Source organism: Acomys russatus, chromosome 12, assembly GCF_903995435.1.
Source record: "Acomys russatus chromosome 12, mAcoRus1.1, whole genome shotgun sequence".
Lineage (NCBI taxonomy): Eukaryota > Metazoa > Chordata > Mammalia > Rodentia > Muridae > Acomys > Acomys russatus.
The window spans coordinates 57,140,652-57,284,830 of record NC_067148.1 but is presented as its reverse complement, the minus strand read 5'-3'; positions in this window follow the sequence as shown (position 1 = coordinate 57,284,830).

The following is a 144,179-nucleotide window of genomic DNA, read 5'->3' as shown; positions in this document are numbered from 1 at the left end:
CATTTGTTCTCATTCATTACATTGGGTTGTTTTTCATTTTATAGGAAGAGAGTTCTAATTCTCCTTCTGTGCTCTGGAAGCAAGGCTCAGAAGCTCAGGTCCTGGTTAATGTGTGTTTCACACACGCCTCTCCTATTTTTAATAGGACAAAGGGTGAAGTTTAACTGTGAGTCTCAGGGGTTAAAGTACAAGACCACTGATGACCCAAACAACATAAAACTCAAGAAGGTTGCCCTTCCACGAGAAGAGTTGCTGATGGTGTCGATGGCTGTAAATCACTAGATGGATCGCTGCCTCACTGGCCCGGGTACTACTGGGGGACTTTGGAGTCATGCACCTGTTTTCCAGGTCCTACCTGAAATTAGAATTTATCTTGAGAGCAGATTTTTGTTTAGCCTATCTTCAGTTGCTGAGTATTTTCAGGAATTCCTTCCTGGAAGGTGTCCCTGAGTTTAATCGCGGCACCAGAAAATTCATTTCCTTATATTTAGGGAAGAAAGAAGGAAGTAGAAAAGTTCATCATCTCAAAATTATTTTTGCCTAAGTATACGTTCAGTAGATCTGAAATGGACATGTAGAGGTTATAGCCAACCGGTCTTTTTAATGCTCTCCAAAGTTGGTGTCGGGTGGTTCAAGGCTAATGAGTGGCCAGTGTGCACAGCTACAGGATCGCATAACCATGCCCACATGGCAGTGATGCCCTGCCTGTCTTTGTCTTGGCCCAGCCTCCCTTTTGTGAGCTGGTCCTGTTTGAGGTGATGCAGCTGTTTAGCTGACAGGATGCCCACAGAACTGGGCGAACATCCATCTGCTGGACTGGGACATTGCCAGAATGGACCCTATAGGGCTTTGTATATAGGAGTCACATTGGTGTTCTGGAAGCACCTGGGAAGTCTTTTAAATTAGAGAAGCCATGAGCAATGTTTGAAAGGGACATGCTTGCTTGGAGAACCGCTCAGTCCCCACATTTCAAGGAGCCTTTTAGAACGTTAACATGCTCCATGCCCTTGATCCATAAAAAAGAACAAGGCTTACTCACCAAAGATAGTCCAGACTTCAACGTCTCTAAGAAAAGACATTTCTTTCAAGGATTCAGCTTTCAGTCCCACTGTTTATGTACACAGATTCCTTGGAGTTCAGCATTCCCTGGGGCTCCTGAACTTCTTTCTGATCTGACCCTAGGTCACACCTTTCCAAGCCACGTCTTCCTTCAGGGGAGCTTCCAAACCCCTTTCTTCTTTGGGCTGGGCGAGGATACCAGCAGCCTCCCAACTCTCCTCAGACTCTGAAAGCTCCGGGCTGATTCTCCACATTCCAGGCCTGGGCTGATCCTTTCTGGCTCAAGACTTTCCAGTGACTGTCCACTGGGTTGAGATAAACCTTAAGAATTCACAATTGAAAGCTGGGCAGTGGTGGTGAACGCCTTTAATCCCAGCACTTGGGAAGCAGAGGCAGGCAGATCGTCTGGCCGACAAACCGAGTCCAGGACAGTCAAGGATACATAGAGAAACTCTATCTTGAAAAAACAAAAACAAACAAACAAACAAAAACAAAAAAAGAAAAAAGAAAAGAAAAGAAAGGAAAGGAAGGAAGGAAGAAAGAAAGAAAAAGAATTCACAATTGAGCCACCCGCCACACCCAGCAGCTCGGCTTCTTTCCCTAAGCACGGCCTCCGGAGAGGACTCAGACTGAGGTCCAAGATCTCAAGGATTGTCCAACCCCGGGGCTTCTCCCAGGTGGTTTACTTAGGGCCTGTCCTAAATTTCTCCGTGTAGCCCTGGCTGTCCTGGCGTCAATTTGTAGACCAGGTTGTCTTTGAACTCGCAGATATCCACCTGCCTCTTCCTCCTGAGTGCTGGGATTACAGGAGTGCTCCCCATCCCCCCACATCCATACCCCGCCCCACACCTGCCTCCACCTCCAACCCCTTCCACCGCCCCACCCTCTGCACCTGGCTTACTGCTTTGCTCTTTAAACTGGCATACAAAATGGTGAGTTTCCTGTTTCATTTTCAAGCATACCTAATGCCAGCGTCAACTTCCTTCTCAGCAGAAAGGACCCACTGCAGCATCTATGCTACTAGGGCTCTCTTTGTCATCCATCCCATGGGGACAATGACAGATTCCTTTTTACAGTGACAAACTGTGAGGCTTTGCTCAGTCAGTCTGTCAAGTAATCAAGAAAATTCCAGGCCAGTTAGTAAACAGTGCCAACTACTGCTTCTGCTGACATTATCTGGATAAATATTTTTGAGGGAAAGAATACATTTATGTGACTCTGTTCACAGATTTTCTTCTTATTTTTGGATAATTCTTTATCCGTTATTTTCTTTAGTTAGCATGCGAACAATGGGCTCTGTGATGGCATTTTGGTGCACAGATATTAGTTGGCTCCCCTCTTATTCATCCCCAATCACTGCCCATTTTCCTTGCTCCCCATCTGCCAGTTGCAACCTATGAATAAATAAAAATATAGAGAGATAAATGTGTGCTCTTCCTAGATTTCAATTATGTGATCTACAGGATACGAAACTCTGCTAGTTAACATAAATAATTACTACTTTCCTTTTACCAAGAAGGACAAGGCAGGGGTTGGAGAGACCCTCAGTGGTTAAGAGCGCTTGCTGCTCTTGCAGAGGACCCGAGTGTCATTCTTTGCACCCACACCGGGCAGCCCACAACTGCCTGCAGCTTCAGTTCCTGGGTTCAGCACCCCTTCTGCCTTCCATGGGCTCCTGCCTGTACATGGTACACGTGCACTCACACAGGGTCACACACACGCACATAAAAGAAAATAAAGAAATCTGAAAAATTATAAGACATCAGCTCATGTTGCCTTTTGCGGATTTTTTTTTTTTTTTTTTTTTAACAATTCCTCTGCCTTTCAGACAGTCAAGACCTCAAAGAATGGTTCCCACAGCATTCCGAATTTGTTTCTTGTCTTATGAACAAAAATGGAAGCAAGGCCTGGGACACTCCACTAATTACCCAAGAGAAGCCACATTTTATCGTTTTTTTTTTCCCCTCAAGTAATTTCTCCCATTGTCCAATGTATTTATGAGGACGGTTGCTACAGATAGTCAGTGGAGCAGCTGATGATATGTTGATTGAGGTCAAGAAAAACTGTCTAGAGACAGTTTAGCTTCCTATAGTTTTGGTCTCTTTGTAACATTTTTACTTCTTGGATTTAACTATTTTATTTATTTGTTCATGACTTATGTGTGGTGGTCAGAAGACAGCCCTAGAGGCCGGATTCTTTCCTCCCACTTGACTGGGGTCACCAAGCTCCGGGTTGCAGCGTGTGTGCCCAGAGAGCCACCCTGATGGCCTCTACATTTGCTACAATGCACACCTCCATTACTTGGTTTGAGAGGACAGTGACAAACACGCTTGTGTTCTGCTCCAGTCTCAGTCTCTGTTTAGGTGTAACACAAGACATCTTTTTTAAAAAATGTATTTATTTATTAATTCACTCATATTACATCTCAATTGTTATCCCACCCCTTGTATCCTCCCTTTCCTCCCTTACTCCCCTCCCCTATGTCTGTGACTGAGGGGGACCCCCTCCCCCTGTATATGCTCACAGGGTATCAAGTCTCTTCTTGGTAGCCTGCTATCCTTCCTCTGAGTGCCACCAGGCCTCCCCATACAGGGGACATGGTCAAATATGGGGCACCAGAGTTTGTGTGAAAGTTGGTCCCTGCCCTTCACTCATCTGTGGAGAATTTCCTGTCCATTGGCTAGATCTGGGTAGGGGTTCGATGTTTACTGAGGGTATTGTCCTTGGTTGGTGCCATAGTTACACAACACATCTTTTTAAGAATGCATTTTTTTTCCCCTGCGTGTATGGGTATTTGTCTGCATGTATGCATGCGCACCCCATTTGTTCCTGGTGCCCACAGGGAACAGAGAGGGTGGTCAGAATTCCTGAAACGGGGTTCTAGGTGGTTATGAACCTGTGGATGCTGCACACCAAATCCAGGTCCTCCTCAAGAAGTGCCGGTGTGCTCACCTGCTGAGCCATCGCCCCAGCCTTTCAGCGTCTCCATTTAAGTCCTGAGCGTCCTGTTAGTGGCATTCTATAACGGGCCCATCAGCAACAACACAACATGTTTACCATTTTGCAGTTCATAAATTTTAGAAAAAGCATGTCGACGTGTTAGAAGTCACAATTTGGACCAAAGATTGAGGACTCCTGTAGTGCCCCTATGCCATCTTCTGGACAGTTCTCTCCATATTTTTATTTTTAATTAAAGGTACATTTTTATCCAGGTAGCCTTCATGTTGAACGTTTAAGAAAAACACCCTCTACTTTATAATGCCAAGTTTCTAATTCTCTTGGGGCATAAGTTACTTGCCTCCATTGTTGGGGTTTGAAAAGGCTTTTGTATGTAAAATTATACCTTAATTTAGTGAATCAAGCACACACCTATTTTAGTAAAAGGACTGAAACATAATTAATGTCCTGAGTTGTTGGCTGGATTATGCTTGGTAGGCTAAATTTAGATGTATAGAACTGCTTTACATGAAAGGCCATTTTATTTGCTAGATTCCATTCCATTAAAAAAAAATAAGCCTGTCTGTCTTTTCAAAACTTCCTACTTTCTATCTCCAAGTGGACCCACTATTAATTTTTTTGTCTTAAATTTAACAATCTTGTATTCGTCTATTTTTAATGTAAAAATAGAATTTTGCTCTATCTATATTGCTTGGTAACTTGGTTATTTTAACTTAGTAAGTGCTATGGAAATCTTGACTGCTTAAGAAGTATAATTTCCACTTCTTAAATAATTCATAGCACCGGGCCTGTGGTGGGGTGACTGTAATCAGAGTTACTGGGGAGCCAGGACAAGGTTTTCAATTCAAGATCTGTCTGGATTATAGATTTAGTATAAGGCCAGTCTGGGCGGTTTAAAAATGGAGCCTGGTGTAGAGCTTGTGTAGAATACAGAAGATTATAAACTCAATCCTCACCGCCCCCCCACGTCCCTCACCCCCACCCTGCCGCACTGCACACACAAGAACTCACAACAGAGAAACAAACCCCATAACCCTCAGCCTTGACGCCTGGAGTTTCAGATCAGGGTTCCCAAGGGCTTGAGTGCTGAGACGCTGATTCTTAGAGCTGGTGTTTAGTGGTAAGCCCTGACTTCACCGGAGCCGTATGGTGTGGTGACACCTAACAGTGTCAGCTTTGCAGGGAGCCTACTAGTCAGTCCAACACGGTATAGGGCAGACCAAGGTACGCAAGCATATCACTTGGCCATTCTATCATTTTTCACAAACTGCATATACACTGATTAAAATAATCTTTGTGTTCAAAGTACAGAGAACGAGATTCATTTTACTGTCCGAGATGAGGCCTCACAGAAGTACTTTGCTTTTTGCACATTCCACCTGCCTAACCCGGCCATTGTAATGATTTAGGCAGCTCAGAGCGGGGCCTGAATCGCTTTGCTTCTCGACTGTGTTAGCTTTTTAATTGTGGTGTAATGTACATTTTTGTATGTGAAATAGCACACATATTTTTGTTAGTGGTATAACATACATAACACAAACATTTCCTGCTTAACCATATTTAGCCTCCAGCTAAGCCTGCCAAGATAATTTGTAATGTTAAGACTCCATGGTTTGAGTCTTCTGAGTCGGTATCAAGGTAACCAACAGGGAGAATCCCTTTGCTTCAGGCATCTTTGTTCAGCAGTGACTGATAAGGGGCTAAAGAGATGACTCAAAGGTTGAGAACACTGACTGCTCTTTCAGAGGTCCCTGAGTTCAATTCCCAGCAACCACATTGTGGCTCACAATCATCTATAATGTGATCTAATGCCCTCTACTGTTGTGCAGGTGTGTATACAGACAGAGCACTGTACATAATAAACAAATAAATCTTAAGAACAAACAAATGAACAAACAACAACAACAAAACGGTGACTGAAAAGATCATATAGCTAACCAGAAGCATTTGGGAGTCTGGGATGCTAGAAATGCCATTCTATACTAAATGCTTTCCAGTACTGTTTGGAATGCCTGTTTAGAACAGTGTTGAGCTTACTAGTTATTGCTCAGAAGTGTGATGCTTGGAAGAAAGCTGCTGGAACTAAGGACATGGATCAGCACTAACAGCCAGTGTTTGCCGAACTTGACCCTTTGTGGTAGACGAACTTGGCCCTTGTGGTAGACAAACTTGACCATTTGTGATGGACATTTCCTTCATCTCTTGAGGTCACAAAGCTCCAAGCAGTGAGCATCTGTGCAACTTCATATTTTATCAGATAAAACTGCAGTTCTGGGTACAAACAGGCATGGATGTGGGATTGCGTTTATCCTTGGGGTACCAGTCATGCTATGCGTGCCTTTGCAAGACGCACAATGTGGCCACACAGCTGAGACCAAGCACTTGCTACAGAGGGACACTCTCAATAAGACTGAGCAAGAGTTGGTGCTCCACACCGTCACCACCACGCTCACATCTCTCCCACCCTTTACAGAGCATAGATAGGCATGGTGGGAATCTGCAGGCGTGAGCGGGGACCTTTCAGGTGCATGTGCACTTCCAAACGGACCAGGCAGGAAGCTGAGCAGAGCAGACATGGTTTTCCTTTGCATTCTCTATGATGAGCCACTCATGACTGCTGCATCTCATCTCTCTGAGGGTGATCAGATAAAGAATAGCACAGAGTTACCTCTTTGTTTCCATCCCTCGGCTTTCCCTCTCTGCGTGAGAAGAATTTGCTGGCTGTGTTGTGGCCTGATGTGCCCTGAACAGTCAGTCTGTGGGGATCCTGGGAGTTGTGCTGTTTCCCATATTGCCTCCACATGACCCCATCCTGGCCATATAGTCCTTCTTTCTGGAGAGTTCATGGGGTGTTGATTCTACTTGAGTAACTGCCTTATGACGGTGGCAGTAGCTCTCAAACTATTTGTTTCCACAATCTTCTGGATTCTGCTATGGTCAGATTTCTTATGCATTTCTCCACACATACACTGAGATTCTAACCTTCAAGGAGCTGGTAGTGGGCAGGTCGTGGGAGCACAGCCCTCCCCTCATGGCTTATCCAGGAAGCCTACTGGGACTTGTTTTCCATTTGCAACACCAGCATACATCCTCACAGAACACCGGATCTCCAGCGCCTCCCTTCCATGGCCTCGACTTCCAGACACCAGAGTCTAGAAACCAAACACTGTCATTTATCAGTCATCCTGGTTGTGGTAAAGAGCCACAGAGCCCTACTTTTAAAAATTACTGGGAACCCCAAAGGGTTTCTGATTCAGTGGATTATATCAACACTTATCATATTGGAGAGTGAAGGTGAGAATTTTTAAAAATCTAGAACACTCGCTGTGAAAACAATGCCACCACTGCGTGCCAGACACCCCCTGGAAGCACCACTGTGAACTCAGGAGCACTCAGGAACCAGAAAGACAACGCTGTCTTAGTTGTCTCTGGGAAGCTGCTTGAACTTTGAAGGCCCCATGAAAGGACTGCAGCCATGCTCAGCGTCCCCAGGGCAAGGCTATAAGGAGCAGCTGCCGTGAATCACTCCTCACTTATTTTTAGTTCCTTATGCTCTGTATAATATTACTATTTCCCAGAATCTGAAAGGCATACTTCAGGAGGAGATATTTGGTAACACTCTGCTTTACTTGAAGTGTAGGTGGGAAAGGCGCTTATAAAGGGAAGTTATTTTTCCCCCTAAGATGCTTTTCTCTATGTTAGATGTCTATTTTTCCCCACCTCCCACGTCTCTCAAAGTTAGTATCCCGTCAAGACTAGAGTCTTCAGTTTTAGTTAAAGATGTTTAGTGTAGAAACAGCTGATAAAAATGAGCATGGAGCACAGTACATTTCTATGTCATACACTGAGCCTTAGTCAGTGGACCCCGAATGTGGACTCTCCTGCCTTCCATTTACTCTGTGAGACTCTGGGCCAGCTCCTCTGAAGACCCTGGTTTTCTTTTTATTTGTTTGTTTGTTTGTTTTTCCTGCCTGGGCATGGTGTTCTCGTATTTTCTTTGACAGTCACTTGATAAACGCTGGGGGATCCAGGAAGGAAGTGAGAAGTCGTGTGCTAGTCATGGTGACAGTGCTGTTCTGTGCCCTGACACAGCTTCAGAAGTCCAAGGGGAAAGTGCTAGTTTGGTCCCCTGAGAGCATACTGCTGATTCCCAGGCACCCTCGGATGCATGAGCTGATGGTGTTGGGCCAGAAGATAAACTTTGGAGGAGCTCCAGGCTTGAACGTCCCAACACAGCTGCTCTCCAGGGGTCAGGACAGGGTCTTGTTTCCGGTGAGGCTTTGCTTGCACAAGTGATACACGTTGCTCTGGAGCATCTGTCGCTGAGGGTTCAGCCTACGAATCTGTTGTCTCTCATGAAAATAGAATGGAGCCAATGTGCCCCAGCCTGGCATCTCCCACCAAGGACTCTGCCTGGTTCTGTGTTACCACGTGTCTGCGTGGGGCTGTTGGTGGTTCAGATGAGCCGGCCATGACAGTGGCTAGGCATTCTCTTATTGTTTATTAAGAATGGTGTGACGTAGTGTTTCCTCGCCATCGTCTTAGAACCCTCTGCAGCTCTATAATGTGTCAACACTGACAAAGTTTTACTTACATGACTTTACCACTTCCTGGTCATTAACAGAGGTGTAAAACACTGGCTGGGGAGAAATGAGATATTTCAGAAGCTTTTAATAACATAAAGAGTACATTTAGAGGTGTGAAATGACAGAATAAAGAGAGAAAAAAGCATACCTCGGTAATGGGATTCTTTGAGTTTTGTAATCAAGGTTATTATCTGGGCAGTGATGGACTGGGAGGTTTGTTCATTTGTTTGTTTTTTTTCAAGAAAAGGTATTTTAAATATTAGATATTTATAGATATTGGTCAGGGTGCAGAGTACCGCCTCTCACTTTGTCCAGTGTTTCAAAGCATGACCCCTGCCTTCTAGATCCTCCAGGGAAGATGGGTAGGAGATGAAAAGCTCACACTTTCTTTTCCTTTTCATATATATATATATATATATATATATATATATATATATATATATATATATATATATAAAATTTATCCAGTTTTGTTTATGCAGATCCACACACACACGTGAGCTCCACAGCCTGCACGTGGAGGTCAGAGGGCAACCTGTAGGAGTTGATAGTCTCCTTCCACCAGGTAGGTGCTGTGGATGGAGCTCAGTCCTTCAGGTGGCACGTGCCTGTACCCAGTGACCCATCTCACTGGCCCACCTACTTTTAACTCATGGAATTGGTGAGCTATTTTATTCTTTTATAAGCAAAAAACTCCCTGGGGGGCGCTTTTGGAATGCCCAGGCTCACGAGAACCAGTCACGTGACAGCAGACATGCAGATGCCTGGCTTTCCTTTGAAGCTGGATTGGCCTGCACTCCCACCAGCCGGCTTCTTACATGGTGGCTACCATCCAGAAGTTACCATGCAGCAACAAACAACAGCTTCGAAGCCTGGACGTTACCATCTGAGCGCAGTGGACCCCAGTGAGACCACACTGATAAGGACTGCACACCAGTTTAGTCACTATGCAATATACACATGGTTCCAAGCACCACTATTGCATTAGGTGAAGCTGTGCAGTCATGTGCTCATTATGGATAAAACAATAACTGTAGAAAGAAAATACACTAAAGACACATGATAAACTGAGTGAGATAGTGACAACGCGAGGGAACAGGCTTTCAGTGGGGTGAGCTTGCATCCCAGGTTGTTTGTGATAATTTTTTGAGGTGAGGGAGGAAATTCTAGAGTGACTGGTGTTTATCTCCCGTCTGCTCTCACCTCTTCTTGTGATGCTCAAGTGTGCGTCTGTGATGCCCTTGAGGTTTTCTCTAGTCTCTAGTCTCAGCAGTGGAGGCTCCCCGAAGGTGCGGAGACCTGGGTACAGCTAGTGAGACCTGAAAGAAGCCAATCTATCTGGGGCAAAATCAAAAGGCGGTGAAAGAAAGAATTGACACAGTTGGGAAACAGGAGAGAAAAGTCCAGGTCAGAAAGCAGCCTGAGGCAAGCGATGAGATCATATGGCGATGGCAAGATCCTGAGACCAGGAGGAACAGGACGGCGTGAGGAGGAGAGAGCGCATCAGGAAACGGGCAGACAGAGCAAGGCGTGTTGTCAGGGAGGGCAAAAGCAGTGCCTTCAAGTCAGTCAGCCCAGGGTGAGGCCTGACAGGAAGGGAACATAAAATGAGGAAGGATTGCAGCTGACATTCGAGAACGTTCTGAAGTCAGCTCTGAGGGGTGATGTCATGGAAAGCATGCTCGCCTAGGGCCTGGGTCCTGAATTGACCGGGCAGATGAGGCCAGGGTCGCCGTAGAAACAAGAGTCAGAAACTGGAAAGAGGTAAGAAAGGGTCCGGTGAGTCCCAGGTAGGTTAGGCAGGCACTCAGGGTCTGGTGTGTCCCAGGTGGGTTAGGCACTCAGGGTCTGGTGTGTCCCAGGTAGGTTAGGCACTCAGGGTCTGGTGTGTCCCAGGTAGGTTAGGCACTCAGGGTCTGGTGTGTCCCAGGTGGGTTAGGCACTAAGACAGCAGCCTCATTGTTCAGGGGACAGTTCCATGGAGAACACCATATGCTGACCCAGCTGAGGCTCTGGGTCACATACCCAGTTCTGAATTCAAAGTTTACTACTAACTCAAGCTGGGTGACTACACACAAGGTGCACTAGCCACTTATTTCTGTTTTCTCAACAAACTTGTGGGGGAAATAACGCAAAATGGTCATGATGAGGAGAGACTGGGAAGTGTTCTGCAGTCCTTTGAAAGAGGCTTGCCCACAAGGTATTCAGAAAGGGCTTGTTTATCTTTTGTGTGCATGTGTGTATTGTTGTTGTTGTTGTTGTTGTTGTTTGAGACAGGGTTTCTCTGTGTAGCCCTGACTGTCCTGGACTCACTTTGTGGACCAGGCTGGCCTCGAACTCACAGCGATCCACATGCCTCTGCCTCTCTGAGCGCTGAGATTACAGGTGTGCGCCACCACACCCAGCTCAGAAAGTTTTGTTCTTTTAATGAACCTATTTTTGAAGACAAACAAATGAACAATACTTGGTTCAGATACTCCTTGAAAATAAACTATAAGATAATATGTATGTGACAATTTTCTAGTGATCTAGTTTGCTGTTACATTTGTTTATTTGCTCTCACTTCATGGCTTTAACAGGTTTGATTCTACAGTGGCTTCTTTGTTTTAGACCCCTCTACTCTTCCACCCCTAGCGGCTGATACTCCTGGATAGGGACAGCTCTACACTTAGGCTTCCTGACCCTCACCAGGGTGTCTTTAAACACAGATGGCTGGCTGGGACCACACAGAGCCCACAGAGGAGCCCAGGAGATACCTGGTGCCAGTCTGGGATCAGCACTTGAGAAGCTCTGCTGGAGGCAGGAGACTCTGGTTTTTCTTCCAAACAGCATTTGGATTCTTGTTTTTGCAACCGGTTCCTTCATTCTATCCTCTGATGAGACACCACAACAGCAGTGTAAAGACAAGAAAGGTGGGTGTTTGCATAGGGTGCCACACTGAGGTTGTTATCTGGCCTTGGTGAGAGCACTTGGTTCTTTCTATTAATGGGAGTGAGTAATGAAGCTTAGTTACTATGATTTTTAGTAGTGGCTTTAATTCATATAATTGGACCAAATATAATTGTTTTCTGATGTGGACATTTATTTACAAATCCAAGTTTATAAGTTATTTTTGTTTAAAAATTTTAAACTCTCCCTGTCCCATTCCTCCTTCCCTTCCCTCCCCTCCCTCCCTCCCTTCCTCTTTCCCTCTCTCCATCTCTCCCTCCCTCTGTGTTTACTTGCAGAGGCCAGAAGAGGGTGCCAGTCCCCTTAGAGGCAGAGTTACAGGATTTATTAGACACCTAAATGTAGGTGCTGGGAACTGAACTCCAGTCCAACAGGAGCAACTGTTCATGCTGAGCCATGTCCAGCCCCTTGTCTGTTAATTCTCCCCCCTCTACCTTTTTTTTTTTTTTTCCTTTTTCTTTTCGAGACAGGGTTTCTCTGTGTAGCCTTGCTTGTCCTGGACTCTCTTTGTAGAACAGGCTGGCCTCAAACTCACAATTATCTGCCTGCCTCTGCTTCCACAGTGCTGGGATCCACCATACCCAGCACGGTCTGATTGTGTGGCAGCATTAGGGCCGTCCTCTCACCTCTGCTTACAATGACTACCAAAAAAAAAAATCTGGTGTCACATTTTCTGTTTCATTTCTGGTCTGATGATGCCTGGCTGGGTGGAGGGCCTTATGCCTGGTGCACTGCAGAGACTCTGGGCTCTGTTCGTCCCCCTGAAGAGCAGTGCTTGTTCTCAGGGGTGGCGCACTTTCAGGTACCCCTCTAGTGACCTTGACCGACTGCGCCGCAGGAGACCTCTGTTGGCTCTTCTAGGTTCTAACCTGGAGTTCTTTCTTGTCTGTTTCCCTGAGGTCCCCTTCACACGGTTTAGCGTGGGTGTCTAACAAGAGTGTAACTCTACACACAGGTCTTTGCTTTTACTTTTGAAGATTCCTTTTTTCCAGGGTTTCCCTCTAGGACTCTTTGTGAGCCCGGAACTCTGTCCGCTGGCCATAGCGAGCTAGCAATGCTGCCCGTCTTCGTGGCTCACACCCGCGGAGATTGAGGAGAGTCACACACTTGCACTAGAGTTGACTTCTCAAAAGTCACCCTCCTTTGGGCCATTTCAAATATTCTAAATAGTTGTTTGATAATTTTTACTTGTTTAGATTTTCTAATTGCTGTCTCTTTTCCAGTCATTTCACCACTCGCAGAAGCAGAGAGCTTAAATCTGTAAGAAGACTGATTTAGTAAACCTTTTTCTTGCACAAGAATAGTCCATTTTCAAAAAGCAGGCAACAGAGTCCTTGCCAGAGGCAGCTCCTGCTCCCACTACTAGGAGAGGGGACCCACATGAAGTCTGAATTTCCCATCGGTTACATCTGTGTAGCAGGCCTAGGTCCAGTCCATGCGTGGTCCTTGTTTGCTGCGTGATTCCCCACAAGCGCCGCCCCCCCCCCGCCCCGGGCCCTGGTTTGTTGGCTCTGTTGGTCTCCTTGTGCAGCTTCTGTCACCTCTGGGTCCTTTTATCGTTCCCCCCACTTTCCCACAAGACTTCCTCTGCTTGGACCAACGTTTGGCTGTGAGTCTCAGCTTTCCATCACTTTCCCCTGGCAGGGCTGTCTCTCCAGACCACAGGGGAAGAGGATGCACTCAGTACTGACGTGACCTGATGAACTGGCATGAGCTGGTCAAAGGGGGGGCTCCCCTTCTCCGAGGAACAGGAGAGGGGCGATGGGGAAGAGGGCGGGTGGGATGGAAGGAGAGGAAGGAGGGGGGTTATGATCAGGATGTAAAGTGGATGAATATATTAATTTAAAGAAGAATGGGCTATTTTAGTTCATCTTCAGGCTACACTGAGTGATAACTCTGATAAATTCTGTTTTCTTAGCTTAGTAGTCCTCTGGAATGACATAGTTAGATAATATTTACTCTGTACTCTTCCATTTTCATGCCCACAAATCATGCTCATTTTACATCTCGGATCTTCACCACGGCACTGCAAGCTCGGTGCTCTATTTTATGCGTGTGTAGGGGCAGAGTGGGAGGGAAGTGGTTGCTTCCAAGACACATAAGCTCATCCAAGAACTGAATCACCTTTTCTGTTTTAGGGAAGGTCTACATTGTTGAAAAGCTCAAGCCTCCTATGAATTTTACTCCCCAAATCTCTGAGAATTTTAAACAGTTTCTAAGATGAGGTGGGAGAAATAAAAGACACTTCTTTTAAAGCAGTTGTTTTGTTTTGTTTTTTAATAGCCTGTGATGTAGCTGGGTGGTCCCAGCACTTGGGAGGCAGGGGCAGGTGGATCGTTGTGAGTTCGAGGCCATCCTGGTCTACAAAGTGAGTCCAGGACAGTCAAGGCTACACAGAGAAACCCTGTCCCGAAAAACCAAAAATATAAAAACAAAACCCAAAAATTCTCGTGATGTATATACAAAGTAAGTCGGTGTTGCGATAGCACCTCTGATGTACCCTTTGTATCATTACTTTTGAGTCCTCTTCAGAGAACCTGGAGATAGTCTGAAAGACATTTTAAGATGCACTGTATGCCTCAGCTGCAAAGGAAGAAGACGGACAGACAAGCACGGGGCCAAACCAAAGCTTCTCCCTCATGCCTTTGTCACCTTTGTGTCCCTGAGAGATGCAGCCCACATTTAGCATGGGTCTTCCCACTTTGGGTAACCTGACCAAGAACATTTCATACAGGTGTGCTCAGCTGACTATCTTTTATTCGATTCAGCCAAACCAACAACCAAGATTCACCACCACAGTGGCTAAAATACAATCTAAGTCCATGTCCACAGAGCACCAGTGATGACTACTGGGGTGACCATGAGAATCAAGGGGCACAATGATTCTGGAGTTGGAGTCAGCTGACCTCAAATAGAGACTTGGTGTTTTTTTTTTTAAGACCCTGTAGAAGGTTCTAGAGATACTCTTAGGGAAGTCTCATCCACAAGAAGCCATAGCAAACAGCTGCTTCAAGTAATGCCATCCGCAAGGAGATTACAGTGTTCGTTGTTTCGGGGAAACCAAACTCGGGCAACTTAAAAGACATAAAAGATGGATGCAATCAGCCTAATGCTATCTTTGGATGAAATCAGGCAAATCTAAGAGCATAGCTCTGCAGGTTATTCTGGGTGTCATTTTTCTAAAGAGTTACATAAGGCGCATTAGAAACTCTTCTGGTGCCAGATAAAGGACCTAACACTCCAATGTGTATGTGATCACCCTCAGACCCAGGAACCGGGAAGCCGATCTGAGCCACACACAGAATTTAACATGCACAGAACTAACTGCCACCAGCCTCCAGAGGCAAACCTGGTTCCTGCTGGAAATCATGTTACCATTGTCACCACCTCAGTCCTGCTTGTTGAGAGGGCTCTTACCGAGACTGTGGATGCTAAAACCGGCTCCTCAAGAGCTGGTTCACAGGCAGAGGGGAGCGGCGGAGGCAGGAAGGACCCCACTCGAGATGAAGACAGATACCAGCTCAACCTATTTCACACAAACCATTCCCTCTACAGTTAGTTCTTCCCTGCCCTCTGTCCTGTTTCTGCCTGTCTCTGTCTCCCTGTCTCTGTTTCTCTATCTTTGTCTCTCTCTCTGTCTCTCTCTCTTTTTCTCTCTCTCCCCCATACTCCCATATAAGACAGAAACATTCTACCACTGACTCAACTTTGCAGATCCTAGAATAAGATTCTGTATGGAGGTGGTGGTGCTTAGGGATTGCTTTCCTGAGGATAATCAAACACAAAACAACAAATAGAGGTCATCCTGAGCAGATAACAATGCCTTCACTTGGATGATTTCAAATTTCTGTTGTTAATGTTGAGCGCTATAACAAATCAATCAGCAGAAATGACTCAGGCCGAGACACGGTTTCCCAGTGGCACCAAAGGCGTGTCTGCTGTGTTTATGCAGTCTTTAGACATTGATGGCTGGGCTCTGACTGGCTGAGTCTAGGGGAGAGGGATGAGTCCTGGATTTGCTTTGAGGTCAGCATCCCAATCCTGTGGGAGTCCCAGCAGTGACTCCGCGTGCACACTGGACAGTAGAGTTTTTCTAAGCCAAGCCTCCTTGGGTTGCCAGTGAAGCTCATATGACTCAGCACTTACTGCTGTAGGCTCTGGAGCCAGAATGCCAGCTTTGATGTTCAACTCCCCCCTCACCCCTACTCTGTGGCTTCAATTGCCTGAACCCCTTCAGCCGTGAGAGCCTCTTCCTGCAGTGCAGAAGGCAGCGGCTCCATCCCTTAGTGTACAGGGGCATTCCCCTCCTGTCTGAGAAAGTGTCCATCACAGCACTGACATCATGGGGGTTGGAAAATGTCAGTAAGTCCCGTTCTGTAGGAAACTTCCTGAACACACAGGACATATCTAAGGGCTTTATGAGCGATCACTATCTGTAATGGTGTGAGAGTTAAGCGAAGCACACAGTGTAGACAGTAAAAACATCAGTCTTTTAGCCACAGGAGCTTCGGTATCCGTTGGGCCCCTTTTGAGGGTCTGGACCTTCCTGGCATTCGAGCCTGGCTCAGGAGGTCTGGAGCCATCTCTTTTACAATCGTCCTCCATCCTGCCCTGCCCACAAGCTGGAGCCACAGTGCTCGAGCACCTGCTGATGTCTCAGGGTGTCTTCTGTGGAGAACGTCTTAGTTAGCGTTCTATTGCTGTGACAAGATGACCCGGCCAGAGCGACTTATAAAAGAAAGCATTTAATGGGCTGGCTTACAGCTTCAGAGCTTTAGTCTGCTATCATCACGGTGGGAAGCGTGGCAGCGTGCAGACATGGTGCTGGGGAAGATGGAGCTGAGGTTTTGCATATTATCTGTAAGTTGGGGGCAGAGTGAGACACACACACACACACACACACATACACATACAGACAAATACACACACAGGAGAGAGAGAGAGAGAGAGAGAGAGAGAGAGAGAGAGAGAGAGAGAGAGAGAGTTAGTTTCAAGCCTACCCCTAGTGACACACCTCCTAATCCTTCCCAAACAGTTGTACCAGCTGGGGATCAAAATTTAAATAAATGAGCCCATTGGGCCATTCTTGTCCTCACCATTGCACAGACCAGCGTTCCGTCTATATTTCCTTCTGCATCTGCCTTGTGTATTGATACTTGTCTCTGTCCGCTGAAGTTCCACACCTATATCCAGTTCTGCAGTTTGGACTGGTGCTCACTTGCCTGGCTAGGGACGTTTGGATATATCCTTTCCTCCTGAGGCTCAAGACAAGCCAGTCGTGCCTCTAGCCACACCAGGCCTGAATCCATCCTAGCATGCCTTGTAGACCTACAGACGGAAATGGGGCTGTTCAGCTCCATAGGAGAAGGCAATAGATTTGAGGGCATTTTCAAAAGTGTAGAAAATGCACCTAATGTAAAAGGGGCCATCTTAGCCAAGTGCATATTTTATCTTGCTAAATTATGTTCACTTTGTTGTACAACTGTTACCACCACCCAAATCTCAGTTTCTTCATAATATAACGTTGAAATCCTCACATTACGTAACTCATCGCTCTTGGCTCCCCCTGAAAACCTACGGCAGAAAACTTTCTACTTTCAGTCTCTAAACTTGTAGAATCACATACGATTGGTTCTTTTTGTGACTGGCTGATTTCAGTTACTATACTGTGTTCAAGCCATGCCCATGTTAAGACATACCAGAACAGCAGTCCTTTTGCAAGGTCCCAAAGTATTTTTTCTCTTCCTCTCCCAGTACCAACTCTCTTTCTCTCTCTCTCTCTCTCTCTCTCTCTCTCTCTCTCTGTGTGTGTCTCTGTTTTGCACATGTGTGCACATAAGCATGCATATGTGACACAGTTTATTTATTTCTATATCTGTAGATACTTGGTTTACTTTGATTTTTTTTTTTTGATCTGGTTAATCAACCACTCTGGAATGAATTTGAATGAACACATATTCCTTTCAGAGCCTGTCTTGAATTACTGTGGGTTACAGGCATGAAATCATTGGATTGGATAGTAATTATCACCTTTGAGATTCAAGTCATCGTTCTTGTTGTTTTCCTTTGTTGGTGGCTATTACTGTGTTTGAGGCGGGATACATGCAGCAAGATGGATTCCAGTTTACAAGCCCCATCCCTGCCTCTGGAACAACGAGATTGCAAGTGTGTCTTACCACAGCCAGCCTGTACTGTGCTGTTTTTTGAGGGAGGACTTTTACACATATACAGATTATTTTTGCATTATGTTAGTTTAGTTCATGTTTTATGTTGCAATGAATATATAAATAGGCACTGCATTAGTCACAAGCTATATTTTACTTTGATGTCAATACTGGAGGTTGACCTGTTAATCATTTCTTGAAAGAAGGGCTTGGAACATAAAACCCTATATGCACTGAAGAAAATGTTAATGTGCTGCAGCCAAAAAGAAGAATCACGGAGACATCTGGAAATCATTAGCATCAATCAGGAAATCAGAAATCATTGCCTTACAAATATCACTGCAAGTATTTCTTGTTAGTAAAAACAAGCCGTCTAGGGGAGAACAAGAAGGTAGCATTTCTGTTTGGTTGTGTTTTTGCTGAGTAAAGAGACGTTAGCATTGACGCCAAGGAGCACAGATGTCGGCTTCCACTGCAAACACAGCAGGCTGGACAACCCTCTCTCAAATTGCGCTCTTCCCAGCCAGCGACTACCCACTTTCTCTCAGGCTTATGCAGGGGACACGTCTTTTTACCTGCATCCCATGGTGTCATACCATCCCACCTGGATCCCACAGTGTGACACCATCCCACTGGAACATCAGGAAGCAGGGCTAGCACTGGTTTCAAGCTTACACATTAAGCAACGGGAAGAAGAAAGAGAAAGTTCCCGGAGAGGAACTGTTTGTGAATTCTGGAGAAAAATATCAGTTGTTTTTCAAGGATGAAGTCTACTGACAACAACAAGTACCAAATCCATCCACTCACTTTATGTAAAAGGGCGACAGCAAACCTGGAGTCAGGTGCGTTGGCTGGTACATGTAGTGCTGACCCGGAAAGGCTAAAGCCGGAGAATCATAGCGTAGGTTTGAGGATAGCCTGGGCTACATATGGAGTGAGACCTTGTATTGGGGAAATTGGTCTACCATTTGGTTTTGTTTCCATTAAATTTCCTCTTAGGTTTATGCCAACTTCTGTTTAAATTTTGGGTATTTTATTCAGTTAAAAAAAAAAAAAAAAAGTAAGTGGAAAAAGGTAAGTTTTCCATTTTATGCTGAAAAAATTTAAGCCCTATGTTTCCAAAATCTAAAGTAGGATTTCCCAAATGGCTTTGTTGCCTTTGACCTTAGGCAAGAAGCTTTAAAATTGGTCTTTTTTAATAATAGAAAAAGGACCAAGTGGAATGCTTTGGTTAACACGATTTATAACCCGATAAACCAGTAGCTTTTTCTTTCCTATGTGAGGAGAAGGCGGAGGAGACAGCTGAGCCGAGTCCTGATGAGCCTGCGGATCGGACTCCTTTCCCAGAGAGAGTACGTGCAGTGTTGGGAGCCACAGCGGACAGTCACACAGGGGTTTCCTATCTGAGAAGCAAGCTGAGTGTTTACCAAGGTGTGGTAGTTTGTAGGGCTTCACTTCCACATTCTCTGTTCATCGCTGCCCTTCTGAATGTAGATCATCGGTCCAGTCCTAGATCACTGAGTTTTATGTTGCTTATCGACCCAACTGGACTTCAAAAATTTTGCTCTTTGTGCACTGGCTCTACACTGAACACTAGGTGGGACGCTAAACTGCACAGAGATCAAAGAGGACACCATGCCCACCTCCAGGGAGCTTAAGGTGGGCAGATTCTAAGCGATGGCTGGGGTACCCATTGCAGGGAGCATCAGTGGAGAGTGCAGCGCGCTCTGAGAGTTATGAACTGCAGCGGCCTCAGGTATGGAGCACAGATTGGAGAAGGTGACTGGCAAAAGAAGGCTCGCCGTGTTGTTTGGGGGAATGAAGCTGTTGCAGTATGTTTGCATTTTTTAAAGTAATTAATTTTTCCTGACCTCAGTTTCCCTCCCTCCTTTCTTCCTAGTTCCCCTCCCACCTCCTCCACCTCCTCTTGTTCCTCCTCCTGCTCTTCCTGTTCCTCCTTTCCTCCTAGTTTCCCTCCCACCTCCTCCTCCTCTACCTCCTCCTCCTCCTGTTCCTCCTCCTCCTCCTCCTCCTGTTCCTCCTGTTCCTCCTAGTTCCCCTCCCACCTCCTCCTCCTTCTCCTCCTCCTCCTCCTCTTCCTGTGGATCACCCCCAGAGCCACTCCTTCATTTTCCTTCAGAGAAGAGCTGGCCTCCCAGGGATGTCAACACAACACAACATAACATTACAATAAGACAAGGCACAGACCCTCATATCAAGGCTGGATGAGGCAACCCAGTAGGAGGAAGAGGGTCCCAAAAGCAGACCAAAGAGTCAGAGGCAGTCCCTGCCCGCACTGTTAGGAGCCCATAGGAACATCAAGTTATGCAGCTGTAGCATATGGGCAGAGGACCTACGTCAGACCTGGACAAGCTCACAGCCGAAAACAAGGGTATTTACATTTAAAGAATTAATCTACTGGACTAAGTTGTATCTCTTGCATGACAGTGGGTGGAGGTGTTCTGTGGCTTGCTCACCCCTACAACCATCACGTTGTTGAATGCTTTGCACCCATTCTCATTTCAAACCCAGTTCTCACTGGCAAATTCCTGAAATGAACATCTTGGGCTCTCACAGGTTTAAATTTTTCCCTCCTCTGTGGTAAAGAGGGTTTTGTTGTTGCTGCTGACTTTAGATAGTGGCAGAATAGACATAAAACACAATTTAGCATGTTAATCAATTCTGAGTCTATAATTGAGTGGGGTTAAACACAATGCGTTTGTTGGGAACCTATCTCCAGTGTTCTTTTCGTCTTTGTACTTGTTAAGCCTAGATTCTCCCCACTTCCTCCTCTCCCTGCCCACCATGTGTGTGCCCGCGTGTTTGTGTACCTGTGTGAGTCCATGTACGAGTGCTGGTGGGTATTCGCACATATGTGAGGCAGAAGCCAGTTCCAAGTGCCATTCCTCGGGAGCTATTCATTTAGTTTTCCTTTTGTTTGAGGCAGGGTGTCTCATTGCCCAGGAGTCAGCAGCTCAGCTAGTCTGGTGGGTCACTGAGCCCCAGAGAGCCACCCTTTCTGTTTCTCCAGTGCTGGAATTACGAATTCACACCACCACACGTGGGGAATTTCTATGTAGGTTCTGTGGGTTCGACTTAAGTCCTCCAGCTTGCATGGCAAGCGTTTTACCAACTGAATTGTCTCCTCAACCCATTCTTTCTAGAACTGAGAACCTGTTTCTTCACGAGCTCAGCGTAGCTGTGGTTTCTGTGACGCAGAGGAACTTTTGCCAAATGATGGCTATTGGAACTTTGAAGAGTTGTTTGGTTTGTCTTTTTTTCCCAGTGACCTGATCCATATTAGGTTGCCTATGATCCAATAGAAGGACCTATACTCAAATGTATATGCATAGCACTAATTACACTCTGTGGATTGCAAACATAAGAATAGATTGTTGTTAGAAGGAAGACTTATGTGAGGGCGGTGTGGAGAGGGTTGGAGGGATGGGGGCATAGAAATACGTATGGTCTGAGTAAATGGCATTCTTGTTTGTAATTACTAAAAAAATAAAACAACGTGTAGGCGTAAGGTTACTGTGTAGTTTAATTTCTGGTTTCCTGTCTAGATACTGCATAAACTCTGCTCCCCAATTGTCCCCCTGTTATGACAATAAAGGAGCTTACAGACAATCAACGAGCAGAGGAGAGAATAGGGCTGGACTTCCTGCCACCCAAGGAAGGAGGAGTCAGGAGGAGAGGGAGAGGCATGGGCCTCCAGGAGAGGTCCAAGGAAGAAGAGCTGGCACTCAAGAAAGCTACAAAACTGCAAGTATCACTGGGATGTTTGCTGGGACTAAGACAAAATAGCATAAAGAGTTAAGAACAGACTTAAACTGCTCAGATTGTGTGTGAAGCCTTGTGTCTGTCTTTCTCTCTCTGTGGGGGTGGGGTGGGGTGGGGGGCATGCTCACGTGAGTGCATATACCCATGAAGGCCAGAAGAGGGCATCATGTTTCCTGGAGCAGGAGTTAATAGTTGAGCAAGCCATCCAGTGTGGTGTTCTGGGAACTGAACTCAGGTCCTCTGAATGAACAGTGTTCTTAATCAGTGAACCATCTCTCCTTCCTGTTCTTAAATTACTTTCACAGGTAGGGTAAGTTAGCAGGATAGGCGTAGTTGAGGTAATAGATTCAGGAATCTGTGTGAAGGCCAAAGAGAGACAATTGATCTTGGTTTCTAGCATCTATAGTTCACCTTAATACCCTTTGAGAGTTAATGGTAGATTCTGAGAGTTCGATTGATTTGGGTGTCACGTGACACAGGCTCTATTAAATCAACCTGTCTTTAGTCTTCAAATGAACTCAGGCGCACATGGAGACTTTTTCCCCCTCCATTCTGAGCGAGAAGGAGAAACGAAGGTCAGCAGCCTTGCAGAGGAATTTACAGGTGAGAAAATAGGAGTTTTTTCCTATGCGCGAGCCTAGGAAAAGAGAGCCGAGGGCTCTCCTCAGCTTCCTCTTGCAAAGTGACACGGACTCAAGAGGTTCTATCTAATAGCGAAGCAATTTTCACTGGAATATAAGTGGAGCCTTTTGTCTCTGTCAAATGCAATTCACAGAAATGGCTTCAAAAGACCCACATTTCGAGTATATTACAATCCCAGTCTTGGACCCCTTGAAGATCTTCATAACCTTAGGTTTCTGCTAGATGATGCCACAGCATTTGAATGGCTAGGAAGCCCAAGCCTTACTGTCTCACCACCGAGAGAGAACATTGGATCTCTGGTCTGTTCTGCATGTGACAAATGACAAATGAGCAGGAGACAGAGCCGTCTTTCCCCGTGTCCCAGGTGTGCAATATCTCCCCAGGATATTTACCCTTTAGGGGTGGATGCTGTTAGTGCTCACTTACTAAAACGCTGAGTGACAGAGCCCTGCCAAAAGCTCTCTGCAAATGGACAGAGGGCCAATCCATTAAAATCGACTTGTCCTGCTGTTGAATGTGTCTTAAGCAGATACTGAGGATGCCATAGCAGTACTTTTGCTTATTAGTCCTGAAATTACAGAAAACTTAGGTTTGCCACTGAACTTGAACAACAAATAAGCAACAAACATCATCTCATTTTTTTATTTCTTTAATTTATGTGTACTCTATGTAAATTTAAGGGAACACTTACATTTAAATGTGTTAGGTATTTATGTGAAATCCAAATTCAACTAGGTATCCTATACTTTTATTTGCTAAATATAGCAATTCTATTAAGTTATATGTACAAACATGATATTTGTTCAGTTTCAAAATATTAGACCTCTCAAGAGATGATTTATTTTGTAAGAGGATCTCACAAACATATATATTTATTCAAATTATGCTCTACAGACTGAGATACTGTTAGGCAAGATTTCTGCATGTATTTAAACATGAAGTCTCTCTTCTTTAATAACTGGAAATCACAGTGCAGTGGAGAAAAATAAATATGTCATCAGCAATAGAAATTATCCAGAGTAAGTGCAAGTCAAATCAGGCAGCAGATTTAGGGGAATCATGGTATGCTTTCTGTCCTTTTATGTCTGAGGAAACCTACATTTGTGTGGTATCTGTAAACATGCCTGTCAAAGGCAGATGTTTTTGTTGTATTAGCCAAGATTTACATAATGACTTAGAATAAAGTATAACATAATGTTTAGGCAGAGAAGACAGTTTTCTTGGGGATGAAAGACAAGGCAAATGGAACAGCAGAGCAACGGACAGCATTTTTTTTTTTTTTTTACAAACCTGTGATTTAAAGACTTTCAGAACCAACTGAGCATGTGCCTCCCAAGTAATTTGCTCTTGCAGAAATAGCTCATTTGGTCAGGCCCCCAAACGAAGTTCTGTCATACCCCTTCATTTGTTGACAAGCCAAGCTCATAAAAACATGAAGAGTCGCATCAGGCTGACGATGGGCTGATGGCCACAAATTCTCCATTAGTAACTGGTGATGGGCCAGGGCAAGAGCCGACGATGTGAGATTTCCTGAGCCAAAGAACATGATTAGGCCAAAAAAAGAGCACATCTATTTGCCCAGAACAGCGTGACTGGAAAACTGCAGGTTTCCAACCCCAGCAAGGAAGAAAGGGCCATTTTCTTTGGAGCGTTAATTTAGCTGTCTCATTGGTGACTCCACAGCATCTATTTCCTGGTTCATTTTCCCATCATACATGACACGTCAGATTAAAGGAGGCTTAACCAGTCACGTACCCGTTCACTGGAGGGCGGCTCTCAGTTGTCGTCACCGCGCCTTGATGGGCTTATTTCAGAACAATAACACAAGGAACTCATTCTGTTAAGAGTTTTTAAAAGGCTTTCTGTCTTCCTTTCTGGATTTGCAGAAGAAAGATGTCTCCTCAGAACAAGAGAAGATGCAGACGGAGGCGGCTCCATCATCATCTCAGAGACTCTCATTCAATTACTTGGTTCCCTCGTATTCTCCGTCCCGAGACTTTCTCAGGTGGAACTGTTCTCTCCACCTCTCCGTCTGCTCTCACCAGGACCTTTCATCTCACCAGGAACCTTCCCATCTGCCTTCTTAATCTCCGCATCCTCAAGGGCTTCTCCCACCTTGGGAATAAGACGCAGCTGTTAAACTTACATTCTAAAATGCAATTTGTGTCATGTACGCATTTAATCCTCATTGGGCTCAGTTTTCATACCCTCATTTGAGAGTCTTTTCTTTACAAAAATCTTATTAATTCGTTTAGTGTTTTATACAGTTTTTGGTTGTTAGATTGGTAGGAGATAGACTAATACACCTTCCAAAAAATGGCTGCCATAATTGGCCAACGGACCGTGACTGTTCATTACAGTTTTTATTTGTTTCTTTGCCTTTTGAAACAGCATCTTGTTATGTTTCCCTGGCTGTCTTGGACTTACTACATAGAGCAGGGTGGCCTTGAACTCACAGTTTTCTTCTTGCCTTTGCTTTCCAAGTGCTGGGATTGAAAGCTTGAGAGCCAGAACACCTGGCTTTTCTTAAATTATGAGTTAGCAAAAGGAAGTGAAGGAAGACCACATCTTACATGGCTGTTAGCTCTCTCCTCTGCCTTCTACCTTCACACCACAACCTTTCTTTCCTCCCTCATCTCCAGGATGAGGAAAAAAACAGCAAGCCTTGAAGATACTCAGGTCCACCCCAGTGTCTGATTCACACTCCTCATGAGCAAGATACCCAAACCGGGAGCCAGTTGGCAGGCAGATATGGTCGGTTCTGTCCAGGGTTTGCCCAAGATCTGTTACTCACCACTGCTGTGAGAAACAGTAGTGAGAATACTTTCCCAGGCCAATAGCCGGAGAGTGGGAGACACCGGGACTCTGACGCGGAGCAGGTGGGAGGAAGCTGGAGTGAGGAGGCCACTCGTGCTTCAGATAATGGTGGCATTCGGACACTGGAGATACAGGAACTGTGGCTAAACAATGCTAGTGAGCCTGAATGCCTCCGGGCTAGCCCATTCTGTGCTGATGAATCCTGTTTTCTGCACCTAGCTGGTCAGCAGAACACAGTCTCCACTTCATTGCAGTCTGTGCTTTGTCTAGGGCAGGTCCAGAGTCCACACATTCTTGTGAAATGAAAACAAGACCTTAAATTACTTTCCTGCAAATGATCCTGGAAATTATTATAAAACATGGCCTAATGGACACACATATGGTTCACCTCTTAGTATTAGCTGCCCATTCTTTGAAGTACAGAATGGAATATAAAAGAGCTCCTGAAACCCCATGCTACAGAGAGTGGGGAAAATGCTCCTGAAACCCCATGCTACAGAGAGTGGGGAAAATGCTCCTGAAACCCCATGCTGCAGAGAGTGGGGGAAAATACTGCAAAGTATCTTTATGAGCTTTTCCAGGGAACTGAGATTCGTAATATGTTTTATGCGGCATTTTTAAATGCTAAATTAACTGCTTCATGAGCTGGAGCCGGAGCTCTTAAACACACAGGAAGGGGGACCCGTTTCTTCGGGTAGACTAGTCCCAGAGGACCAGAGTGCTGCGTTCGACATGCTGAGCCCCAGTGCCGGGGAATGGCTCTTCGGCCAATGTTTTGCTGGGCTCAGGGCTGCAAAAGGCAAATCTTCTGAGAAGAGAGATTATGGTCAAGTCAAGTGTCACAGTAGAACCCCCAGGTACTCTAGCATCATGGGACATCACTAAGAACCATCATACGAAGATCTCTTCCCCTTGACTTCACGGTCGTGTTCTCATATGCAATGCCGCCTGCCCTGCATCTGCTCTATGCCCACTCTGTATAGCCAGAAAAAGATGTTTATCTTCCCTAATTTCATAGAAAATGCACAGCATGGAGACAGAGCACCACCATGAAACAAAGTCATTCCAAATTTGTATTTCCACATCCTGACCTTGAGTGGTATTTTCCAAGTGATCTCAAGCACTGGGTTTTAGAGCAGGCCTCAGAGAGACTTCAGCCCCTCAGCGTGGGTGCCAGGTCCCCCTGCTCGGTGTGCACATATCTGTTCAAGTGTGGATATGTGTGCAGGTGTCACTCTGTGCAGGTATGTATATACATACATACACACATACAATGCAGGTGTCCCGAGGACCCTGTAGTTGAGAGGAGAGCAACAGTGGACGGAAGCTAATCAGGTACCATTCTCTGCATTAATTAAAGAAGCCATATCCCGTCTTTACAACTAAATAATTTAAATAATGACATTTTATTTTAATTAGGGCTCTGGAGCTTAAAGGAAAAAATGAGAAGAAAGAGAAAGCCAGGGAGGGTAGATGGCATGAAGAAGGGTGCAGACAGTGGGAAAATGACGGAAACAGAAGGGAAGGAGAGAAAACTAGTTTAAAGGATAGTGGGGAGGGTGTGTGTGTGTGTGTGTGTGTGTGTGTGTGTGTGTGTGTGTGTGTGTGCGCGCGCATGTGTGTGTGTGTGTGTGTGTGTGTATGGGTTGGTTGGTTTTTCCAGGCTGAGGTCTTACTATGGAGCACACACTGGTATTGAATTTTGAGCCTCCTGTCTCTGCCTCCATGACGGCTGGGTTCACATGTGAAGACGAGATGATTGAGGGACAGATTCAAGGAACCAGGCTCCTGTGTGAAGCATGGAACCCTTCTCAACAGACATTCCTGGTTCCCCCAGAGGCATTTTCTCAAATCTTTAAGGAGTCTTGCAGCCTCAGATCACCTCCCTAATAGCTCTTACTCCAAGCTCTGTCTGCCTCTTCTGAGGAGAAGCTAGGCTGGGTGCAGTGGGAGAATTTGATTTCGTTTGCTCATGCCTCAGATGCTTATGCATGCATCTGTCAATCAGGCCTTCACGAAGATTTAATCATAAACAATAAAATGTTTGAGACTATAAGGGATAAGATAAAGGTGGAGAGTGACAGCGATGGCATTTACAGGAAGATTTGCATTAATGAGTCTTACAGTCAAACAACTGTAGGGATTTCTGTCAGTAAGCTTTGGGCTGCTGACTCTTCTCCGGGCACAGGAAGCTAGAGCTTCTGTCTTGATAGCATTGCCTAGGAGCACATCTTCCTCTTTCACACCTTGGCACTGAGCTTCTGGGAACCCCAGGGGATTGGGGACTTTGTTACAGACTACTGGCTTCTCTGTCCGTAGTGCCAGTTTTCTCCTGCTGAGATGCCTCTGAAGGCCCAGAACGGCTTGAAGAAGAGCAGGTTTAGTTGGCAGATGCCTGATGTGGTGTAGGAAAAATGGTCACCTCTGGTCTTCCAAAAGCAGCACACCTGGACTGTGATGGTCACTCATCCAGAGTAGAAACTGTTGAGGGAAGGGTTTCTCTCCTGCCCTAGCTTCCACAATAACAGCCCATGAGCCTCAGTTTGTATTTTACAGATATCTAGGCTGAGAGGCTCTTCTCTGACTAGCTCATAAGTTAAAACAAAAAACAAAAAAACATTTATACTAATCTACATTCTGCCATGTGGCTGGTTAACTGAGCCCAGGCACCATGCACCCATCTTCCTCACATCTTGTTGGCTGAATCTCTCTCCCAGAATTCTTCCTGCCCACCAGATGCCCCACCTCCCATTTCCTGCCTAAGCTATAGACCAGATTTGTTATGATAGGTGCTACATCCATAACAATACATAAGATATTCCTTGTATAAGAAACGAGCGATATTTTTTTTTTCTCTTAGTCTCAGTCTGATTCTAAATACTGTCACTCACTGTGGCTGTTTGGAGGGGCCTCTCACTGGGAGGCTTAATTGGGGCTTACCAATTAAGCTAGGCCAGATGGCCAGTGAGACTCTCTTATGTCTGCCCTCTGCTCTTGGATTACAGGTGTGCCCCAGCGCTCAGTTTTCATATGGGAGCTGGAGGTTGGACTTGGATCCTCCTGCTTGCATAGTTAGCGCTTTACTCACTGAGCCCTTTCTGCAGCCTCCGAATTTCTTACTTTTTCTTGTGGTTAGTGCACCAGTGTGAGGCTTTGTTTGCTCACTTATCTTTTTGTTCTCAAAGGAAGGTAGCATGCTCCCTCTCAGCCATGCCTGCCGCTCCAGACTTTATCACCAAAAGGAAACAGGTTTTGTTCTTACTCTCATCCTGTTTCCAGTCTTGTTCCAATCTATGGATTCGTAAGAGGGTTCCTAAGCTTCACTGGTTGATGGAATGGCCCAAAATGTCTTCTGTCTCAATTGAATGACGTCAGAATGTCTCCTGGCTCCAGTGCTCCAAGCCTGTTAGCCCAGGAGACATGCAGTTGGTGGGGGAAACACAGACTGGTGTTGTTCTGGATCCTTCTTCCAGATGGCAAACACAGGGCCCTGTCTTGTAAACAGGCAATAGCCACTTTCTTCTTGTTTCTATGTAACCGTGAAGGATCTTGGGGAGACAAAAACTCTCATTATTCATAACAGTTCTGAGCACATGGAGGACCTGACTATACTAAACACAACCTTCTGGGTGACATCGACTGTGAGCACAGCTGTGGTCTATGAGATGTCATCTGTGGCATTCCTATGCATATAAACACGAGCAGGCTAAGTATATTCAGACTTTAGTTGGCTGAGGTGGGCACATGTATAATTCCAGTCCTTGGGAAGCTGAGGCTGGTTGTTCAGCAGTGTGGGCTTCATGGTGAGATCCTGTCTCAATGTCCCCTGCCCTCAGCAAAAGAATAGGAGGGAATAGACCTCAAGGCCAGTTTGTTCCCAGCTTAGTAGAGCCCAGCAGAGCTGTGCGCTGTGCAGTTGTTTTAGAAGCCTGGTTGAGAAAGGAATTAACAGTCATCCAGAAACAATGACTGTCTATGACCACCAGCCTTTGAGGAGGGTTTTCTTTATGGTTAAAATTTACAATTGGTTATTTTCTTTAAAAGTTAAATGTTTTATGTTTCTTTCTTTGGGTTGGGCATACTTTGTGGTTACTTTCCTGCCACACAGAACAGCACCATAAAAAAACACAATAAATATTTCATAGTTTTCTCTAATCAATGCTGGGAAATGTTTACCCCCCTTGCCTCTCTTTCTGGGATCCCATGGGAAAGGGCCAAAGTATGGGCACAACAGTGAGTTAGGTTGATCCCTTCCCCTGCCCTCCCATTCCTTCCAACGTTGGTAAAACCATAGGCACAGCGTTGCTTAGAGCAGCAGGTCTTAATTCCCTAGTGAGGAAAGTGATCCAGAATTAATAGTGCAACACTAAAGATATTTTCTTCATCTGTTTAGAGAGCTTTCCGATGTAAGGTAGGAAGGATCGTTGACTGGAGTACTTGGAAAACACTAGACAGACCACAATTAAGCTGTAATCATGGATGACTCATAAGCTCATTAACTCTTATGCAAAAATGTCCCCTGTCCATTTCATTCTGCCATTGAAAAAAATATATGCACACATAAGCAAACATACAAATGCATCTATTTGTAGTTCTATTAGTCCGTGTCTGTAGTCACCACCTATCATCTCTATCATGTAACTGTCTACCTATAATATATACTCATCACCTATCTATAATATATCTATCCTCTAATTGACACCACCAAGAGAAACAACAGCTAATCAGAACTTTAAGTTTCCCAGGGACACCTGGAGCACCACTGTACCACTGCAAGGGCGTTCCCAAGTGCGTAAGCTCCTCTAGGTTTTAACTGTTAACAAAAAAATTATATTTCTCTAAAATCCTGGGAATCTATGCCATTATTAATACTCATCAAAGATATTTTCTTGGTTCTCATTTTGTCTCAGCATTATTCCTGTGTCACTCTCTTCATTTTTGTACATTTTATCTACAAAAATGATGGTCTTTTATTTCTTAGGTTAAATTATATTTGTATGTCCAAAAACCATGAAGTCACATAATTTTAAGACTGGTTTTTTTTCTAAGGATCTAAGTAGGGTATTTTTTTTTTCATTCAAAGACAAATTGTAATTATCTTTGTGTGATAATAGCAAATATTTAAATATAAGAACTTAAAAAAGAATTTTTATAAATCCAGGCAGATTAGTAGGTTGAGTCACACAGACCCCACAACCTAAGACAACAACAAAAACCCAGATGCTTTCTCCTGAGATGTCCATTAAATATTAACAGAGATGCAGACAGCAAAACTGTCAGAGTAATTTGATAGATCAAACTCCAAATTATCAATAATGCTGCAACATGGCTATAAAACCGAGCCTCTAAGTGCTGAATTAAACCTGAGTCTCCCTAATCTTCCCTAGACGTGGAAACAGGCAGAGTTTCTTATCCCCAGACTGGTGGGATCACAGGCTTCCATTTCTGAAGGCAGTCCAAGGAGAGGCAAAACAAGCTGTATGAATGCCCCGGTGGTGATGGTGGTGGTGGTGGTGGTGGTGGTGGTGGTGGTGGTGGTGGTGGTGGTGGTGGTGGTGGTGGTGGTGATGGTGGTGGTCATGGTGGTGATGGTGGTGATGGTGATGGTGGTGGTGGTGGTGATGGTGATGGTGGTGGAGGTGGTGGTGGTGGTGATGGTGGTGATGGTGGTGGTGGTGGTGGTCATGGTGGTGGTGGTGATGGTGATGGTGGTGGTGGAGGTGGTGGTGGTGGTGGTGGAGGTGATGGTGGTGATGGTGGTGATGGTGGTGATGGTGGTGGTGGTGGTGGTGGTGGTGATGGTGGTGATGGTGGTGGTGGTGGTGGTCATGGTGGTGATGGTGGTGGTGATGGTGATGGTGATGGTAGAGGTGGTGGTGGTGGTGGTGGTGGTAGTGGTGATGGTGATGGTGGTGGTGGTGATGGTGGTGATGGTGGTGATGGTGGTGATGGTGATGGTGGTGGTGGTGGTGGTGATGGTGGTGATGGTGGTGGTGGTGGTGGTCATGGTGGTGGTGGTGGTGGTGGTGGTGGTGGTGGAGGTGGTGGTGGTGGTGGTGGTGATGGTGGTGATGGTGATGGTGGAGGTGGTGGTGGTGGTGGTGGTGGTGGTGCTGGTGCTGGTATGTGTGTGTGTGTGTGTGTGTGTGTGCATATTCCTGAGTGTGATATGTGTGCGTGATGTTATGTGTGTGATACATATGTATGATGGTGTGTGTGTGTGTGTGTGTGTGTGTGTGTGTGTGTGCGTGTGTACACATTTGTATCTTTGAGTGCAGGCATATGCAGGCCACAGCATTCATGCGGAGGTCAGAGGACAGACAGCCTTGGGTGTTGGTTTTTGCATGAGGCTCTCTCTGACTTACCGTTACGTGTACAGCAAACCAGTTGGCTCATGAGTGTTCAGGGATCTCCTGCTTCCACCTCTCATCTCATGGACGGATCATTAGGATTACACACATGTGCTACCATACCCAGTTTTATGTGAGTCCTGTGACTCAGTTTCTCACGTTTGTATAAGAAATGTTCTGTCCCTCCCCTCGCCCTGCCTCCCAGTCATGTCCACGCTCTGAGCACTCGGGGGCAACTCTTACTGGCACTGTATAAAGGGAACATCCCCAGAGGGTAGAGCCTGTTCTACTTTCAAACTCTCTAATCCTTTTTATTGGGGCTACATATCATTTTTAACTAAGTAGTTCTGTGCTATAGTCCTTTGTTGCAATGGGCTTTCTGATATTTTGTTTTCATTGTTCCATTGATTCTGCAAGGCATATTTTCATCATTATTTAATACTAGTAAGTAGCAATGATATTATCTCATCTGGGTTGTCCAAGCAATTGTCCCTACCTGAAAGTAAATAAGAGGGAAATTTGCATAGTAATAAGGGCATATAGGAAAAATAATTGTGATTTATCACCACAAATGGATCAGTTATTAACACAGAATGAGGGATGAGGAATCATTATCCCTGATACCGAAAGGCAAATAAATTGTTGTTGGCCTATTAGGAAGTATAATATTTATAATTAAAATTCTCCCAGTAGTTCTGAGTATTGGCAATTTCGGAATCCATTTAGGAAAACATGCCTAAAGTAGTATTTAACTGTTTCATTATTGCTCCAGAGTTAAATACAACTCAAATGTGCATGTTTCTACAAATAAGGGAAATGCTAGGCGTGAGCAAGTGTCATAGCTGTTAAGTAGAAGCTTGAATGATTTAAAACCTTCCTATGTCTATAGGTGAACCACGTGCTCTGCTGTTTGCCTGGAGATTCTGTCCTTCTCCCTTTCCCCTTTAAGGCTCCTGAGACTCAGATCTACGTAAACTTTGGAATTGCCACTAATACAGTCAGAAATGATACGGAACACTAAAAGATCCTCACCAGTGAGTTGTGAGTGCTCATGGACAGTGGTTAGGTCTTCCTCTCACTTCTTTTTCTCCTTGTCTGGCGCTCTATGAGAAGACCCTGGTTCAGAAGGAGGTCATTACCTAGTCTCCTTTAGGTGTAGCCATGTGACTGTGTCTAAGCTGTGAAGTGTGACTTGACACAGGGTGTCACCACAGGTCTTAGGCCATAGGAGTGGACACATCACCTCTGCTTGCTTTGTTGGCTGGCTGAGTGCAGACAGTGTAGGGAGGGGCAGCCCAGTTCAGGGTGCTGGGGATAGAACCGAGACTTGCAAGCGCCCAACCACTGAGCTCCATAGCCAACCAAGGAGACGGCTTTTGACCAAAGATGGGGTCTGGGAGGTGAGGTGACTTTGACTTCCAGAAAGCGTTTTTGGTGCTCATGGCTTAGATATGGAGTGAAAAAGGCCAACGGTGCTGATAAACTCCCTGTGAGGCACAGTAGTGGCACCTATGATCGGCGTCTGTTCTGAGGGTTGTACAGTCACTAGATGGAGGGTGTCCGGCTTTACTCACAGAGCAGAACAGACCCCCCCCCCCAAGTGCTCATGTAGTTAGAACTGTGAAGAGAGTGGGGAGTAGATCCCTCATGAATGTAAGGCATTTGCCAACTGAGGACCATTGACCTTAGCAACCAGTGTGTGCTCTATAAACCACTGCGCCTAAAGCTGAGCCCCCTGACAAGGTTCTCATGGGCCACTGTGCAGAGCCACATGCACTAGCTTTATTGGGCCTCAGACTCCAAATAAGCTGAACATGGTTATGAAGCAATCCCTTTGAGTAAGACTCAACAGATCTTGGCCATAGGCACCATGTGTTTCAGCATTTACACACTGGAGCTGGCAGTGGGCACCTGTGTGTGTGAAGTATCCGTGACTATCGCTGGGCACTTGGCATATCGCTCCCCCACATTACAAAGGGTGCAGGCAGACTGGTCTCAGTCACGTGGTTAAGACAATTTCCTGGGAGCTAACTGGATGCTGTTGCCTTGATCTTAATTCTCTCTCAAGTGAGGTAAAGCACATCATTCTCACCTTCAGATTTAAAACCTGCATTTTGGCCTTATAAAAATTGTAGAAATCTATGAAAAAAGCTACATTGTTCACCGAGTCCTTTGGCTTAGAAAGTAATGCTGAGTGCCTTGTGCAACACAATGAAAATTGATGGCTATACACTCGAAACTGGACTTGCAGCTGCTCCTACACAAGAAGTGGTTGACTTTGAGATGACAGGTGACTTGACCAGCCTTGGTGGCTTTGGGCCTCTTCCCCGTGTCACGCTTGGGTGCCATCGCTCCCACTTTGCTGCTGTGTTAGGCAATTAGGGAGTGGGGCTCTTCGGTGTCATATTGATCTTTCCTGTTCAGATGTGTAATTAGCTGTTAACATTTCATTATAATTAAGGTTTTCTTGAGATCTCTGTGACCCTCTGCTCATCAAGCCCTAAGACCTCCCAACGCTATGAGTTAATTAATGCCCCTGTCAGCTGTGAGCCTATGATACACAGAACCCAGGGAAGATGATGCTATTTAGTGAATCATATTCGTCTTCATACCTGGTAGGCGTTATCAGGAACACCTGCATGCAGCTTGCAAACAACTGATTTACAGAAGTTAAGTTCAGCCCTATTTAAATGGAAGTCCCAAGCTCATCCTCCTCCTGAAGGGAGGCATGGATTCCTGGAAGGAGAGGCCATTCGTTTGAGTATGGGGCACAGTGATGTGCCCTGGGGTACAATCCTCAGACACTAACATGAGCCAGCCTTTGTTCCCCTTCTAATTCTGAAATTTCCAAACAGCAGCTCAACATTGAGTTGACAACAAGCAACTCACAGAGGAGATGAGCCCCCTGTGGAAAAAGCAAACAATAGAGTGTCCTTTTAATCTGACAGGGAAAGACTAAAGAGAATGTTGGGAGAGGGCCTTTCTGGGCCTCTCCATACCTGGGGCAGGTGTAGACATCATGTAGATTGAGCCAGAAAATTCTTTTAGCCATGGTATGCTTGCCGTTCTCACTATCCATGTAGCCTTTCTCACCACTTGGCACGAAGCAAGCATCGCAGCTCCTCTGTCTGTTCTAAGTGGTTCTTATTTTCTTGCATTTGCTTTTGCTGAATGTTCACTTAAGCTCAAAATGTTCCTCCTGCTGCGTGATGGAGCAGCATCACCCAGGACAGGCTTTAGTCCCAATCACGGGACTTTGCAGAAGCATAAAAGGAAACTGTCTGGGGCGCGTCCCAAGGCGCTGCTGTGGGTGTTCCTCTAGTGTGGCATTCTGCACACTCTGAAGAAACGGAGACAGAGGCTAAATCTCACGTGTAATGAGTGAGGTATGTGCTTTTCCTGGTTGGCAAACCGGTGCATGTACAGGATTTGGGAGGTTGGTTAAGAAAAACATTGTCCATCCTTCCTTCCTTCCTTCCTTCCTTCCTTCCTTCCTTCCTTCCTTCCTTTCTTTTCTTTTCTTTCTTATAATTCATTTATATTACATCTGGATTGTAATCCCCTCACTCTTATCATCCTGTTCCCACCCTCCCTCCCTCTTCCACCCTATTCCCCTCCCCTAGACCTCTGACCTGTGGGGTCCTCCTCCCCCACCTCCTGACCATAGCCTCTGGGTAGCCTGCATCCCCCTTCCTCTGTGTTCCCATGGAAAAGAAACATTGTAAAGCTTGGATCCAGCAGCCTAGACGCCCTACGCTCCATGTGTCCTCAGTTGCTTCCTGGTTCTGCTTACGTCAGCTGTGGATTGGAGAAGGAGCTTGTTAAGGATTTTGTTTTCCTTTATTTCTTTTGTCCTTCTGTTTTCTTCTTGTCTAGAGTTTTGGCCTATGTAAAATTCCTCCCTTCCATCCTCTTCTCTGTCCATTTCACATGGTTGCATCTCTGTGCACTGTGGTTTGTTGTAGAGGACCAGGCAGTGAACAGTCAGGCATTTGTGTCAAATGGGTTTGTTACTTAGTAACCATATGTTCGTGGAATCTTTACTTAACTTTTCTGAGTCGTTTCCATCTCAAGACTAAGGATACTAATAGTTGTCTGCCTTATAGGCTTTTGTGTGAATTAAAAGGAACAATGTATCAAAGCGCCCAGCAACCGACCTGGGATAGCCAGTATCTGACAGACAATAGCTGCTCTGTGCTTTGCTTGTAGTGGCCACCACTGTGATTTTCCACCATTGTTATGATGATGCTGGTGAGCAGGGGCCTAGACACGAATGTTGAACCATGTTGAACCAGGCTAGCCTTGTCTGCCTCTCTGCCACCATCCCAGTTCAAACACCGTGAGCTTGAGCTGGACCACAGTAGATCCTTTATCTACAGATTGACATTCTATGGTAAAATTACCTTCAGTCAAAAGAAGCATTTAATGGAGAGGCCAAGGAATTACTCAGAATTTAGTTTTAAAGGATGCACCATCCTGAGGATTGTGACAAGTTCTTTTTCAACTTCACTCGGACTTGTAAACATGTGATTCACTCTTTGTCATGGCAGGGCCACACTGCCCATGGTGCCTTCCAATTGGGCACTTAGTAGGCACCACAGCTGCTTTGAAGGTAGCACAGTGCTGTGTTGGAGTAGCCACCAGGTAGTCCCGATGTTGCCACAGTCCCTGCAGCACTGACCTCACTCCCCAGGTCATTGCAATATTTTTGTGCTATCTCCCACCCTGACAAGAAAAATGGTTGGTATGGCACACAAAGTCATCCTTGAGAAATTCACATTCATATAACTTTTACTCTTGTATTTAAAATTTGCTCTACTTCATTGATTTTGCCAATCACTCAGCTGATCCCAATTCACTTACTGAACTTTAACATGGGTACATATGTATGCCCCTTGCTGTCTGCTATGAGGCTTGGAGCATCACCCTCATGGCTAAGGGGAGACCCCATCATACTTTGTCATCTATGTCAACTTTCTACCACTCTTACTGACATTCCTGAAATGAGTAATTTAGCTCACAGTTTTGGAGTTTGTGTCCGATGTTCTATGATGGCACAGCACACCCCACATGTGAGAAAGGGCCTGATCATGTCATCCAAGAAGGATAAGAGAAGGAAAGAAAGGAGATGGGGGGGGGTAAGGAGAGGAGGGTGGGTAGAGGGAGAGAGGAGGAGACCAGTATCCTTCTATGTCCTTCAAGACCATGTCTTCAGTACCTCATGCTTTCCTAGTCAGTTCTTTCTTTTAAAAGCTCTGTCATCTTCTAGAGTTTATGACCGAACCCTCAACACTTGAGTAATTTCTGATATATAGGAATATCTTTGAAATACCTTTCTACCTCTGTTATTTCTCATCCACCCTCCAATACTGCAGCCGAAGCACCTTTTAATAACTTGTTTTTCTATCAGATCATTTGACTTTCTACTAAAACCCTTCATGGACAGCTGCATAAAGGTGACATATCTCACCCAAGACCACAAAGGTGTCTCTGCATCTCAATGACCCTGGATTCTCTGTGGCTTAGCCACTTGCCTACGGCAGTCATGCCCCACTCGGTATTGCCTATTTGGAGCCTCTGTACCAATATCTAGCATAAAGAACTAGCTCCTTTCCACGTGTCTCTGAATGCCTGCATCATCCCATTGTTGCTGGGTAATTGGTTCCAGTGCCAACCCTTCAAGGAGAAACCGACCATTTTGCTAAACAGTGGATTAAAACAGTACAAAATCACAGCGTGCAGACCTCTGTTGGCATAGCATGACTGATGCCATGACTTCTTCAACACTTTATCTGGATCTCCACAGTTTGCACAGTCTTCAGTGTTAAATATTGATCTTATTTCATATTTATCCCACATACATTGAGGATATGAAATGCTTATATTGAGGTGTGTCCCCCAAGAGGGCAAGCAGGGCAGTATTTCTTTGTTGTCCCCAATACCTAGTAGATCCTTTGCATGTCTGTGTCAGTGGCTTTAAGGACGAGGACATGCAAAGCATTAGGGCAGGTGTGCTATGTTCCAGAGCGCTAATAGAGTTCTTCTGTTCCATGCTCAGCTCAGGCCATTTGCTATCTGCACACTGCAACTATGACTCCCCGTCAGGGATGGCAAATGGATGACGTGTTAGAGCAACTCTTCTATCTGTCAGCTATAGCGCCACACAGAGTATTCTGAGGCCATGCTCAGAGTGAGCGTGAAACGGATGGCTTCCCCTGAGCATGAGGCACTTGCCATTCTGACTCTGAGGAGTTTGGTTGTCTGTAGGACGTTTTATCAGCAATGATTGATCAGTCTCTCCAGCCCTTCCAATTGCAAGTTTGTGGCACTGTCCTCTTCCTGCAAAGTACCTTATCTTCTTCCACATGCACCCAAAAGGCTACTTATGAGTGTCCGGTATGTTCAAGGCAACGTACTGAAATGCCGATAGTATTTTTTTGTGTGTGTTTGTTGATTTTTCAGTTTATCTGGAGTATAAAATATTCTAAGTCAGTCTCCAGATGCTTTTTTTATGACTGACTAAAATTTATTCAGTTAGACATTTAATGCAAGACTGATTTATATTATTAAGATGGCCTGATAGGGCGTTGGGGAGCTTTTGTTAAATTAGTAAACTTTTTTAAGCAGCTATGCTTGCTTAATAACCTCTAGAAGCTACCCTTAGGCTGTATAGAATTAAAACTTTCAGGCACAGACGAGGAGAAATGTACCACCCCGCACTTCCTGTAAGTCAGTTGTTTTCAATTTGTGTTCACTGTGGGGAGAATGATGCAAGGAATATGATTATACCAAGAGAGGGACTTCATGATTGAGTCTCATTAAATCATAGTTGAGTAAGCACCCAATGGAAATTACCATCCACCATGTCTCAGGACAGACCCCAATAGCCATTTTCTTCCTTCATCACTCTAATGGATGAATCAATTGGGTTCAGGAAAGAAGCCAGCCACAAGCACTCTGGGAACATCCATATTTGGATGTGATGCCGTACTAAAATGGCTTGTCCACTTTAGTCCTCTGGGCTCTTGTCCATATTCCATCTGCATTTGCACTCACCGGGACCAAGAAGACATTGCCAAACCTACCTTGGTGTTTTGTTTGCCTATGCAAGCTCATGCCCCAGGGAGTTGGCGGCATGCCTTCTTCCCTCACTGGCCACTGTCAGGACGCCCAGTCACCATCCATCACACCGAGTTGAGCACCTAACTTTGCTCAAGCGTCAAGAGTGACCTATTTCAATGAAACGAAATTTCTGTTCAAAATTAGCTCTTGTATTAAACTCAAGTTGCACAACTGTCTAGTCAGCAAAAAGTCTTCCCCAGCTAAGAGTGCTTTCCCAAGTCTTTGGGATATTGACGAATTGTCTATTTAATTTGCCTGTTTATGCTATCATGTGAGTACCTTAATTCAAAGTATTTGGGCACAAAGCATTTTTAATTTTGGATGTCTTCTGAGTTTTACAACCATTGCACACATATAACTGGGTATCTTGATAATACGACTCAAATATAGACATAAACTCATTTCTGTTTCATGTATACCTTACACACATTATTAACCTAAAGGTAATGTAAAATAATGTATTAAATTATAAACAATTTTAAACATGAAAGAGATACGTGGTTTGGAATTTTTATTTTTATGGTACAGGAGAGTGAATTTAGGGTCTTCACATACTAGGTAAGTCACCACAGAACTATGTTTCTAGGAAACCTTAGTTTTTAATTTTGAGACAAGGCCTAAAACATGTCCAGGATGTCTTTGAACTTCCTTTCACTTGGGTCCACGAGACTGATCCATATGAATCAGCCTCCCAGGAACCTGGAATTTGAGGCTCATGTCACAAGGCTGCCTTGGAATTTTCCATCCACCCTAGAGTGACTATGCTTAGAAGGTTTGAATGTGGGGACACTGATGGTTTTGAATTTTCCAGAAAGAAATGTTCAACCTGACCTGTCCTGTAGAATCTCTTCTGTTTCATAATTAGTGCTTGTTAAGTTTTTACATTGTTTGTATTGGGTTTTAACTTCCCCTGTGCGTGTCTCTGTGTGTGCATGTGCCAGGGTTGAGCATACACACTTTAATTAGAGCTGTGTTCTGTGATGCAAGGGAAAATTATTATTTTTGATCTTTAAAACGAACAGGCTATAGATTGCTATGCAGGCAGAGCTTTCATAGTTATATCATTGAAGAATACGAGAGAGAGAGAGGAGAAGAAAGATATTTTAGAAAGTTTTAGAAACTGGAAGAAAACACACACTTGAACAAAGTTTTCCTTTTTTTGTTTTTTGTTTTTGTTTTTTCTGGTTCTGGAAGATCCTAGCAGATATGATTTCAGGGTCAACAAGCTAACTCAACGTAGCACCTACTGTGTGTTCAGCATGATGTTTGGGAGCGTGGAACACAAATACAGCCTCCAAATGTCTTGTGTTGTTTTCCAGGGCATATTACCATACACATCTACTGAAGGCAGTGTCGCGTTTCACTGGCCCACTGGAGAAAACGCATTACCCCCGATGACAAAGGCACTCATCTGTCAGTGCAGAAATTTTGTTTAATACATATAAGTCCATAGATAGAGCAGACCTGTCATTATCTTAACACCAAAATGGGTCTGTTCCTCATATTTTGCCATTTGTTCTTCCTGTGGGTTTTTCAAATTAAGTTTATTATCTGACCATTTTATCACACGGGGAACTGACCATGCTCACGGCCATCTTCACTCATCTGTCTTCCACCCTGTCAATCCCTCCTCTCTATACGTCCCTTCCTCACACTCATGTATTTTGTCTTACTTTGTGACTCACTGAGTTTCTCCAGAGATATGCACATGACCATGGGTGTGGAACCACCCACTGAGGTCTTGTAGGCTTACCAGTGGGTACTCAAACAACTAAAGGTAGTGACACCCATCAATAACCAATAGTTACATAGAGTCCCAGATGCCCAGCATCCTTCCCATGACTGACTGGTAGCAGGACCAGTCACCTACAAACCCAGTACAGACAATTTCACCTGCTATGAATTTGTGATTGCAATGCCTGTGTCATGCCCAGAAGCTGGCACTTTGTAGCTCTTATTATTACCATCTTCCTTTACATTTGATTCGCTTCCTTAATGTTTCCTGAGTTTTAGAGGGCGTAGAATAAATGTCGTATTTAGGGCTGAACATCCAACATTCTCCTGTTAGCATACTGACCAGCCATAAGTCATTAACTATAAAGATAGGCTTTTTTTTTTTTTTTTTTTTTTTTTTGGTCAAAAATGAGAGTAGTACTTGTCTATCTATGGGCATAAACATAGATATTTAGAAGCAATTTAATGTCCTGCTGTTTTCCCAGGATAGCACTGGTAAGCTCACCCCCAATGGTTCCTGATCTCCTCAGCCATGAGCTCAAGGGGTGGATTCTCTCCTGTGGAGCCTCACATCCAATCAAAGAGTGGTTAGTTACCCCATAACAGTTATGCCACCATTGCACAAGTGGGCACATCTCCTTCCACCGGTTGCTATTGAACATACAAGATCCAGAGCTGGATGGAAGTGTCGACGAGCTTTCCTATCAGAAGCCTGTACAGCGCCTTTGTGCATGATGTAAGCTAGCCAGCCATGGCTTTTAAACACACCCTCTCTGCCTCTGGTTCTATGTCTATGAAATCAACCAAGAGCAAATAAAAAATACATGTTTTTTTCTTGCACTTACACAAACTTTTTCTTGCCATTATTTCTAAGCAATATAATAAGACAACAATTTATGTAGAATTTGAATTTCATTTGATATGATGAGTAAGTGTGATAGTTTAAAGATTATGGGAGTGTATGCAAAGGTTATATACAAATAATGTGACAGTTTGTATAAGGGTTGATACTCAGAGGTCATAGAACTAGTCCCCTATGGATACTGAAGGCTGGCTGTAGAAGCAATATGGTTCTTCTATACTGTGTTGGTATTTTATTTTTAATATGTTATAAATATACATTTATGAGATGGCATTGTATCTCAGCTGATTCCAAACTAGGAATTGCTTTAAAGAGATAATATAAAATGGACACTCAACTCCCTACACACACACAGACACACAGACACACACACACATCAAAGTTAAGCACAGTAAGATATTAACAATGATAACTGGTAATGAAATTGAACAATTCTAACACACTAAGATAAAGACATTGTGAATGTGGTCTGTCTCTTAAAGGAATCAAGGCAACCCATAATATTTTTAAACCACAGCATCTGAGTTCGTCCACTGACTTAGTGGAAGGAAATCTTGGTCACAGAGCACTGAGGCAGAAGCACGAGCAGAGGACACAGGGAAGTGGATGCTCCTGTTAGAGCTTTGGCATTGGGTAAGAAATCGTCAGTCCGTTGGCCCACAAATGCAGCCTGCTGATTTATGCCTGATATTTATTGCTCTTTATTTCACATCTGACATGTCTGAATCACTCTGTACATGGTATTCAGTGAGGAATTTAGTCTCCTTTCCCCCACTTAGATGTTTTGCGTGACAAACGTCATCTGTGCAACTCCTCCTGTCCCCCAGGAGACCCGCAAGCCTGAGTCTGCCTCCTGTATGTGTGTGGACCTGCCCTAAAGTCCTCTGTTTCCTAAACGTTTGTTTCTTGCACAAACAGTGCATATTATTGCAGCCGTCCTCCATCATATACAGGCGTGTGTCATGTGTCCATTACACACACTCAACTGTGGCTTAAAAATACTACTGATTAGAGCCAAGCATGGTGGCGCATGCCTTTAATCCCAGCACTCAGGAGGCAGAGGCAGGCAGATTGCTGTGAGTTCGAGGCCAGCCTGGTCTACAAAGTGAGTCCAGGACAGCCAGGGCTACACCGAGAAACTCTGTCTTGAAAAACAAAACAAAACAAAAGGTTGCTTTGATTCCTATAAGAGACAAACCACATTCACATAGTCTTTATTCTAGTGTGTTGCTATAATTGTTTGAGTTCATTACCAGTTATCGCTGTTAACCTCTTACTCTGCCTCAGTCCTAAGTGCCTGTGTAGAAGGAAAGGCATAGTACATATAGGTTCAATACAGTCCACTTGGAGCCTTGGCAAACGCACCCTGTGGGTAAGGGCAGGAGCCCCTGTATTACCATGTGCGTATTGCTACACTACACTGTGAGAACTCTGCTGCACACATTTGTTATTTCCTGTTTCAAAATCGACTAAGTTACTCTGGAATATGTATTCTTCCACGCAAAAATTAAACATAAACCTATTGAAATACAAAAAATATGCTTGGAAATTTTTTTTTATCACAGCTACATTTAATTTATAGACTAACACGGGCAGAATCTCTGTCTTGATGCGTCATCTCACAGGAAGGCAAGAGATGCCTCGCGGTTAGTCAGACAGATCTTCTACTGATTTTTAAAGTTGAATGATCATTGCGATACTGTGTTTTTCAGTGTTATAAGTTGCGAGCATTCTTACACACTTCAGAGGTGTTTTAAGGTCTTTTTAGTGGGTGCACAGTATGCAGCCTTCTGCGAAAAGCATCCAGGCTGCAGATTGCTTCTAGAGATTCGTGCATGGTGTTGCAAGTACAGTGGGGACCACAATTACTCTGACACAGCAACCCACTGTGCTTGCCAGTCTGTTCTCCTGTCCTTTCACTGGCAGAAAGTTGCACTATTTGGGGGTTTAGATGTTCGCAAAACACAAATAGTGACTGAATATGCTTGCTTAATTTCATGGTAGACACTTGATTTCATTTCCTTTGAGTAGGTATCTAGAAATGAAATGACTTGCATATGGACGTAAATTAAGTTTTACTAAACATACACAAACACACACACACACACACACACACACACACACACACACACACACACACACACCATGCTGTGAGACCTTTCTCCAACAAACTTGTCAGATGTATCATTTTTATACGTTATTTTTATATTACCACCAAAAATTAATGAGTTCCAGTGACCTTTGCAACCTCAGCACACTCAGATTTGACATTTAAAGATGTAATTATCACCTCGGCCACGTGCATTGGCATCTCATCTTGGTTTTCACTCTCATATTCCTGATGACTATTGACAGCAGACATTTTAAGCGTGTTTACTGAGCCTCCTGTGGCACAGAAGTCTGTTTGAATCACTGTCTACATTTTTAATTTTCATGGACTATCTTTGCCAATGATAACATCCTATGTAACTAGCTACTTATGGAAATACTTTCTTATGGTTCCCAGTACGGAGGAAGACACAGATATTACTTAAAAAAAATATAGTCCTTTTCCTGAAACTTGTTCAAAGATAAACATCTTGGTCCCTGCTTTTCAACACTTCCGCTTAAGGCACATGTTTTAATTTATTGTGGGGGATTTTCTTACATCCTCTTGAGCTTGCAGCTGATGACTTAGTAGTATTTAGTCTCAATTTGCAAACAAAAACTGTTGCTGTACCTAATGCTCTGCCACGCTGGCTTCAACAGTGTGTTTTGTGTGTGCACATGCTAGTGTTGTACTGGTCTGTTGTCCTACTTTTCACATGCCACTATTGCCCTTTTTCATGGGCGCTATGTGTGTGCAGGTGCACATAGAGAGCAGATGATGACCTCAGCTGTCCACTTCACATTTTTTGAGACAAGACCTCTCCCTGGCCTGGAATTTGCCAAGTAGCGTAAGTTAGCTGGTCAATGACTACCAGAGATCCATCTGCTTTTGCTGTTTTAGCACTATGATTGCAAGCATGTCATCACGGGTGTGTGTGTGTGTGTTCTGGGAATCACAGCCGGGGGTTCTAGCTTGGCATGCAGGCACTTGCTGCTTTGAGCCATCTCCCCACCCCTACTACCCTTTTGATTGTTTTGACATATTTTCTGTCAGATTTTAAGATTTTTTTCCTCTCACTGGAACGTTTTCTTCCTCTTATTTCACACTTTCTCTTTGGCATTTACTTGTTTCAAGTATTTTCTTGCAGAGCAAACAATACTAACTTGTTTCTGTTAAACCTAGACCCAGTTACAGATCTTTAGATGCTATTGCTTTATAAAATTGGCCCATTTAAATTAGCTGATTTCTATTGTATTAAGATTCACTTCTGCCATCTGGCTTCATGGTTGTTTGGATTTATCCTACTTTTCTTCTTTCCTTTTTGTTTCTTTAGAAAGACCAAGTTTTCTGCTGTCTTCAGAGCTAAGCATCCTATTTTTGTTGTTAATTGTTTGGCTTTTGCTTAGAACTCTGTGTTAACTTATCCTCTATCGATTGTTTTGATTGGACAACGTCTTGGTCTTTGTGTTAACGGAGAGGCATTTGAGCAATTTGCCCCGTTCTTTTGGCCCCTCCCAATAAGGTGTCTGGAACCTCAGCTATGAGTTATAGTAGAACTGCCTCCGGCAGTCTCGTCTCTCTTACTCATCGACCTATCACCCGAGGACACAAAGACGTGGGCATTGCTGCTGCCGACTTGAGGAAGAAGCTGGCAAAGCCCCAGGAAGAAGTGAGTGGTGCAATCTCCATCTTCCCATCTCCCCAGTCCTCCATGCCTGCCTTCCACACACAGCACTTCAACACAAGGCTTTCTGACCAGGTTTTAAAAATGTGCTTGGAACTCAGCACAGCCAAAGTTCTCAACACTAAAACTAGGGTTTTCCTACTTAAAAAAAAAGTACCTGGAATTTGCACTTCCCTTCAGCTTCTGTGATCTCTGTAGGGTTGATCCTGGGAAGAAAGCCAGCATCAGATCCACCGGGAGTGCCGGCATTGGATGGCAGGGCATGGTTCCCTTGGTAAACATGTGCTTAAGAGAGCAGTCTCCCTGTGCTCTGCAGAAACAGTGGTGAAGTGCTCGGGCAGCTAACTCAGGGGAAGAGGAGAACAAGGAGGCAGAATGGAGGGATGCTGCCCATTGCTTCTCTTCAAAAAGCCCAGGAGAAGCCAGATGAGCATGGATAAGGACGGGTGTACGTGCATGGTCCCCCTGATGTTTTACAGCCACAGTGGCAGGATACCATGAGTGTACCACCGATGTCATCACATGTGAGGTAGGGACCATGGAACTGATGTGGTCACAAGTGAGGCAGGGACCATGGATACTGTCAACTTGACACAGACCTAGACATGGAAAGAAAGGATGAGGAATTTCATTCACCACGTTGACTGCTGAGTGTGTCTGTGAGGCAGTTTCTTGACTCATGATTGACTCAGAAAGACTCACCATGGGTTGTGGCATTGATGGGCTGGCGGGTCTGGAATATGTAAAGGAGGAAGCTGAGGGAGCCAGCAGGAAGTGTTTCTCCATGGGCCTCCTCAGTTCATGCCGAACATGACTGTTGTTGGCATTTCAAATCTATTGTGTTTTCTTTACATTGGTTTCAAATTATTTATTGTTTGTTTAAATTATCCTATAGCTCAACCCTCCCTTTCTCTGACACACATGAACATTTTACACCCTAAAACATCCTACTTAGTTAACCGAAACCCTTTTCCTACACCAGGGGAAGCTCTCATCTTGATCTGCCTTAAATGCAAATTTCTAATTTTGGAAGGATATTTGCTTTGTCCCACGTGACAGGCTCGGGGCTTGAACTCAGGCAGCCTCACTCAATGGCCTACACAATACTGAGATGAAAGAATCTTGTTAGAATCACTGATTTGCACTGTGTTTTAAGGAAGTTCTTGGGAAGTGGTGGACATCTTCTGTCTCACCCAGAAAGCTTCTTGGGACAGCATAGACCAACAAGCACCATGACATCAGGGTGACTTTTGCTCTGTTCTGCACAGCTCTGGGGACAGGTAAATGGGCTGCTTCTCGCTCTTCCTTTTGTGCTGCTGTATGTCTCATACCACAGTAGTTGCACGTTGCTTATTTTCTAAGTCCAGAAGTCACAGTCTTAGCTACCAACCCCAGAGCAAACAAAACTTCCGACCATAGGATGTAGAATGGTGTGAGAAACTTGACCCTTCCTCCCGCGAGCAATCGAGGCATCACTGTCTTGTGAAAATGCCTTTAATGTGGTAGATACATACAGAGACAAAATACGAGGCCATTGGCCCCATGGGTTTTTGTGGCTCTTAGCCAAAATACAGCCTTCCATTAACATTAGGAATGTATTTGCTAACAGCCCTGGGGCCGAGTACTCAGACAGCCAAAGGCAAAATCATCCCCCTCAACAGGCCATTACCACAGAGGCCAAGGTTTGTTCATCAGGAAGCCATTGATCTCTTAGTCCCAGAGGGAGTGACATTCCGACGAGTTCATCAGTAGATGGTATCGCTGAGAAATCCTAGTGTCTGTGAGACCCAGAGACCCCAAGAGCAAAGGTTAATGTGCTGGCTCTTGGAGCTTGATCTAAGGGCAGTGTAGAGTGAGGTAAAGAGCAGGGGTGGAGGGAGCGAGGGAGGGAGGGAGGGAGGGGAAGAGAGCAAGAGGGAGAGGGGGAGGGGAGGGAGGGAGATGGAGAGGGAGAGCACTGCAGCCAAACACGCGAATCTCATGTTCATCTGTTTCTGACTCCTCTCTCACTGTACAGTAAGCAAGTGTCTTTGATAAAGAATCTGTGGACGTAGAAAAGAATGGACCAGAAAGAGAGATGAGAATGGATGGTATAACTCTAAGTCCCAACAAGGAAAATGCTTTGTCAGATATTACACAGCCATGGTGGCAGGGTTTTAAAGAATTCCATGCTCTAGTCTTCAAGATGCACAAATTCCCAGGTGCCATAGGTGCTATAAAACAGACTAGAAAGTTCTCCAAGTGAGGCATTGACTTTTCTTCTTTTTTTCTGTTTAGAACAGCTCTGGGAAAGCAGGGCCCTCTCCTGGAGTAAGGGAAAGGTGGGCAATGGATCTTAACGATCTAAGCTTACACTGAATGGCTTTAATCTGACAACAACACCACACTATGAAACCCAAAGGCTTTAGAGTATAGACATGGCCAACAAATCACAAATGGAGGACCCGATCCCTCACTAGATGTAGCAGGCTGCCATCAAAATGCAAGTGCACCCAAGAACTGAATATGAAATCACCTTCGGGGTCTGTGTGTGGTTGAATTGTAAGGTATCTCGTCATGCATGCACGAATATTAAAAGTCTGAAAAAATCCAAGGCCTGAACTGTTTCTTGCCACAAACACTTTGAATAGAGGATTCTCAGACTGTGCTGACACCGCCATGATGTGGCCATCCCACGGTCTTCTGAGTTAGTCGTATCACTTCTAGACTTTACTTCCTTCCCCCTCTAGACTCTAAGAGACTTCAGTGGCCTCTTTCTCCTGGGTGTGATAGGAGGACTGTGCTGGGGACGCTGGGTCTTAGACAGTGGGCATAGGTGTCAGGAGAGCATCCACCACCAGTCAAAGGGAAGCAGGGAGCACAGCTGTGCCTGTAGCGACTCAATCCTAAGCAAAGAAGGAACTCTGTCAAGTAAAACAAGCTAGTTGGTTCATGTTATCTGACACAGCAACTCTCCTGCTTGCTCAAGGTCCACAGAGTCCCAGGGCAAGCCTCCAGGTAAGACCCAAGTTCTTGAGACCTCTCCATGGAGGGGACAAAGTGCGCCACTCCTCCCTGAGTGGTTGGTGATGTCATCTTTCTTTCACCCTCTTCCTCACACCTAGCTCATGTCTGGATGGGGGGAACTTCACCCTTTCCAGGGCTCCAGAATCTACCAGAGACGTTTGAAACCACAGGTTTCTGGGCCCCACCTAGGTGCTTCTGACCCCCAAGGTCTAGGGTAGAGTCTGGAAAATCTCTTTCTAACAGGTTCCCAGGTGCCCAGTCTGTGCCTGGCTTATTGGTCACACAATGAGAGGCATTGATCCCATACCATGTGCTGAGGATTACAGCACATGGCATCTCCATATATTGTGGTGGTGGTGGTGGTGGTGGTGGTGGTGGTGGTGGTGGTGGTGGTGGTGAGTGTGTGTGTGTGTGTGTGTGTGTGTGTGTGTGTGTGTGTTCTGTATTGGTTCATGCACCTGTTTGCTTGTGTACATATGGCACGAGCGTGCCACATATGTGCATGAGTGTCTGAGATGCAGTAGAAGTTAATATGAGGTGTATTCCCAATTGCTCAACACCTTAGCTATTGAGATGGGATCTCTTCCTGAGTGTAGACAGCTCACTAGGCCAGCTGGCCAGTAAGCTCCCTGTATCTAGCCACCACAGCAGCACTAGGCCTAGGGTTTAAAGAGTGCAAGGTCTTCTTCATAAGTGGGTGTTTTAGGTGACCTTAGGTCCTCATGCCTGTGTGACAAATGCTTGGCCAGCTGAGCCCTCCCCCCAGGCCATCTCTAGGGCTTGGATTTCTTAAATGTTGTTCAATAAACATTAGCCCGTGAAAACATTGCCCTCAGAGCTCTTATAAGAATTTATCTAGACAGTGGCTCTGGCAGTACCCGCCTCACAGCATGAACACAATCAGTCACAATCAGTAGGTGTCAACAAGCACTGACCTTCCAGAGAGTGGTGAAGCAAACATTTGCTATTGGCTGTGCCATGTCCATCGCAGGCTTATTTGGACCCCCACCAATGGCTGTCCATTCACAGTGAACTCAGGTCCCGTGATGATGCAGGGCTTGGTTCTACCCCACATCCCAGAGCATGTGGATAGGTAGCATCCAGTGGCTTCCTTACTTGTGGACAAGCTTGACGGCTCTGCTTCTCTGGCGACGTCCTGGCAATCAACAGTAATTTCTCGCTCCCAACAAACAAGCATTTGGTTTGTGAATACATGTCATAGAATGCCTTACTGATTCAAAAAAATTTAACTATCTTTGTAGACCATGAAATTACTCAATTTCTAATCTTCTTGTTATATTAAGAGAAGAGACTTCTAATTTAATAGGTTCCACAAAAATAAGTAATTCATAAACGTGCATTTAAACTCCTTGAAGCCAGAAGAAAGGGAGAAATGGCCTAAGGGAAAAAAACCCATCAAGTTTCTAACATAGGGACTCAGGATGTGAGGAGTTCCAGTCCTCAGCAGACCAAGTCTGTAATTAGAGTGCTTTATAAAGCAAGGCCCTCTCTGAGGCATGTCCGGCTTCTGCCTCTGGGTGATTCGAGACAAATTCCCCATGTTTCTAGGCAAAACACCAGCTGAAACCAAAACATGCACACGAAAATATATAGCCTCTGTTCTCTTTCCCAGAGTCAAGTCACACACATTCTGGGGCCATGCTGTGACATCCAAAAGGAAGGGACCCTACTCTCTGTAGCATTTGGCACAGCGCTGTGATGTCATCTGACAGGTTGCCGGATTTGTAGGATAACCGGGGTGTAAGGGATGGGGTGGCCTTTGTGTAGAGTCAGAGCTGGCAATGCTAGCGATGAATAGGCTGGAGTCCAGAGAGCTTGCTCACACTGTGGATTACCAAGGTAATCTAACATTTTGCTAAATGAGTAAATCCAAAACATGAAGGCCACCTGCTGTGTGGGTCTGTGTGCTGCTGCTGCTATGACAAGATGCCCCGGCTGCAAGCCACAGAAGCAGCCGAGATGGGTATGTTCAGAAGGGCTCAGGGTTGTGCGACCTTTTTCAAGATCGCAGTCTTGACAGAACTAACCCAGTTCTTGGGGAAACTGTGGTCAGCCCTTTCGAGCACAGTTCCCCATGATCTGATCATCTCACCATCTCACCACATCACACCAGGTGTCAAGGTTTTAGCACACGGACCGCTGGGACTCAAAACGCTCCAACCATTGGGCTTAGTCTGACTGACATCGGGGCGGAGCTTTACTTTGCAGAACATTCAGAGTCACCCCAAACTGTTGAGCTCTCCCCCCCACCCTCAATGCCACACCTCTGTTTCCCTGGGTAAGCCCTGCTTTGCCATCTAACAACAAATACCTGGAGCTTTGAAAACATTTAATGTGTGTGTTCTTTTGACTCTGACTTATATCACTTGGCATGCATTTTGGAGATTTATTCATTACACAGCCAAGGGCTTACAGGAAGCCCCCATTTAATGCCCATTTATCTAGAAAAGTGCGGCCTTGTAATCAGATGGAAAATGAGCCCAATTATAAAGAGGACATTTCCTCAAAGGCCAGCATACAGCGTGTCCTCATTTACAGTGCCCACTTTTTAAAAACAATAAGTTCCTTTATTTTTTCCTGAGATTATAAGTACATCATTTTCCCTTCCCTTCTTCCCTCTAAAGCATCCATACATACACCCCTCTTATTCTCCTCAAATCCACACCCTCTCTTTTCATTAATTTTTATTTCTTTTGAGCATATGAACATGCATTCAGTTTCTGAGACCACACTGATTAGCTTTTCTATTGTGGCAGACAACATTCTTAAATGTGGACTTTGTATATAAATACCTCCCGACTGCCAAGGTTATCATTTGCAGCGATGCTCTTCAACATGGATGAAAAGATCAGGGTGACAGTCGGGCAAGAACAGGGGGGCTAGGATGGTGGGCTAGAGTTCTGAATCATAGATCTGCTGGGCTAGTAGCGATTTCTGTCCTAAAATGAAGCTGGTGGCAGCAGGTGTGGCTGCAAAGACCATGACACAATTCTAGGGAAAACCCATGTTTTGGTTTGGTCAGTTCATTGTGTGATGTAATCCACCATTAAGTCACGGATGAAGATCTGACATCTCTCACTCCCACTGCTGCCATGAACTACTCAGCACTGCCTCTCACACATGCCCTTTCATTTGATTAGCACCCTGGTCCTGCACAAGAGAAATGTCCGTATTTTCAGATGAGGAAGTGAGTTTCTAAGAGCTTAATTAAAAGGTTTGTAACTCTGACTCCGAGTTATGTTCCTACCTTGCAGTTGTTTTGGTCAGGTGACGAACGGTGGGTGGGTAACCATCTGGAATACCAAGAAACCAACTGCGTGAAGACAAGACAATGATCATAGCAACCTGGAGTACAGGATGAAGGTTATACTGCTACACCAATTACGTAAATTAAAACCAGAACGATTCACAAGAATCCATGCGTATTTAAGGTTAAATATATACGGGACCAGTGTAAAGGGAGAAAGCAAGTGTAAAATGGTGGGGGCATGACCTGCTGTTGACATGAAGTGGCATCATGAAGGAGGCCTACTAAACGTCTGTGCGTGAGCTCCACACGTGAGAGGCACAGCATGAAGGACTGGCCGGGAGAAGTGGCCACTGAGGTTAGTAGGCTTGCTTGTATGATCAGGGGCGGGAGCTTGTTTCATGGAGCTGCCGGCAACTCGTTGTTGGTTGCACCACTGAAGAAAGTGACACTTCTTTCCCCACTCACCATTAACTGCCAAAAGTCCCTCCGCAAGATGTTGGGGTCACATGAGCCCTTCGCCCTTTCAGGAAGAAATGTTGATGAGCTGATGAGCTGATTCTCATGAACATCGTATTTAAACTCAATGAGTCTCTCTCTCTCTCTCTGACATTCACATGCTGAGGTACAAGCATACACATGCACATACCCAGCAGGACTCAGAAGGAGGAGAGAAGGTAATGGGGGCTGAAAGGGTTAAAATTAATTATATAAATGTGTAAGCCTATGAAATAATGAAACTTGTTTTTTTTTAATGCGAAACCCACATGGCTAGACTTCAGCTTTTCTTTTTTAAGTCTTTTAATTTAGTACATTTACTCAGATTACATCCCGGTTGCTAACCCCTGTGTCTATTTTCCCTTTCCCGCCCTCCCTCCCTCTTCTGCCCTATTCCCCTCCCCTACACCTCTGACAGAAGGGGACCTCCTCCCCCACCATATGACCATAGCCTGTCAGGTCTCATCTGGATAGCCTGCTTCCCCTTCCTCTGTGTGTCCCCCAGCCTCCCCACCAAGGGGAAGTGAGCAAATTGGGGGCAGCAGAGTTCATGTCAGGAGCAGTCCCCCCTCTCCCCACCACCTTGGAGAATTCACTGTCCGTTTGCCAAATCTGAACAACAGGCTCTAGATTCACTGCATGCATTGTCCATGGTTGGTGCAACAGTTTGTGCAGGGCCACCCCTATCCCCACCCCATCCAATCCACAGGCCTTGATGGTCTCCTTGTGGGGCTCCTGAGCCTCTGGGTCCTTTCAGACCCCCATTCTATCTGGAGCATTCTCAGAGCTCCACCAGGAGTCCAGCAATGAGTCCCAGCATCTGTCCCCATCCCCTGTTGAGTGGAGACTCTGAGGACATTTATGTTGGGCTAATATCCACTTATAAGTGAGTATATATCATGCATGTCTTTCTGGGTCTGGGTTACCTCACTCAGGATGATCATTTCTAGTTCCATCCATTTGCCTGAAAATTTCGAGATTTCCTTGTTTTTAATAGTTGAGTAATATTCCGTTGTGTAAATGTACCACAGTTTCTTTATCCATTCTTTGTTTGAGGGACATCTCAATTTGTTTCCAGATTCTAGCTATTACAAATAAGGCTCCTATGAAAATGGTTGAGCAAATGTCCTTGTTGTATGGTGGAGCATCTTTCGGGTATATGCTCAGGAGTGGGGTAGCTGGGTCTTGAGGAAGCCCTATATCCAATTTTCTGAGAAAGCGCCAGATTGATTTCCAAAGTGGTTGCACAAGCTTGTACTCCCACCAGCAATGCAGGAGTGTTCCCCTTTCTCCACATCCTCACCAGCATGTGTGGTCACTTGAGCTTTTGAACTTAGCCATTCTGATGGGTGTAAGATGGAGTCTTAGAGTTGTTTTGATTTCCCTGATGACTAAGGACTTTGAGCATTTCTTTACGTATTTCTCAGCCATTAGAGATATTCCTCTGTTGAGAACTCTCTGTTTAGCTCTGAACGCTTTTTTTTTTTTTTTTTTTTAGACAGAGTTTCTCTGTGTAGCCTTGACTATCCTAGATTCACTTTGTGGACAAGGCTGGCCTCAAACTCACAGCAATCCACCTACCTCTGCCTCCTGAGTGCTATGATTAAAGGCGTGAATTTGCCACCACGCTGGGCCCTGAACCCCATTTTTAATTGGGTTATTTGGTTTTGTGGTGTTTAACTTCTTGAGTTCTTTATATACTTTGGATATTAGCCCTTTGTCAGATATAGGGTTGGTGAAGATCTTTTCCCAATCTGCAGGATGTCGCTTTGTTCTGTTGATAGTGTCCTTTGCTTTACAAAAGCTTTTCAGTTTCATGAGATCCCATTTATTAATTGGTCTTACAGCCTGGGATGTTGGTGCTCTGTTCACAAAGTTGTCTTCCGTGCCAATGAGTTCAAGGCTCTTCCCCACTCTTCTAACAGATTTAGTGTTGTGTGCTTTCATGTTGATACCTTTAATCCACTTGGACTTTAGTTTTGTGCAGGGTGATAAATAAGGGTCTATTTGTATTTTTCTACATATAGACATCCAGTTATACCAACACTGTTGAAGATGCTGTCTTTTTCCATTGTATGGTTTTGGCTTCTTTTTCAAAATTCAAATGTCCATAGGTGTGTGGGTTTATTTCTTGGCCTTCACTTCGATTCCACTGGTCAACCAGCCCATTTCTATGCCAGTACCATGTTGTTTTTGTTACTGTTGCTCTATAGTACAGCTTGAGATCTGGGATGGAGGTTCCTCTGGAAGATGTTTTACTGTACAGGATTATTTTAGCTATTCTGAATTTTTTTGTTTTTCCATATGAAGTTGAGAATTGAACTTTCAAGGTCTGCAAAGAATTGTGTAGGTATTTTGAATCTGTAGATTGCTTTTGTTAAGATGGCCATTTTTACTATGTTGATCCTCTCAATTCATGAGCATGGGAGATCTTTCCATCTTCTGATATCCTCTTCAATTTCTTTCTTCAGAAACTTTAAGATTTTTTTTTCCATAGAAGTCTTTCATTTGCTTGGTTAGAGTTACACCAGGATGCTTTTTATTATTTGTGGCTGTTGTGAAGGGTATAGTTTCCCTAATTTCTTTCTCAGCCTGTTTGTTATTTGTATATAGGAGGGCTACTGATTGAAATTAATCTTGTATCCAGCCACTTTGCTGAAGGTGTTTATCAACTGTAGGAGTTCTCTGATGGATTTTTGGGGTCACTTATGTACACTATCACATCATCTGCAACTAATGATACTTTGGCTTCTTCCTTTCTGATGTGCATTCTCGTTTGTTGTATATTGAAGAAGATATAGAGAGTGGGCAGCCTTGTCTAGTCCCTGATTTTAGTGGAATTTCTTTGAGTTTCTCTCCCTTCAGTTTGATGTTGGCTACCGGCTATAGCCTTTTCGACATCAGCTTTTCAATTAGCCTTCATGTGCTTTCATTGGAAGCGACTCTGTGCAGCTGCAGAAACTTGTCCAAGCAGCAGCATAAGAGCTCTTCTTGGATAAGGCAAGCCAGGCTACCTCGTGCTGCCCAATTGCAGTGGATTGAAGCTGCCCATGCTGCGTGTTCAGTACAGGCTGACTGGGGTCCAGTCTTTCCTCCGGGGCCCCAGGCTCTACCACAGCTACATAGAAGAACGGGGGCTTCAGGTACATCAAACACTTTATCTGATTAGTAGGGTATGTAACCTTTTCATTACTTGATTTTACTTCCTGTAGGATGAGGAGTTATCACTTCTCCCACCACCTCGCAGGCGAAGCCAGTGAGAGGTGTGGATGGTGTCATTGGTGTCACTGGCTGTGGCACGCTGGGAGTCCTCAGCAAACTCTGGTCACTGTTGGTGATTTTGCCACCACTATTGTTATTATTTATCTTTGCACCCCTGTGCTAGGTCTACTTCAGTCTCCTGTAAGTGTGGCTATGGGCATGTCACAACTGAAGTCCAAAGAACGCACTGGCTTGTTACAGTAGATTCTTAACTGATATGTATTATTGTTTTTATCTGCACATCAGGACCGCCCTTGTCACCAGCTTGGTGACCTGCATCTAAGGCCACCATTTCAAGCTTCCGTGTAGCCTCCTGTCTTCAACCTTTCTGGCTTTCTTTGCATCTAAACTAAGCTGTCCGCAATGCTCTAGCTCTTATTCATATATTGAACTTTTATTTATTCATTCACTTACTCCTGATGGCACCATTGAGGAGACTGACAATACAGAAATGAACGGTCAGACAGTGTTCAATCCTCATGGAGCTTGCAACAAAAGGGAAATTCAAAAACTGAGTGTTTTCATGAGCAGTGTGTTGAGTGGGAGTATTTTAAAGCGTCAGTGGCTGGTGAGTGATCATTCTGGATTTTCTGGGGCAGAAGAAGCTGGATAACGACCTTCATGTGAGGGAGATTTGGGTCAGAGAGCCACGCGGAAGGCTGGGGTGAGAGAATGCTGAGAGGACAGCATCGGTCATAAGAACGGGGGACAACGCTGGGCATGGTGGCTCACACCTTTAATCCCAACACTCGGGAGGCAGAGGCAGGCAGTTACTGTGAGTTCGAGGCCAGCCTGGTCTACAAAGTAAGCCTAGGACAGCAAGAGCTAACACAGAGAAACCCTGTCTCAGAAAAACAAACAAACAAAAACAAAACAAAACAAAAGAATGGGGGACAAGCTGAGGGGGCTGTGGAAGTTTTCCGCCTTCGCTGCCTGTGCAAGGCCGCGCCTTCGACAGCCACGTAAGAGACCAAGCGACCCTTCAAGATCAAATTCAGCTAAGTGTTTCCCACAAGGCCCCTCTGTCCTTTGCCCTTTGTTATGAATGGTTTTTATACATCTGAACTCAGAGGATAATTTATTTGGATGAAGCTTCATGACAATTTACCTAGAGAAACACTTCCAATTCCCTGTGGCTTAGTGACTGTCCTGTATACCAACTAGGTAAATATGTGTTTGAGTTTAAATTCGTACATATAAGATATATGGGCATTTTGCCTGAATGCGTGCCTGTGCACTGTGTGTACCTTGTGCCTGTGGAGGCCAGTGGGGGACACTACTGGATCCCTGTTGCAGCTGGTTGCGAGCTTCTCTGTAGGTGCTGGGAATCGAAGCTGGGCTTCTGGAAGAGCAGCCAGGGTTCTTGGCCACTGAGCCATCTCTCTAGAAGTGTATTGTTTTTAAATGCTAACCTTACGCATTGCTTCAGGAGTAAGCTGAAAGGAACAGCGCTGCCCATATGCGCCTCTGCTCTTCAGGAATTAGTAACTGCTTCAGAAGAGTGACAAAGGCAGCCAGAATGAGCCATTCGGTTTGTTTGGTTTAAAAAAAAAAACCAAACAAAACACAAAACCAAGGGCCAGAATAATGCACGCTCTTGGCCTGGATAGCACTTACTGGAAATGTTCTGGCCAGCCCCTCGTCATGTCCTTTATAAGGCTTGACCCCTTCGCAAACTGCCAGAGCTGTCCACTAAAGAGGCAACGCCCATTTTTCCAGTTGTTTCTAATGACATCCCTTTTTGGGGTCTGAGTTAGGGCTCTTCTTCAAAATGCAAAGAAAAGAAAACAGAGGGCCTGGTATGATTCAGTTTAGGCAGTTCCGGGTCTGAGCATTAAACTCCCTCTGTTTTTCTTACAGCGCTAGTTGGCTTTCTGGTCCTAACTGACAACTGTGGCAAGATCCCAGTCTCTGACTTTGTGGTGATGGAGGCTCCAAGCTCACGGCTGCTCTTCTTTATTACAATTCACGGAACAACTGCATGCTCTTACATGCTCCTGGGAAAACAGAATTACCTGTGATCACTCTCCGGGAGCCCTTCATACCAGAGGCCTCCGATGGTGCCACAGGCCAGGCTGCCTCTGCTGTTTGTGAGTCTCACCATTCCGGGACAGAGTTGGGGGCAGAGGCAGCTTGTGAACACCTGACACGCTGTCCTTCAGGCTCTGGGAAGATTATTGCCCTTCCTTGCTGAGAAATGACTTCACCCTATTGTGTGCTGAGTGTGTGTGTGTATTTGCATTGAATACGTGAGTGTTGGGACCAGAAGGCAAAGGCCCAGGGAAGGAAGGCTGGCCTATGGCAGCCGCAGCAGCCGGGAGGAACATGATCGGGAAGATGCGAGGTCAAGGTTGAGGACTTACAGGAAATAATAGGACTAAAAGAAGAAGTTCTACTTTTGGGGGAAAAAAACCTTCTTACTGAATTATAATTTTCAGGGAAACTCATAGTTCTTACCTGTCGAGGTCAATGAATTTCAGCAAATACCTGCACTAATGGAATTCACATTTTGATCAAGATACAAAATATATGTTCATTATTCTGGAAAGTTCTTCATGATCCTGACTTCTCCACTTCCGATCCCTTTGTCCCACCCAGAGGCACTGCGGTTTTATTCCTATCACTGTATGGCAGTAATAACTAATTTTGAGCTGGCAAGTAGAATCACAAAGGACTTGCTCATCCTTTGTTCACTCTGCATTTCTGAGTGTCATCTATGTTATGTGCAGTACTCCTTTTATTCTGGGGAGAAGCCAGTCTCTTTTCTCTTTTAAATGGGCATATGCTCCTGGTCTCCTGTCCCCACAATGTTCTGCTTAGCTTCTGTTGGTAGAGTGAATATCCATATATATATGTACAAACTCACATAGGTATATATATGATCATATACGTGGTATATAATCTATATATGGACATATATGTAAAAACTCATATGCATATATATAATCATATATATCCTTTTCTTATGTAAGCTCTGCTTCTGCTTTTGCTATGTTTAGTGTTCTAAGAACCTGCCCAGAAGCTCTCCAGAACACTTTACCACCTCACGTCCCTCTGGCCAAGGTTGCCCAGTTGCTCCCTCTTGCTCACATTGTTACTGCTCTGATTATAATGACCTCTTCCCTGGTGACTGATGGTGTTGAATCATTTACATGTAATTGTTGGCTATGTCTCTGGTCATTCATGTTTTGTTTGGTTTATTCATTCATTCATTCATTTAGCTAATTTTTGCTTTTTTACAGTAAGTTGTGAGACTTCTCTACATGTTACGTGGGAGTCTTGGGCTACTGGAAACATTTCCTTCAAGTCTTTGCCAGTGAGTGATCTTAATGATGTTTTCACATTGGGAGATTTTAAAAATTGACGTGTTTTGATAGATGACATCTTCTTTGATAGTGATTTTTTTCTGGCCTAAGAAATCTTTGTTCTGTTCAAAATTACAAGGACCCTCATATATACTTTATTTTCCTAAGCTCCATATAATTTGGGGTGTAAACGTGCCTGTCATGAAGTAGTAGTAGCTGGGGTTTATTCTTCCTGGGACTGATTTTCAAATACTGGCATTGAATGTGACAGATGTTCCTTTCTACATGACATTTCCTTGGAACTAGCAAGACCAGCGTTTGGCTTGGAAGATGCTATTAATGACATCCAATGATCATGCCTGGGATTGAGAGCTCCAGAGAGACGCCAAAGACAAGAGCTTTAGGGTCCTGCAGCAGAGCACGGGGAGCAGTGTCGGGAGACACTCTAGATGCCCAGTGCAGAGTTCGTGAGGCAGAAAAGACAAAGATCAAGCACAGGTCCCTTATCCAAGGGGCTTGGCTGCGAAGGGAAAGGACAGGAACTAGAACAACCATGCTGAGGTCAAAGGTCAGAGAAGTCTGTAGAGTATCAAATAACTGGGCGTGGATGAACCAATGGTAAATGGGACATTTACAGGGTTTTGGTTTGGAAGTTAGCTCTGGTCATGTCCTTCCTCAGAGGCTGGGCAGGTCACAGAGATGGGTCTCTGACACTACAATGACCCCAGAGGGGAGTACTGGGAAAATCCATTTGTCAACAAGTATCGACTAAGTATGAAAGGCTTTTTCCTTAACAAAGACAGTGTGTAGAAATGAATGCTGTCAGTTAAACAGCTCATTTTCTGAAGAGAAGGAAAGCCAGGCACCTGGGAGCTGCTGCCTATACACGGTTGGGGACAGCTTTCCTTCTGGCTAACCCAGGGAGCTTCTGAGTGTCTCTGTTCCTCGCACACTTCATTCATGCTCAGGTGTGCAAAGCAGTGGGTTTCCAGACAATACCTCTGATTTGCTACACAGTGGTTTCCTTAGCCATTGACATGTGTGCAGTCCATCAGAGCGAAGTCAGCCTGTAGGTGTTCTCCTGGCCCCTCATGGGATACTCTCAGTGCCAAGTGGAATTTTTACTTCAAAGAAAGGGGTTTGCAAGAGATGAAGGAAATAAACAACATCTACTGGTTATAAGTTAAACCGTAGACCACCCCCACGATGCTCAGGGGACCAGGTGTCTTCTGCACAACCCCTGTAAGACTCCCGGGGTCATTTCCATCCTAGCCTGTCGTCAGGTACTACGACAACCTTGGTATCAAGTGTTCCCATGTTCTCTGCACACGTCCTTGCAACTACTATAAGAAATAAGTGTTGCTATGCCACCAAACCCCGTAGGTAATAACACCACCTTCCCATGCTCAGCCCACGGGAAAATGGCATGGCTACAGTGAATAGATCTACCGTACCAAAAGCTTAATGCAACAATGTTTGAATGTTGGATGGAAGGTTCATCACTAGAGTGTGCTGTTGGGATGGAACCAGCCGTCTTCAGGAAGGAAATGGAGTGAAAAAGTCGACTGGGTTAGAAGACAGTGAAGGGGTTTTGGAAAATCCACAGAAGGAGAATAATCTTTCACTGGCACAGCTGGAGGGGCAAGTGGTCTAATTGTCCAGGTATACCACCATAGGGGAAATAGAGGACTTAACTAGAGACATTTGGCCTGGACCAGCCTGGGTGACTTGGGAGACCTCCCGATTTGCTGTGTCATCAAAGGTGGAGGAGAGATACCCATGGGTGTTAAAATTTCTTTGGGTTCTTGTGAAGGTAACTTAGGTCAGAGGAAACAATAAAGACCTACAAGATTTAAAGGTCAAAGCATAATCCCCACACTTGCTAGGAGTGAGCATGTAGGGAAGGAACCAACTCCGTTTTGTATGTCATGGCGGCACTATTCCGTGGGCTAGGATCCTGAAAAAGAGCGTAAGCTCTCTGCTTCCCGATTGCAGACATGGCCAGCGCCTTGATCTCCTGCTATGGCTTCCCCACCATGGCGGGTTGTACCCTTGAATTGTGATCAGAAATAGCCCTTCCTTCACTAGGTTCCTTAAGACAGTAAGAAAAATGCTGGGTGTGGTGGCACACACCTTTAATCCCAGCACTTGGGAGGAAGAGGCAGGTGGATTGCTGTGAGTCCGAGGCCAGCCTGGTCTATAATGTAAGTATAGGACAGCCAAGGCTACATAGAGAGAACCCCTCTGGAAAAACAAAAAATAAAAACAAAAAAAAAACAAAAAGAAAGAGAAGCAACCCATACTTGTATCCTACACAATGTACCATCCTACACAATGTATCATTCTACACAACCATTTTGACTGCTGAAATGATATGCCATGGGTGTCCCCATTATTTCATTAGCCACAGTCACTCTGAACTCTTCTTGCAAGTAGTCCTTCAGACAGACACTGGGGGAAAGCATTCAGCACATCACCTGGACATCTTCATATAGTCATTTTTTTATTCATTCCTACCCTACTCTGTCTCTTTTTTTCCAGGACACCGTGCGTGCCAGACTGCTTTTTAAAACTGTTCCTGATAGCAAGTGGAACAATAAAATATAAGGCCCCGATCTTGGAAATTCCAACTCTGATGTCTCTAATGAAGATGCTGAACCTTCTATATCTTTTGATGCTGAGAACTTGGAAGCTGAAAGTCCCTCCACAGAAACTGGTTGGATGGCAGGCAGGCCAATGTGCCCACCATCTCGGGTTAGGATGGCATTGGCAGCTAGAGTACTGTGCCAGGCTGGGGAAACCTGGATGTAGCGTTGGGCTTTGGAGCCAGAGTCTCATTACAGCTGATTAGGGATGGGTGCTTAGTGCCTGCACCAACCATAGACTGGGTAAGCAGATGCCCGCTGTAACAGGCTGCCCATTGTCCCATGGCAGCCGTGCTTGGTGGGCACCTGCAGCTCACATCCCCAACTAGTCTGTCAGCTTTGAAATAAGCCTGCCCTTTTCCTGGCCACTAAAGGAACAGTGCTTCTGAACAATGACAGAAAAACAAATCAACCTCTCTCCCCTCCCTCCTCATAAAATAACAGGAGACCGGCCCTGCCATGTCATCTGAATTAGTCCCTGGTCAGTGCCAATGCCTGAGGGAGGAGGTCGGAACCACAAGGTCAAACAAACACTAAAACTTGGGGATTGATAGGTTCTAATCAGAAATGAGGTAGGGAACGAAGAATGCTTTCAAACTTCCAGTAAATGAAATGCTAAAATATGCAGCCATTTGGATATTGCCATGTTATCAATCCAATTAACCTTGCTCCATGCTATCAGCCGCACTCAGGGTTGCAGATGTGTTACCAAGCAATTGGAAACACCACGCTGCTGATCGGGATCCCGATAGCAGGGAAATACAGCCCTGTGCCGCAGAATTTTGAAAAGAAACGAATCTCACCTCTCAAGTTGTGAAGGCTCTGGTAGCCTATGACCAGGATGTGAGCACATATGACTTGCATTTTATCAGTGGCATAATGTTGTCAAAACCGTCAGCGTGTGGGGCTCTGCATTCTGATCCGTGCAGATAATGGGAGTTGAGTTTTAACAACCACGGCGGGAATGACCCTGTTAGTAACGAAATAAAGATGATGCCCTGAATGTATTTATTTATTTGTTTGTTTGTTTGTTTGTTTGTTTGTGAGGAGGCTATCTTTTGAATAAGGGCCACTAGGTTTTTAATTTTTTAAAATTGTGTTATAAATATTGAAATGGAAGCTTCTCTTACAGCAACTCTGCTTTCTTAAAATGCCATTTTCAAGTGGGACAGAGGGGAGGACATCCTATTGGGACTCTAGGTGAGAGAAGCAAGGGAGAATGGAGAAATAGAAGGATCCAGAGGGTCCTAGAAACCTACAAGAAGAACATCATGATGGGAGGATTTGGACCCAGGGGTCCTGCTCAAACTATGACACCAGCCAAGGACAATATGTGCAGTAAACTTTGAACCCCTACCCAGATCTAGCCAATGGACAGGACATTCTCCATAGTTGAGTGGAGAGTGGGGACTCACTTTCACACGAACTGTGGTGTCCCGTATTTTACCACGTCCCCTGGATGGGGAGGCCTGGTGGCACTCAGAGGAAGGATAGCAGGCTACCAAGAAGAGAGTTTATACCCTATGAACATATACAGGGGGAGGAGGTCCCCCTCAGTCACAGTCATAGGGGAGGGGAGTAGGGAGAACGTGGGAGGGAGGGAGGAATGGGAGGATACAAGGGATTGGATAACAATTGAAATGTAATATGAAAAAATTAATAAACTATAAAAAAATCAAACTAAAAAAATCACCATTTTCCACTGAAGGGAAGCCATTCTGAAGTGCAAATCTGAGCTGTGGCTACTTGTCCTCCCAGGACTGCTTTCTAATGTCTGCTGAGGCTGATTTTGTAAGTGTTTTTATTAAAGAAGAGACAGTCGGGAGGGAAATTGGGCAGTATGTCCCAGTAACTATGAGGTTTTTGGTTTTGTTTCAACATGGGTTAACTATATCTGCACATATCTGTCTTTGTACATAATGGGACATTTTTCCATATCTCCTTGCACTGATAACTTTTCCATGGATAAGACCATGACTGGAATTGTAATTAAGGTTCACATTCTTGAGGCTCTGTCTATAAGGCTGTCTCAAATCTGACACAAGGAGGATTTCCCAGAAGTTTGAACTGGTTTTTATTTGTTTGTTTTATTTAACGTAATTTAAAATGTCAGCTCATTAGAAATCTTCAATCACACACAAGGTGTAGGTGTAAACTTCCAGAGAGATAATTTATGAACGCTATGGAATTTAAAATTTTATCTATAAAAAGGAAATAGTTTCCACTTCTTTTCTCACCTCATTCGGACATAAAATGTCTGTTAAATCTGGGTCACTTATTGCATGTTTAGGAAGGAAATAACAGAGCCCAGGAACCAGTTCTGGATAGAACATTTTATGGTCACTTTTAAACTTGACAATTACTACTTGTACAGAAGGAGATATTTTCTTCAATGGATATAATTTCTGTATAGATCAGAGTCAAGTGATTTGAGGCCTTAAGCTAAATGACCATGGCTTCACTTTAATGACAAAAATAACTTATTGAATTTGGGGGTAACTGGTACCAATGAGTCCAGGTCTGGTCACCAGAAACTCCAGGGTTCACAAATGACAGGAGAATATACCCAAGGAAGGCAATAGACTCTTCTCTATGAACAACTGGTGGTGAAGGTGCCGGGGAGGAAATACAGTTCCAATGATCAACAGTCCTTCATCTGTCTGCTTTACATGGAAATGTATCAACATACGAAGCTGTGCAGTGGATGTCTGCTGGCTCCATGTTCCTTTCCCACTCAAACACTCGGAGGCTTTTAGCTAGCAACTTTCATTTCGAATGCCTGGAACCCCTAAAGTGCTCTAGGCTAAATATTCACTGAGCACTTTGTTGGGAATTTTGAGCAGTACAGACAAAGAAGAGGTCTCTTGCCCTAAAATACTTAGAACTGAGTTAGAGGAAGAATGCAATAATTGAATAATCTGAGGTAAAATGAGAAATTCCCAAGTAATCATCATGCAAGTCACAGGAGGAAGTACAACAAAACCGAGGTACAGGAAGCAGTAATTCGCCTGTGGAGCCCACTGGGACGCGTGGCATTACAAACAATATCCAGCTATCCCACATCACAGACACCCAGCGACATAGAGCTGCATCAAATACAAACAGAAAAGATAAAAAGAAAACTGTCGACATAACAGACAGATGCCAGGAAAGGAGGGACTTCCCACCAATTGTCCCCAGCAATGCATTAATATCCAGAACACGCGAAGATCTAGAACATTTTTAGCAAAACCCAAAAATGTAACAGATTTAAAATTTGAATATCAAAATAGTACTTCCCAACAGGAAAAATATCCACTATAATTATATGAAAATTTTCTCAGTGTCCCTAACTATCAAAGAAATGTGAACTAAAGCTACACAGAGATATGAAGACATCAATGAAGCCAGGGGGTGTTAACAGGGCGAAACTAGTTGTCAGCACGCTCAGAGATCCTGATTTTATCCCAAGCACCATACACACAAAGATGCTTTTCAGTAAATATAAATAATAACAAATGTCTGTGATGGCTTTGAGAGGAAGGAACTCTCATGCAATGGAAATAATTATTAACTAGTAAACAACTATTATGAAAAGCAGATCTTCCTCCAACACCTAAAATCATGTCCTCCTGTGAGCCACATACCCAGCCTCTTGGTATATATGCAAAGTAGATGAACTTAGTAAGCCAGAGATACCCAGCTCCCTCCCTGTGTCACGGCACTCTGCACATGTCTAAGCTATGCAATGCACTCAGATCCTCAAGCACGGAAGATTGGAGACAAACAATATGCTCTGTGTACACAGTGGAGCATTATTCAACAATAGATAATTACTACTGTTATTGGCAGGAGAATGGATAGAATTACAGGTCATTATGATGAGTGAAATGACCCAGGCATTGAAAGAAAAACCCCATATCTCTCTGAAGCGTAAGAGCATTTTCTTTCACATCTCTTGCATGTAGAGTATTGATTACTAACCAGTAGGAAGAGTGTTGGGAGGGGAGGCTGGATAAGCTAAGGTTGAATTTGGTTAGTGCATCCAGCATGTATGTAACAAAGTATGACAGGGAATCCAGTGAGATGTACAGTTGGTGCGTGCCAATCAAAATCTTACAATGATTTTAAAAAGGTAACATCCCATGGTGAGAGAGTTCTGGTCGATAGAATAGGTCATGGTTTCCCTGGGATAAAAATTAGGTCTTTTTATTCTTTGCTTCCACATTAGCTCTTAGTTCAGGATCTGACTCAAGGGATAATATATATAAATATGCTGAGCCCATGCGGGGGTGGGGACAAACTATTTATGACTTCTGAGGGCTAGACACACTGAAGGAGGAAGTCTGTGCCTAGGGGACCACAGCAGTCATGAATGAATGATGCTGCAGAAGAGCGGTGGAGAAGCCATCAAACTCATACTGGGGACAGGAAATCTGCAGGGGCCCCTCTGTCACCAGCTGCACTCTACTGTCCCTTCAGGCAACACTGAAATACGAAGTCTCCCTTCTTAGCTACATTGTCCTATAGAGGAGTTTGTTGCCTCTTTTTATCCCAGCATATTTTCCTGTGTTCATTCCACAGGATATGAATGGCTCCTTCACGCGCCTTCCCACTCTGCCATAGACTGAGCCTCTAGAGAGAAGGACTAACATGTGATGCCTCTGAACCTTGACCCCCTCTGAGAAGGAACAGTGATAGCTCCACCACCATGGCTTAAAGGGAAGGGATGTGGTTGGGGTTCTAGCAGTGGGTTTCTGGAAACAGGTGGTCTATCGTGTGGGTGACATAGATGGCTGCGAACATGAGCCATACAGAGATTTAGATAAGATAAGCCCAGCACAAAGTCTAAAAGGCAAGGCCAGGGATAGCACACAGTGCACAGCTTGCTTGGGAGGGGGCATAATCAGAAGAAAGCCCAGAACTCCATCGTTCAGAGCAGAGAACGCACTGGTTACACAGCCATGTGGGCAGTCTGATAATGGCGGGGGGGGGGGCATAGATAGATACATAGATAGATAGATACATAGATAGATAGATAGATAGATAGATAGATAGATAGATAGATTATAGATAGATAGATGATAGATATGTACAGACAGACAGACAGACAGATGATAAGCAGATAGAAACAAAGGACAGGAACTAGCTCTACCTAGAACTTCAAGCTTGTGGATCTCCAAGGAACTGTGACAGGACAGGCTGGGCCAGCGATGGGGGGCTGTGAGGAAGAAATGGACTGGACCACGACAGGGATGAAGGACAAGTCAGGAGAGGACAGCACCAGATGTGGGCTCAGGAAGGTGGAGATCACATCTGGAGAGGCCAAGGGGGATCTGAGTGGGGTTGCAGAAGCATCATGGGCATTTATCGCACACAGGACATGGGTATTTCAAACAGAGATGTGAAAGTGGGGACCCCGATTGCTGGGGCCTCCAGCCTTTTGTCCTGGAAATAGCCCCAATTGTCCCTTCTCAAATTTCTTCTCTCTGGAAGGATAACTGTTCTTACTGTTCAGGGAATGGAATTCGTCTAATGTCTTCCACCATTTAGCATCATTTTCAGGAGCTTGCTTTTCTTAAGGAAACATGTGTGGACACAATCTCTTCAAGAGTCTTCTGGCAAACAGAACACAGACAGCCCAGTGGGTTAGTTTTACCCTTGGAGGGATGACTGAGCATCATGTAGTGTAACAATCATGTGCGTGTCCTTTTCACCTGCAAAGTCAATGCACAGCTAGCGCAGGCCAGCTTCTCAATAGAGATCCTTGCAACCTCTTTCTAGAGAGGAGAATGGGCTGAAATGGCCAAGGAGGAGACTTACCGTAAGAGCGTGGCTCAGTGTGGTCCATGCCTGCAGTGCCATCACCAGGGAGGCAGAAACAGGAGAACTGCTGTAAGTCTGAGGCCACCTCAAAGTTCACACGTTCTAGGCCAGCCACAGCTGCATAATGGGGACCTGCCTGAACTCCCCAGAACCCCCACTTCAAAAAATTCAAAGTGTAAAGATCTCAGACATTACTGACTGTGTGGTGTGATTGGGTCCTCGGGTCTGTACCTGTGTCTATCCGACTGTAAGCAGGAACACTGTTGATCCAGTCTTCTCTCACAAAGATGCCATAGCGGTTCATGGAGCAGTTGCCATTCCAAAGAAGGGCGTGTTTGCTCTGACTGGTCCCTAAAAGAAAGTGCTAGGCAATGCAGGATCTAACATGAAAAGACACCTGGGATATCTAGGAAGAGGAGTAACTCGTAAAAAGTGTATGTATCTGTAAGTACACATACACAGTGTACACATGTTTACACATATATGTACACATGCATGCACACGTGCAAACACACATATGTGACAAGCCAGCTGTTGATCCACAAGTTACAAGTCACTGGACTCAAGCAACTATGAACTGAAGTGCTCTGAAGATGAAATTGCATCTGCATTAAATGTGTATACGTCTTTTTCTTCTAAACTCTTAAACAAAATTTACGTGACTTTACATTGTATTAAGTATTACAAGCAATCTAGAGATGCTTTAATATGTAAGGAAGCCATGTGTGCATATTATACACAACACTAGGACTTTTTGTGTAAAAACTTGAGCATCCGTGCTCGTGGTCACGGCCCCATGGTGGTTGCATAGCAGATATGCTGCTTATCCTATATTTATATTATGATCACAGCAGTAGCAGATTACAGTTCTGAAGTACCTACAACATAATTTTATTGTTGGGGGTCACCATAACATGAGAAACTGCATTATAGGATCCCAGCATTAGGAAGGTTGAGAATCATTGATCTATGGTTTGAGCATCTGCAGGGATTCTAGAGAAAAAGCCAGTGAATATTCTAAGATGAGAGTACAGTATACAACACACACACACACACACACACACACACACACACACATGGCACACTCACATGCGCAGACGCACACATGCACACACAAACACAGCAGACAATCTCTGGAGAATCTACATGAAACAATTACTTGGTTGTTTCTTTTACATGCCCAATTACAGACAACATTTTTTTAATGTTTGCAGTTTTACAAACTTAGATCTTTTAGTGAACAGAAGAACATAAAGATAAACAGGGAAGCCAAAGCATATTTTTCTATGGCAACCCACGTTATTCCATCATCCCGTGTGTATTCCTGTCTGTCTCTCCTGATATAGCTGGTGTGTGAGAGCTCCATCTGTACCCTAACAGTTTACCTTTAATGTCCTTATTTCTCACCCTGGGCTCTAGTGACAACTGCTCTCAGAGCCATGCTCCTGTCAGCTGCTGTCAGCTGCCGCCCCCCCCCCCCAACTAAAATGGGTTAAAAAAAATCTCAAGCCCGGGAAACTTCTGCTGCAGTAAAAATAAAAGCCTTGAGATAAATTGGAGTCTCTTTTTTTAAAAAATTAATTTCAAGGTATAAAAAATTTGACAAATTTTATGCTTCTCTAGGATGGACTTATGAAGGAAGGTGGTGGCATGTGTGTAGGGAACGTCACTTCAGAACCTGGGTCTCCACCAGCGGGCTTGTTAAATGCCTTCCAATGCTCAGTTTTACGTGCTGTCTGGGCCTATCGTGAGTTGGGATACGATTATAAAGAGTGGTGTGAAATTAGAACAGCTCCCTTGTCCAATTACTGCTGACCAGGAGAAATTCTGATCTGCAGTAACCAGGCTGTCTGTAAGTTTTAGGACACTTAGGAGGGCAATAAAAACATCAAAGTGCAGTCCCTGCATCTAGAAGAGATGTTGTGATGGACTGGTAGGAAACAGATGCAAAAATCTACTCCTGAGTTTCTATATGAAAATGATTTTAGCTAACTCACCGTAAGCCGGGATGCGTTGGGTCTTTTTCATATCTTGCTGTTTAGTTGTCGTTATAAATGAAGGTTGCATCTTACAATTTTCATGTCATCCTTCCTAGGTTATGCAGTTTGCTGTTGAGAGTTATTACATTATTCTTATGGATGGCAGGTTCTGAAGAACTCCTGGAAAGCAATAGCATCACTGCTGGTCCTTGCAAAATCTTCAGAGAACAGTCCCATTGTGTTCAAGCAATTGTGAATTACAGAAGGTATTGTTTGAGAAAATGAATAGGTGTCCATCTTTGCTGCCATATTGACTCTTGTCTCTTCCCCACAGGACACAACTGATACCAGAGGATAACCAACAAGCCTGATATCTTGGTCCAGATTGAGAGGGATTATTAACATAGGGGTGATTTGTAGTACTATAGGTAGATATGAAAGAGGTGGGATCATTGGGTGTACAAATAGATGAGGCTCAAAAGCAAGACGTGACTTGTGTAAGTGAATGGTCAACCATCAGGACTAGACTCCGCCCTTGACCACACCCAGTGCCTTCAGGGCTAGACTCCGCCCTTGGCCACACCCAGTGCCTTCAGGACTAGACTCCGCCCTTGACCACACCCAGTGCCTTCAGGACTAGACCCCGCCCTTGACCACACCCAGTGCCTTCAGGACTAGACCCCGCCCTTGACCACACCCAGTGCCTTCAGGACTAAACTCCGCCCTTGACCACACCCAGTGCCTTCAGGACTAGACTCCGCCCTTGACCACACCCAGTGCCTTCAGGACTAGACTCCGCCCTTGACCACACCCAGTGCCTTCAGGACTAGACTCCGCCCTTGACCACACCCAGTGCCTTCAGGTCTAGACCCCGCCCTTGACCACACCCAGTGCCTTCAGGACTAGACCCCGCCCTTGACCATACCCAGTGCCTTCAGGACTAGACCCCGCCCTTGACCACACCCAGTGCCTTCAGGACTAGATCCCGCCCTTGACCATACCCAGTGCCTTCAGGACTAGACCCCGCCCTTGACCACACCCACTGTCCTACTCACTATGCCAACCTGCTTGCACATCCAAGAGCGTAATCTGAAGCTTTCCCATCTTACCTTGCCATTTTAGCAAGGCCCTTTGGGGACCCAAAGAATGAGGCTGACTGTGCAATTTCAGATGTCCTAGCAAAGTTGCACAGGGAGATGCTTGAGACGTCAGGACTATTGGCGCTGCCCTAAGTCACCAGTCTGAATTGTTTGCTCTGCTTGTTGTGGTCATATCGCTTCCCTGCGTGAAACCATTGCCCGCATCAGCAGTGTTGGAATCGGTGAGCTGCCATGTGTGGGCTCTTAGAATACCAGGGTTCTCACAGAACGAGACTCTCTCCGGTGAACAGGTAAGGCTCAGCATCTGCTCATCTTGTATTCATTTTGTTTTATATTTGCATTTCCCAGTACTGAAAACACCCACCCAAAGCAATGGCTCCTACCAGCTCAGAAGAGCCCAGACCTCGCCTCCTCCATGCAGCTTCTGCTGACAAACTTTGTACCTAAAGTCCTGGGATCATCTGTCGGGAGAGAGCTTACAATCTGGAGAACTCCAAAAGCAGCCATCTCCAAACACGGAGCCTGTTGATGAGCTTTGTAGTGGCTACACGTAGGTGCTGCTTCTAACCTTGTTCTTTTGGTAAAGGGTTCTGGTCTGTACTTGATGTACAGCTAACTGACAGCCAAGCTTTGCCAAGGACGTCTGAACAAACTAACGGTCTTCTGGCAAATTCGTTGTGCCTCACGCTGGTCGCTCGCTGATACTCAGATGGGCGCTGAAACTATGTTGGTGTTGGGTCTTCCATCTCCTTTTTGGTTTTGCCTCAGATCCACACAGTTTCACTCACTCACAGTGTGGGAGTGTATCCATAGATCTCTTTCCACTGACCTCCCCATTTTTCAAGCAAGAGGGGAAAAATTTTTCCTTCTATTATAATAAGAAGGCACAATTTAATTGATAGAAAAAGTAATCTTGACTCTCATGATACAATAGGAGAAAAACTCATTTTTACACGGGTTATTTTTATTTTCAGGAAGAGAGGCAAGTCCCCACCACAAAAGCTAAAGTAGCTGATGTTGTCTCATTAATATTCTGCATCCTTGATTACCAGTTCTAGAAATGATGAAGAGTTGCTTTTAAAATTGATGTTCAAATAAAATATGATTGTGCTTTGCATCTCACTGCAGTCAAGTCTCTCACCGGTTTGCTCATGAGAAGCCAAGAAAAGAAGCAAAAAGAAAAAAATTTTTTTTGCCTTGGAAAAATCCTGTGAATATTTATATAGCAGCCTTAGGCTGCAGAGAATTTAAGAAGCTTAGAACATTTTTGCAAAGTTTCTAAGGAAGGAGTCACTGTGATACTGCAGACAGGAGCACATTTGTGTCAAACCTGAAATCATGTGAGCGTTTACTATTATTCTGGAGGACTGGGGCTCACACAGCCTTTTGAAGGTGCTCCTAAACCAATTTTGTGTGCACTTTCTACATAAAGCTTACTGTCCTGCATTGTCTGTACTAGTTGGGTAGGCCTGCTGAGGCCTCTTAATAAAGGATCAAGGTTGGGGCTTTGGTTTTTACAACTGCCTGCCAAACCAGTTCTCTCTCTCTCTCTCTCTCTCTCTCTCTCTCTCTCTCTCTCTCTCTCTTTCTCTCTACCTCTTCTCTCTCTCTCTTCTCTCTCTCTCTCCTCTTCTCTCTCTCTCCTCTTCTCTCTCTCTCTCTTCTTCTCTCTCTCTCCCTCTTCCTGTCTCTCCTCTCTTCTCTCTCTGTCCTCTCCTCTCTTCTGTCTCCTCTTCTCCTCTCTCCTCTCTCTCTCTCTCTCTCTCCTCTTCTCTCTCTCTCTCTTCTTCTCTCTCTCTTCTCTTCTCTCTCTCTCTCTCTCCTCTCTCTGTCTCTCTCTCTCCTCTCTCTGTCTCTCTCTCCTCCACACCTGTCCTTGACTGAATACTAAGAAATCTGGGAATGAAAGCACACACACAGTGATACCCCATTTATGTGAAGATGAGAATGGAGGAGCTGCTCTACACTTTAGTTATCCTCATGGGGGAAATCTCTGTACTCAGGTTCTGTAGTGCTGTTTCTTGACCTCTGCCTAGGGGCGTGGGTTGAATCAGTTCATAGAAAAAGCACATGTAGGATTTGGGCAAAAATGGGTGGCTCCTTGGTTTCTTTTGTGATTCTATATTGCTTCAAAGAGTGACTATAAATAAAGGAGTGGCTTCCAATAATGTGTTATTTAAACTAAGTTAGTATCTGAGGGGAAGTGGGAAGGTCTGGAGGCATGGACCAGTAGTAGAGTATTTGCCTAGCAACACAAGGTCCTGGCTCCAGTTCCCAACTCCTGTAAGAAATAAAAGTGAGGTGCGATTTGTCAATTTGTACATAGAAATAGGAGTGGTCTGTCCATGTCCTTTTTTGCTATTTGATTCTGTCCATGTGCTTTCTGCTACTTGATTCTGTACAAGGAAGAGGCATTGCATGATGCGGTTGACCAGTTGGTCTCAGGGGATAGTTTCATATTATTCTCCCATTATGAATAAAATCCAAACCCAGACATTAATGTGTGATTAAAAAACAAGAAAGACTTTTAGGGGTCACACAGATAGCACCATGACAGTTTCGAGAACTCCATTTTGTTGTCTTTTCACCCCATCCTAAAATCTACTAGGGAGAGCTGAGCTAATTGGAAGTGGCCAGCAAGCACTTAGTCAATAAATAGCTTGGCTCAGCAGACAGTTAATGCAATGCCAGATCAATAGCAACTCTGAAAACTATTTCTTCATCTCCCTCTATGGCAAGTGACTTATCCATCAAGGGCAGAATGTCAGCCTTCAGTCAGAGAGGCACAGAGCGCTTTATTATTCCAATGTTAGACGGCGTGAGCGGGCGACTGCACACAGCTCCTTATTTATGTCCTCTGGGGTTTGTGATTTGAGATGGGAGGATTTCAGAGAACCTTTTCCAAGGAAGGCTGAGTCTTCCCTGCCCAATGAGCCTGCTTTATCCTGAAAAAACCCGTTACAAATGAGAAGCACCACCCTGCCCATCAGAGCGACTGGCGATGGGTGGTCATGTGCTACCATCTTAAGGCAACAGAGAAACCAACATTGTGTTGGGTGACCAGAGGAAGCATTTTAGAAGAAATACGTTAAGATTTTTCTTCACATGATTTCCTTATAGCTCCTATAGAATGCTGTTTAATTGCCAATTTTGTGGTCACATCAGAGTGAAAGTAAAATTTTCTATACTGCATGGTCAAAAATAGGCCCGAGAGGACCAATGTTTACTGTGACCTGGTTGCAAATTAAGGCCATAGGCCTTGAAAAAAGTGATGGCTCAGATATGAGGGAGCGAAGAGCACATTTCTTCAGATAGAGAGCACTTGCAGCCAGCTAAGGAGTCAAGGTGGGAGTCTGGCTGTGTCTGGACATTTTCCAAGTGAGAGAAATATTGAGTAGAATTGCAGAAGGTCAGAACTTGCTCATTTCTATCCTTTACCAGAGTATGTTTTTATTCCCTCTCCCCTTCTCGGTCTCAGATGCAGAGTGACGTCTGGGCCTCCAGAGCCTTTTCTGCTCTACTTACTCCCTTGGAAGGTCCTGCCTCTTGGCAGCTCAGGAGCCTTTCCAGAGGGGTGAGCAATCTGGACCCAGAGCTTGGGGGTTTCCCCTCTCTACTATGAAGGAAAATGGGATAGCTACAAAACTCTTTCATTTCTGAGATAAAATTAAAACTAAGTTGCAATGCAAGGTCATTAATTCCGGGAAAACTAAAGGGGCTGGCCTGTCATTTATCCAGATTTCCTGCGCATATTACCCCGACACCGAGAGTATTTTGTTCTCTCTGTGTGCCGGCGATAGATTATTGATTGGCTCGCTAGGAATTAATTCTCAGTGTTTTCATTTGTTTGCTTTTCCCAAATTGCAATGGCCAGAGTGAAAGTAGTCTGCACACTGGGAGAAACGGTCTTTGTGCTAGTTGCTGAGTGTTCAAAGATGTGCTGAAGAAGTGTCCACATCAGGGAGCAAAGCCTTCCCCTCCCCCCACCCCACCCCTTGGTGCAGGCTCACTCTTCTGGGTGAACAGTTGCTTCACACGCCCCACTGTTTGGATGGCTTCCCGCTTCCGCCATCCTTCTGCATACCTGGCTAAGTCATGCTTGGCAGTGGTTAGCCGCCTGTTTGCATGTGGTTGCTCTCTACCTCAACCATTGTCCCTTCTGCTCCTCTTGTTGGTCCACAGTGCCCCACTTCTCAGGCTCCTCAGGCTCCTCAGCCTCTTCAGTCTCCTCAGGCTCCTCAGCCTCCTCAGCCTCCTCAGCCTCTTCAGTCTCCTCAGGCTCCTCAGCCTCCGCAGGCTCTCTGCTGCTGTCCCCCTTGCCCTCTTCTTGAAGTAGGTGTCAAAGTGTCCTTTTGTTTCCTTGTCCCTCCCCTGACTTTCTCTTCTCAGTGCCGTTCCATCTGTCTGCTTACCTGGTTATTAAACCCAATCTTTCTACTTCCTTCATGGAGAGTCTGAGGACCACCACATTTCAGACTGTGTCCCTCTTGCTTACTCTCTGTCCCCAAAGCCCAGTATGAGCCCATTGCTTGGGGGTTGGGAGGGCTTAAATGGTCGTACACTTCCTTGTTTGTCTACCACATTAAACTAGGTCTATTTTCGAGGGAAACCAACACTCTGAATACTCGCTAACAGAGGCTGACCTAGCATTAGTTGACAAACTCTAACTATTCTTTTCAACATAGCTTCTATAGGCAAAGACACATGCTTATAATCCCAACATTTGAGAAGTGGAGACAGGAGGATTTGGAGGGGATCAGTCTCAGTTACATATTGAAAGTCAGCTACATGAGACCTCACATCAAAAAAAAAAAATCCAAACAAAAATTAAATAAGAAACAGAACCCCAGCATTTGTATAAGTAAATTCAACTTGAATAGCTTAAGCCAGAGTGGTGGCACCCAACAGTCTGAGGCATAAGTACCACCAGAAATTCAAATCCAGTCTGGATAGTATACCAAGGTTATCTTAAAAAGAGAAAACCTTGGGGCTGGTGACATGGTCCAGCGGGTAAAGGTATTTTCCACAGAAGTCCCACAGCCAGAGTTCAATGCCTGGGACCCAGCTCCCCAAAAACGTTGTCCTCTGATCTCTACATGAATCTCAGTCTCTCTCTCTCTCTCTCTCTCTCTCTCTCTCTCTCTCTCTCTCTCTCTCTCTCTCTCTCCCTGTCTCTCTCTCTCCCTGTCTCTCTCTCTTTCTGTCTCTCTCTGTCTCTCTCCTCTCTTTTTCTCCTCCTTCCCTCCCCCTCCTCTCTCTCACACACATACACACAGATGCAAATAAAATAAATAAATAAATAAATAAATAAATAAATAAATAACAGTTGTTGAAAATTAATTAACAGTCCTAAACCCAGGGCTCCAGCTTAGCTATGGCTCTTGTTGTGATAAACACTGTGACCAAAAACAACTTGGAGAGGAAAGTGTTTATTTCATGTTCCGGCTTGTAGTGCATCACCTAGGAAAGTCAGAGCAAGAGCTCAAGGATCTCAGCTTGGAAGCAGGACCTGAAGAAGAGGCCATGGAGGAGTGCTGCTTAGTGGCTGGTTCTTCGTGGCTGGTTCTTCATGGCTGGTTCTTCGTGGCTGGTTCTTCATGGCTGGTTCTTCGTGGCTGGTTCTTCATGGCTGGTTCTTCGTGGCTGGTTCTTTGTGGCTGGTTCTTCGTGGCTGGTTCTTCATGGCTGGTTCTTCATGGCTGACTCTTCGTGGCTGACTCTTCGTGGCTGGTTCTTCGTGGCTTGCTCAGTTTCCTTTGTTACAGCACCTAGGACCACCTGCACAGGGGCAGCACCACGCAGTGATATGGGCCCTGCCACACCAATCACTAAGGAAGGAAATGCCCTACAGGTTTGCCTACAGCCAATATGATGGGGCATTTTCTCAGTTGGCATTCCTTCTTTCAGAATGGCTTGTGTCACGGTGACGTAAGACTAGCCAGCACAAGCACTAGAAGTGTCTCCAAGCCACACCTTCCAGCTGAACTCTGTTACTGATGAAATCCAAGTCCCGAGTTCACATAAGAACAGTTCCCTGTGTGTGTGTGTGTGTGTGTGTGTGTGTGTGTGTGTGTGTGTATGTAAGTCGTAGTGCACTTGTGTAGCAAAGGAGAGTACCCAGGATTAACCCTGCAAAAATCACAAAATAAAATGAATGAATTTATCCAACTTCCCCCACTTCCTGTTATCAGAGCTGGCTGGATGGAAGGAAGGCAGTTATTGCTTGATTTATCCCTAATTAGGCCGATTTTCTCCCCCTCCCCCACACCTCCCATCCCCCTGTCTGCAGGTGCTTCCCACAACTCTACATGTAAATGTTCAGAGTCCTTCAAACCCCTTCTAAGGCTGTTTATACTGTTAGAGCGACAAGATGGGTCACAGAGACTAATCTATTTCTTTTCATATTAATTTACAGTTTCCTCCACACAGATTTGATGACATCACTCTCTTGTACAAGAATGTCTCCATTCCAGAACCTTCTGCCCAGTAGGGTAAGGTGCCTGGGTACCATAACTCCTTCAGGTGGGCCCAACTCATGCTCACCCTGCGCAGGGTGCCGGTGTCTGCCTCCCTCTGGCACTGCCTATCCTAGCTCTCCATATTGTTAGTCCTCTGTGTTCCTGTCTCTACCCCACTTCAAAACTGGAAACAGACTCACCTTGCTTCCTGTACCCTCCGTCCAGCCCAGGTCCTGTGTATTAGTTACTTTTCTCTTTCTGTGGCTAAACATAATGACAAAGGCAGCTTAGGGAAGAAAGGGTTTACTTGGACTCACGGTGGGTCAGAGGTCACAATCGTGGGGACAATGGGACAGCAGGCAGCAGGCAGGGTGGCTGGAGCCCAAGCCGAGAGCTCACAACTTTAACTTCAAGTAGGAAGAAGAGAAAGCAAGCGGGAAAGGGTCTAGTCTTTAACTCCCAAAGCCACTTCCAGTGACATACCTTCCTGTAACAAGAACATGTCTTCAAGCCAGGTGTGGTGGCACACACCTTCAATCCCAGCACTCAAGAGGCAGATGCAGGTGGATTTCTTTGAGTCTGAGGCCAGCCGGGTCTACAAAGTGAGTCTAGGACAGTCAGAGAAACCCTGTCCTGGAAAAACAAAAACAAAAACAAAACAAAAGAAACAAGAACACGTCTTCAAAACCTCCCCAGATAGTTCCAGCAACTGGGGAGCACATGTTCACACAAGTGAGCTCATGGCAGGCATTTTCACGCAAAGCACCGCAGCCTGACATTGGGTGCCATCACAGTCAACACTGTAAATGAAAACAAAACAAAACAAAAAACCCCAGAGAGTTCTGAGGGTGGAATTTCAACAATAAGCCTGCTGCAGTAAATGCTGAGATGTTGTTATTCGCCCGCTGCCCCAGACTCTGTCTCCTGAGCAGCCATACACTTTGCCAGTGGTTTTGGTCCACACACCACTTCTGGGTGGCTGCTTTTGATGACAAATATCACTTATGTTTGCAGAGTACTTGCTAAAGCTTATTCCATTAGTCAATCAATAAGCTCATTCTTCTTTTTATTTTAAAAATGTACTCCATTAAGCAATATCACAGAGAATCAGGAATACCATCCTCCCTGAGAGAAGCGGCCTGACATGAAGTCTGTGGGCAAAGCTGGTGAGTGTGCACATACACACGTCCTGCCCTCCCTGCTCAGCTGTTAGACCTCCTTTTACTTTGGGGTTTAGATGAGCAAGCTGAAAGGCTGGGGGGCTGGGAGAGACTGGATCTGTGAAATTTTGATAAATTTGCAGTTCAAGGCTGAGGAAGTAAAAAGATACACTTTGAAATTATGGCATTGGTTAGAAGTGTAGCTCAGGTGCCTAAGAGTGTTGTTTCAGGGGTGAGGTATGTAAGGGTTCTTAGGGTTCCAGGCAGGAAGGGCTGATTGGTCAGAGCACAGTGCCTAATTATCATATGGGCAGGAAGTGCTGATTGGTCAGAGCACAGTGCCTAATTATCATATGGGCAGGAAGTGCTGATTGGTCAGAGCACAGTGCCTAATTATCATATGGGCAGCAAGTGCAGATTGGTCAGAGCACAGTTCAGGGGCATACTCCAAATTTTGTCAGGCTTCTATGTCTAGAGACACTCTCCAGATAAGGTCATGCAGAGGAGAGGAAGGCCCTGTGACAAAGGGAGGCCTCCGTTTTGCAGGAAGCTTGGAAAGCTATCCAGACACAGTGGACTGTGACCTTAATGGAAGTGTTCTCCAACAGGGGAGCGTGTGCAATTGAGAGTGTAAGAGCTCATGTATGTGCAAATTCATCTGTGTGGGAGTTGACAGGTGTGTGTGAGCATATGCGTGTTCAGGGCAGCACATGCATGTGAGGGTATATACACAGACTTTGATGAGAGCACTAAGGGTCCCTGATACATGTCCCTGCTACAGTCCCCGAAGGACTGATCCTGTTTCCTTCATATGCCCGCCCGCATTACTCTTCAACACGTCTTTTCAAAGCTGCATTGCTCTTCCTTAGAGGATTCGATGGATTGTTGTGGCCTTTCTTCTGAGGAGGCTCCACTGGCCCTTCCTCTTTTTCTTCTTGCACCTGGCCACAAATGGAAGTAGAAGCCACAAGCCAGGCTCTGTGACCAGCATCCTACATCCCTTGCCTAGTTAATCCTCACCTCTATACTATGTGAAAAGCACCTCCTCCTCTTCCTCCTCCTCCTCTTCCTCCTCCTCCTCCTCCTTAGGGTAAAAGGAATTCAGACTCAGAGAGGTAAATAGCTGCCCTGTGTTACCAGGTAGTTTGGATGGAGGCAGAGTGTAGTACCATCTACTCCAGCTGCCTTGTTTATATGTCAGGATTTATAACTATTCATAGGTAGAGGCTGGGCTGTGAGGGGGCAGACTGGGGCTCAAGGTAGAGGAAAAGCCAGAGGGTGATGGATGGCCATTCTTCACTGATGCCGACATGAGAACCTGGACACTTGACTTCTGCTGGGAGTCACATTTCTGAAGACACAGCTAGGGAAACACTGCAAGTGTCCCAACACCCGGCCTCCAAATCTGTCAAAGAAGACAGCTCTGGTTTTCTTTGCTGTTCCATTTCTGGGTGTGACTGTCACCTGTCCTGGTGAGTGGAGAATGGGCCTTAAGGTGGAAGGAAGCACACTGATATTGCCCTGCTTTGATGTTGCTAACCCAAATGCTAGAGCTCCCTTAGGGTGCATTTTCCCTTTGACAGTCCCTCTCTCTCTCTCTCTCTCTCTCTCTCTCTCTCTCTCTCTCTCTGTCTTGGATTCATGCAAAGTGGTTTCTTTAAAAACAGGTGTGTTCACATAATTCACATAGTTGAGAATTACTAACTAATGGGATGAGCTGCAAGGTGACCAGGCTCTTCCCTGTCCTGAGGGAGTCCTGCATCAGCACCTGAGGGTGTTCCTGTCAGGTATTTCCTCTGATGTGACTCTGCTGCCTTGAGTCTGACCACTGCCAGGTGGAAGGAACTCGGCGTGGGGAGTCACAGCCCGGGACACACAGCCTGACCACTGTGAGGTGGAAGGAACACGGTGTGGGGAGTCACAGCCCGGGACACACAGCCTGACCACTGCGAGGTGGAAGGAAGGAGGTGTGGGGAGTCACAGCCCAGACGCTGTCTCCGTTTATTTTTCCTGATGCTTCCCTGGTTCTGCTTGCTGCCCACATGCATCTTTGGTCTGAGTTCTTCTGAGAAGAAGTGTCTGAATTTCAGGCAGGGTGTGGGCAGGCGCAATTGCCTAGCTGTGGGTCAGGGAGAAAATTTGGCTATTTGGTGCCTTTATATAACAGTTTAAAATAAATTCTCCACTGAAGAAAAAGTGACCTTCTGTGCCCCTTTGCCTTCAGGTGTCTCTGCCACCTGCAGTTCTGAGCATCTCAGCAAGACACCATGGTGGCACAGTGTCTTCCTCCTTCTCTCTTCCTGCAGGCTGGAGATTCTGCCTGTTACTTTGGTCCATGATTTTTCCAGGAATCAAAAGTTTTAACCTCTTTTTCTCCACTGGGAGAAAAATTTAAAAAGAACATTATCTTCTTAGTTCATCTCTTCTTCCATTGAAAAAGAAATGTGCTGAGGTCATTGTAACCATTTTTAGCAGTAGGTTGTGCTTGTGCTCTTGTGCATGAGAGTGAGTGCATGTGTGTGTGTGCAAGTGTGTGTGTGTGTGTGTGTGTGTGTGTGTGTGTGTGTTTGTGTGTTTTGGTCCATTGTGTGGAGATGAACTTTCCATCTTTACTTGACTGGAAGAGATTAGAAGTTTACATAGTTCCATCTGTGACACTGGTGACATTTCCACACTCTGAGAAGGAGAGGAAGGCAGGGTGAGAGGAAATCAGGCCCAAGATGATGATGTGTGTCTAGTTAGAGATAAGTGGGCAATGGGGTGCTGGCTGGTCACCAAAGGTGACAAGTGAGGCATATAATGGAGGTTAGAGAGCAGTCATGTTGAGTCCATGAAGATGTCACCTATTTGGCTTTCCCCTTTCATCTCCTCTCTCTCTGTCTCTCTCTCTCTCTCTCTCTCTCTCTCTCTCTCTCTCATACACGCATTGTCCTCCATGAGTATATATAGAAAAATTATGGTATGTTAAGCATGAGCAGAACCTGGAGCGCCACGAAAATCCTGTCATCTGATGTGACCCCACAGTGAGCACAGACTAGCATGGCCTAGCTTGGGGGGGCAGTGTGGTGCCCTCGTCTGTCTGGGGGGCAGTGTGGCACCTACTCCTGTCTCACAGCAGAAAGCTGGGCAGCTCTCCCTCCCACTGCCAAATCCCTTGATGTTTGACCTGTTTAGCCTAAGTGCAGTGTCATCAGAAGCATCATAACTGTTTATAGAAGTCCTGCTGCTCGGGTAGAACCAGAGAAGACCATGTGCACATGTGAAATTATATTCTCATTACACTCCAACAAGAAAAGGATAAGAGGGTAATCTTGAAAAACTTCTCTCCCATCCCTCTGATGTGTGTGTGTGTGTGTGTGTGTGTGTGTGTAGGGGAGAGAGAGAGGGGGGGGATGTGAGTGTGTGACAGAGAAGTGTGTGTTTGTGTGTGATATGTTTCTGTGTGGTGTGCTTGCGTGTGGTGTATTTGCATGTATGAATGCTCCCTTGTGTGTAAATGCATGTACATGTTCACGCATAAGCATGTAGAAGCCTGGGGTTGATATCAGGTGTCTTTATCGATCACTCTCTACCTTATGTTTTGAGTCAGGATCTCTCCCTGAATCTAGAACTTTCCTACTCAGCTAGTCTAGTTCCCTGCCTTCAGTTCCTGCCACAGGATTTCAGGAGAGCTACTACGCTCTCTCAGCTTTCAGTACTGGGTCTCCACATGTGTAGGACACATGCTTAACCATCAAACCATCCAGCCCTTCCCTCTGCTTTTCTTTACATCTGTCTCCTGAGCGCCCTCGCAGTCAATGTAGATTAATGTCACTGTTCTTAGCTGTTGTAAGTCTAAGACATTACACGAGCTTGTAGAAACTGTTTCTGATTTTTTTTTCCTTATCATAGATGCCTAATGTAGTATGTGCCACAGGATAAATCTTTAATGCCCTTGTTTTGCACAGCATAAAGTCAGGATTTGAACCCAGGTTTTTGTGATTACAAAGTGTGTGCCTGCCTGACAGTCTTGCCCTTTAAGCGTTCCCTCTCTCCCTTATAAACAAAAGATCAACTTTATTTCATTCTCCCCCTCCATGCCATCGGTGCTGGGCCCTTGTTAACAACTGCCTTCTCTTTGTAAAGATGTGGTGACGCCATTCAGCACAAATGCATCTTTTGAAAATAAACGCCTTTCTCACCTAGAGTCCCAATAGGATGTCCTCCCCTCTGACCCACTTTGCTGGTGAGTGAAGACTTTCATGGGACATGCCCCTTGGGTTAGTGTCCAGATGTAAGTGAGTATATACCATTTGAGTCTTTCTGATTCTGGGTTAACTCACTCATTATGATCATTTCTAGTTCAATCCATTTGTCCACAAATTTCAGGAATTCCTTGTTTTTAATAGCTGAGTAGTATTCCATAGTGTATATGTACCACAGTTTCTTTATCCATTCTTCTACTGATGGACACTTAGGCTGTTTCCATGTTCTGGCTATTATGAATAAGGCTGCTATGAACATGGTTGAGCAAATTTTCTTGTTGTGTGCTGGAGCATCTTCTGGGTATATTCCAAGGAGTGCAATAGCTGGATCTTGAGAAAACCTTATTCCCAGTTTTCTGAGATAGTGTCAGATAGATTTCCAAAGTGGCAGAAGCTTAGGAGAATGGGGAAACAGAAGGATCCAGAGGGTCCTAGAAACCTACAAGAAGAACATTATGATGGGTGGATCTGGGCCCAGGGGTCCTGCGCAAACTATGGCACCAGCTAAGGACAATATGTGCAGTAAACCCCTACCCAGATCTAGCCAATGGACAGGACATTCTTCACAGTTGAGTGGAGAGTGGGGTATGACTTTCACACGTACTCTGGTGCCCCATATTTGACCACATCCCCTGGATGGGGAGGCCTGGTGGCACTCAGAGGAAGGATAGCAGGCTACCAAGAAGAGACTTGATACCCTATGAGCATATACAGGGGGAAGAGGTCCCCCTCAGTCATGGTCTGAGGGGAGGGGAGTAAGGGAAAAATGGGAGGGAGGGAGGAATGGGAAGATACAAGGGATGGGATAACAATTGAGATGTAATATGAATAAATTAATAAAATATATTTTAAAAAAGAAAGAAAGAAAAGAAACGCCTTGGAGAAACCATTCACTGCCTTCAAGTGCAGTCATAGCACAAGGATAATCATCAAAAGGAAGGTGTTGGCTATAAATATTGACGGCGTCACGGACAAGGACCCAGGAGTGCACCTGTTCCACAGGCTTCTCATTTCAGTGAGATCATTCAAAACCAGATCAGTGCATGGTTGTTGCCACTGGCCACCCAGAGAAGTATCTGACTTACAAAGAAGGCAGCGCTCAAATGACATTTACCGCAAAGGGTGAAGTCATCCACCCAGAGCCTCAGAAGTCAACAGAGCTAAGCCATGGTGGGAACAGGCTCCTCCATGGCCAGGCATGAGGCTGGACTTCCTGGAAAGCTCTCCGGTGCTCATAGGCCCTGGATGCCCTGTGCAAACAGCAGGTGGAACTGATACTGGTGGGACGGCACAGCAAGCCTCCCTTCAGCTCTCTGTCCATTTTCTTATTCTTTTGATTCTTTCTTTCCCCCTGATCTTGTAAGTGGTTACTTTTGGATCCAGAATGGCAGAGGAGCAACCTGGGTAATTGATGTCTTTTCACTTGGAAATAATAGGTTTGGCAAAGTCAGAGTGTGGGAATCACAATTTTCCACTTCCTCATCTATAAAGCAAGACTGACAGTGTTATTGTGGAGACAAAAGATGGCAATGCGAGGGGCCCACGGACTGCCAGGTTCTCTGATTCTGCTTGAGGCCTCGGGAACTGTACATCCAAGTATCCCCAGGAAGACTAACGTGACGTATAGAAACAACTTCCTCAGTGAACACAAAACCTTTTGCCTTCCAACCTGAAATTAATGTAGAATGTCAAAACCAGGGCAGGGTCATTGTTATCACTCTTTAGAAAACATTTTGCAGTTATTATGTTTTTAAAAACATCGGTAAGATTGAGTTTGGCTTCATGAGTTGGAACACAGAGTGTGAATGAAGATTTGTGTTTGAATGTCAATCAGCAGCCATGTGTTAGACTCTGGAATATTTCAGATTGTGGGGACGACACCACAGTTAAGGCACTTCCACATGAGTGAGGCCTGAGCTTCAGAAGCCCAGCAGCCACTTAAATGCCAAGCTGTCACAGAAACGTGTCACAATCCCGCCTTGGGAAGTGGGGAGAGAGACAAGCTGGCTAACTAGCCTTAACAGCAAAGCCTAACAGAGAGACCCTGCCTCAAAAATAAGGCGGAAGAATACTGTGTGGTGATTGCCAACGTCACCCTTGGGCCTCCAAACACAGCCACACATGCATGCATGTACACCCATAAATACACATTCCCACACACATACACATATGTGTACAAACATGCATGTGCAGCCATACAAATCCATTCCCACACACATGCAAACATATATACAAGCATGTACATGTGTCACAAATACCTACATATGACAAAGAGAAATAAAATATTCAAAATATGAATCACTCATGATTTCTGGGTTATAGAGACTTTTTCAATGCAGCCATTTACAAAAAAAAGATGAATAGCTAAATATATTTAAGGGACTGTCAAACTTTCATCATAAAATTATGCCTTAGTAAAATATTACAAGATGATCAAGGTAGGAAGCAAATACTTACTTTATTTAAGATCAAGTTAAAAATACCACTTAATCATTTATTGAAATGACCAAGAACTTGACATTTCAGACAGCTTTTTGGTGAGGATACAGCCAAATCCATAATGCACAAGAGAGGGAAATAGTTTATAGAAAAAAGATTTCTAAATCTCAAGTAGATCAATATTAACACCAGACCTTGTCAAATTCATGAAGATTCATTTAATGAGAAAATTAAAATTTATTTCTAGAAATGGAACAGGGGGGCTTTCTCCCAGCTGCTCATTTTAGGTTGAACAAAGAAGAATTGAGTTGCTGTTGTTGTTGTTGTTGTTTTGGTTAATTTTTTTTGAGACATGGTCTCTCTGTGTAGCCTTGGCTGTCCTGCACTTGCTTTGTAGACAAGGCTGGCCTGGAACTCACAGAGATCTGCCTGCCTCTGCCTCCCAAGTGCAGGGACCACAGGTGTGTACCATGCTCCTGGTGAGAGTTGAGTTTTTTATGTCTCACCTCACAATTATTCTGTATTTAAAAAGTGTCCATTAGGAGCAAACAAGAACAGTTACCTGGAACCTGCCATCTGTTGGGACTGTGCTTCATGTGTGAGTTACTCTCCACCCTCTAGCCTAACAGATGAGCTGTGTGAGACAGTGTATGAGGTGGCAGAGAAATCATTGACTAAAGGTCACAGAGGGGCTAAGAGAGTCCAAATGGGCAAGGTTTTCCTTTTTACACTCATTTCTCAAATTGCTTCTGTGCTTGTCTCCCTCAGTTCCAATGGAAAGAAATAAAATGAACAGGGCTTTATGCTCTAGAAAACTCGGTCATAAATTTTGCAATGAAATATCACAAACAGCATAATAATATAGAGACATTTAATTAGAGGCATTTAATACATTGTGGCTCGCCAGTGATTTCTGCATTCAGCATGTTTCAAACAGCTGAGTGTTTAAAATGCGGACATTTGTTTACCATGAAATATCAATGGGCCTCTGCAGCTGCATGCTTCCTTAAGTCTGGTTGGCACGTGTAGCTTAATGAGTCCCTGGGACAAGACGCAGCCAAGCAAGCAGCACCAGAGAAAATCACAGAACTGGAAAGCAAGTTAAGCAAGTACAAAGGTGACCTGGGTTGGTGGAGCCATGGGCAAAAGGTCTCAGATTGATCTCTAAAGAAAGAAGCAGGTTAATTGGCTACAGCACTTGGAAGAGCCTCTTCACACCACACCTGGGCAGTATGGCAGGACTGCCTCTGGTGGCGTTGGCATGGGAAAGCCAGTTCCCCAGAGTGGAAGAGTGGGAGAGCTGTCCCTGCCCCTCATCTGGGCAAAGCAGGAGAGCTCGCCCTGGTGATGCAGTTATAGGAGAGCCGGTGGGATGCCCAACTCAGCTTCTATTCAGGCACAAATCCAGGGCTCTGTGTTGGCCGACCCCAACAGCCACTCCATCTGTGACCTACTGCAGCACATGAAAGGGGCTTGTCCTGTAGATGCAGAGCTTCAGGATTTCCATGACACAGGGCAACAACAGTATATCCCAAAGAAGTCTCATTGAGGATCCAGTATTGATAGGGCAGCTTAAGTCAGAAGCCTCGAATCCGATCAATTACTTGTTGCAATGAACATTTGCAAGTAAAGCTGTTTGGACAAAAGGGTACACTGTGTGACACACAGTGACACACCGAGGCTTTCAGGGAGAGATGTTTGTTGTTGTTTGTTTGTTTGTTTTCTTTAGTGGGGGAGGTTGCAAGCGCAGAGGGCAAATATGAAGGGATGGGACGGTGAATGGGGTTGGGATTCATGATGCAAAATTCACAAAGAATCAATAAAATAGTAAAGAAAAAGAAGAAAGGGGCAGGAGGTAAAGCAAAATGTTTTCTCTTTTACACAAGTTTCCTGGAGGATATGTGTAAGGTGGAACTGTGTGTCTTAAGCACCAGGCACAGGGAGGCCCACTGAGGAATCCACAGCCTGATTCCAGCTCCCTCTCCTTTCTGTCCCTACAGTAGCTGTCCTCTCCCACCTGACCTGCATTCCCAGCCTTATGGGATGCTTAGCATCAGACAGCAACAAAGGCAGAACCCTAGGTTCTGGGGACAGAACTCAGGTTGCCAGGCTTTCAGGGAAAGTACCCTTACTTGCTGAGCTATTTCACTGTCTGTCTCTCTCTTTTAAATCTCTCTCTTTTAAAAAACTAACTTTTGGGGCTACTTTATTGGGTTCTTATGTCTACCACCCTTCCCCACCCCAACGCTAGGTAGGTGAGAAAGAAGGTTAAAGGGGAGAGGGGCCATGAACCTCTTTGGACTACTACCTGCTGATTAGGGGCCTCTGGTTCCTATGGGCAAGTCCAGTCTTCATTGTCAGCCTATCTCCAGCAATCCACCAATAGCTAATGCAGCAACAGGAACCAGCAGCAGAGAGGGCAGCAGCACATGTCAGATTGGAGGGTTGGTCCATTTGGCAGCTGAAAGACACGTTTAGATGCCATCATCCATCTTGACTTTTGAGATAGGGTTTTTCATTGACTTGCAGCTCAGCAATTAGGCTAACCTGGTTGACCACCGAGCCCCAGATACCCTCCTGCCTCTGTCTTCATAGGACTGGGAATTCAAGTAGCTCGTGCACAAATAAATACACCTGACATTTTTCTGAGTTCTAGAAATCAAACTCGAGCATTTTACTGACTGTCTTAGTTGGGGTTTTATTGCTGTGACCACAGCAACTCTTATAAAACATTTAACTGGGGTTGGCTCACAGTTCAGAGGTTTAGTCCAGTATCATCATGGCAGGAAGCACGGTGGTGTGCAGGCAGACATGACGCTAAAGAAAGAGCTGAGAGTTCTACATCTGGATCCACAGGCAGCAGGAAGAGAATGCCACACTGGGATTGGCTTGAGCCTCTGAGACCTCAAAGCCCGCCAGTGACACGCTTCCTCCAACAAGGCCATAACTACTCCGCCAAGGCCACACCTCCTAATAGTGCCACTCGCTATGGGCCTACGGGTGGCCATTTTTATCCAAACCACCACACTGACTGAGCCAGGCCCAAAGCATTCCTTTCCTCTTCATTATGATCATTTGTGAATTCTGCACCGGGGGCTCATCTGACCACAGATAGAATATAGTTGGAGAAAAACTACATACTGCACTGGAATTTTTTCCCTACCACTATTCATCAAAGAACAAAATGTGGCAGCTGTTAGATGGAACATACATTGTATATGGAGGGTATTATAAGTAATTTAGAGATGGTTTAATTTATACGGAGGATCTGTGTGCTTCATGTGTTTCATCAATTTTCCCATTGCTGTGACAAAACACTTGATATAAATCAATATAAAGAGGGAAGTGTTTACTTGGCTTTTCGTGGTCAGGGAGTCACAGTGATGAGAGCTTGAGGAGGGTCTCTGCAGTCAGGAAGCAGAGCGGTGGCATCTTGTGTTTAACTTGATTACCCTTCTTATCCAGCACTGCCCAAGGTCAGTCTATACACCTCAATTTAGCTAATCTAGATGATTTCTCACAGGCATGCCCAGAGGCTGCTCTTCTGGGAGATTCTAGCATCAAATGGACAAATGGAAGTGACCAGCACAGTAGTGTGCTGACTACACCTTGTTGTTTGGTAGGCTTGAGCTTGGTGCATCTGCAAGGCACAGCTGCTGCCTAGGGGCACCAGTGAGCCAACGGGCATCTTCTCCTTTATCACAAACACAAGACAGGTTCTCAGGAACTTAGAAGCAGATATACATTAAAGGGAGATGTGAAAAATCACACAGATTCTATGAACCAGATCTCAGCCCAGTTAACACCGGGAAGTTCATCCTCTCAGTCATCATCAGAGGTGAGAACATCCCCCTCTTTATACATTATGCATCTTTGCTAGTATTTCCTTAGAGTATAGCCCTACAGGGAATTTTACCGCCATGGATTCTATACCTCTTTTGAGCTCCGCCCCCCTCCACATACCCCACTACAAAGTTGTCCATCAGAAAACCAATTATTTTCCATTTGCACCAGGGAAACATGAGAGTGACCGTTTCCTAACACATTTGCTTACTGGGAACATCATATTTAACTTGTTAATTTGAAAAGTGGAAACCATTTCATAGCTATTTAAGTGCACACCACTTCAAGGTTCCCCTTGAATTTTCACTTCCTTGTCATTCCCCCAGGGGTTTGGCTCTCAGGAGAAGCTCTCTGAATGTTAGGCCCTTCTGTCCCCTGCTTCATTTATACTGCAGAAGCAGGATAGTTTGATGCTCCCCAAAATGTCACTCACTACTGCACAGTGAGGCAGAAACAAGAGGAAATCATTTTAGAAGTTAAAACAGCATAAAAACACTCGCACATCCAAGGGCCAGGCTGAAGAACTTATAGATACTGAGGAATCCAAAAAGTCTTTCAAATTTCTGCACTGTCTCTCCCCTGCCTTTCTCCACACACCCCTCTGTGTGCTGCTTTCATTATGAAGTGAAGTTGTTCCTTTCTTTTTAAAGACAATTAGCAAATTCTGAATGTCATGCTGCTCTCTCAAATTTTCAAATTCTTCTAACTCTGGCTTTGTTTTTCTAGGTCAAAACTGGGACAATAAATTACACTTGGTTACATTTTTAACAGATTGGCTATCGGTAACAAAAATAGAACTTCATGTAATCATGAGGAAATCTCAGACAAGAGCTCAAAGAATCCCCCAGACGTCTGTGTTGGTAAAGGAAAGGTCAGAAGCCAACAGTTCTTCCCAGATCTACAGTAGAACCACAGATTATGTGGACAAAGGGATCCACTGATTTTATAAGGAACTTGACGAAGGACAGCACTTCAGGATTGGTGGACGATGACTAGTGGGAATGTGTAGGATTGGTTGATCGTTGAGTGAGAGTGTTGCTGATTGGTTGACTGAAGCTGTCATTGATTTGTTGACTTTATTAGGGAAGTTACTGAAATGAATTTTCATAGATCATTTGATAGGAGTTTGAAAGTAGTCCTGGTGAATCCTTGTCCAAGGTTTTGGGACTACCATGAAAGAAGTCCTTAACCTTTAACAAATTTGAAGGACAGAAACACGTCACTATTATTGGGTGCCTTGTCTTTGAGAGCCATGTTTTCCCACTAGTTATAAATATGTCAGCAAACGTAGACAAATTAGATCCAGTTGACTTGCCAGCCTTTATGGTCTAGTGTTTTGAGCACTAGTTCCTTCTGGGCTATTTGATGATAATATTAGTTTATATTAGCATGGCACCATAGAGCCATAAAGTCAGATTTTATTTACAAGTGATAGAGTGAGACTTGTTTTCTTACAGGTGGAAAAACTGAAGCTCAAAGAAATGTTACCATGTTCATAGAGCTTTCGTATTCTTCCTATCACCCTTTGACAACAAACTTTACCAAATCTTCTATGGACAATAAATAGAAGATAAACCAATGTAAATAATTACTTATTTAAAGTAGGAATACAGGGGCTGGAGAGATGGCTCAGAGGTTAAGAACACTGTCTGTTCTTCCAAAGGTACTGTGTTCAATTCCCAGAAACCACATGGTGGTTCATAACCATCTATAATGCAATATGGGCCCTCTTCTGGTATGAGTACTCTATAAATAATAAATAAATCTTTAAAAAAAATAAAAAATAAAGTAGTAATACAAACTATTTAATCAAAATGTAAATTCAGATAAATACAAAATGTACTAATTAATAGTTTTTGATTAGTCGGCAATTAAGACAGGTTAGCAGAGCATGCTGGCTGTTTTGTCTGTTTGTTTATTTGCTTTTTTCAACTTGACACAAGCTAGGGTTATTTGGAAAGAAGAAACTGCAATTGAAAAAAAAAGTCTTCATCACTAGCAAAGCAACAGCCCATAAACTGGGAAAAAAATCTTCACCAACCCTACATTGGAACAGAGGGATAATATCCATATATACACAAAGAACTCAAGAAATTACATACCAACAAACCAAATAATCCAATTAAAACATGGGGTACAAAGCTAAGCAGAAAATTCTCAACTGAAGAATATTGAATAGCTGAAAAACACTTAAAGAAATGCCCAACATCCTTAGTCATCAGGGAAATAAAAATAAAAGTGACTCTGAGAATCCATATTACACGAATCAGAATGGCTAACATCAAAAATGCAAGTGACAGCACATGCTGATGAGGATGTGGAGAAAGGGGAACACTCCTCCATTGTTGGTGGGAGTGCAAACTTGTACAACCACTTTGGAAATCATTCTGCTGCTTCCTTAGAAAATTGCGAACAGCTCTACCTCAAGACCCAGTTATACCTCTCCTGGGCATATACCCAAAAGATGCTCCCCTCTACAAAAAGGACTTTTGCTTAACTATGTTCATGGCAGTGTTATTTGTAATAGCCAGAAAATGGAAACAATCCAGATGTCCTTCAACAGAAGAATGGATAAAGAAACTGTGGTACATTTATACAATGGAATACTACTCAGCTATCAAAAACAAAGACATCATGGAATTTGCAGGCAAGTGAATGGATCTGGAAAAGATCATCCTGAGTGAAATAACCTAGACCCAGAAGGACATGTGTGATATATGCTCACTTATAAGTGGACATTAGCCATAATTTAATACCGAATAACCATTCTACACTTCACAGACTTAAAGACGCTAAGTAACAAGGAGACCCGAGAGAGGATGCTTAATTCTCAGTCAGAATGGCAGACAGAATAGACACTGGAAGTGGTTGAGGAGAAGGAACAGGACCGGAGCCGATGACAGATGTCCTGTGAAGACTCCACCCAGCAGGGGATGGAAGCAGATGCTGAGACTCACAGCCAAGCTTTGGGTGGAGTGCAGGGAGTTGTGTGGACGACTGGAAGAATTAAAAGGACCAGAAGGGATAGGAGCTCCACAGGAGGACCAACAGAGCCAATGAATCTGGGCCCAGAGGGGTCTGCAGAGACCGATATACCAAACAGGGACCATGCACGGAGAGGACCTGAGCCCCCTGCTCAGATGTAGCCGATGGGCAGCTCAGCCTCCATGTGGGACCCCTAGAAAGGGGAGCTTATGCTGTCTCTGCCATGGGCTCTGTTGGCTGCTCTTCAATCACTTCCTCCTAGTGGGGCTCCTTACCAGGCCACAGAGGAAGAGGATGCAGGCAGTTCTGATGAGACTTAATAAGACACAGTCAGTTAGTGGGGTCTCTCCTTGTCTGAGGGCTAGGGGAGGGGCATAGTGGGAGAGAAGGAAGAAGTGGGGAGATTGGAATAGGGGGGTCAGGGAAAGAAGAGGAGAGGAGGGAGGGGGCTGTGATCAGGATGTAAATTGGATAAATTAAAAAAATACATCCCTTGGAGGCTGGCTTTAGTGTTCAGAGCCATGCATCATTCACAGTTTGCCTCCTCCCTCCTGCTTGTCTTTATGCTGTGAGCTCTCAGCTTCCTGCTCTAGCCATCATCCGGCTGGGCTGCCAAGCTTCCTGTGTGATGGTGATGGCCTTTCATCCCTCTGCCACTGCCAGCCCAAATAAACCTTTCTTCTATAAGTTGCCTTGGTCATGGCGTTCTTATCACATCCAAAGAAAAGTAACTAGTATACATGATGATAAAAGCCCTATGGTCCAGCACAAAAACAGAAACATAGTTCAGTAGGATAAAGTAGAAAATCTGCATATAAATCCATGCAACTACAACTAATAGACTTCAGTGAGATGAGCAAAATAGATATCAGAAAAACAACATCATTTTCATCAAACAGCACAGGGAAACTTGGGTGTTAACACACAGAAGAACTCAACTCCGAATGGAACAGTGGATCAGAGAGCTCGCCATAGGTTCTGATAACATAAAGTTGCTAGAGAAAAAGTAGAGTGTCTGCTTCAGCATAGGTGATGGTTTCCTGAATAGACGGCATACAAGACCACTACGAGACCACCAATGGACCAACGGAGTCTAATGAACTAAACAGTTCCCTCACACCAGCCCACAGAATGGGCAAAACCCTTTGCCAGCTATACATCCAACAGAGAGAACTCACGAAGATGAAGGACATACAGAAACACAAACACCAAGAAAAAAAAAATCTAATTAAAATGTGGCCTACAGAAGTAAGAGAAGGTTCTCAAAAGAAAAAGATACAAATCGGCAGGGAACATTTTAAAACATGTCCAACATCCTCAGCCATCGGGGAAATGCAGATTAATGCCATGCTGGTGTTCTATTTCACCCTAGTCGGCTCCGTCATCATCAAGACCACCACCAACAGCAAACACTGGCATGGGTGGGCAGAAGGGGGCACTGCCAAGCCCCATTGTGGACTAGTGCTGAGACTTTGGAAATCAGCCTGGAGGTTTATTTGAGAGATGGGGTGGGGGGAGGGAGGGGAGAGAGAGAGAGAGAGAGAGAGAGAGAGAGAGAGAGAGAGAGAGAGAGGGAAAATCACCATGTGATCCAGCTATCTCTCCTGGGCACATAATCAAAGGGATCTTTACTTTGCGGCAGGAATGCCCACACAGCTGTGCTCGCTGATGCCCTTTTCACAATGGCAAGGAAGTGGATGCAGCGCACATGCCCTTCAATGATGAATGCTATACCAAAGATGCAGAACACATGCGCAAAGGACTGCTATTCAGCCAAGAAGAAAGTGAAACTATAAAAGAGAAATGGGTGGAACTAGAAAAGTTATTCCGAACGAGGTGCCTCAGACTCCACAGGACAGACACTGCATCCTTTCTTTCACATGGAGATCCTAGCTTCATTTCTTTAACTTGGGGTGTCTAACATGGAGTATCCCTGGAGGGGGCGTGGCCTAAGGGAGAGCAGACAGAACATAGCAGAACTGTGTGGAGAGAACACTGTGGGTGGTAAGGTTTGGGCAGGAGGGAACCTGGAGAGATGAGGGTGTAGAATGGGGGATAGATTGACAGGGATAAAGGGGGTGCAATGCAGCCATATACAAAGCAAGGTATGTACTCTCTGGATTCAAGACTCACTCCATGGAAAATGGCAGTGAGGAGCCAATGCCTAGTACTGAGAGCCTGGCTAACACCCCGAGTCTGGGGAGGAAGTAGGCCCATATGAGGAGTGCATTTCTGATGGTTAACTAATGCTATTGAACAGCCTGCCTTCTAAATACCTATTCTTATACATAAAAGTAGTCTCCAGGATTAATCAGAGAAGGCTCTCCTTACAATGAGCAGTGGTGAAAGCAGAGACACATGTCTGCTGAGATGCAGAAAATAAGCAATGGTTGGGGGCCCAGCCCTAAGCAACCCCCTCCAAGACTCAGAGAACATTATGAAAGAGGAGCCAGGAGGCACGTAGAAGAGAGTGAAGGGCCACAAAATGGCATTCTCTAGAGTCTATATAAATATTGAAATCATTAACTCAAAACAATTGTAATTAATGACATTGGGCCCACTCAAAAAAACTGCCCAGTCAGCAATTAATCAGAGAAGAGCCTGTAGGAGCCTCTCAACAACTGTCGACTTACAGAGTCTGGGAGAGAGAGAACCACTGGCTTCAGTTGTGCACCCACTGAGAAGCCATCATTCTCCAAAGGACAGCTACAAACACAGGTGGCCCTGGTTAATCTAGTGGCTCACAAAACAGAAGAAGAAATAGATATCAACTTGAAAGAGAAGTTGACTGGAACGAAAAGGGGGAAAACAAGTAACCGGGTTGGTAGAGAGACAGGGTTCAGAGTAGTTGGCATATACGGCACACACGCATAAATTGTTAAAAACAAACAAATAGCAGATACCACGAACAGATGGCTGCCGAAGAGTGACAACTAAGGTTGACATCTGGTCCCCATAGGTATGTGCATATCATATATGCACACGCACTACCTGAAGACATATACAGAGAGAGAGAGATATGGAGGGAAAGAGAGGGAGGGAAGGGAGGGGAGGGGAGGGGGAGGGCCAGAGGAGAGAGAAATCCTCAGAGTCACAACAGTTGACAGTTTTATTTCTGGCTTACATTGTTACATACTTGGTGTGAGTCAGCCGCATGCTCGCCTGCCCACACTATAGCAGCCACTCTCCCATTATTTCATGGGAAGAGGGAGGGGAAGAGGAAGAAGAGCATGTTGGAGCATGTTGTAGTCAGGAAATAGTGTTAAGGGTCTGTTCACTAAGGAGAACAGATGGTTTCTGCTTACACTTCATTGGCAAGTGCCCTGATACCGTTAGTGGGACAGAGGTGCACAATCCTCTTCCAGAAAGCTGTCCATAGAGAAGGGTATGGAAAATCAACATTTAGAGATAAAACATTATCTACTATGTAGAACATAGATGTGCAATACTTTTGGTGGACAGATAGACTAAAGGTTTTCTTGCTTGCATGTTTTAATGAGGTCTGCTAGATAAACAGAAAAATGTGAGGATTCTGATTTTCTTTTGGGGAAATAGGGCCCTACAGATAAGTCCAAACTCAGAGATTAAAGAACACACTGCTGAGAAACTGGGCAGCACAGCAAGAGCTCTGTCATGATGTCTTACTTTCCTTTCTACCCACATCCAGCCTTGAGTTATGTCAGTGTGCGCGATGCCTCCTCCAATTTCTTCTTTCTCGAGTGAGAGTCACCTTATTGCTGAAATGTGGCCTTCCTGTGGAAGAGAGCTAAGTGTGAGCACAGAAACTCAGGCCGCTGTTTCCACAGTCATCTCTATTTAATACTGTCTACAGGCCATTAACGTCTCATTTGCACAAAGAAAATGGAAGTTTCTGCAGTGTGGGTTAGTCGGACACTCTGGTCCCTGCCTCTGTCTTCTTGCGGTAGGACAGACTCTGGTAAGAATCCAATGCGGTCCCGCTGTGTAAGCCCCACTCTCCTCTTCTTTTAAATGAAGTGTTCAGAAATCCTGGAGAATTTAAGAAGCCGATGAGACCTCGGCACTTACAAAGTAGTTCCGTTAACATCTGCTGTGTTTTAAATACTACGTGTAGATTTTAGGCATAATCTGAACTTGTCTTTGGAAGACAGAGGAAAAAGGTCAGGACAGGGGAGAAAGACAGACCTGCGACTGAGGTCAGAAAAAAGTGCAGCTGCGATGCAGAGTGAGTGAACGGCAGCAAGCTAAGGCGCCTGTTGAAATATGCCTGTGGGCAGCAAGTGTGCAAAACAAGATTTTTTTAAAACAGCAAATGAAGCTCTGCTCCTATAACCTCCATACATATTTAGCTGCAGTTGACTTCAATTGACCCCAACTACCTACGACCCCATTCACCTTCTCTTCATTGTGCCAAAAGCAAAACCAGAGTTAAAACTATAAAGTAAGCGAGAGAAAAAGAGTCTGAGGAGGCAGACACGGTGTAATAGCCCGTTCTGCAAGCAATGAACGCTGTGGTTATGATCACCGAGGGAAATCTTGGAGCTGCGGGGTGCCTATCAATCTTCTAGATATTCTTGAGCTGTGCCCGGATGGCTTATGAAATGCTTGATGTTCTCAAATATCTCCAGAAAGGGGGCCAAACATCCCTTTATTTTATTAAATTTTGCTTTCCAGCTTTATCTCAATGTGATATTTACTATCGGAGAAATGAGCTGTACTTTCTAGGTGTACACACAGCAGGGCGGTTACTTCTGTTTGAGAACAGCAGCGCCCACCAGGGAGAGGACATGCCAGCCCTGAGAGGATGTCAGCATCGCTAGCTGTTCTCACCACTAGCCGAGGACAAGTGATCACTCATCCAAGTGTGAATGCTTGGAATGAGACTATATGTTTGTCAATTAGCTGAAAGATGAAGAAACAACAACAACAACGATGACGACGACGACGACGACGATGACAACAACTAGAATGAGACAGGCAAAGCTGGATGCCAGGTCACGTGGTGTGCCAGCCTTCAGAAGTCAGCTCAACTCAGGCGTGCTAGCTCTCCCCATAGTGCTGAGCATTCATGCAGCCCCCTGGACTATGGCGTTTCCCCTGCTTGCTGCATGCCAAGTTGCTCGATTCTGCAGGTTAAGTTCACAAGTGAGAATGGGCTTTCCAACTCAGCATGCTTCCCACTTTATTCGCACAAGCCCACTCTGTCGCATTATACTTACCTGTAATAATGCAACATGATTTTGAATTTTATCCCAATTATTTGCTCTTTTTTTTTTAAATCTAAAACTGCTAAATGTAGCTATCTTATTCGTCATTGTTTCCTGTGTAAGTGTGCATCCCCAGCCACTCATGTGGCGATCAGTAGGATGACTTGCGGGAGTCGGTCCTCTCCTTTACCATGTGGTTCCAGATAATTGAACTCAGACGTGGTGGTGGCAAACATCTTTACTCACGGAGCCATCTTGCTGTGCTTTAGACATAACCGTCAGAGAAGAGCTTTCTTTTGTTCCTTCTGTATATCGTCATGGTGACTGGGCGCTAAGGGAACTCTACAGTTCCTCTGCTGGTGAAAATGACTGAGGAGTTCCTCCTAGGGCAGAAGATTGGCTTGGGACTCACTTTATGGTAAAGAACATAGTGACCCCACCTTTGTGACTGTGTTCCTAACATTGTAGTTTCCACCTTGCCTTCTCCTGACACTCTCAACCCTCTTTCTGGTTGATAAAGTAAATGTCCACAAAGCAGAGAACCGAGTGGGGTCCTCTGATCCACAGCCAGCAAGAAACCGAAGCCTTCAGATAACAGGCCAGGAGCCAGGAGCCAGGAGCCAGGAGCCAGGAGCCAGGAGCCAGGGGCCAGGAGCCAGGAGCCAGGGGCACTTGCAAGCAGACTTGCACCAGGAGCTTCCTCTGAGCGCCCAGTGTTGCCTACAACTATGGTTAGGGCTTTACAAGAGGCCCCGGAGCACAGAGTGCATGCTCCTCTCAGATGCCTGACCCACGGACTCTGAGACAATGAACACGCATCATATTAAGCTGCGAATTTGCAGTAATCATTGTTATATATAAATAGATAATGAACATAACATGAAACTATTAGATTATAACAATTGCTACTCAGTATAATTATAAAGGTGTCTTATCAATGGCTTGGCTTTAAGAATCGTTTTTTAATGGAATCAAGCTAGCCAGCTTGGCTCACTGCCAAGGCAATTAATAACCTACAATGACATTAACATAATCCAGGCCCCCTGGGAAGTTCAGTTCTCAGAATTCTAAAATCAGTAGACAGCATCAAAGACTGAACACACTGAAATAGTTGTTGAATTCAGAGCGATAGCTCAGAAAACCCACACACTGGAACAATGCAACAGGTCTGTGATGCGTTGGCACAGGACGTTGGAGCAGGGAGTTAATTATTATTTAAAAGTGGATAAATAGCTCCTGGGATTGATGGGCGTCAGCACCATCTTTCTTACCCAGTCTAAATATAGACTCATATAGAAATATTGTCAGTGCTGAGGCAAGGGCCCCTTGGCACAGCAACTGTCTCATGAGTTGCTATCCCCAGACCTAGTAGCTTTAATGAAGGCTAACATCCACATCCTACCAGATGATGTCTGAACTTCGTGCACTTTTGGAAATGAACCCCAGATCGCAGTCACCATCAGAGCACAATCATTTCCACTTCCCTGTCAATGAGAACAGACAGACGTCCTCACGAGCTGGGTGAACTGAGTCGTGTTTCCTATGCTGGGATAGTGCGAACAGAGACAAAGCTGCCATCCTTCTGTCTCCTGCATTTGGCATTGGTTTCCTTTCTTTTATAGTGCAAGGGACGATGGAGCCATGCTTAACTCGAATAGAGACAGCATAAATAGGAAGTGGGGGGTTTTTCATGATGATGCCCCCATACTGGGAACTTGTGCCCAGTGGATTTTCTGGTCTATCTTTATAGTGGTGGGAATTCTGGAAGACTTAGTCCTTCAGGCATCAGTATGACCAAAGTCGCCCTCTCAGCCAGCCAGGCTTTGGTGAACCAGCCTGGCATTTTCACCTCCTTGAGGAAGAAAACACAGGACAGGGGGTAGGGAAGCACTTATCTGCATTCCCCAGTTACAGTCTTGGAGATCACGCTTGTAAGAAAGGGGTGAAGTGAATCTGTGAGGAAAGCACAGTCTACAGTTCCTGCGACATGGACTCTGTTGCTTGCTTTGAACACTTTGCCCTAACCGGGCTGCCTTGCCTGGACTCAGTGCATGAGGCCTCATGTGACTGGATGTGCTGGAGGTGTGTTGGTAGAAGGGGGGAATCCCCTTTTCTGAGGGCAAAGGGAGGGCGAGTGGGGGAAGAGGGGAAGAGGGGAAGAGGGGAAGAGAGAGGGACCGGGAGGAGAGGAGGGAGAAGGCTATGATCAGGATGTAAAGTGAATATACAAATTAAAAGTAAAATTTTAAAAATGAAGATTTAACAGTTGGAGTTGCCCTGGCCAGTAGACAGGAGGTGCAGAGCAGAGCACACAGTTAGGATGGATGACATCTTTTATAGCCTAATGTTATGGAAAGAAATTTCCTGTCACATAACCTACAGAGTCGCTTTTATAGATTTGGGATTTTGTTTAACTGATAACTGTTTAGCAACCTCCACTTGCTTTTGTCTTTATAAAAATGCTCATTTGCGTCTCAGATTCATATTAACTCAGTCAGTCCATATCTAATTAATTTTTTTTGTTTTTCCACAAGAATTACGGACAGTCATAACCCACAGATTCATCTCGTTTAGACTATTAGAGTTTGCCCTGCCTGACAATGACAGCATGGAAATTGTTGGAGATTGATATTGTAATGCACAAACCCAGAGGCTTATTTGGTCAAAACCACGGCTTGCTCATTGCTTTCCTGGTTAATTTCAGGCTCAGTAATAGGTTTATGGCTTGTGCTGCTGATTCTGAGCACAGCCTAGTGACTGCCGGAGCTGTAGTGCCTTCTGCTGTCCCTGAGAGAAGCAGACTGGGAAAGTGCCCATCTGAGTGGCCGGGCTGATCCAGATTCACTGTCTGACCCAAACTGGCTCCCATGGTCCTTCTGTCCCCTGCAGAAAAAAATAATGGTTGGGCCCTAGATCTGAGGCTTCTCCTCTGATTGGCATCTACTTGTTTTCCTGGTCACTCTCTTGTTCCCCTGACTACCCTTAAGAATTACCGGAAGTGAATTGCTCAAAAGCAATTTATGGTAGGAAGTTCATTGGAGGCTTTGGCTGTGTGTGTCTCTGGGAACACAAGTTGTAAATTCTGTCTTTCTTGCCTGTGATTGGCTGCAACTTTTGGTTTTAATGGTGTAATTACCTTAGAGCAGTGCCAGAAATACTGTGGAAAGAAGTTGCTTCATCTAACACATCTGCTTTACTGTTCTTATAACTAACTCTAGATAAGACTTATAAGGTATTCTTGACCCCTCAGAAGTTATCTCCACCCCCTGATGTGTCCTTCCCAAAGCTTCTCAAAGCCTTACAGCATGGGATAAATACCTCCTGGGTCTCACCTTTATCCTCTTCCTTATTTCTCATGTGAGAACTACAGACAGAGCTGCCTGCCCTGCTTCTAACTCAGTGAGACAAGCGCCGTGGACACTGAGGCCCTCTATCTGACGCCCACAGCCTCCTTATATCAGCCAGGTTTTCATCACAATAACCAAAGCTCAGGATTTTAAGAGATAGGTTTATTTAGCTCACAGTTTGGGTAGGTCGAGGCCATGCATGGATCGTGTGGGTCGCATGGGTCGCATGGGTCACATGGGTCGCATGGGTCGCATGGATTACATGGGTCGCATGGGTTGCATGGGTCGCGTGGGTTGCGTGGGTCGCATGGGTCACGTGGGTTGCGTGGGTCGCATGAACTTGATCCTATTTGGGCACTCACACCACAGCACCACTCAACAACAGCTGAGTAGTAAAAATTGCCAGATTTTGCCAATATATCTGACAGATACATTGGGCCAGAAGGCTGAAGAACATGCTCCAACATTATAGAGAGTTTCAGGTGACTATTCAGGTAGCAAACTGTCTCTGTGATCGTCTCATTTGGGAAGCTACTAACCTGCACTCCCAGAATACTCAGGCAATCAAGTTTATTCCTTCTCAAGTCTCTGATGGGGTTGAAGACCAGGTTGCTTAGTTTTACAATGAAGCTTAGTTGTTTAGGGGTTAAGATGTTTTTAGATCTAGATAGATGTTTTAAGTTGATAATGACAATATGTGATGGAGATTGATTTACATTTAGAATTTTAGATGCACCAAGATAGGAAAGATGTTTTCTTCCAGGTTGCCAAATACAAATAGCCAAAAACACTAAGAATGAAACATTTATATAATTCCTGATTGTGTCATGGTTCTTCTTGCTACAGGTAATCTATTGTATATATGTGTAATAATATAAATGTATATGTGAAAAATTGAAATTAATAAAAATTTCCAGAGTACATACTCTGTGGGCAAGCTTATCTAAACATGCTGTGTAGCTCTGTAACTATGACCTCATATCCACTGGTGACCCCCAAGGAGTGGTCCCTAAGATGTACCAGAGGGTATGGCCTAATTAGAACAATCAACATTTGGGGAACATATTCTTGAGGCTGAGGACAGTGATGACATAAACTTGGTCATCTCTAATTTGACTACAGTTAAGAATGACCCTCTTTCATATCTTTTAAGCCACCTTGGATTTTTATTTTCACCTTATGGCTAAGAAATCATAACTCATCTGTATAATATTTTAGTTTATTATGCTGCTATACCACCCTGAACTTTGGATTTTTCTACAATTTCTTTTTAGACTTACTTATTCCATTTAATTTATTAGCTTTCTTAATGCCATGAGACATAGCAACATTGAAAAAAATTTATCATTTCACTGAAAGATAGCTGAATCAAAACTATACACGTAGTATAATATAATAGATTAATATTTCCTGCGTGCACACTGTTAGGCTATTAGGCCTTATAAGTTTCCAGGAAAAGCATGGAAACACAAAACAATAGAAAACAATAAAAATATCTTTGTGAGTTATACATGGTCCAGAGAAAGATGTACCATAGACACACTTTTGGTTTTGAATAAATGCAAATAGCAGAGAGAAGTGATAGATGCATACAAAACATCAACACGATGCTTACAACATCCAGAAAAACTCAAAGATGTTCTGTCAAAACTGTATTGACTGCTGGGCAGACTCCTCTCCACAAATTAGCTTCCTGCTTGCCAGTCCCACTGAAGGCTTTTGTATCACAGAAAAAGCTGCATTTTAGTTGTTCAAAGGATCAGAGGTGGTTGTTGTTGTTGTTGCTGTTTCTTCATAATTTGTTTTCTTTTCTACTGTCACAGAATCAGAGTGCCCAAGACAGGGGAGTTTGGATGACACTGAGATAAATACACTTAGGTCTCAAGTGAAGAGATCAAATCCTTCTTCCTGGGTCAGCACCTCAGGCAACTTAATCAGCCCATGATATAATTTTTCAAGAAAACACATGACGGTTTACAAATATGATATCCATACAAAGGGCATTTGTTTTCTCTGGATAGCAAGGCAGTCAATGGATACATTTTCTGAAAGAACGGAGAAGAGGAGGAATCTAGTGGCGCCGGCCAAATGAGAGACTTACTCCTGCGTCCAAGAACACTCAGCAAAAGCAGACAAGAACACACAGAAGAGTCTCGCAGTGGGAAGTGGAAGGGGTGCACCATTCCAGTCAGGGAAAACGCAACATATTCTCTTACCATATGCTTTGTTTTTGTCATAAGAGGCACAGTCTGAAATAATGGCAAAAATAGAAAAGGCAGTAATGCCATCATCGCTTGTCATCATCATGAAGTGTCACTTATTGTCCATAACTGTATGGGCAAAGCTTTCACGCACCAGGCGTGAAGCCAGCATCACCACCGGCCTGTGAGGAAGAGGCAACGCTACATCTCTAGGGGACACAGTTTTGATCTTAAATCCCCAGGGGCTAGCTCTAGGCACTGGGGCGGGGGGGGGGAGGGAATTGAGGAGGTGTGGCCTGTGGGGAGGTTGTCTGGTTGCTGGCAAGCCTGCCTTGACAGGTCTATTAGAGCCACAGTCTCTGTTCTGTCACTTTCTAAATCTCACAGGGTGAGGGTCTTTGCTCTACCAAGTACTTCCACCATGATGTGCTCAGCTCAAGGGCAACAGGACAAGCCAACCATGCATTGAAGCCTCTAAGACTATGAGCTAACCTCAGGCACATGTTATAGAAATGAGTAGCTACGTGCTAAAAGACAGAACTGCCTCAGCTCTGTTATAAGACCACTGTCCACTGTAGAGCATGTTGGTGGCCAAATTACAGCACGCAACCGTACTTTCGTATGTCTGACTTTGTTCCTTTTCACCAGTCACTGCCCGGAGACTGCTCACCTTTGAAGAGCTCAGTTCAGGGCAGACTGGCCCCAGAGATGAGTTCTAATCCCTTGTGCAGAATCACCCTCTCTGAGTTGTGTGTGCATAACATATTTGGCTTTGTTTATCTGTTTCCAGAATTATCCTAGGCCCTTCCTTATAGAACGTGTTTCGTCTGCCTTTTTAGCTCCAGTGTCTGAAACACAGGAGGGTTAAATCAGTTCCTTCCACATCGGTGAACCTGTGAGAAGGCAGTGCATTCCAGATGCGCAGATCCTGGAATGGCTTCTGATCCGTGCCAGGACTGCTCCGCTAGTGCTGTGTGTCCACACAACACTGAAAAGCCCTGCACCAATGTGCAAGTCTGTTCTCCCCATAGCTCAACATGACCCTGCTGAAATGGTTAAGTTCTACCTATTTGATCTCTCTAACGATGGCATAGGAGGAGGCAGGGCCAAAGAGGCCACGATCTCTCTGGCTATGCTGAGACACGTGGATCTCTCACACCTAGGTCCTCGGCTCCGGGCAGCTCTCCAACCCCCCTCCCTCTTGAGTGGGTCCTCAGCTCCGGGCAGCTCTCTACTCCCCCTCCCCCTTGAGTGGGTCCTCAGCTCTGGGCAGCTCTCCACAGGCTTTCCCGAGTCACACCCATCCTTTGGGCTTCCCATCCTCTCAAGAATAGACTGAGAGAAGGAGATGCTGCTCTCGGGACCAGAGAATTAAAAGCAAGACTCTAGAGACCTCCATCAAAGAAGTGTTGAGTCCCACAGTGATCCTGGAGCCCTTTCCATCACACTCTTAGACTCTGCTGAACGGTAGCTACACCATCCTCTTTGTCTCATGGTACCCATTGGCAATGCCATCCAGTCTGTCACCAGTCTCCATGCGACAAGTGTTTGAAAAGAGGTTGGAAAAAAAATCCTTGACACTCAGAAATTTATTGTCGTGTTTTAACTTCTGAGGCTGGCAATACAGGATTCTCTGAATTATTTTTTTCCACTTTCTTGAATGAAAATATGTGCTTGAAGAATTGATTTGTCACTGTCTGATTTTAAATTACTAGCTGGAAAATAGTAATCACATCTCTTTCTTGGTTTCAGCAAGTCAGGATGTAATAGGTGGCAGGGCCATCTTGTGGGAGACTCAGTAGCAGGATGTAACAGGTGGCAGGACCATCTTGTGGGAGATTTGGTAGGCTCCAGGGACCTCATGTCATAGGTGTCTGGCCTTTTTGACCAACCCAGTTGTTGCTTTTAAGAATCCCCACACATGTGTTTATATATGTAAGGATAAGGATGGTGGTTTTACGTTTCGGCTCAGTGCACTAGGGGTGAACAATCTCAATAGGTCTGGGGTAGCATACATCATACTTTACAAACCCATGCAGACAGCAAAATCTCTTTGCTTATCTTGCAAAAGTGGCACTATGTGGCTCTGCAGGGTTTGGTTTTCTAAGAATGAAAAAATAAAAAAACGAGAGTGCACGGGATAACACAAGACCTACAGCACGCTACAGCACACAGATCTGAAGCCTACAGGCACTGCACGAACACCCAACTGAACAAAAAGCAAGAGAGCCATAAGACACGCTAAGGAGACAGACAGGACAGTAACACGCTTGCCACACAAGGTGAGGGCCCGAGTGTGATCCCCAGTGCTGACGTAGAAGGCTAAGCATGGTAGCATGTGGTCACAATCCACAACTAGGAGGCCAGGGGCAGGCGGTCCCGGAAGCTGTCTGGCCAGCTGGTCTGCCATAGCCATGAGTCCTAGTGATGTACACACCTTATTTCATTCATCCTAGATCACAGAAGATAAGACTGTTGCAAAATCCTCCCACCCAGATAGCTAGGACCTCACACAGACCAACACAGAAAACAGATTTTCTTACACCCACAGGAAGATGAATATCCCTCAACAACTTTTGGTGTCATGTGATCAGATATTATTTGGAAGAACAGAGAAAATAATTACGGACTTCACTCTCAGGAGATGGGTTTAGACTGATTCATTTTATTTTTTTCTGATTTATATTTTAAAAGATTAGAGCAAATAGTAAATAACGGATCAAGTCAAATGGTGCACTAACTTTTCATTGAATTATTTTTATTTGGAATTGGTAAATATTAACTATTTATTGATGTTTGTTGCCCAGTTAAATAGTCTGTTCTTGTTTTAGTTAAGGTTCCTTTGAGGGATGTCTGATGCCCCTCCCATCTGTCTGAATAGCATTATTACCTAGCCTTTGCTGGAAGGATTGTGAGACTTGCAGGCTGAGCATGCAGCTCGGTCAACAGAGTGCCTGCCTCGAATGTACAAAGACTTGAGCCTTTACCCCTAGCATCTCACTCTACAAACAGGGCGTGGCACACACCTGTGATGTCAGGAGGTTTGGAGATTCAAGATCACCTTCTTACCTGGTGAGATGCAAGCCGGCCTGGGCTACATGAGACCTCATCTCAAAAGAAAACATATAGCCTGTTGAAATACTCAAGCATTTCTAATTTGACTTTAAAATTCCCCAGAAAGGGGTTAGAGAGATGGCTCAGTGGTTAAGAGCACCGTCTGCTCTTCCAGAGGTCCTGAGTTCAATTCCCAGCAACCACATGGTGGCTCACTACCATCTATAATGAGATCTGGTGCCCTCTTCTGGTGTACAGGTATACATGCAAACAGAACACTGTATATGTAACAAATGAATCTTAAAAAAAAAAAAAAAAAAAAATCCCCAGAAAGGCTGGGAGATGCCTTAGTCCATACAAGTGCTTGGCACACAATCCTAAAGGGCCCAAACTCAGATCCCAGGAGCCCAGGTACCTACATTCCCAATGTGGTCCACAAGCGGAGTCGGCTGGCTTGCCCGATGAGACCAAAGAGCTACCTCAGGTTCAGTGAAAGGCTCTTAGTAATAAGGGCACATGGAAGAGACTGATGGAGGAAGACACATAATGTCAGCCTAGAGCCTCCATGGGCACACATGTGCACCAACATACACGTGAACATGATTACACACAGGCACACAAAGTCTACAGTGAACACCCGGTTCTTCTTCATGCTGTACCTTGTCCTCTTGCAGAGGGAAGACATGCATGAATGTGCACACGTGCATACACACACAAACACACACATACACACATATACACACACACACTTTCTCCAGGTCTGTCTGGGAAGCATGTGATTCATTTTGGGCAGTGATGATAAAGTCACTGGCTCCACATCAACTTCCTCCCACCCATCTGTGGTCCTCATGAGAAGCCCACAGTGGGATCACATACATATTTAATATTTACCCACTTATTTATGATTTCTATCAGTATTTAAAGTTTGTGGACAAGAATAAAATGGTCTTAAATATCTACATCACCAAGACCCCAGAAGGAGATATTAACGTGTCAGCTCAAGTACAGAATGAAATTTCCCATCCAAGTACTAACCAGGCCCGACCCTGCTTAGCTTCCGAGATCAGACCAGATCAGGCACGTTCAGGGTGGTATGGCCATATTTACCTAAATTTGGTAAAAACAATAGCAAAAACCCAAACAAAGAAAAAACAACAATAACCAGCCGTTAACTTATGGACTCACAACCCCAGGCAGTGCGAATATAAGGAAACACACATTTATGAACACAAGACAGCTAATACTCTGATGGACGAGGAAACTGAGCCTTGGACAGAAATCAAGTGACCCTTTCAACCTTGTAGCCAGGAAACTGGAAATCTTGGATTTTACTAGAGGCCAGCTGACCATAAAGGTGATATACTTCACTCCACCCATGAAAAGGTCACACAATAGAGACAGGCGTGGATCCTTCAGTAGAGTCTAACAGTGACCACTGGTGAGAGTACACTGTGTCTCCATATCTGATGTCTCGGTACAGGGAGAGACGAGCATCATGCCTTCAGCAGCCCACCAGCTCCAGGGCCTCAACCACATTCAGTGAGTCCGAGCAGGGAGGAAGGAAGGAACACAATGGAAGATAAACAAGACATTGTCCATACACTGCCGAGCCTTGATGCCTTGTTAGGGGACACTAGGCCCTATCAGTCCGCTCAGATTACAGGTATGTACCCGACCTGTGCTTTGTGTTATAATAGGTAGAGGATGAGTGGAGGGATGAGAGATGGTATGTTAAGGTTTTTAGCATGTACCAAAGCCCAGTAGCTCAGCCCAGTCAAAGAGTCTCAGGGTAAGGCCAGAGTCATAGGTATGGCAGGACTTCCCCAAGGGACGCGCTTGCACAGGATACAGGATCCAGCATGAGTAACACAGTAGATGCTGATCAGGAAGCCGAGGAGTTTCTGGGAGTCACTCATAGTTCTGGGTGGGAGACCCAACCTAAGGCCTGAAGGCTAGTCCTGGAGCCCGCAGAAGGTTCTAGAGTGGTGTAGTAGATTCTTTCAAAGGGTCCTATGACCTCACTGGCCCTGGGATGATGACTAGGTTTATAGCAGTAGATATGTTGCCTCTTCCTGTTTAGTAGCATTCGTACATGTATGTAACAGTAGTAATCAAAGAAAAAGAGGCTGTCAACTTGGAAGTGGGAGGCATGGGAAGGATTCAAGGGATGGTAGCTGAGAGGCCCTGGAGGGAGAAAAAGAAGGGAGCCAGTACAAACAGCTCTATTTTAATTAAAACATTAATACGTGTGTGTGTGTGTGTGTGTGTGAGTGAGTGAGTGAGTATTCATGCATCTCTATAGTTGTGTGTTTGTATGTATAGTTAATAGCTGAAAATGTTTGTTCTGTGGGCGCTGGAGCAAAGTCTCCATGACTAAGATCACCGGATGCTCTTCCATGGGCCCTGGCTTTGATTCCCAGCACCGACATGGCAGCTCACAGCCACCTGTGGCCTCAGTCCCAGGGGTTCAGGTGCCCCAGACACAGGTGAGGTGCACACATACATGGAGAGAAACCCTGGCACACATAAGATAAATAAATGTTTAAAAAACTTAAAAATGTTCTGGAGGAAGAGGTTTTGTAACCTGAATGGTTCCTTTTTGTTCTGTCTAAAAATCATTTAGTTTATGAATTGTGTTGCTATCCAAAAATAAACTCTGGCTTAAATTGTTTTAAAATAAAGAAAAAAAATCATATTTGCATATTATACTTGGGTCCTCTCAAATTCCTGCTAAAGTAATGAATGGTCCCAAAAAACGTCATTTCATTACCTGTACTGTAACCCTTTCCTTTCTATTTTAAGTCTCAAGTTCTAGGCCCCTTCAGTCTTTTACAGAGGAATTTTCTGGTGGAGCAGAAGCACCTGCCTATAATCCCAGCTCATAAGATGCTGCAGCTAGAAGATCTCAAGTTCATGAATAGCTTGGGATACATAATGACCTTTTGTATCAAAATTAAAGATCTCTCTCTTCCCCCTTCCTCTCTGCCTCCCCTCCTTCTCCCCTCTCCCTCCCCTCCCCCTCTTCTCCCCACTGCCTCTCCTCCCAGCCTCTGACTGTGATCCTATCTTGTGGCCAGAAATACTTACCTGCAAGAATTCTTGGATCAGGTTGACCTAACCAAAATTAGGAGTTTTCCTTCCGGTGTTCTGACTGGTGGAATAGACGTAATCTCTGAAGAATCACAGATGACACTCCACACACAGCTGTGTGTTCCAGGAATCACTCAGACACAGTGTCTAGAGATGGACACTGCTACACCAGGACACCTTCCAGATGGAGCACACTTCTTCTCCAGAATGCGTACCAAAGGATGATCCACTGACACATTGAGGGGCATCTAGAAGAATGGCAGACATATTTCTTCTGGGTGTGCCCATGAGGGGTGTGTCTAGAGAAGACTGGCAGTAGTGGGTGGTACCATGCAGGGGGCTGAGGCCCAGAGAGAACCAGGAAATAACATTCTCTCTCTCTCTCTCTCTCTCCATCTCTCTCTCCTCCACCTTCTCTCCCTGTTCCCCTCCCCCTCCTCCCTCCCTCTCCCTCCCCTTCCTCCTCCCTCTCCCTCTTCTCCCCAGCCCCTGCCTCTTCCTCCTGGAGTAGGCTATACTCTGCTATTCTCCTTGGCCTTCAGAACCCAGAATTCTTGGCTCTTCATCTCTGACACTGGTGTGAGGTATGTTGATGCTAATTACTAAAAAGCCATCCCACCCGGGCAGGGCAGAGGAGCTAGAGGTGTGGCTAAGGTTCCAGAAAGAGGAGAGAGAGGAATCCTGGGAGGGAAGAAGAAGAAAGATCACCACGAGGGAAGGAGAAAGATCCTCGGACAGGGTCCTGAGAAGAGAAGGAGGCCGCCATGGGTTAGATGGAGGAGAAACACATGACAGGCATGGATGGAGAATCCGGCCCAGATGAAGAACATTAGCAAGTATATGGGATTATGCACGGGAGGGAGCTTGATAGAAGTTGTTAGAAGCAGATGGCATGGGATTGAGGCAGGGATCCCGTACCTGCCCCACTATGAAAAACAGTTTAGAGGATTAATGTCTGCCCTGCCCCAGGTTAACTAAGGCCATTTTAAAATATAACAATTGTCAGTGTCTTAATTGATTACTAGCTGGGCCTACTGATAATAACACAAATAATTTAAAAACAATAAGTGGCGCTTAACGTGGGGCCCAAACCCATGACCCTTTGTGTATGTAGCTCTTAATTATTTTTTAAAAAATAAAAGGGGGATGTGTAGAAGGACTGCAGGCTTTGTCCCAGGTGAAAGCAGTCTTGTCAGGCTTTGCCCCAGGCTTTGCCCCAGGCTTTGCCCCTTGAGATTGACATTGGGATAGAGGGGAGCCATACTGAGTGGAGTGTCATCTGTGATGGCGGCAGCATTTCTTCAGAGATTACGTCTCTTCTACCAGTCAGAACACCTGAAAGAAAACTCCTAGTTTTGGTTAGGTCAACCTGATCCATTGAACCCACCTAACCTGGTGGCCATCTTGGTCAGCAGCCCAGTACCTCCACAATACACTTTCTTCTTTCTTACCATGCACATAACTGGGAACCACACTCGTCGCTGCTGCCGCTAACCGGCATCCAGAGAAAGCTGTGCCCTGTTATCACTAGCTTAGAAGAGATATCTACATTCAAACTTAAGAGTATAGCTTCCATGGTACACGAAATGCTTTTATCCCCGCTGTGTAGTGAAAAACAAAACAAAACAAAAGCAAGCAGAGCCGGTGATGCTGCCCTTCCGTTCTGTCTCTTTAGAGCCTGCTTCACAAGCCCTTCTCTGCATCATGCTGAAAGAAGCATCTGCCATGATTCTCCTTAGCTCTGCCCTGCACCCTTCTGTCCCAGGAGCCCTATCTGTGCCAGGCCGCCTCCCCTCTGCCTCTGCACCCAACAAATGTGGCCACAAGGGGAGCTCAGGCACTCAGGGAGAGGGATTTAGTACAGTCTCTCTTTGAGCCAAGGGACTGTTTGCCCCCTTGTTTCTCAGCACCCCAGCCCTCTGTCCTGGACTTTCTTGATACTGTGGTCTTCCTCATGCCCCTCGACCTCTCGACTACAATCCCAGCGCACTTGACGTGAAAATCATTTCACCAAGTTCATTTGGCCCTCCTTATATCACCAGCCTTCGTGGGGGCTTCTGTGTCTGCTGGTCTTTCTTTTTGACTGAGCCAGCCTATTAGCTGTAAACCTGTAAAGATCTGCCGCCAAAGGCCTGTTGTCAAATCTCCTTGCTCCTGCCCAAACGTCACCTGCGGCCACTTTGGCATTTCCACCGATCCTGGTCTCCTTTAGCGGTCCCAGCTGGAGATAATCTGTTATTTTTTTTTATTATTATTATCTCTTCTCCAAGCTCTTCTCCAAAGTGTCCCAGCGTCTAGGCAGCAAATGGCTCATGGCATTTCATATTGTTTCCTAAAAAGGGATTTCTATGTTCAAACTAGAAAATGAAAGGGTTTGAACTATAAAGCATCGGTTTCCTATTTGCAAGTGGAATTGCTGCTCTGCTTAGATCCATAACATTATGACCTCATAAGTGAAAAGAGAAAACACTGTGAAAAGAAAGGGAAACAAACTGCATGGGGTCCGACATCTCTGAATACATTTGTGTTGTTTCCAGGAGGATTCTTATGTTCGGTGAATCTGAGAAGGTGGGCATTAGAGCAGAAAAATACCCATTGTAGCCTTGCCGCCGCAGAAGTCTCAGAGCCCCTACTGAGATGTAGAGATGATGGACACTGGCTGTCCCTGTGGCCTTTCAGAAAAATAAAACCTACTCCCCTTCGCGCAGAAGCTGCGGTGTGAAATCTCAGATGCTGTGGCGGCCTGGCATTGCACTCACTCTCTGCTCAGCATAGCGCCCATCCTCCAGCTTCTAAGGTCAACGGGTTAAGATTCTAAAAAGAGGTGCTAGTTTGCAAACAAGGCGCTAGAGAGCTTTGAACCCACAGTCTCTTATCGTCTATGTCAAGTGTGGCGAAGCCCATCTCTTTCTATGTGGCCTGCTATGAGGAGTACATTGTTCCAGAGCCGGAACCGTTCGGATATAAGTTTTGCAAGAGATAATGTATATTCTGTTTCATCAACCAATGCTCAGTCATTGAAGATACTTTGGAGTAGATAAGCGATCAGGCATCTTTGCTAGAATGTGTCCTTTTCTGGGCTTGGAATTATGGTATCACTGGTTTGTGTTTCAAGTAGAATGCAAATGTACCACTTTGGATACATCCCAGAAGTCTCATGTCCCTACTATTTGGAGCAAACTTCCATGGCTCCAAATTTTGGCACAAATGCAGAAAGTATAGGTTCACAATCATTGATGCTACCACCATGGGGGTTTTTAAATGATTGAATTCATGAAGTTTCTGACCATATGCCTTTCTACCACTATTCAGCCCCTGCACCTGTGCTGTCTGTCCTCTGCTCTGTCCCTGCACCTGCACTGTCTGTCCTCTGCTCTGTCCCTGCACCTGCGCTGTCTGTCCTCTGCTCTGTCCCTGCACCTGCGCTGTCTGTCCTCTGCTCTGTCCCTGCACCTGCGCCGTCTGTCCTCTGCTCTGTCCCTGCACCTGCACTGTTCTCTGCTCTGTCCCTGCACCTGCACTGTCTGTCCTCTGCTCTGTCCCTACACCTGCACTGTCTGTCCTCTGCTCTGTCCCTGAACCTGCACTGTCTGTCCTCTGCTCTGTCCCTGCACCTGCATGTTTGTCCTCTGCTCTGTCCCTGCACCTGCACTGCCTGGTCTCCATTCGGTCTCTGCATATGTACCATCTGGTATTTATAATAAATCTAAGTATTTCCCACTAGTCCTGTGACCACACCAAGTTCAAGCCACCCTTCTCACTGTCGCTATCAGAACTAACCCTTCTAACTCTCTACAACTGAAGCCAGACTTTGCTCAATCCATTCTTCTTGTGACGGCCCTACGTGAACTGTGAAAAAAAAATGCACATGCTATCAATTGATTTCCTGCTTCAAGTTTTCCCATACCCCCACCTTACCCTAGCTGTCCACCTAACTCCTTTGCCACGCCCCTCGGGGACTGTTCAGTCCTCCCCCACCTTGGCATCTTTCCTGAGCTACAGTGAATGCATAATCCTGAAAGATTTGCAGCTTCCTTCTTGCTCATAGGACCTGACACACGTAGACCGCAGGCCCTGAGCTGTCCTTTCCACATTTAACTTGGCATGCCTAATTCCCATTCCAGCTTTAGACACAGCCTTCCTTTCTTTCAGAAATCCACCTCCTATCCTGCACCTTTGAAATAAGTATCCTTACTTATCCTGTGTCTTCAGATCACCCAACCAGCCTTAACTTGGTTGGTGTCGCTGAAAAGCTCTGGGTTTCTTTCTGCCTTGGCTGAACCTTCAGCACGCCACAAAAGGTGCTCCCTGGGGCAGCAGTATGACTGACCCTGCCAGCATCAATGCAGTGTCATCAATGGCATCATTCCAGATGTTTCTATCAGAATCCCCTTAACCAGGGTCTCTGGGTTAGTCCCATGTGGTGCACTTTATCTGTGTGTTAACTTAGGTTTTACTTGGGACACATTCTTATTGTTGTTACTCAGCTGGCCTGGCCATCAGTGTCGTCCAGGCTGATCTTAGACTCACGGCTTCACCTGCCTCTGTCACTTGTGAGGTTTCAGGCAAGCACCACGACCCACTTCCTCCAGGACATGCATCACAGCTCTCACTATGCACTCCACGAAGTCAGAGCTTTTCCTCTTGTTCACCGTGACCTTCCCAGCAGCGTCATGATAGCCACACAATGCATATATCACGAAAAGATCAGTTAATTAATAATAAGAGGAACTTGTTTTCTGAAATCACCTTGAGGCCATTGCTTTCCCTGAGAAGGACACTGGGTTAAACTTTTACGGTGGCAGAAGTCTATGAGCAACACAGAGGCTGAGGAACTGAGCCAAGAATTCGATGGGCCCCATGACCTGAGGTGCAGCCAAGGGGTCTTTGGTTCTGTCTAGCCCCCAAGAGAAATCCCCTCACGTCGCTGTGCCTCGTTTTCCATCCATACGCTACGCTCCTTGCCTTTCGCCCTGGAGCTGTGGGAGACTAAATGGGCACGGTGCATGCGGGGAGGCCGTGTAAGTAGAAATCAGCGGCACAGAGAGAAAGCGAGTCAGCACTTGCTCTTTCTTTTAACTTTCTTTTCTGAGCCTTGTATCCAACCTGCGTCAGATAAGGCTGGACTCAGGCCCCTGGGTTATAGTCAGCAGCCCTGGGAGACGGCCTTCAGGTTGCTGTCAAGGCCCCGATGCCACTCAGGATCATTGCACCAGGTCCCTGGGCTCTGACAGCCACACCCTGGCCTATCTCCCCATTGAATTTATTCCAACCGTTCAATAGGGGTAATGAGCAGCAAGAAATCCATCAGCCTGTAATCCCGACCCCATTTAACAAATCTGATGACACTTAGCGTTCCCACATGTTTACTTTCTTTCCAGCAAACAGTCAAACGTGATTAAGCTCTCTCTTCATTTCCATATTAATAGCACCCCCCTCCTCTGCCCGCCCCCCCAACAGACACCGTGTGAAGAATTCGGGAAAGCACATTTCCGGAGATCTTGGTTTTGATTTAAGTTTTTCCAGTGCACGGGTGATGGCGCAGAGACACACTGGCGGGCACAAACTGCCCTCTGGCTGGGGAGCTCAGAGATAATGCTCTCTGTAGTTGCTTGCTTTTTTTCTTTCCTCCTCCTCCTTTAAAAAAAAAATTGACACATAATAACTGTTCACATTTATCAAGTTCAGTGTGATGTTTCAATACACTGAGCAGTGATCTCACTCGTTAGCATCCACCACAGACATCCATCATGCCTTTGTGGTGAGAACACTCAAAATGCTTTAGAAGTATTTTGCAATATACACTGCATTATTAACTGTGGTCATCCTTCTGGCTCAGAGTGGCCAGAACTTCCTCCTCCAGGATGACTACAGCTTTGTCCCCATTGAGGCCAGTTTCCCCTGTCACCTGCCGCAGGCCTGTAGCTTTCTGCTTCTTTCGATTCTTCCGTCCCTACAAGAAGTAGATGAGGGAGCTTTTTTCTTTTTTTCTTTTTTAAAAAGATTTATTTATTTATTATACATACAATGTTCTGCCTGCATTAGGCCTGCAGACCAGAAGAGGGCACCAGATCTCATTATGTATGGCTTTGAGCCACCTTGTGGTTGCTGGGAATTGAACTCAGAACCTCTGGAAGAGCAGACAGTGCCCTTAACCACTGAGCCATCTCTCCAGCCTAATGAGGGAGTTCTTTGTGATCTTCACTCTCCACCAGAATCCCTGTCTCTCCTCATCACTCGTCAGACCTGGCGCTCAGGCTGTTGCACATCTAGGGAACGGAGGGGCCCTGTGGGTGCAGCAGAGTCCTTGCCTTTGTGAATCCAGTTCACAGGATGACATCCCATCACATTTGGTCCTTCAGGGAGACAGCGCCCTAAAAACCCCCGTTCTCACCTACTGGGACACACCTGCCCAGTTAAAGAGACCATCAGAGACAACCTCAGGCCCAGGATGCAGAGGGGCTGGGTCTACCTCTTGGCTCGTCTGTGGCAAGCTGTGCCGTCATGGGTAAGTTTCCTTACAGAAATCCTTTCTTCATCCGTTTCTTCAGAGGCTTAACAAGGATGTCTGCATCTTATGGGTGTTATGAGGCATTTTAAATAAATGGTGCATGTGGAACACACAGTGATGAGACGCAGAAGTGGGTGATTCTATCTCATCTTATTGCTCCAAACGATATGCTCTTGTTCACTGTTTCCTGAATCGGGCCAAGAGAGCTGACAGAGATCTGCTCAAAGCTGTACCTCACCCATCTGGGCCCCTACATCGAAAGGAGCCAGGCAGGCTCTTGCTACATCTGCCTTTCCTCTCTGTCCTCTTCACTGTAGGTTTAGAAACAGTCCTTGTCCCTGGACACAGAGAAGTTGTACGCTTTTGCCCTGGTTTCAAGTAATAATTCAGTTTCTTAAAGCTCCAAAGCCTGGGGATATCTCTGAACTTGCCACTCATTTCTTGGATCCTAAACTGGGTATAGACAAGACGATTTATTGTAAAGAACCTTGCGAGGGCCCTCAGGGAAGGAAGAGGATAGGAGGCCAGTTCAGAACAGTCTGAAGCAAGTCGTTTCCCAGCATGCTCCCAGGGTCACTCAAAAGACCATGGAACCTGTTGGCTGTGAGAAGAGTGACGTGGCGGATCTGGGGAGGTGTGGCTGTTTCCTGTCACTGCACAAAGTGCCTAAGATGTTACCATAAAGGGGCAAGATTTATTTCCAGCCATAGCTGCTTGATCCTGGTTCTTAAGATAGCCCAGTGCATCATGGCTTGACACATGGGATGGAGAACCCTTGTTCACCTCACCGGAGCTGGACAGTCAACACAGCAAGAGCAGATGAGGGTCCCTAAGACACCATCAGCGTATGGCCTAGGTGACCTGAATTCAGCTTGCTTGGCCTCCCATGAGGAAGAGGCCTGAGACAAGCGCAGCAGTCTCAGCCCTACACCCAGGTTTCTTCCTGTTTCACCTCTGGATAACCCTTTGTCCCTTTGCACTCTGTGACTCTTGCCCCATCAGGTTTCCTTCTGGGGATGTCTGACTCTCAGCTTGAAGTTACTTAAATGACTTAGTTTCCAGAGCTCTGCCGTCTGCTCAGCCCCATAAGCCCCATTTTCTGTTTCTGCACCAGGTGATTTGTGACTCTTACCCTCCCTGTAAGTTTGTCAGAAATGTGTTGCAAAAGAAAACAACTTGTATTGTGCTGTTGTTGTTCAACACCCAAAGCAGGGACTGCAGATGTAGCTCAGTCTTACAGCATCTTCCTGGTACACGAGGGAAAGCCTGCTCCTGGCCCAGCGCTGTGAAAATGGCTCCTTCTGTTTGGGGAGTGAACGATGACCTTAAGAGCTCCTTCAGTTCCCCTCTTTTCTCACTTTTTTCTTCCCTTGCCACCGATTCTGTCAACTCCAATTTCCAGATCCTGTGAGAGGCCCAGCCTGCTTGTCCAAGAGACCAGCCTTGGTCACTCTGTCCCAAAGAAGTGAGGCCAGCATTGGTCACTTTGTACCAGAGAGGTGAGGCCAGCATTGCTCACTCTGTCCCAGTGAGATAAGTGTTGGTCGCTCTAGGCCAGCATTGGCCACTCAGTTCCAGAGAGGTGAGGCCGCCATTGGTCGCTCTGTCCCCGTGAGGTGAGGCCAGCGTTGGTCGCTCTGTCCCCGTGAGGTGAGGCCAGCGTTGGTTGCTCTGTCCTGGTGAGGTGAGGCCAGCATTGGTCGCTCTGTCCCCGAGAGGTGAGGCCAGCGTTGGTTGCTCTGTCCTGGTGAGGTGAGGCCAGCGTTGGTTGCTCTGTCCCCGTGAGGTGAGGCCAGCGTTGGTTGCTCTGTCCTGGTGAGGTGAGGCCAGCCTTGGTCACTCTGTCCCAGTGAGATAAGTGTTGGTCGCTCTAGGCCAGTATTGGTCACTCAGTTCCAGAGAGGTGAGGCCGCCATTGGTCGCTCTGTCCCCGTGAGGTGAGGCCAGCGTTGGTTGCTCTGTCCCCGTGGTGAGGTGAGGCCAGTGTTGGTCGCTCTGTCCTGGCGAGGTGAGGCCAGCATTGGTTGCTCTGTCCTGGCGAGGTGAGGCCAGCGTTGGTTGCTCTGTCCTGGTGAGGTGAGGCCAGCATTGGTCACTCTGTCCTGGTGAGGTGAGGCCCACCATTGGTTGCTCTATCCCCCTGAGGTGAGGCCAGCGTTGGTTGCTCTGTCCCCGTGAGGTGAGACCAGTGTTGGGCTTCCTTCACACAGTTAGCAGAGGTTATGGCTCCTATGCTTATACTCACCAGTTCCGTCTCTGAGGCAGACGCCTACATCTCCACGCCTTTGACTGTTTGCCTGGGAAACACCATATGTGTGAACTGAGTTTATAAAGCAGCGTGTTTAAGAATAAATTTCAAGATGCTATTTTTTGGCGCTTTATGAATCATTTAAACTCATTTGCAAAATAAACTGTTTGCCAGGGGAAATTCATTTCTGTTGACTATGGGGAGAATGAACGCTATGGTACATGGGACCTCTCTCTCCAGAGAGTCCGGAGATGTTTGGCCAGGAGGGAGAGGAAGGGGCAGGCAAATAACTCACAAACTCCAGTTCCCAAGTAACTGAAGGACGTGTCCTGTGGACTATGGCAGACACAGGGCCCGTTTATCATCTGAGGCATGGCATTCTGTCAAATAACTTGGACTTTTATTTTAATTGTTCACCCAAAGTAGAAAGATGAATATTATTATTTATTGTTATTATTATTACTTCAAACACTTCGTAGGGTTGCTGTATGCCTTGGTTTTCTAGATTAGACTCATTTATTTACCATCTGAAAATACAAAACAGGCTAGAATATTCTTCTCCCCCTCCCCAAAAAAAAGAACCTTAGCTAGAGATTGAATACTGAGACGAAATATGCCCACTGCATCCAGTGGATGACGAGGACACAGGTGCGATGGAGGTCAACACCAACTAAGTTCATTGCTGGTCCTCAGACATTATTGTCTTTATTGTCCTGTGTCGGCTGCCTTTTGGTACCTTCTGATTGTCAGCTGGGCTGTGCTCCCCTAGCTTCCTTTGCTAAGCACAGTGTTTTTTACTCCCTTGTCTGGAGAGAGAACCTGGAGCTTGCTAATGATGATGAAAGCAATCAGCGCCACTTCATCAGGAGCAAAGCCAGCATCTGGGTCATTGTCTCGGATGAGAGCCTTCGTATTGATCCCTCCACTTTCTTCAGGGAGGGTGCCAGACTGTCCCCGGAGGCTTCCTGGCAAAGGGTGGCTCGTCACAGACATATTCTGGTGCATCTGAGTTTTAAAGGCGGGTGGCAGTGGGAACAAACCATTGCAAGAATGCCGTTGTTTGCTTGCTTACGTAATTCCATAAATTGTACTGGTTTCTCTTTTCTAACATGCATCACAGACAGGGATGTGTTTCTGAAATCAGTCTTGATTGGGCCTCCAGGGAGCAAGCCAATCAAATGAGCCTCACTGAGCAGTCAGGACATGAATTCCATGTGATTCTTGAGTGTTGAAAGGGTGCTGTGAAATGGGGGACCTACCCAGGAACAAAGGAAAAGGCGAGTATTGAATTTTGGCTTGGAAGCAAGCCCCAGGTCTTTGCTGAATAGAACCCGGTTGCTGCCTTTCCTGCTGACCACAGAATAAGGAAAGCCTTGGCTCATGCTAGTATTTTCCAAAATGCCTGATGAGTTGAAAACAAGTAGGATGCTTCGTTGAGCTTGATATCAGCATGCACACCTGCCAACTGTGGAGTGTCAGACCAATTAGCTTTACTTTCAGTGTAAACATGGGGGCCAAGTAAATTTAATCCTATGTCTCATGCTCAAAGAGGGGCTGTACTTTGTGTCATTGTTTTTTTCATGTTTTATTTTTGAGCTTTCAATGTTCCTGCACAGTTTCAGTGTACCAGGTGTGAGGAGGACAGCTTAGGGAGCGTCTCAGGACATACCCTTTCATTTTGCCGTTGAACCCTGGACTTGGGTTAGGCCCCAGTCACTTCATCGTCTTGCATTGTTGAAGGCATTGTCCTAGTGGGCACAATGGTGTTTTAGAGCCCAAATGATCAATGATAATTAAGTACTGCCTGCACAAGTGGTATTAGCCTGGAGGACAAGAGCCACCCTCCATTCTTTTATGTCCCAAAGGCCATCACAACCATTATCCTTTGAGTCACAGAAATGATGCGATATATAAGGAAAAACACAGAACTCTAGCTCTGAATTAACTTTATGCCAAAACACTCCCAAAGTGCGTGCACACGCGCGCGCGCACACACACACACACACACACACACACACACACCCACACACACACACACAGTGGCAGGGGTGGGGTGGGGTGAGAAACCAACTCAAAAGGCAGAAGATCTGGTTTAGCTTATGGTTCCATGGTCAGTAGGAGCCACTGTGCTAGGGCGAAGGTGAGACTGAACCATCATGGCAGAAGATGTGATAAAGAACAGCTAGCTGTTCACCTCTGGGCAACTAGAAGAAGGGAGAGAGAGAAACAGGAGGAGAGAAAACAGATGGGGAGGATTATGACGAGGCAAGGTCCACCTTTCAGCGCATCCCTCCAGGAACCCATTTCCTCCAGTAGCCTCTCGCCAGCTAACTCAGCTGTGTAGTCATTGATGAGCTAGTCAGCCATAAGAGATTTCAGACCTTATGTTTAGTACCGCCATTCAGGACCAAGATTTCCACACACGAGCCACCAAGTACATTTTATATCCAGTTCTAACTGGTTAAATGGCAGCATAAGCACCAAGTAGTATTTGCCTTTGGATGATGATACACTGTAAGCACACACAACCTCCTACCAAATACTCTAAAGCCGTGAAAGTAGCCGAGTTTTAAATCTAATTTCTACTTAAGGGAAAGTTGTAGGACAGAAGAGCAAAAAGGGACCGTTCCACAAACCCAACCTTTAGAACGTTCTAGAAGACAGCAGGTCCAGTCTTTGAATAGAGATCTCAAACACGAGACTTAAATATTATCTCCCTCAACCCCTGCAAACAGAGAAAGGTAGGCAGCATATCTATAATCCCAGTTCCTTCAGAAGCTGAGGTAGGAGGGTAATAAATTCAAGAACTTTCTGAACTACAGAACAGGCTAAGAACTTCTCCTACACTCCCCTCAGCTCTCAGAGCCCCGCTGCCCAGCAGCCTACCATCTAGAAGAATCACGGTCTTAGAGTCTCTGTCTGTACTTAAAATTAGCAACTATTCTCTCACATGTCAATGTGCACCCAAGGAGGGAAAAACCAGCTCTGAATGGGGCTTCCTCTCCCCCCACCCAGAGGAAAGGCTCAGAGACCCAAGAAGAGATGTTGGAAGGTAAGATACTGGGGCCCTAAGTGAGCAGGTCCAGGGGGACTATACACTGCCCCCCCAAGGCTCTCCTCTACCAAAGCAGCTTTGTCATGAGTGGTGGGCCAGTGTCATGGTTCAGCTGTGTGTGTGGAGCCCCTCCGGAAGACATGAACTAGTTCTGAACAAAGGACTTGGGTTCTCCTACAGGTAAGTGGGTGGAACATTGAGGTAACCCCTACCAAGAAAGACAAATGCCACGTGATCCCTCAGCAGAGGCTCTGAGCTTCCAATATTCGACTTGAAGACATGAGAGGAGGGTGGAGAGCAGTAGGGAGGAGAGTACCCGAGTACACGTGGTGATCTGATCATGGAAACGTGAAAAGGGGGAAGGCTGTTTTGGGAGGGGAGGATGGTGAATGCAGGAAAAGGGAGGACAGCCGAATACCAGTAAAGATCTCTGAAAGAGTTGTAAAGAATCATATTCTCAATTAGTCAAAAACAAAAACAAAAACAACCCCCCCCCAAAAAAAACCAGTCATAAGGAATCAGACTATCAACTAATAATACAAAACAAAACAAAACCCTATAGCACCTGTAAGCCTACAGTACAGTGTGTGTGTATAAATATACTATATAATTTAAATTAAAGTTTCTCACCAGGATTGGCAATGCTCCCTCAAGGAGCCGAAGGCCACATAACAGAAATGAGGGATGAGAACCCCTCTCTGAGTTGTTGGTCAACAAACAGCCTACAGCTATTTCTCCTGGTGTAAGAGGCGGAAGGTAAGTCCTTACTGCTGAAAACACTGTGCACTCCAGACGCAGGAGCCGGAGACCTGTGAGCTACAGCTGACCTCACAGGCCCCTCCTTGAGCTTTCACGTAGCAGAGGGTGCCATGCATGCTCCCAAAGCAAAGTGGGAGTAAACAGCACTACCTAGCTGTGATGTCTATGAGACGCACCGACGACCAGCATGCGTGACAAGGCTGCAGTACTAGCATGTGCACCTTGGAAGTAACCCACAGCTCTGTACTTGGACTCAAACCCCATGCACACTACTCAGTGCAGGTTAAGTTGTGGGTCTTAGAGGAGAGAGAAACTGTCCTCATACACACAGATAAACATAGACCTCACCCCTCATCCAGAAATCTTTTATTCACAACAGAAAGAGACCATTGTCGAAAACAACAGCCAAGCAAAATGCAGAGTCACGGAGCCCAGTCCCAAAGGGACAGAAACACTACTCCATCTAAGGAGTAGGGAACATTGCAGAAGAGGGGTCCAAGGACTGTGAGAGCCAGAGGATCAGGGAGTCTCTTGTGTGTCTTCTAGAAATATCATAAGCTGTGCCCACCAAGTCTCACCAGTGAGACTGCCTAAACACGTGCTCAACAAAGACGACAGCAATAGACAAGCTAAAATGTATGGGAGAGAAACCCCGTGGCCTCAAGCCTACATAAAGACCTACAGGCAATGAAGGAATTCCTTCCCAGGGAAGAGGACCGCAGTTGGTTATCCAATGCCATATGGCCGGCTCTGAAAACACACATGTGAGCGACGTCATACAGACCAAGCAGGTTGTATTTAGGAATATGTGTGTACGTGTACACATGCCTATTTGCATGCAGTAATAATTGATGAAAAAGAAGCTGTGAATTTGAAATAAAGCAAAGAATGATATACGAGAGGGTTGGGGGGGGGAGGGAAAGGGAAAATGACATGATTATATTATAATCTCAAAAAATGAAAGAAAAAAAATGACCTGGATTTTGTGGTCAGACCATTTCTCCCACTGAAGATTCATGTAGACTCAGCCTCCACCTCGCTGCTTTGCTGCAGGTGGCAGTGAAGGAACCAGGTAGTTGTCCCAGGTGGGGAGGGAAGACTGCATAGTCCGCACTGCAGCTCCATTTGTTTTTGCCTCGCATGAGATGATGTCTTCAGCAAGGTCTGTTCCAGCGTGCTTGCCGAGGGTCCTTGAAGACAGGACGGCTTATAAGAGAATACGCCTGCTTCACTTTTTCTTTAACTTCCGCCGAGATAACAGCTGTGAACCTACGGGAGTAACTGCCGAGATACGAGATACGACCAGGGCCTCATTTATCGTATTATCTCTAAGTATCCAACTGTGAGTACCTTGTGTCACTAAGGAAATGACCCTTTTCAATTGTGATTAAAGTGAAAATGGAGGTGGGCCCAAAGGGCAAGAGCATGGCTATCTGTGGCCTCGAAAGACAGCAGAGCATTCCTGGCATACAGCTATGCAAGAGGACCCTGGGAGGTGTCTTTTCATTGAGCGCTTTTCCACCTCAAAGAGAATATTTACATTCATGGTATTTCGGCCTCAAGATGGATTTGATTTCTAACTAATTGAATCAGATTACAAGTCAAATCTGTTTAATGTAAACAGAGACCCAGTCAGGTTTTTACCCTTGCCACCTGAGACTCCCTGATAATTAAGTTTTCTTTTCTTGCTGTCTCTGTCCCTCTTCTCTGTCTCTGTCTCTGACTGTCTCTGGGTCTCTGCCTCTGCCTGGCCCCCTTTCTTTCTGACGCCCCCATCAGTCCCCGTAAGACTTTCCAATATGGAGATCTGCCACATGGATGGACAGTCTGATGGTATCAGGCCATCTGAGATGCTCCAGTTAGGGTGCTGCATACCTCTACGCCTCTAGTTCACTCCCGCACTTGCCTACGTCACAGCCAACACATCAGCATCTTTTTGTAAATGGCTGTCTCTGTACCACCATTTGGAATGTGGATTAGTTTTAGGAATGTTTTTTTCCAATGTAGAAAATCATGTTCCACACCATCTCGTTGATTAAAACTAGCTCTAGCATTGAAATTCAAAGAGTCTAACTGGGGAGATGGTGTGAGGTTACAGGGCAGCTGGTGTGATGCTAGAGGTAAGGATATGGTTTTCTCACTCAACTTGATATGGTTTGATTTGGTGTGTTCTTTTAACTACATCAAAGGATGGATAACGTACAATCATCCCTAATCATAAACCTCCAGACCATGCGGTTTTAATGTTTTTAATAAAGATTTACCTTAATCTTATGTGCATGGGTGTTTTGCCTGCATGTATGTCTGTGAACCCCCTGCCTTCTTAGAGGCCAGGGAAGGCATCAGATACCCTGAAACTTGTACTATAAATGATTGTGAGCCACCCATGTAGGTGCTGGGAACCAAACCCTGGCCCTCTACAAGAGCAGCGAGTGTTGTTAACTGCTCAACCCTCTCTTGGTCTCAGATAGTGTGATTTTATAGGGAATAATATGAATCTAAACAATTGATGACAGGAGTATTGATGGGCTGGTGGAGTTCCTAAGCATAAACCTCCAGACCATGTGATTTTTAACGTTTTTAACACAGATTTATTTATTTTGATTTTATGTGCGTGGGTACTTTGCCTGCATGTATGTGTGTGAACCCCATGCCTTCACAGAGCCCAGAGAAGGCATTAGATCTCCTCAAACTGGTGTGGGGCAGTGTGTTGATTCTATTCCACTGCATGCAACTATACAGGATCAATAAAAGGAAGAGGAGGGTGGCTGGGGATGCAGCTCAGATGGTGGAGCATGGGCCTACCATGCAGGAAGCCCTGGGTTTGACCCCAACTCTAAATGAAAGCTGTGGTCATGTCACACATCTGTCATTCTAGTACTCGGGACATGGAAACAGCAGAATCAGACATTTAAAGTCATCCTCAGCTATGTGGAAAGTTCCTGAACACCCTGAGCTTTCTCTGAAAGAAGAAGTGTACTGGAGAGTCTGTCAGCAACTCTCTGGCCCTCTGGGACCTGGCCTTTGGGTGTTCACTTTTCGGTGTGCTCTCCATGGTACTGCCGGTTGGACTTACTCGTCTATTTGTACAGATCAAAGGAAGAAACACACAGCATACACAGCTGTCCTATGCTAACCCTGCTGAGGTACATTTGATACACGCCTCTCCCCAGCTCCTTCCATCAGCTAGGCATAACCCACAACCATCACCCACAACTCAGGAAGTCTTTAAAACTTCTTCCTACTGTTTCATGTTGCATGAGATTTTAGGCAGGCTTTGGTCAGCATCTCCCAGCAATGGGGTGTTCAACCAGCTCTAGGACTTTCCAGACCTCCTAATTGCATTGCTTTTCTGGAAAAGTTCAAATGCTCCGTTAGGCAGAAGACTTCCATTTACCCTGGAAAGGAAGTGATGTCACAGTTTCTGGACACCATGGCATCAGCTCTCATTAGCTCACATTGCTCATCTTCCTTATGAGACTAGAGGAACGCTGAGTGGATTTGAGTGTGATGTCATTGGCATGGCATGCAGTGTTTGCCAGGCACTCGCCTTTTCAGATCATGCCGCGGTGGCTTGACAGTGATCCTCAAAGATGACAATGTCCTAATCCCCTGTAGACAAGGCTTTATGTGGCAAGGGGGTTACTACAGATGGGATAAACAAGGACCTCTGGATAAGTGTATCTTGGTGGCCTGGGTGGCCCATTGAGGCCAGAAAAGGCCAGAGGAGTGAGAGTGAAGGAAGAAGTGATTATGAAGCAGCAGACACAGGTCTGGGCAGTGCGAGGAGGGATGGAGGAGCTCAGAGCCAAGGACTGAGGCCGATACCGGGAACTGGGAAAGGTGGTGAAACAGCCTCTCCCAGCTTCCAGAAGGATCCTGCCATGCAGGTTCCTTGACCTCGGCACAGGAAAACCAAATTTGAACTTCTGACCTTCAAAACACCCATGAGAATGAATTTCTCACTGTTTGAAACTACTGGGTTTACATCAACAAGACATTGATATGACGTTTGGAAATAAAAAGATTGCTGAATTAAAAAAAAAATTAGTGGCCGACTATGAAGAGGTAGACGAATGATTTAAAGAGATCTAAAAGTGGACCTCTGCTTTATAGAGCCTCCCTGTTCCTTATGTCTGACCTCATATCGCGATGCGTTTCCACAGATAACTGCATGCTCCGTGTTCTTTTTTTTTTTTTTTTTTTAATGGTTTTTTGAGACAGGGTTTCTCTGTGTAGCCTTGACTGTCCCGGACTCACTTTGTAGACCAGGCTAGCCTCGAACTCACAGCGATCCGCCTGCCTCTGCCTCCCGAGTGCTGGGATTAAAGGCGTGCGCCACCACCGCCCGCTTATGCTCCGTGTTCTTAAGCAGTTTTGTAGGATGAGTTAAAGCACAAATGGTTCACCCCGGGTCATGGAAGAACGGGTGCCGATCTCCCCACACCTGCACACTGCCCTACTTTTTAAAAGTGAAATTTGTAAGAGCGACACTAAGCCAGCAGGTAGCAAGGAGGGGGACTGGGAGGACCTGGTGGTACACAAAGCCACTAAGGACGAAGGAAAAGATCTGGTCTGACAGACAGCTGGTCCCTCCCACCTCCCCGTCATCCAGCCCGGACCTGGGAAGTATGGGGTTGGGAGGACATCGTAGTCCCAAACTGTACCTCATGGCTCTGGGACTCTTCTCTGACGTGTCCACATGCTCTCTGAGCATCATTTCCTGGGACCAAAGTTCAAGATAAAAGATTTTGTCTGATGTGTATTACCCTCCCGCCGAATGCCCGGCACGGCCTCTTCCCGCTTTAATTTTAAAACCTCAGCTGACTTTGATATACCGTAGTAGATTAAGTGGAGTTTTCAACTCTCAAAACCAAAGCCACAAAACAGTTAATTCAAGGGACACCGTGCACGCAGAAAGTCTAAATTAATCATGTTGGCAGCTGCTGGAAATCCAGGACTCCCTAAGACCAAGCTTACTGAGCTTAGCTGGCTGTAAGCTCTTCCCACGGGCTAGCTATAGTCTTAACTGTGGGCTTTTATACAAGTGCGCGCATGCGCAGCACGCACTCATACGCACAAGCACACTTCATGGACCGTTAACCAAGAGCTGATCATCTCCCTCATTTTCTCAAATAGCATATACCATCCACAAGGAGCCAGAGCATAATTTGAGAGAAATCGAATGAGATTCTTTCTCCGTTTCAAACGCACCGAAGTGGAAGATGATCATGCTGCTTTTTTCTTATCCAACAAGCTCAGCTCTCAGATTAAAAAAAAAAAAAAAAAAAAAAAAAAACCTTCCCAGAATTTCAGAGTTTAGTGCATTACGTTTAATGCAGTTTCTAAATTTTAACTACTTCTGATTCTTTTAAACTGCTTAGAAAGACAGACAGATTTCTGAGACCTCTCAACTGGAATCAAACCCACCCATACCAGCTAGAACACACTGAACCATTTATAAGAATGCTAGCTGGGCCTGGCAGCACACACCTGCCATCTCAGTCTGCACTCAGGAGGCTGAGGCAAGAAAATGGAGAGTTTAAGGTCATCTTAGCTAAATAAGAAACCCTGTCTCAAAACATACGCATAAACACGTAATATAAAAAATTAAGTAAAACACATCTCTGACAGCTTTGGGTCTCCAAATCGGGCACATATCTCTTTTGCCTACAAAATTTAAAAATCAAATTCAAACTAAAATAAAAAATGACTCCAGTAACACCCTTTTAAAGACAGAGTCAGCAGAGGATCTGTGGGAAGCCTTCTCAGTAAACCTTTCCTTTTGAGTCTGATTTCTAACTGGCCTTGACTAGAGGTTTACTTACCACTGTGATGCATATATATTTTTTTTTAAATATTAAGAGATACTTTGGGAAAGAATAAGTAAGAACTTCAATCGCATAAATAATTTTCCCGCTTTCTACTTGAATGTCTCGTGTGTTTTGCACTGTCTTCTATGTTAATCGTTGGTTTTAACAGGGGCGCTGTGCCTTGTTCCTTCAGATGCTGCTGTGTGGCCTAAAATTGCAGCTGCTCGTTCCTTATATGAAGGAAGTCTGATTCCGTGCGGCTTAAATTCCCTCATCTAGCATGCTTCTTCTGCTCCCCAACTCCTACCCATTCTTGCTGATAGTCCCTAGCATTCAGGAAGTTGTGTTTTATCTGTTTACATAGAAGGTCTACTCTAGACAGGGCTGGTATCACAGAGACTCCTCAAGCAGGCAGGAGTGGGCAGGGAGGAGGAGGGAGGGCGGGTAATGCTCTACGAACAACTGATTTTGGAAATGTGGAATTTATCATATTTTAAAAGATTTAGTTGTTTGTTCATGTGCATGTGTGTGAGCCTGTATGATTGCATGTTCACCGCATGCATGCAGGAACCTGGGGAGGCCAGAAAAGGGTATGCATGTCTTGTCAGTGGGATCAGGTGGTCCTGAGGCGCCATGTCAGTGGTGAGAACCAAACTCTGGTCCTCTGCAAGAGCCACAGATCTTAACCAGAGGCACATCTCTCCAACTCCTAGAATCCCCAGTTTTATATAAAAATAACATAGTGAGCAGACTATTTCAGCTGTGACAAAGCCCACAGGACATTTCTATTACATTTTATCCTCTCTTGAATGCTTCTGAAAGGAGCCCCTGATCCCTGTGTTTTGGTGAACACACATGTTGGCAGCCATCTGCACATAGAACCAAACACGAACTCCAAGGGCAAGAGAGCCACATTCCGAAGATAGCGGCTATACATAATTCTGAGCATCCCGTGTCCCTGTGAGCTCTGAGTAAGTCATTAGACTCCAATGCTCTGACAAGAAGTAATTTTGAGTGTCCGGCCTTTACTTTTCTTAGTCATGGGGCTTGCTATTTTACATTTCTGAGTATTTATTTGCAAAATGAAATTGATAAGATCATCGGTTTGTCAGTATTAATATCATGGGATACTTTGACTTATCATGATATTTGTCCATTCAGCAAATATTTATTGAGCAAATCCTTCTGCTCTGTGACACATCCTGAGGAGTGTAGCTGTGGCCATGGTGGACATTGCCTCTGCTTTCAGAGATATGACATTAAAGTGTCGCTACAAATGCTAACAGAAGCATACTTAAGCACTTATGCTTTTTTTCCTGATATGGTATTGGTAGAAACTTAAAAGAAATTGCTACAATTTGTATAACCACTAAGGAATTTTCTAAGATTATAATAATTGGGGCATTTTTATAATTATTAAATGATTTCTTTTGTTTCCAAGATATCTATTGATGACTTTGTAGACAACAATGTAGTTAATATCAATTCCACTTGTATGAGCTTTCACATTTATTGATTCACTTTACACATTTCAGCCCCAGATACCTCAGAATCAACAAGCACTGGGCATGAAAACAAATAACAAACAAACAAATAAAAATAAGAATAATCTTAGATAAAATTGATAATCACAATTTTGTGAGTCCACCTTCTATTTTATGAAAACAAATACTTTATAAATCATTCAAACATCTAACCATGCTAGATGTTTCACCTCACAATTTCATTTGACAGCAGGTGTTACTACATAGATATGTAGGTGGGGGTTGAGAGGTTCAGGGGGACAATGTGACTTTTTGGACTTACTCAATTGCCTCCTAGCGCTATGGTTGTTTCTACTAAACCCCAATAATTCTGCTGAAGATATTGGGGCAACTGCTGAGGTTTATTTGTGTGTGTTTTTGTTTCTGCTGAGACTGGATTCAAGTGCAATTGATAAATAGGGACACCATGTCTGTTTTAAGTGGCGTGTTGGCGATAACTCAGGAATTCCCCATCTCAGTGACGTTCTGCCAACAGGAGGAGCCAGGTTCCCCACAACGACATGCAAATGTCATCAGCATATGGAGACTGCAGAAGGAGAAGTGAGAACATGGACAGTGTTTCGTAGGTCAGATGCTCTGTGGCGTGGCTGCGTGAGGACAACCTGAAAGCTTGTTGGGAAGACTTCTGCATGACCTGTCTTTACTAAGCCCCCACTCTCAGATCTCTACATCATGGAGTCTGCGATATCCCCTGACTATTTGCATCTCGGCAACATGTCTGTAAGGTGTTTGAACATCAGCGAACAGTGCCAGAGATGTACGTTTAAACACAGAAAGTACAACGTCTTCTTTTTATGTGAACAGCAGTGACGGATGACGGAGAGGGCAGCTTTCCAGATCACATCACCCATGTTAGGGAAACTGATCTCTGAGGCAGCAAATGCTCACGAAGACTTTACTCTGAGGGAAGGAGCATGGATCCAGACACACAGCCTCCGTGATTGTCAGAACACATCTCTGATGAATGCCAGAGAGGCAACTGCTAGAATAATTGCTAATTTCCCACCAAATTCCAAAGGTTGTTTTGGTTTGAGACAGAGTTTCACTTCTACACCCCAAGCTTCAAGTCATGGCTACTCTCCTGCCTCAGCCTCCTACACTATGAAATCCCAAGCATTAATTCATCTACAATTTCTGTCCTTTTAGTGTATACATTTAGTTTATATACAGTATAAGTACACAATATATTTAAATATAAATATAAATAATATACATTTTATATATGTTAAATGGAATAGATAAATAGATAGGTAGATAGATAGATAGATAGATAGATAGTTAGGGGGTGAGCACATTGGGGAGCTTTCAGAAACACTGACACAGAACACTGTACAAAGTTCTTATTAAAGCTAGTGACAATGGCCCCAAAAGTAATAGATGGAGAATAACTGTCAAATTAAGGTGGAATGGATGAAATTAAAGATAGAAGGAAGTCATAAATGTTCCTTGTAGGGCCTGAAATGATGGAAGACACCTTAAATCCCAGTACTCAGGAGGTGGATCTCTGTGAGTTCCAGCAACCAAGGCTGCATAATGAGACCTGTTTCAAAAAGAAAAACCCCAATAGATTGATATATATATATATATATATATATATATATATATATATATATATATATTGGATAGATAGATAGATAGATAGATAGATAGATAGATAGATAGATAGATAGATTTCATTGCAAGGTAAGTTGAATATCTTCCCTGAGTTTGTCTAACACTGATCAGTATTACATTTCTGGAATAAAAAAGAGTCTTAAGCAGGGGCAGGATACTTTGCTAATAAAGCAAAGCCCTTCATCTCCCCTTAAATTAAACAAGCCTGCTTCCTCTGACCGTATTTTGAGCATAGTTCACCTTACCAGATGATTCCCTTTAGGGCTCTCTATTTTAATTCTGGAAGTGTCAATCAGCTCATATTCTGTTCACTGGGGGCACCAGTTCACTCTCTATGAAAACAAATCACTGGGATGCTTCCCTGGGAGGCTACAGGAGAGCGGCGAAGATGTGCAGAACAAATAAAAAGAGAGGCAAGAGCCTGCATGTGACATTTGAAGTCTGGTCCACTGTCCGGCCCACAGCCTTCCCTGCCTCCCCTGTATGAAAGTAGCCCAAATGCAGTGTTCTCAGAGTTCCCTGTATGTCTTGGAAGAAGGTCTCTGTCTTCCTTAGCCTCATACCTTTTATAGGCAGAAGCACCCAGAAGATTGTCTTCTGGGAGTCACCAATGTTCCAGTACTTTGTATTGTCACCTTAAATTAACCAGATGCAGGATTTCTTCTCCTTGAGAAGATGCTAATGGTTTAATCCCTTGTAAGCTCCTGGCAGCTGATTAGGCTAAATCAGACAATAGAAATGGAAGGAAACTTGCTGAGAGAGTGTTTCTCAGATGAGCTAAAATGGGTGAGTTAGAAGCAGAAATCCAGCAAGCTAGCATCTGCAGAGTCATCAAGAGAATTGAACTTGTAGTTAAAAAAATGAAAGCAAAATCTTAGGATCTAGACAAGGAAACAAGACACTCTGTGTTGTCCCCAAGTACTGACCTTTGTTTAAAAGAAAAAACAACCCACAAACAACAACAACAACAACAACAACAACAACAACAACAAAAACTCCAGACAGTTCTGAGCTGAGGACATCATCAACGCTTCAGAAGAATGTAGCTAGTGGTGTTCTGACTTAATTAAAATGTGCAATGCCCACTTGAAGCAAATGTCCCCACGCTGATGGTGACAGCTTAGAGTTACTAGCTGCATGAAAGTATTTGACAAGTATCTGTGTGAACATCTTCCTGAAATACTCAAACTTACGAGATGGTGGCAAACAGTAAGTTTTTCATGTTAGGGTCATAATAAGACCTCCCTGCATGTGGGCATTTCTCAAACAATCAGAGTGCAGACAATTTTTCAAACATTGTGCCTGTATGGTAAGTTTTTAGAATCTTTGTTTGAGAAATAGTTCTGTGTCTTGATGTGTGCTGCAGTGCTTATGGTAGAGCAAGGTACATGTTAGAAAACCTGAAGGGGTTGTGAACACTCAGTGCTGGTCCCCCAGCCCTAGAGTTTCTTATTCAACAGCCTAAGTATCTAAATTTCTAGCAACTTGCCAGGTAACATAAAACAGCAAGTTCAGATGTTGCTTTGAGAACAGCAAAAGAGAGCTGTGGAGGGATAAGACTACAAGCCGGCATCATTGGTTACTAGTTCTCAGGGGAGCCAAGGCCAGGCCACTTGGCCTTAGTGAGATGGTTTTAATGGCCTCTCATAATTCCATTTGAATCTTTGCATGGTAGCACTATAAATTGGTATTTGTGTCTTGTAGCACTAGTGAACTGCCCTTTATCAAAACTCTGACATGATGGTGAATGACTTCAGACTGAATGCTTGGAAAAAAAAAAGAGCCTAAGTTGTCACCATCAATCAATTATTTCACAGTCAGTGGGCATTCAAATTCCAAATCTCAGGCCCTATCCTGAGAATGAGCCCAGCATCCAGCGTCCAGCGTCCAGTGGGGCCAGTCCTGAGCCATGCTCCATCACACACACCCTCCCACTCTCAGATGATTACATAGCTGGTCTTTGACCTTCTCATCTGATTTAGCCTGAGCTACTTTGATTCAAGACTATTTGCTCTTGGGATTTCAAGGGACTGAGAAGGATCACTGGTTATTTTCTTTCGGACTATGCCACATATGTTAAAAGTCACCAAGCAATGATATCTTTTAAAAAATCTTGTTTGCCTGAGGAAGGGAAGAGCGATATTTGATTCTCATGTTTTGGGCCAGGAGTGGAGGAGAACAGGAGACAGGGTGGACTTCAGAAACAATTGTCGGCCAGCCATTATTGTCAGTTATTAAATATTCCTAATATGACTCTTCTGCTGGCTCTCAGATATGAGTGAAGACCCTTTATTGCCAGACTAGGCGGCATTAATGTACAGTGCCTGAGACAAAGTGCACTGCTTGTGACATGCTGTCTTCTCCAGACTGGTAGGCAACAGGTGATAGTGCAAGACCAGGAAACAGAATTAAGGTAGTAGTTTTTCACAGTCCTTGTGGACAAGCGTCTTCAACACTGAAATATGTGTCATCTCAGTCCCCGCAGTAACAGTCTTGCCTGGAGAGAGTAAATACCACTGCTGATTCAGAGCGTTTGGGGCATCATTCTAGACCTGGGAGAGGGTGTTTTGTAGCTGGGCCTTTTGGCTACTTTATTTAGGTCCCTATAACTGCTACCCTTCTCCACTCCAGTCCCTTTCAATCCCCTAACACCAGGTAGGTGAGAAAGGTTAGAGGGGGAAGGAGGTATAGACCTATTTAAACTGCTTCTTGATGATTAGGGGAATAAAGTTCCTTGAGGCAAGTCTAATATTTGTGGTCAGAATAGCAGCAACCAGCAACCAGCAACCAGCAATCCAGCAATCCAGCAATCCAGCAATCCAGCAATCCAGCAACCAGCAATCTAGCAACAGCAACCCAGAAACAGCAATCCAGCAACAGCAATCCAACAATCAACAACCCAGCAACAGCAACCCAGCAAAAGCAATCACCAATAGAAAAAGTAGCAGCAGCAGGGGCAGCAGCTGCTACAGGCCCTCTTAGAATTCCAGCATTTATGCCTTCTCAAGAGTCCCTAGAATCCCAAATGTAAACTATATGCAGCTGGCAAAAATCAATCCCCTCCGAGAGCATGAGACAAATCATAGTCAGCTGCTGTGGACAGTCTGAAGCAGCCCTGTATTTCACACCTGCTATTAAAACAAAAACATATTCAGATAGCATAACTGGGTTTTTTAGTTTCTTTAGCTTTTGCATTTCCAAGTGATGGTGGGTAAAGAAGGGAACAATGGCAGGTCTCTTCATGTGAATGGTGGCTCAGTAAAACTGCGAGGCCACATCTGGCCGTTCCTATGCTAACTTCACTCTCTTGGGAGACCACATCTGGCAGTTCCTATGCTAACTTCGTTCTCTTTCTTCTTCAGACATCACTTTCTGGACCAGACAAACATTTAGGTTGAAGACCCACAACAGCAAAACATTACAAGCAGTGAAGAAAGCCATGAAGTTCTTAGAGGTAATAAGAAATAGATTCACCCACCATTACAATTACAATTCAACCCTTCACCAAGTTCTCTAGTTTCAATGAAATAATCTCCTCTTATAATTGGAACATAAAGCTTTAAATTTTATATAACACGACACCTTTAGGAGAAATGACATGAGCCAGGGTGACAAAGCAGAGCACATTTATGAGGACTATAAAATCACATTCCGAACACACTTTTCCCTCAAATAACCTTTCAGCTAAGAAAAGAAATCATTAAGGCTGATATTAGCAATACAGATTTTCAGTGAAGCAGAACTAATTATCTCTCTGTTTTAAATAACACAGTGGTTATTGGATGGCAACCACTTATGACAGTGCAAGGAAATTCTGCTACCCGAAGGTCTCTGTATATGTTACAGTTTAATAAATATCTTCAAGTGTTAAAGCAGTTGATTTCTGAATGTTTTGATGAGGTAGTATTAGGTCTTTAAATGCCATGTAACAAAAACTCCATTTTAACAGCTCTATAGGGGTTTTTTAATAAACAGAATTAATAATATATGTTCAGAGATCACACAGTTTACACAATTGCAATGCACAACCACTTTTGGTAAATCCGCCTATACACACAACCATGACAGCCTGATTACTCCAGGCAGAAACTTCCACTTAGCCACCACCCTCGAGGTTGAGCCAGTCACAAGCCTGTCTCTGTCTATGACAGAACCGCAACATGTGGCATTCGCTGACTTTCTTCTTTCACCAGGTACCATGTTCCTATGATCCACAATATCACGTGTATTAGTACATGTAGCATGTATGGGAGACGCCTTTGCATTACCAAATATTATTTCACTGTGTGATGTATGGAGCTTTGTTTGACTGTTCATCTCTTGATAGACGAGTTATTTCTACCTGATGGATATTACATATAATGGTGCAAAAATATTATTGTGCACATTCTAGGACAGACATGTATCTCATTTCTCTTGGGTATACACATGGGAACAGACGTGCTGATGTGGGAACTCTGGGGTCAGCCGTTGGCAGGAACGCCAGGCTGTCGTGCTCAGTAGCCGCCCCGTTACAACTCCCGTCAGCAGGATTTGCTTGTTCTGTTTTGCTCACTATCAGTTCAAAGTCATTATCATCTGCCTTTTTCTCCTCCATCCATCCTAGTTAGTACAAAACAGTGTTGCATTGTGGGGTTGATTTGCATTTTCCTTCTGGATAATAATGTAAAAATATTTTCATATACTTATTGAACATCTGCTGATCTTAATTAGGGAATGTATTTCATGACTTCCTGCTCATTTTAGTTTAGTTTTTTAATCACTTAATGGATTACATGAATTATCTTAAATCCTGCAACACATCCTTTATTATATGAATAGTGAATACTTTTTCACATTCCACAAGTGCTTTTTTTTTTTTTTTATGGCACCCACTTAAAGATGTAGGGCTAAGGAAACCCCATGTAGTTTTTCTCTTGTAATTCATGTTTTTGATATTATATCTAACAATATTTTTGCCAAATCTGGGGTCATGAAGATTAAAACTTGCTTATTTCTTTAAGTTTCATAGTTATGGGTCTTACTTCAGGTAACTAGTGGTCATAAATGTTTGGATTGTCTCATATTGTCTCTCTTTTTCCCATTTCCCAGTGATCACTCTGGCCGCGGTGGGGCCATATCCACACTCACTTGATTACCATTGCCTTTAGGTAAATCTGAAAATGACCAGTATGAACAACGGCCCTGACCAGATGACTAAACACTTTAGCTGTCTCAGGTTCCTTGCAATTCCATGTAAAATTTAAGATGACCTCTGCAAAGAAGCCCTCTGGGTTCTTAGATTGTGAGGAGCCTGTAGCTAAATTTGGAGAATGAATTCTTCTTTCTAATGTTAAAGCTTCTGTTACAAACTTCATAGGATGTTTGCTTATTTACTTAGATTTTCTTTAATTTATTTCAGTAATATTTTTTAGATCGTGGAGTACATTTTTTGTTAAATTTATCCTTAAATGTTATTTTTATGCTATTGCAAAATGAATTATATTCTTAATTTGATTTTCACTTCAGATACATATTGTACATAAAACTACAATTGATTTTTGGCACATCCCTCTTATATATGCAAACTTGATGAGCCCACACACACCGTTTCTGGCCATCTGTAGTGGACTCCTCAGGGAGCTCTTCATGCAAGGCCACATCATTCGACAACGGAGGTCACGTTACTTGTTCCTTCCTAGTCATTATCATTAGGTCCATGAGCTTCTTGTCAATTACCATTTTCAGCAACATCCACTACTCTCGACCATCCTTAGCTCTCAACGTCTCTACATACTGGTCCAAATTAAATCAGCTCCTTTGGGTAGAGATTGGGGCTGTTTATGGCTTACTTCTTCCCCCAGGGGAAAAATCCTTTGAGACACGGCTTAGGAGCAGAATGTGAGAAGTTTCTTTGAGTGACATCCTGCTTTTGGGAGGCATCCACCGTGCGGAGGACAGGCAGGGGCAGCAGGTCCTCCAGGTTTCCACCTGATCTACCTCCCAAGCCTGGCCCACGCAAAGTCCTGGCTTATTACCATGCCATGCACAAGGCACAGGCCACATTCTCCAGGAAGCAGCCATCCAGGAAAGATGTATAAAACTTAACAGCCATTCCCACTCACCCAGAACATAGCTGGAACAGCAGGTGTGTAGGGTAGTAGAGAAATCCTGAAGGCACGATCTTCCCAAAAAGGAAGCCCTCTGGCTCCAGCTCGAGGAAGAACAGCCCATCCCTGCTCATGGCTGTGGCAGTAAGAGGTCGGAGGTCAGAGGTCAGAGGTCAGAGGTTGGAGGGCATGGTCTTCGCTCACAAGTCACTCTGGGAGAGTCCATTTTGTTATGTCAGAAGCTGGGTTCCAGCATGTGACAAGTCACAGGTATCTTAACTAACTTGCTTGGTATCATTGCTAACTACTGTCAGACTTTGATAACCACGCGTTTCCTTCAACATTTCGGTAGCTGAGTAATAATGCCACGTCTTGTGCTGGAACTTAGAGGTAAATATGGTGAATTTTACCCTGTGAAGGGTACTCATCTGCCAGAGATGTAGAGGCGACCATAAGCCAATACAGAAGGGAGGGTGGTGTTTGAACAAGCAATTTCAATCTTAATCCCAAATCATGTGATGCCTGTAACTGCGTCTTTGGGGACTGCACTAAGAAGAGAAAAACAGAATAGCTTTTTGAACATTCAAAGTGTATTTCCCCCCACTAATGTCTGTTTTCATTTTTCAGCCTTCCAATGATGTTTTATGCTGCTAATACTTTAAGAAGTAAGAATCACGCGTGACTCGATGGTTCTCACGAGTCGTGCACTTTTAACTTAAGTTTCTAAAAATATTGAGTCTCTCTGTCAGTGTTAGTCAGTTTTGATTCACTATAATAAATGCCTGAGGTATAATTGACATACAAAGAGGAAAGGTTTACGTGGGGTCACTCTCTAGATCTAGAAAAGCGCAGTTTTGTTGCTTTGGGGCAACAAGAGAGGAAGCTGTGTATTATAGATAAAGAATGTGGGAGCATAAAGTTGTTCACCTCAGGGACATGATACAATGGGAAACACAGGGCTGGGACCCCACAATCCTTGTTGTAGGGTCACCCTCAATGGCTAGCAGGCCTCCCATTAAGCCTCACGTACTATTAACCGCACAGGGACCCAAGCCTCTGACACATGAGCCTCTTGGGGCATTTGAAGTTCATACAATAGCAATCATTTTGAGGCAATGTTGGGTGAGTGAGTTTTCAGCAGCCCCTTACAGTGATCCCTAGATGAGGCCATCACTTCTGGAGAAGACAGCATTGCCATGAGTTAAAAGGACGCTTCTGAATACAGCCACGTGGGCGAGTAAAGACAGCAGCTACGTGGGGAGAGTTTACACTGAGATGGGAGCACCTGTTAAGAACCCAGCCCCAGCACTGAGGAAATGGGTGGCTGCTTTGGATCGTCGGTGGTCATATTTGCAGAAGAACAGGAGCCTTCATGGAAAAGAAGCCAAAAAGCGGCTGTCAAGAGCCCGAGGGTGACAAGGTCCTGAGCACCGTGGACCTAAAGTAACAGCAGTGTCGCTACCGTGTGGTGGAGACTGAGACCCTCCAACGCTCAAGGGGGAAAACTGTTTTAAGAGGAAGTGGCAGGACAAGGAAGGCACTGCAGGAAAGGCGACCTCTCTTTGCAGAAATTACAGGATCACAGAGACTAATGAGGTAGCATCAGTAAGCTAGATGACACAAAAAGTCACAGCACCAGACGGCAAACAGCACCAAAACAGCAGCAAAAGAAACTGCGCCTGCGCCGAGGAGGGCCCCCCCCCCGCCCCCCCCCCTCCGACGCTCTCACCAGGAGTTCGGCGTCATTCAAATTGAGGAGAAAGGACCTGAAGTCCGACAAATCTTCAAGGGAGGAAAAAAAGCCATGGTTAGTACAGTCATAACAAAGAGCTGACCCAAGAAGTAAACCAAATCAGAGGCTCAAGTAGACCAACGCGTCATTAAACCGTGGACAAAGAAAACGAAAATGGATAATTCCAAACCAAGAATTCCAAGGGAAGTGAAGCACAGAACTCACCCCCAACTGAAGAAAATGATGAGGACGACAAGGTCATGGCAGGACAAAACTTCAGACAAGCCGCCTGGGCCCCACCAGCATCTAATGGAGACAATACAGCAGGCAAGGAAATGAAAACCAGAAGATAGATTTGTCCGAACAGGATCACAACATAAGAGGGAGGTGGCATTAAAGGCTAACTTCTGGACTTGTAGCTGGCCACACGGGGACTATAATCCCTTTTAGAGTAGACTGAGCATGGTTGATGATGACTTTGCTTTTATAGGGACCCAAAGCATGGTTTCTATGGCCCAGGCGACACTGCCAGGCTAAGAGCATTTTGAGTGTCTTGATTTTGAGCACAATTTTGGACAAAGCCGCTCACAGTATGCGAAGCTTACAGAGCCCCTCAAGCACAGTGATGTCACAGGATCAGTCAGAGCCCCAAGGGTTCAGGGATTGTTACCTGAAGGCCTCAGAGCAAAGCCAACGGAAAGGACCACAAGATGGCTCCCTACAAGGAAGGCAAAGCTAAGAAAGGCTCAGCCCACTCACAGTGATGGCTGCCCTAGTGCCATGAAGATTTGGCAGACCAAAATCTGGAGGAATGGGAGGAGGAAAAAGAACCAAACAACAGAGAAAAAAATGAGACAGGAGGGTCTTGAATTATTTTGAAGCTCTTCTAGTAATGAGTGATCAGGTGATGCTTCACGCTATAGGGCGAGGGGAGAAGATTCCTGGAGAGTAACGTCTTCTGTCCATACGTCAGCGTGGGGCAGCTTCCTCTAAGCTGGATGGCCCTCCTGGATGAAAGGTCCACGAGATCCAGGAAGTAAATAGAACCTCACAATGCCAGGAACGCTGAAACGTGCGGGACTCACAAGGTCCGTCCTCAGATTTATAGATGCTGTAAATAATTGCTGAAGAAAGGAGCCTCTCAATGGGTAGAGCTGCCTGAAAGAGCCTCTCTGACTGCCAGAGTGCCTGCAGCTTGTGCAGTGACATCATAGGTGGCCGCTTTCCCCAGTTGTCCCGGGCTTCGGTGAGCTTTCTGGTGTGGCAGTTGCCTGTGGGTCACTCCTGCTGTGTCTTCTCATCCACGCTCCTATCTGCAGCCTGAATGAACTCATTGGCTCACCACGCTGAACTTCATTGGGGTTGTTTCTTTGGTCTGTCACGTCTGCCCCATCTGGGATGAGTGGACTTTAGTTCACTTCTCCCCAGGAAAAGTCTCATGGAAGCTTAGCGGTTCAGAAGGCTTCTCGTAACCTGATCTCCAGATTTCCTGTCAAGCATCTAGAAAACATTACTGTGGCATTTGAATCATTTACTCTCTTACTCCCTTCCTTTCCTTAAAAAAAGAAAAGAAAAGAAAACAACTCCAGATGACCTGGGAATCTGAATGTTCACAATGAGTACAAAGTGGCTTGTACCTGGGAAAATTTGAGAAATAGCAATGGAGAAAAACCTTCTCAGTCTTCTCTGTTCTTTAATACAAGCACCTTGGAGGACGCCACGTTCAGGTAATAAGAAAGGAGTCTCCTCCCTACGGGCCTTTAAGTACCTGGGTGAAAAGATTTTCAATTTCTCAGTCTCTGTAAAACCCAAACTATAAATTCAATCATGTTTTTTTTTACACTTCTCTGTATTATACTTTTATTTAGATTTTTTAAAAAATGGAAGTGGCTAACATACTCTATTTCAGATTTCAAGTTTACCTTCTAAAAGTTATATTAGACTTGACACTTTTTAGGGGAGTAAAGCGGTAGGTGCAACATTTAATCTAATGGACAGGCACATTAAATCTCAATAGATCAAATTCAATATGCTACAGAAGGGTCTGGCACACAGCCTAACAGAAAATGCTTAGCAATCTCCGAGAGGAAAAGTTTTGTCCTGGAAATGCTGCAATGCCCCGTGCCCGTTCCAGGATGTCTTATTTATTACAAATCAGTCATCTGCTATTGCTGCTGTGATGTTTCAAATAGATTTTGAATTGTAGGTAATATAACAGACTATATACACAGAAGGACTTAAATTTAATTTTCATGATTGAATAGAGAAGTTAATGGCTTAACCCTGTGCCCCGCTTACTAAAATTGAATGGCAAAAGGCCATTTGAATTTATGGAAAAGGTCTCCTAGCCTAGCAAAAAAAAAAAAAAAAAAAAAAAAAAAAAAATGCTCAGTGCAATCTGAAGAAGTAGATGAAGGTCTAGGCTTTAAGAAAAGTTGAGGTGATAATTGTTGGCTTGAGTTTAGCAGGAAACGCTCTACCCGGAGGCATGGCTGAGACCCTCTTCAGTTCTTCAGGATCAAGGAAACAGGCAGACTGCGCTCCTGACAGTGCCAGAAGCGGCTCTGTCCCAGGCCCCTTGCCCAGCTTGTGTTAGCATAATGCGCATCTTCAAATGTTTACCTTTCTCTGTTATCTTTCTCTGCACCCACATCTCTGCTATGCCATACAGGGGTACACCCTATGCTACTGTGATCTGAGCTTAAGCGATTTCATTTGTGACATCTTTGTTTCCAGTTCTCACCCTGACTCCTGAAATGTCAGGGCTCAGACATCCAGACTCAGGGAGAACACGAGGCTGTGTGAAAACAGCCCAAGAATAAAAGATGGGCATTATATATTGAGGGTGAATGATGTTTTTTTCCCCCTTCTCCTTGCAACTCCAGGGGCCGTCCTCCTGGATAGTAAACAAATATTCAAATCTAGGTAGAGCAGCAAGGTCCTAAACAAGTATTCAATTTGATGGTCCCTAGGCCTAACACAGCCTTAAGAATGGAACAAGAAACTTAAATCATGAACCTGGGTTTTTATATTTTCTTTGTCTATGCCCTGTGTCTGGCGGGGACACCATTGCATTTGAAGCAGACCTTGGCAATCAACCTGTGTTGAGTATAAACGCCATGCCTTGCTGGAAGTGAAGCCTAGCAGGGCCTGCACACCCCTTCCCAAGTCCCCCCACCCACCCAAGTTTCAGCAATCACAGTTGTCTCCCAGCTCATAGCCCCAGGTGACTCTTGGGAAGAGCTCAGCGCGTTGTGTGTCCCCTCTGCTCTGCACCTCGTTTCTCTGCTCCACGGTGTCACAGAAGCTTCCAGATGGTGTCCCAAAGGGTGTATTAGACTAAATAATTTGCTTCAGAGTTGATGATAGGTCAAGCTTCACTGATGAGATGTCAGTCTCCGCTCTTAGGCGCCTTTGGATTTTTGAGTGACTGTTCAGGCAGTAAACTCTCTCTGCCATTTTTTTATTTTGGAAGCTGCTAACCTATACCTCGGGTTCACTCAGGTATTTAAGTTTTATTCCTTCTCAAGTCTCTAATGGGGTTGAAGACCAGATAGTTTAGTCTTATAATTAAGCTTTGTTGGTTAGGGGTTAAGATATTTTTAGATTAAAATAGATGTTTCAAGTTGATAGAGATGAGATATGATAGATATTGATTTTCATTCAGAAGTTAAACCCAACAAGATAGGAAAGATACTTTCTTCAAGTTTGCCAAATACAAATAGCCAAATCACTATGAATGTAACATTTGTATAACTCCTGATTGTCTTATGGTTCTTTCTGCCATATGTGGTTTACTTTATTCATGTGTAATAATATAAATGTATGTGTTAAAATTAAAAATCAATCAATCAATCAATCAATCAATCAATAAGAACTTGGTGAATGTTGAGGAGAGAATGTGGCAAAATTCCATGGTGCTAAGCAAAATGATGTAGCCCCTGTGGAAAACAGCATAAACACTCCCCCATCGAGTAATGATTTAGGTACCGGATGACCCAGCAGGTCCACTCTTTTGTTTCTTGTGGAGACAAGATCTCCTTTAGTTTAGGCTAGCCTCAAACTCCCTGCACAGCTGAAGGGCATCGTGAACCCTGGTGCTCCTGCCTCCGTCTCCTAGGTGCTGGGATGGTAAGCTTACCCACCATGCCAGTTTTATGAGATTCTAAGACTCAGTCTCAGGACCTCGTACAAGCACAGTAACAATTAAACATCTTCACAGTCCTTACTGTTTAATAATTTTCTTAGTTTTAAAAATATTTCTGTTGTTTCTGTGAGAATTTTGTATGAAGTGTTTTGATGATGTTCACCCACCCCAAACTCTTCCCAGTTCCAGGCCTAACCTGTTCACCCAATTTGCAATGTCCAACCCACAGTCATTACCAGCTTGTGCTGCCCAAACTGTGTGTAAGCTTCTACTGAAATATTAATTTCTGGGATTAATATAGAAAAAATTAATCTTCTCTTTTTAAGGATAAGCATATGGGCTGTGATCTCTTTTTAAGGATAAACACATTGTTATGATACCGATGTTTATCAATTATTGTTAAAGGAAACATAATTTTTTGCCATGTCATCATTTTGTTATAATTATAATATAATTAAAAAAATAAAGCAGATAACAAAAATGTCTCTTTAATCCAGAGATTTGAAACCAGGATCTTAGACAGACAGTGTCACCCCACTACAGCACCATTTACAGTAACCTATCTGTGGAAGTCACGTAAACCTCCCGGAATGCAGGAGTTGATAAAGTGTGGCAAACAGATACAATGCATTGTTGTTTAGGCCGAGAATATTCAACAATATACAACAGCACAGATTCACCTTCAGTAGATTCTGCTATACAAACTAATCCAGCCACATAAACCTAATGCTGCCTGACTCTGGTCACAGGAAGTGTGTGAAATACCTAAACTCACAGACTCGAAGGACAGAACGGCAATTCACAGAGACCAGGTGAAAGGTAAACAGCGGATTCCTAATCAACGGCCATAAAAGGTCATACGACTTTGTCCTTAGTCAACAATTATGTATGCATACATCTTAAAAATATGTAGGACATGGATCCCGTGTTCAGCGTTCTTGATGCAGTGAAATAAAAAGACTCGTGACCGGTGGGTTTATTTTTGGTCAGGTCAAGGCATTGAGATTCACCGAGTAGACACAGTGGTCACCAGTGTTTTCTTTAAGCTACACACAAAAAAATGGCTCTTAATGCTTGGGCCTCTCGGGTGGCCTGTGGTGGATTTAAATGCTGAAGAATAAATAGCATCTATTGCAGTCAGCGTGTGTTCAGCTTCAGGGCATGCTCTGGGCTTTCTGGGTACACCCTGTAGCACATGTAACCCCCCTGGGTTCCTCTCCCCTTCCCTGCAGGCCTCACCTCTCAAACCCATTCAAAGCTTGGAAAAACACTTTCATTTTACTCCCTTAGTGCATAGGATGGCAGAAAGCAAAACACTGATCGGGCAACTACCATAGATTGTCTCAGGAAACATCCCATCCCCTCAAACAAGTTACTTTCTTTAGTTGCCACTGAAGATGCATCAGTTTCTCTTTATCAAGCTCATAATTGAAAAATAGGATGAGATCAATTATGGAAATGTTTTTCAATTTCAATAGTCAGTTAACAGGCAACTGTATGAAGACTACAATAATTACATTGTCCTACAAGTTTTCTGCTACAATCTTTTTTTTTTTTTTTTTTTTTTTTTTAGTTTATTTAGACTCTTAGAAGAGACTCTGATTAGCATTTATTTCTTAATGAATTTGACATCCAAGAGATGCATGGGTTTACTCTATATCTTTAATTATAAATGAAGGCTTAGAAAATTAACATTGATTTTCTATATAATCCCAGGACATAGTCATAAGGAGTGCTTTCTGCGTGAATTCCAGCTGGAGGTATAGTAGGGCGCTAGTGTAGCAGATCACACAGAACATAAAACCCTGTAGACTCTACCTAAAATGTTATTTCTTGGAAGATGGGTAGCTTTGTAAAAGTCTTAAATATCTAACTTATTTTTTAATGGAAGACGTTGTTTTTTCCTTAATCTGGATAGAAAAAAGAAAGAGGAAGTATAGGCTTCCGGTGTAGTCACTCTAGGTAAAGTCTAAACATTTCATATTATAATTATATTCTGTCAACACTCCACATTCCAAATGTACTGCTAGATGAAGTGGGGCAAATGTGTAATACTACAATCAAGGACATAACCATTTTCATAGCTAGAAAGTCAGGTGTCTCTCTACAGTAGTGCCTTGGGCTGAAGTCGAGGTGAACACAGCTGTAAGCCACATTTCTTGGGTGTAGTTATCCTTGATTTTCCTTCTCCCGTCCCTCCTGGTGTTTGGAAGAATGAAAAGTGCCGAGGCTGCAGTGATTCTCAGTGAGTCTCGCATAAGTGGGAGACGGCCGTCCTCTTCAGTCCTTTCTCAGAGCTCTCCCTTCGCCTCTTAAATCAGCCTTCACCCTTGGCTCTGTAACACTTCTGTATTAGAAGTGTTTAAAGTCCGTTGCCCTCAGCTCCCCTACTTGTAATGTGAGGATGCTAAGGCCTAGAAGGGTGGGGAGGGTGTTGCTGAAATAAAAAGGTCAAGTAGGAAGGGGAGGGGAGGGAGGAAAGGGAGAGACAGCTAATGACCATTTAGGGGTGGTATTGAACCTAATAGAGTGGGGGCTTCCTAAAACATACACATATGAAAGTGACCTAAATGAAATCGTCAAATAGAGGCTCTTGGGGCTCTTGAGAAAGAGCCCCAACTGAACATCTCCTGTCGCCAAATTGAAGCTTCCACTACTGAGACTTGGTTACGTCCACTACTGAGACTTGGTTACGTCTAATTTGGTTGTTGGCCAAAGGGGTCCCAACGGGAATCCTCAAACAGCCAAGACTTGCTGTTACCAAGACTATATGCTGCTCTCCACAGATGAACAGCGAGGCCACCCTGCTGAGGACGGCACCAGCACAACTCGCCGGACACGGAAACGTCAAGCTGATGCCTCAATGGAGCCTTCGGCACTATGTGCCAGCCTCTTTGCTAAAGGAAGGTCGTCTGTAGGCTACTGAAAGAGAAAAGTAAACACCAACCCAGCCACAGACCCTTGTGTCAACAATGTGTCCTGCTCACACTATGG